Below are 110,945 nucleotides of genomic sequence, written 5' to 3' on the forward strand. Positions count from 1 at the left end.
CATGGCTCCCATGACTGTAAGTCAGTCTAAAGAGCATCTCCTGTAGTCTCCTTTTTCTTAATAAATAAATAATATTGGAAAGAAAATATACTGCAACAGTTTCCAAAACCTCTCTCTTCTCCCAATAATTATTGCATGTCCCAATATTTCACTCCAACTCTCTGGAAATATAGTGTGAATGCTGGCTCTCTCAATATTTTAGTTGTATTGAGATAAGGTTATCAAAGAACTATGAAATGCATCTCTCCCAATATTCTATAGATGTGCTATTAGAAATTTAGAATATTCGAGTACTACTCTATTAGAAGATATTTATTGGAAACGGGTGGAGATCGAGACAGAGGCTCCCCAACCATCTCCAATAATCATACGTTTTCTTGCCGTCACCAACAGAGCTGGATGCTAGTTTGCTGCTGGACCAGCAGCAGTTGTACCCTGCACAGTCTGTGCAGGCCCCAGGCCGCGCCCAGCAACAAAAACCCATCAGATCGTGCGCTCCCCAACCCAACCCCCGCATGCGCGGCGCCCGGAGACACGGCGCCGCCCTTTCAATGCTCGTCGTCGCCGGGGTCGGGGTCGGCGTGCACGCGTCTTCCCCTCCTGGGCCAGCCATCCGGCTCGGTGCTCTGCTCCTGGAGCAGCGGCCCGTTTGAATGCAAAGGGCCAGCGCGGCTGCGGCGTAGCAGAGCGCGATCGTGGTCGTGGTTAAGTCCGTCTCGGTGAAAGTATTATGGATACAGTTATCTATACTGAAATTTTAAGAACTGTGCTAATAAAATGTTATGATAATGATACTTCTCTCACATTTCATGACACTTCTCTCTTCTTTCTCCTCATACTATTGGTATATATTAGTAAATTTAATGTCCATGACATTCTTATGACAGTCCCACTGATATTAGCCTTAGGTGGATCTCAGTGGAAGTGTCGTAAGAATATTATGGGCATTAAATTTGATAACTGTACCAATAGTACGAGGAGAGAAGAGAGGAGTGTCATGAAATATAAGAGGAGTGTCATCACCATAACACTCCACTGACACAATTTTTAAGATTTCAGTCTAAATAATTACTGTCAATGACACTCTCATTGAGACTGGCCTTAGTGGTTACTCTCATCTGTTAGTTGACGCCTGCCGCGTGTCCATTTGCTGCCGGTCAGCGACGGTGGGTTGGGACGGTTCGCTTGTTGGATCGGGCTACTGAATTGGCTGCATGCCTTGCCCACCTGAATCGATTCAGAGCCGGATTGCCCTGCCAATCGATTCGGACCCGATATGTGCAGCGCGTCCTTAAAACGAGCCCGGCAGCCCGCCCTTATTGTTGGAAGTGAAGGAATAATCAAGAGCACACGTACACCCGATTCGGCACGGCAAGGCTCCTGCTCAACTAGTCAACTGGCAAGGCCGGCCAAAGGCCATAGCAGGATGGAGCGGCAGGTGGCGGACTTGGCGCGCCTGCACCCAATTCCTCTTCAGGCTCGGCTGCATGCCGAATCGATTCAGAGTCGAAGTTGTCTTGCCAATCGATTCGGACCCGATAGATGCAGCGGGCGTCCTTAAAACCCGCCCTTGTTGGAAGGAATCAAGATTCAAGAGCACACACCAGATTCGAGAGTCGAGATTGCTTTCCTGCTCAACTGACACGTGAACGAGCCACCAGGAAGGAGGGAGATAGCATAGCCATAGCACTAGCAGGATGGAACGGCAGGTGGACTTGGCGCGTCTGCTCCCCGACGACGTGCTCGCGGACGTCCTCCGCCGCTGCGTCTGCCGGGCGTGGCGCGCGCTCATCGACGACCGCGGCCTGCTGCGCGCGGACCTCCTCCCGCGCTCCCTGGCCGGGCTCTTCCTCAGCTACAACGATCTGCGGTCCGCCGAGTTCTTCGCCCGCCCTTCCGTCGACTACGACTACGACATCCCCAACGACACCGTCCGGGGCCACTCCAACGGCCTCCTCCTGCAATACGGCTGGGTGTGCAACCCTGTCACGGGCGAGTACGTTTCTCTCTGAAAAAAAAATGATTGACCAACATGACAGTAATGGCTTTGCTTAACGCTATTTCTCAATTTAATTTGCAGAATATCATCGTCAAATAGCACGTACCGAGTAATCAAACCCCCAGTAAGTGGTGCTGAAGTAACGGCAGACTTCTTTCTAGGAAGGTCTCAGAAGGGGATTTACTATGCATTACTTGATGATGACTGCCGTGCCCGTCTGAGGGTCTGGATCCTCGAGGAATCGTGTGATCAAACTGAGTGGAAATTGAGACAGGACACTGATCTGGGGCTTGCATTACGAAGTGTAAGCTGCGACCGTGGGTCCTGGGTTTTTGAAAATGATAGCTCTGATGATGAAAGTGAAGGCGAAGATGAAGAGCAGGTGGAAGAAGAATTTGAATGGAACTCCGATGATGACAATATTCCACCCACTAATGATACGGAAGGAAAGCGCCACGAATTGACTCAAATCCTTGGATTTCATCCCTACAAAGAGATTATCTTCTTCGATAGATCATCAAGAGGATTGGCGTATCATTTAAGTAGCTCTAAACTTGAAGCGTTGGGCAACTTGTTGCCAAACAAGTGCCTTTATTATAGTCAAATGCATATGTATGTATATCTGAACACTTCTGTTCCATACACGCCTTGTTGGATTCGAGGATTATTGCCTCAATCTTTTAGGTAATAAATCCAAGATCATCATGTATCAGGTTGAAGTTGTTTTATCTCTATCTCTTATACTACTAAAAAGAAGCTAAGGGTGACGTTTTTTTCGTCCTACCCTGCCGCCTGCGATTCTTTGGTTAAGCCTGTAACGGTGGGAGATCGCTCTCCGTGCGATCTGAGCGCTCCAAGTCCAGACCCTCACCCCCGACCCGCCTCCCACCCCGCACGCCCTCTCCCTCGCTAGCGAACCTGCCGCCTTCCCATTCAATCCGCCTTTCCCTCTCCGCGCCCCGGCCGCCGCTCCATCCCACCGCTCCATGCCCCACGTCTCCTTCATCGGCGTTGCCGCCTCTCCGCTCGGGCCACCGATCCGTCCTCGGCCTTCCCTGCATCGGCTGCCGCTCTGGCACTCGCTCTCCAGGTCCCAACCCTCACGTCGCTCCGTTCCCGGCCTGCCTACATCGGCCGCTGCCCTCCGGGTCCCAATCCTCACGTCGCTCCGTCCCCGGGTCACGGCCGCTCTGCCAGGGCCTCCGCTCCGTCCCCAGCCTGCCCTTCATCGCCCGCCGCTCCGGCACTGGCCCACCAGGTCCCGCCCCTCGCAGTTGTGTTCCCTCCCCTCCGTCTTAGCGCCGCGGTTCTCTCCCACCTACCCTGCCTGCGTCATGCGGCCGCTCCCTCCCTGGCGTCGCCGCTGCCCTACGTCACATGGCCGCTCCGTCCCCGGCTTCGCTGATCCGCTCTGTCCCCTGCATTGGCGTCGCTGCTACTCCCACACCGCTCCGCCGCCTCCCACCACAGCCCCTCCTACACGGATGCGGTCGCGGAGCCCGTGGATCCGCCGAGCCGCCACCATCATGGCCAACGGCGACCGCCTCCTTCGCCCCGGTGTCCACCCCTGCGCCATGCCGCAGCAGCATCCCGCCCTCTACCCATGATGCGACCCCGGCACCCAGTCACCCACCCCGCCATAGCTGCAGTGCAGGGGGCCACCGCCGCGTCCCTTCCCCCTCCCCCACGACCCTGTCCCGACGCCCATGCCATGGCGTCCGGCAACACCTGGCTCCGATCCAGGGTTTACAAACCGGTCCGGTTCCGGTTTGGGCCGGTATCAAACCGGCCCAAATTCAAAATTCAAATTTGAATTCAAAAAAATGAAAAATTCCTTAAAAAAATCCTAAAAATACTTCAATGTGCGACGAATCTAATGGTGTCAAATTTTCTCAAAAAATCATTCGTTTAACATACTTTTCGGGCATTTAAAGTTAAACTAAAAAAGAAAAGGAAAAAAAATGAGACGGCCCATTAAGACCCACTTGGTAAACCGGTCAAACCGACCGGTAAACCGGTCAAACCGACCGGTATACCGTTCCAAACCGATTACACATGCGATTTTAAATTTGGATTTGAATTCAAACCGGTCTAACCGGCCGGTATACCGGTACGAACCGGTTGAACTGAGTTTTTTGAATTCAAATTTGAATTTGACCGGTTTCTACCGGTTTCCGGCCGAACCGATCCGGTATACCGGTACCGGACCCCGCCGGTTTGACCGGACCGGTCGGTTAATTAAACCCTGGCGTCCACTAGCAAAGTCCCTCTCGCCTCGATTTCTCTGGTCACCAGGTCCCGGTAGAACTGGCGTATGCATGATGGATCATCTACATGGAATCCAAGGTACGATAGTGTATCTATCTGCCCAGATTAAGGTTATCTCCTGCCTCTTTTTATTTTTACCTTGCTGCTCCAGATCCACATAGGAGTATTTGATTCGATCTGATGTGTGTTAGGCTGATAGTGGCAGCCTCCAACATCGACGATTGTACGCTCTTCAATCTCCCTCTATTGACTATTGAGTTGATGTTGATATGTGCAATGCGGCTTCTAATATATGATTCTGGGTGATCAAATTTGCATAAACCTGCACAGACCCATGGTTTATCATGGATGGCCTCCTCACCAACTGAAGCTACAGACTTCTGTTCGATGATTGTTCTTGCTGTGACGATGCCTGACATCCAGGTAGCAAAATTGTATCTCCATCTGCCTTATTTTCTAATGGAAAAATAGGGCAGGACGTGTTGCGCCTGTCTTTCTAAAAAAAAATTGTATCTCCATGACAGCTCCTTATCGAATTCAGACACATGTGAATTTGTATTCTTACCAGAACGATGAGAGAAATTATGTGCATGAATGCGGCCTATATGACATCCAATACGATTCAACGTGATTTGCTGATTGTATATATCCTTCCACGTTAGGCATACATTTTAATTTAGCCATCTGTTTACCATAGCTACTAGGCTAACAGTTCATATCCTTTCTCATCAGGCATGCAACTAACTATAGTCTATAGTTGGTGTGCTGGCAAATTACTTATATGTAGTTTTTTCAGAATAGCATCTCTTCGTATGGTTTCAGATAAGAGTATGTTTGGATACCGTTATCAGATAATAGTATGTTTGGATACTTTTTTCACATCGGAGTATACCATTTGATAATTCTTCATATTATAGCATTACTTGATACTTTTTTCAGATTGCAGTATCCTTGATAATTTTTTTGATTGTATATAGTATTACATGCCACATTTTTTAGATCAGAGTATCACTTGATACTTTCAGCTTCAGAATCCAGATCACGGTATCTATTCATACATCATTCAAATTACCATATACCTTGATACTTTTTCAGGACATAGTACATTTTGCAAATTGGCATCCATGAATACATCATGATGATTATGCCAGCCAGACATCTATACTGCCTTTGCACACAATGCATACCCATGCTTGCTTTCTCATTTACGGCCTTATGATGTATGTATGTTTCAATGTTGTCCCAAGATTTAAACAGTGGATAATTGTTTGCTTGGCGGGGTTACAATCTAGAGGATGCAACGGAAATACCTTTGAAAGGAGACCTTGTTGTCTTCGCTGCTAATTTACCCACTTCTCCTCCTGGTTTTGCTCCACAGAGTTATGTCGAGATGTCTGAGTAGTGGAAAGCTTCACCATTACCAACTGAACCTATGGAGCTTTTTATTGGCATCCTTTCAGCTGCGGAAGCCTGGAGATTCCAAATGCAAAATAGCAGATTCTTTGAAATTGACCACGGCGGAAGTTCGAGCGACCATGGGACCTACCTTGCGGAATGTCCGGAACCACACGCGGCAACTGTTGCGAGGTACTATGATTCGTTTATCTTCTTTTCTTATTTAGTCTGACTATTTGCGTAATTGTGTGCCCCTACTATTATTTTTGTTCACCTCAAGGTCAATTTATCTCTAAAAGAATCTTGAATGTGTTAGTCAATAATGCAATGGATGTTTCGTTTTATTCTAGGTAACTAGCTTCCTGATGAATTTGCGTTGAACTGAAACAAGATTCGATTTTGCAAGTTTTAGCTACATATAATTGCACTTATTTAGAGAATAACACAAAATAGTTCATGTATTGCTTGGTTGATGACTCAACAGGAGTGAATGTTTACTTGTAGTCCTCATATACAGTGCATGCTTGGATATACTGTTCAGAAAATGCTTCACCATCAGATTGTTTACGTGCTACACCATTGATTATTTTTTAAAAGAAGCTATTCAATTGCAATCCAAGTCATGACCTATGGAATGTAAGAGACAAATGGAAAGAGCACGGTATGGAGCAATGTCTCTACAACAGAAGAACGATCGACGTGAAGCCTGCCCAAGAAAAAAATGGTGATACTTAGCCAATTTCTGGAGTTATAGTCATAATAAAATGGTGATTGTTCTTATGTCGTGTGGAAATATTTTGTAGAGGCTGGATACGCATATAACAAGGAAAATGAGGAACCAGATGAAAATAGTGATTGGTTCTATAGGAACGATTCATACTAGCCTAATCAGTGGCGGGCCCAATGGGTAGTCCGGGTAGGCCCAGGACTACCCAAAATTTTGGCCCAAAATTTTTTTAGAGCTTCAAAACATTGTCCGAAATTGGCCCAGACGCTCACTCAGCCCAATAACTCGTCACCTCTCCATCAGTCCATCTCCCTCAGCCGGTCAGCCCAAACCCTTCCAGTCCCAGACTCCCGTTTCCCCTCCCCGCGACCCCGACCCTGTGCACCGCCGCCACCCGCGCCCAGCGCCCGCAGGCTGCCGCCGCCCGCCGTCCGCCACTCTGTCCCCGACCCCCGTCCCCCGGTCTCATCCCGCCGGCACCGTCCCCCGGTCTCATCCCGCCGGCGCCGTGCCTGGCCCGCCCCTAGGCCCCTCCCCCGGCCTGTCCTCATTTCATTCCCCTCTCTTTCTCCCAGACAGGCAGTGTCCCGGCCGTCTCCCACCTGTAGATCTCCGGGCCGCCGCCGTATCCCCAATCCATCCCGCGTAGAACGCCCAGAGATGCTCCCAGACCTCGCTCACGCGCCGGATAGCTGCTAGCTTGATCTCCGACTTGATCCGGTTGAGCCCGGCCGGCCGGTTGATCGACGACCGGAGCAGGAGCTTGTGCCGTGCGCGGGCCGGAAAGCAGCCAGCCGCCGCTCGCCTCAGAGGAGACGACGCGCGCCGGTAGCTGTAACGGAGGTAAATCTCACTGGTAAATCTTTTTTTTCAGAAACATGAAGCCATTGTGATTTCATTAATCCATCATTTCATCTCAGATTGAGCGTGAAATTTTCTCTAATATAAGTGAGGATGACATAATCCATATTTTCATGGCCATGAGGAAGCGTAAAGCAGGAGCATTAGACTAGATTAGTATTGCAGTCTTCTATTTATAATTTATGTAAGGTTTTATTGATGTTGCAACAATTTATATTGTAAGTTATTCGAGTTCTCAACTAATTTGTTGAATTCAATGTATTAAGGGACCTTTTTTACTTATGTTATTGTAAATTTGATCGTTATATACCGTATTGTTACCGAAGTGCTATTAGATTATACCGGATTGCATTTTGAAATTTTTTCGCTAGGACTACCCTAGTTTCAATTCCTGGGTCCGCCACTGAGCCTAATAATCTTGAAAATGATATCATGGCCTCCCATTTACTAGGTATTGTTGTGTAATTTTAGGATGGTGAAGTGACTTGCTCTTTTTCTTCGTATTGTTCCATGCAGTTTGTGTTGAGAGGGGTAATGCGTTGAGCAACCCAGTGATGACTTAACTAAACTAAAAGAGCACTAAGGTATTTTTGTGATAGTTTCAGGACATTGCTTCTAATCTGAAAAAATTCTTTTCTTGTACTTCAATTCAAAATATGGCAAATAAACTATTATTTTCTGCTCATCAACAAAATGGATTGGCCATATTCATTTACTCCTTATTCTATCAAACAGGCTTACTCATATCTAGATGAGGCTCGTAGCATTGGTGCTGATGTAGACCTATGGGTTTCAGGTGATCAACGGTATTATTATCCACTAAAAGATTAATCAGGATCTGAGATATATGAGTTATCTTCAGAGTTGGTTGCTGAGTAGAGCTCATTTCAGCCATAATATGAAAAAGGTACACTTTAGATTTTGGCCCCTCTGATTACTGAAATGAAATGTCACAACATACTTTGTTTATATTTGGTAGTGGTGGAATATGATATTGAAAGAAGGTGCATTGTCTATTTTCTTTTTATGGTTTGCTGCATCTCTGTTAGGGTGGAGAAGAGAGAGCTAAAGGGGCTGAGAACCAAACTTCTATGCCATTAAGAAGTTTTAACCAAGTGTTGGTTGCTTGAGGCTGAGAATCAGACTTCTTCATCTTATTAAGCCATTGAAGTCACTTGAGAGAAGGCATTAGTTCACTGGAGTCACTTGCAACGAACATCCTTACTCATCCTTTTGCTCCTTTATACCCTGCATATAAGTGTATCCTAAATTTGATATTTGTTAGTCAGATTTTGGAGGGTTTTTGTTTACTCACTTTGTAAAATCCAGCTTTGGGAAATAAAAGTCAATACTTTGTGTAAAGTGTGTACTGGCTACTAAGTATTGGGAGAGGAGATAAATGATTCTCCGGTAAACGTTTTAGGATTGGGAGAACTTCCAGAGAGTAAGTTCCTTGCCGTGTCATTAACTCTTTTGATTGTTTGATTGCATTATCAAATATCACCGCAGTGTTATCACAGACATTATACTATTATGTAAAAAGTTGATGTTTCTGAATCTTAGTTTGCGTCAAAACATCAAGTTGCTAAGGTGGTCATGTTGCCCAAACTTTGTGTATTGTGCTAATTTTTTTTTGCCACCCGTAGCAACGCACAGGTATAAACCTAGTGAACAAAATGCCGTTGCGCCTTGCGGTCTCCAGCCTCTGCCTCGCAATGCGCCCACTCCGCCTGCTCCCGCACCACGCTACCCTGCCAGCAGAACTGTCCAACGAAGTCACGGCCACGACCCGTCTCGTCCGCCCCGTGACCCAAAACCCTAGCCTCCGCACCCCAGGATGTTACCACGTAGCCCCATCAACCACCACGCGCACCTAGTCCCACCGGCCAATCCTCGGCGTCCGTGCCCGATTATGCCCAGCCGCCAACTATAAAACACAAACCGCCATGCCTAGGAAACCCTATGCCCAGGAAACCTAATTAACTGCCATACAAAATAAAGGATGTAACCTTATATAATTGGCCTTGTTTGGTAACTCCTTAGAAGTCCCTAGAATAGACTTTGACCGCTAATTAGGTGTGTCAAACAAAGTCAATTTACAAAACCAACTCCAGAACTCTACACTAAGAACCTTGAAGAATCTAATGAAGTCTTTGATCTCGTGATTTGAAGATGGTTACTGTAGCATCACTGTAGCCAATCATCGATTAATTACCATCATCCAATTCATCGCGAAAAGTTGTACCGATCTCTGAAGAGATTTTACAAATAGACTTGACATAGTACTTCATGCTGAGCCTAGAAGTGGTTTCTAGAATTGGCACTGTAGAAATCAAACATGGTCAATACCTAGCTGCACAAATGCGCGGGTGGTCCACCTAGTTTTATTAGATATGAGAATAATTTTATCAACTAAAATCAACAAGATTAAAATTGAGCAATAAAAAAAATTTGACAGCATCATGACATAACTTGCATGTATAAAGTCTAGAACACATGCATAGCTAGGTAACATCCATCATAGGTGCAACAAAAGCAATAGTAAAACACCAGATGATATCCACATGCATGTCCACCAAAAGCATTAACTAGTATAGATATATTACATGTCCATTGAGCATAAATTTATGCATCTATTTCTTAACTAGTTGAATGCCGTGTATTGCTATGGGTGGCAAAAAAAATTTAGCGCAATACACAACATAGGTAAAATGATGTTGATCTTAGCAAATATATTTTTTGAGGTTAATTTATGTACATAATAGTGTCAAAGCACAAACAAATCATGTGAAAATATGGACAATCAAGTATGTACGAAAGCACAAACAAGAGCTCCAGCCTCCAGCTAAACAGCACCCCCCCCCCCCCCCCGCCCCTCCCATAAATACCCATAGAAACGACGGCACTCGATGTCTTTAATCAAAATCCCCCCATCATCTTGTCAGCAACCCTATGCAGCTTCCATCCCTGTAGATTCTCCATCTCTATTTCAGTGACAACACACACATATCCAAGTAAACTGTACATATCTGTAGGCTGTTTCACAAACACATGATAAACAAGTTAGCATGCTACAATACCTGAACAAACACTTGACAATTAAGATCAGGTATCACTGAATTAGTGCCTCCTTTTCATACTGTACCAACAGTCCGTGTCATCACTAAATGACTGCAAAGCAAGCCGCTGAATCAAATACCTATCCTAATGGTCATGATGTATTGCATATCACTGATGGTGTGTTGAGGTATAGTACCAGCTGCTGCAAGTTCAATTTCCACCTCACGTACCATCCCAAAACAAAAGGATTGATTAGTCTCAGAACCTGTTTGATTAATTGCACGAGTGTCTCTTTTAGATTTCAGAACCAAACAATGTATTGCACCGTTAGTATGTTGCTTATGTTCCATAACTGAAGTATTCATTCTATTATTTTAATTTTTTAAGTAGCAAAAGGTAGCCCAGTTTAATTCATGTATAGGAAACAAGTCCAATTACCAATTGCAAAATGTTTATATCTATACTTCAAACTAAGGATCTTTGAGTATGATGGTAGAGATTTGGTTCTTCCTTTATAGTAGAAAATTGGTTGAACAACATCATAACCACTGAAAACTAAACATGTAATAGCTAAATGAAATGTAAATTTTCCAGTGGCATACAATTCACAAAAGAATATAATGGTCAATAGTATAGGTGAACTTTTAGGGGATAGGAGATATTTCAGAAGACTATTGTTATCTACCATGCAAATCTGAATTTTTCTGAATGGCATGAATTCAAAGACTGTTTTTTTAAACAAGTAAATGCTGCTGATGAATGTGAAATAGGTAAAGCACACTTACTTGTTATCCCTTATGTGCTAACATGCATTGAAGGTGAGAGGCCATTTGTGCTGGCTACAACAGCCTTTGCCTTTCTCGTCTGCAACTTCAGTTCTCGTAATTCAAGGATCTCCTGTCTCCTTTAGTGGTTATTATGGCACCCTCTTTGTTTTGTTATCATTACTTTGCACCTCTGATCAAACCAAGTATGAGACTATAGTCCCCTGTCTACCCCACTTTTCCCCCATCCCGTTAATGAACCCTACATTCCCATGGTACACACCTCGACCTGTGATTGATAGTGCTTTTATAAGATCATCAATGGACAAAACTAAACAGAATGAATGGTAAAAACTGGTGCTTACATTACATTGGTCACGTATACATAGCCCTTCATTACCACTGGAATCCTGTAGTATCAGTATCCATGTCCCCGAGAATCCCCATAATCAGATCAGTATAACTTCCATAAGTTTGAAGAGTAGCGTTGATTCTCTCTGTTAGCGCGCCCCACCTAGCCAACCCGACCATAAAACTCAGGTGTTATAGTGGGAGGGTGGGGGCCTTTATCCTTGGTCCAACATTCCCCCTACGGCGTGCGAGCCCGGCGTAGCCCGCAGCAGGTTCTAGTGCCCGGCGTAGCTCGCAGCAGGTCTCAGCACACGAGACGCAGGGGAAATCGCGCAGCGGAAATGCGTGGCCGGGAGGGATAGAACCCAGGACCTCGGCTCTGGTACCATGTTAGCGCGCCCCACCTAGCCAACCCGACCATAAAACCCAGGTGTTATAGTGGGAGGGGTGGGGGCCTTTATCCTTGGTCCAACACTCTCTGACAATGTCCATGTTGAACCAGTCAAGCCTTCCATTCGGACCAAATATACATGAAACCCTCATGGATTGACCGTAGAATAAATGTGCAGAGGGGGGATCAAACCACAGAAGACCAAGGTAACAGGCTAACAGCAGGGAACAACATTATGACTTAATTGAAACCATTAAAATATATTCAGTTAACTTATAATGCCAACATTTGACAGAAGTTCAACACAAATTGCTAGATAGAACTCTGAATGAATCAGATGCAAGTGAAGAGTGATGGCAGTGTACAAGCAAAATATTTTTTCACATTAGATGACAGCGCGCAATCAAAATAAATTTTCAAGTCAACTGAAACAAACCAACTTTACATGCAGACGCCAGATGCTGAATACGAATTAAAAAAATAAGCACTTCAAGTCAGGGCCCTTTTTTATTTGCAATAGAACTATAGAAGGGATTAGGATTAGAGCACCATGGAAAGGACCGTCGCAGGCTCCAGTATTGCCAAATATGTAAATATGGCTTATATTGGAACATTAAAATCTGATGAATGTGTCAACATTTAAGCAAAGAGGGCCACAGATTAGTGAAAAAACAAGATATCATCGAGCGGCAAGGAGGCACACCACAAGTGAAGGGCACCCATGATTATTGACTACACTACATGTCTATAGGTGATCATAGTAGACTACACTACATGTCTACAAGTGAAGTGGCTAGTAAACGATGTGACAAATATGTGAAGCAAGTAAATCGGTGATCATAGTAGAGATGGATCAACAATCAATATTCTTTACAGCTAGAAAAATTCATATGACAAGGCAAAATTAAAAATTCCTACCTCCGGTTGTTGTCGTCTTCCTTGCTGCCTTGCCGATTGCTTTTAAGCAGCCCTGCACTGGTGCCTTGTGTGTCACTGCATCTGAGAGGATCAGAGAGCGGACGTCGGGACGGGCAATGTTGTACATGATCAACAGCAGTTGCGAGAAGCTTTAGTTGGACAATCAAAATCATGACCATGGTGATAGAGTATGCAAGTAAGATGGACAACAATCAATATCATGCTAGATACTCTAGATCATGGAGATTAGACCATAAATGCCACTTCCCTGGTACAAAAGCCGATCTTATTTATCAAGAAATTCTAAGGAAGTGTGCGAGTATAGGATAAGGTCTCTATTAACCATTCTAACGAACACATGTGGAGCAGAAAACAATCTGGCTTTTGAGATCACAAATCACCCACAACTAACAACCATTGACTACAACTCAAATAAAGAAGATGAGCCAGAGCGAAGATCAATCTTTGGGAAGGCTCTTGCTCCAACTAATTGGTATTATTACTTATTAGAGAACAAAAGCAAGCAGTATACACAAGCATCTAATTGGGTAAAATTTCCCAATCATTTTGCCATTGAGCGTTAACAATGAGAAGGAAATATTAGATGCAGTGTCCAAGCTTTACTGCATATATACCAATCTGTATTTTCGTAATCATGTTCTCTAGTGCTTGCCCATTGCTCTACAGCTTGGATTTGGAGGTAGAAACAAAGGAGGTCGGGATGCAACGCTAGGCTCTGCTCTGATGCTGGGGGTGAGAAAGCATGGGAAGCGAACAGGATTAGATTTGGAGCCGTGCCTTGGAGTAGAAGCAGAGGAATGTAACGTGTTGCTGTTGGCTGGCTGCTTCGATTTGCATCTGAGGAAGGAAAGGGTGCTTGCAATGATTGATTTGCATCTGAGAGAAAACGGGTGCTTGCAACAATCGTCTGACCTTTCGGGAAAAGAGCGGAACTGGTCGCCGAGAAGCCGGCGGCCCCGAGCCCGAGCATGAGCCCTGCACCTCCAGTGTCTGCCGGCCGTCCCTATCCTCATCACCGTCTCGGTCGTGGATCCGGATTCGGACCTGCTCTGGCGAGTGAGGTGCCTATGAACCCGGAGGGAATCGGCCGTGCTGGAGTTTCCTCCTAGCCAATGATGGACTCCGGTGTGATGGGCGTGGTAGGTGGCGGCTGGCATCGCGGATGGGGGTGCCGAGCTCGCGTAGCGCCCCGGCGACGCGGTGGTGGAGGATTTGGAGTGGTGGGGGGCCTGGGGGCTGCAGCCCGGTGGCGCGGCAGAGGAGTCGAAGAGGATGGTGTGCGCCCCGGCAGCGTGGCGGAGAAGGAGTCGGAGAGGAGGGGCTGCGGCCTGGCGGCGCGGCGGGGGAGGGGGAGGGCGCCGGGCGTCAGTTATGGAAGGCGCTCAAGGGCGACGATGAGGGCCTCAGATCGGAGCGATTCGTCGTGGAAATGCCGGCTTGAGGGTGTTGCCGTGAACTTCAAGGGCGAGGCCGGCGTGAGGTGGTGCACGGAGCGCGGGGGAGCACGGGGATGGCGGTGGGGTCGGCAGAGAGGAACCGCCGGTAGGCGCAGGGTGGGAGGCGCGTGGGTGCGCGTCGGGGACGACAGCGACGATGAGGCTAGGTCCGAAACGAAAATGATGAGGCCGGGTCCGGTACGGTGTCTGAGGGGGGTACGGCATCGGCGACAAAGCCGTGGCTGGGGCGGCATCTGGGGTAGGGAAGAGACGGATCGCGTGGCCAGGGAGGTAGGAGACGGTGGGGTGGATCGGCGGTGGCGAGCGTGAGAGGGAGGCGAGGGGGACGACGGAGCGGCGGCGGCGGCGAGAGGGAGGCGAGGGGGCCGGATCCGTGTCCGGCGAGGGGGACGATGGAGCGAGATGCCGAAGCGGCACACAAGGTGGAAGAGGGAAGGTGGGGTAGGGGGTGGGGAGGGATACGCGCGTTTGAGCGGTGGGCCAGACTCACGGAGTACCGAGCGGAGAAGCATTGGCTGGCGGACACATTGACTGGCGGGCACACAGATAGGCGGACCCAACTTTCACTTCCTTCTTTTAGATAGGCTGTGTTTAGTTTCGCGAAAATTTCTTAAAATTTTTCACTATGTATATCACATCGAATTTTACGATACATACATAAAATATTAAATATAGTTAAAAAATATAACTAATTGCATAATTTGGTTGTAAATGACGAGACGAATCTTTTGAAACTAATTACTCTATGCTTGGACAATAGTTGCCAAATAAAACCGAAACGTGCTACAACAACTTTTTCGCGAACTTTTCGCGAACTAAACACACCCATAGTACGAGATAGCAGGAGATAATGCAGCCAAACAAGCTTTCTGATCTCCCTCTTCTTTTTCCTGATCGAGCATCTCTTGTTACTGTTTCACTTGCACTTGCACTCACTCTTCCCCTTCCTGATCCAGCAAATCTTATTTCTGCTGCACTCTTTTTCATGTTCTTCCACAAATGCCCCATGCACTCTCTATGTTCAACTCCAGGATACAAATAATCTATAGCCCCCTCTATTCCTTTCCCCACATCTGTACTAATGACCAAGCATGTAGGAGTGCCAGTAGCCTTCCTCAAGTTATTGACAAATCAAGTCCATCTTTACTTGGACTCGGTCTCAATCGCTCCACAAGCAACTATAAATAGCCAATCATGTCCATCCACTGCAACAACTGCTACTAACTGACCCCTTGATCCCTCTGTCAAGTGCCTAGCATCTATGGCAATGTAAGGCCTACAACCTTGCAAAAATTCATCAATGCATAGTTTAAGTGCAACAAAAGGACCTGGTGAAACACACAAAGTCATTTTCATCTTCTTCAGTGTTTATTTGAACAATGTTGCCAGATATCATTCTCAAAAGCTCAGCTTATAGGTAAGTAGCAAGTCATAACTATCAGCCCACTTCCCATATATGGTGTCCATTGCTCCCATCTTGCCTCTCATAACTCTATGATATGGAATTTCAGTTGAGTACTCGTTTTTTAGCCTATCTGACAACTCCCTTGGTTCCATTTTAGGGTCATCCCACCACAAGTCAACCACTCTTTCAGCTAGCCAATTATTGAGTACCTAGAGTTTTCTCCAAGATTGGAAAAATCCATAATCTGACCAGATTTCAGACCTTCCACGTGTGCCTCTCCCGTGCTTCAACGTGCCCCCACTACTCCTTAGCTGAGCCCAAACACCCCCGCTCCCAACCAAGCCCGCACGGTTCCAGCACCCCAGGCGGTGCCGCGCGCTCGCAGCCACGCCCTTAGTCGGGCAGCGCACTCGTGCTGACACCTCTTGCCGGGCTGCGCACTCGCGCCAGTGCCCCTAGCTAGGGTTGCACGCCTGGACCCGCTCGCTCGTGCCTAGCTCCGCCGCCTGGAGCCCCCGCTGCCTAGACAAGCCTGCCCGTGCTTGGCCTCGCCGCAATCCCTGCCTGGCGCCGCCGAGAGAGGTTAAATCGGGAGGAAGAGGAAGAAACAAGAGATTGGGAGAGAGAGAGAGAGAGGGGTGGGGAGATAGTTTGATAGATGCAAGATCTGACTCGAAGATCAATCCCAACAATGATGAAAGGTTCAAGAATGGCTCGTGCTTCGTTCAAGTCGGCCTCTGGAGGAGTGTTCCCCAAGATGAAGGATGGAGGAGCATTCCCCAAAATGTTCCCCAAGTCAAAGGATGGTTTTGCAACTTACCTACCACTTCTATTTTCTGTCTGTTTTGCTTTAGCCCAAGGGGCTTGTACTGGAATTTCATAACACAATCCTCTGGATTATGTAATCATTAAACCTATGTTATGATTTAAAGTGATTACCTTGATCCAGAGACTATTGCAATGATATAGGGAGTCGGATCCTCGTTTCGAAAACCCGGTTTGTTTCATGGTATAGTTACCCCCAATACCATGTGTTATCCATGGGGAGAAAATTGGGTGTGCCCTTGGGGCACAGCAGCGCTGGTGCGCCCCCGGCCCTGATGACCACCACCTCGTCACAGCCAGCTCGGCTCCAGCGCAGGTGCAGCGCCCGCTTGGCTCGCGACTTCACACGGCTCGACTCCTGTGGAGGACTACACACAAAAAAATCACCATCCGATTAAGGAGGTGTGTACAATTCACCGGGGTGCACCCGCGCTTTTGTGCGCCCAGGGCGCACCCCATTTTTTTATCCATGGTATCGATTAGTTCTCGTTAGAGTTTTATTATTGTTGTTCTTTGATTGTTGTATTGCTGGTGTCCTATGGAAACATGTGTCAAATATTTTTGAAATGCAAATTGGCTCTAACTTTTAATCTGTAGCCCGCTGGTGGGTGAGCAATAATAAGAATAGTGTCTTAAGCACTGTTGGTGCTGCTTTGATGTAGAGTTTATGGAAACTAAGAAATGAAATCTGCTTTCAGGGTAAGATTTGGAAGGACAAGCGAGTAGTTTTGAACAAGACAGTACAAGCACTGAAGAACTGTAGACCTTTATGCAAGGCGAGAAGCGAGGAGAAGTATGATCGGGCGATCAACAAGATAATGGAGAAAAGCTTGAGACCTTTGATGCTGATAGCAGGAAGCTTGGGGAACGTTGCGAATTCTTCATCAACATCGGCTCCACCATCATCAAAGTTGGAAACGTCGAGAGCAGTCTCCAGCGCCATGGCTGAAATCCTCTTCTGTTCCTAGAACGCTTGTTTAGTAAGCTTTCATGTTTGGACTTGTAGCGGGCGCACTTAGAATACACAAAAAACCTTGAACTTGTACAAGGCTGAACACCTCGAATGCTTTGTTCCTTTGGAATAAAGTGGGGAAATCTTTTCTCTAAAAAAATGGTATCGGTTAGTGATAGAAAAAGAAGCCCCGTCCTTTTACTCGGCCCAAGACAGTGAACGTCCAGTTGTCCGGCCCAAAATGGCAGTAGCATGCGGTGTGGGTGTTGTCTACCTTTATGTATCGCGCGTGTGTGAGCAGAGAGGAGTATGAACAATCTTGTAACAACTCTGAATTCCTATTCATTACTCTGCTCCTCGTCCCGACTCCAATTCTTCTAGCCCGATCCCCATTCTTCACACTATCCCCATTACCCTGTTGTTAACATCCACATTCCTCACTCAATCCCCATTACTCAGCTGCTAACATCCCAAGCCCTCCTGCCTCTTCCACCTCACTGTTGATGCTAAAACGCGCCGTCACACGCGCACATCACGTGCACCTGGCAGAGAGCTCCTTGCAGCGCCTCCGTGAGATCTGGTCAGACCGGTTTGGTGGCCGGTTAGACCAGTTTCACCGGGAAGCCCGACGAAGATCCAACGAACGCTCGTCCGAGAGGGACCCCGTCAGGGCAAGCGCACCTTGGGTTACCCTAGGCTCGGCAGGCCAGCTAGAGCGCCCCCTCACGCCATGGAGACGAGACATGAACATCACATAAGATTGGAAGATAAAAAGATAAAATGCGTTTGATAGATGCGATTGGATGCCTCAATCGGCCGTGACCCTTTATATTTATAGGGTGGGTGGACTTGCCCCGCAAGAAATTCAATTATAAGATCTAAATCTATTAAAATCTCTAGTTGTACTCGGACTCCGCTTGAACCGGTCAGACCCACCGGTCAGACCAGTCGGTCGTACCAGACCGGCTACAGACGCCTCGACCGGTCAGATCGCTTGGGCGTACCGGTTAGACCGGTCTGTTCATGTTGCTGCCAATTTTGGTTGTCAACACTCACTCTCTCAGCTCAGCTCACTGCGCATATATACCCATCCCACCCCATGCACCACCCTTCTCACATTTGCCCATCGCCACACAACTCTGGAGCAAGCTTGAGAGGAGGGAGGGAGTTTCGTCGCAGACAGCTTTGCAGCACTACAATGGCTGGCCGCCGCTGCTTCTTGCCATTGTCAAGGCTGGTCCTCCTGGTGGTTCTTCTTGGTGCTGCCCTTCACGGCGGTGGTGCCGTGGCCAGGCTGTGACAGACCCGCCGAGTTAAAACAATTAATTAAGCGTAACCGCCATCATTTGAACACATCAGGCGCATTAACTTAATTAAGTGTAACTTGACAGACTGTTTCCAACCCACAGGCCGATCGAAACACACCGAAGTCTCGCACGATGGCGAGCGCAGACGGTACCAGTATGATACAAATTTAAAAAAATTGTAAATAATATTAAGACTTTTACAAAACAGCTTTAAATTTAAAAATTACAAAAGAAGAGATAGCAGCGGAAGAGAATCTAACTTACAGAGCATTTTTACTAGAGAATAAATAAAACAAACTAAATAAGTCGAGAACTACCGAGATGTGAAGACAAGGCGCCATCGAGCCCACCGATGTGAAATCTAGTTAGCTCCTATATCTGAAATAGGGTAAACAACAAACCCGGAGCAACTAATACTCAGCCAGACTTACCCGACTATTGGATATACTTAGCCCACATATCTAGACATACAAAGCTTTCTAGCTGGTAGCTTGTTTTGCAGAAAAGCAACTAAAAGTGGATCCTTATTCTCCATATTTTAGCTCAAGGTTCTATATAAATTAATCATAAACTAGTATTTGCATAATATCTAGAGCACACATGGTAGAGTAAATATTTTATAATTCAATGTAACCATCATCATATAGGTATAATCCATGTTTCATATTATATTACTACGATGTGACGCAGTGATCAAGGTGCTCATATCCGAGAGCGACTGACGGCGAATCGATCCGATTTAACCTTGCAAGGTGGATCTAACCAACACTGCGCGCATAAGCCCCGTCGGACCACACGCACCAACCATTCCCCTCCCCGCCTCGAACTACAGAACCGCCCCACCTACTTATAGTCAGCCGAGCTCAACGAGAGACCACCAAAAGTAAATACATGCATCCCGTTTCTCTGCGACTACTCGACTCGCCCTAAGGAGTGGTGATGAAGTTCTGTACTTTCGAAGCAAGACAGTACTAGGCTTACCGGTTTCGACTACTTCCTACTCCCGGCATGTGGTTAGTACAATTCAAACATGATCAGCAGGGCCAACAACGGTACGGTCCTCAATCGACGCGGACGGGATTAAGACACCCAGAAACCTTGTCCTGCTGCCATACCTATATATCCTCATCATTTCCCATCCGGTCTCAATTCTCCATTCATTCCATCTCAAATTCAACAACTCATGTACTGGAATATAAATATATCCTATATCTCGCGAGTAACCAGAAATTACTCGACTTCTAAACATCCTATATCTCGCGAGTGGCAAGAAATCACTCGACTTCTACCGAGAACCATTACGCATAGCATTTCTATCGTCCTATACATACTAGTATAACTCAAGGAAACCTAGGGATCATGCAACTAGAGTTTCAAACAACTCCTGAAACGTAATGCACAAGTAATAAAGATATATAGTGAGTCATAATTTAAATAATAGGTTGTGCACCGGGGCTTGACTGAGGGTAACACTAAGTTAGTGTTAATACTAGCAAGGCCTTGGGCCCTTCTAACCATTGGGCCGGGTCTTCGGTTGCTTCACCGGGTCCTTCCATTTTCTGGAGATGTCCACCGAACACCGTCTTGTGGTTCGGCCCCAACACCACATGTTCCACGTCCAAACGTTGTACATATAGCGTACCTAAATGAGGTGCAATAATGCATATGTATAAACGCATGGACGATGCAACAAAAAGTGCAGCAATACAAGCACAAAGTCACTATTATCTAAACCTAAACAACTACATAAGCGGAAGTTAATTAAACCTTACACGAGTCTAACAAAGCTAACCCAACCGGTTTTACATTTTTAGCACTTTCCTAGCTCCGATTATGCATTTACAAACTATAGAAGCATTTTATCTAGGATAATTAAAACTACATAGTAAAAGTTGTCAAATAACACATTTTACGGTTCTATTATATAGAGAATAAAAATACGAAGCTAACAAAATTGGTTTTGTATTTTTTCCATTTTTCTACAATTTTTTACGTATTTTACAAACACTAAAGGTCTGTGCTGATCGGATGATCCGATCATAGGCCGGATGATCCGGCCCAACAGTACTTTTTGCCACTGGAAGGTGCCGGATGATCCGGCCATAGGCCAGATGATCCGGACCTGGGCGCGGGGGAGGCGTGTGGCAGTGCTCCGGTGAGGAAACTATGGAGAAAAGGGCGGGGAATGGGCGGGGAAGGTGGAGGAACTCACCAAGAACCCATTCTTGGGGTCGATTTGCGCGGAGAAGGACCGGAGAAGCGGATCAACGCGAAGGGATGGAGCTTGAGTGACTCCAATGGTGGTCGGCCGGGGGAGGATCGATTCCCGTTGATTCGGCCGGGGATGATCTCGGCCTGGGTTTAGGGAAGGTTGAGGGATGCATATAGAGACGATTGACCAAAAGAAAACACTTAGAACCTCCTAAAAAAGATAGATCAGGCCGGCACAAGTTGAAGTACCTTGAACGAGCTTTTCTTGCACGAAGAAATCAAAAATCGAAGGCTCCCCAGGGAGGAGCACACGGAGAGGAAGGTCCCCCACACCGATTTGAAGCTCCCTCGGCCTTGAGATCGAGTCGGAGTGGAGGATTTGAAGTGTAGGATTTTGGGGGAGAGGGAGAGCTCGTGAGGGAGAGTGTGACATCCCAAAAATTTACCAAATAAATCACATGCTAAAAACAATTTTTCAAAATTCTTTTCGTCGTTGAGCTCAGACCTTTCCCGCCCGATCTCCCGAAAAACCGGTCCTGACATCCGAATCCATCACTGTCCCATCTCCCTTTTCGCCCTCATCCCGCGCGTGGGCGCCCGGCCATGGTCGCCGCCGCGATTCCCGCCATCTCCCTCTCTATCTCTCTTCCTTTCCTTTTCCCCCCTTTTCTTTTTTTCCTTTTTCTTTTCTCCCTCCTTCTCCCTTCTTCTCCTTCCCTCTCTGCTCCCCGGCCACGCGGACGCGCGCGCCCGCCCAGCCCGGCCGCCTGCCCACGAGCGCACGCCTCCCCTAGCCCGTGCACCCCGCCGTGCCAAGCACCCCCTCCCCTGGGCCGTGCGCACGCGCTCGCGCACCGCCACTGCCTCCCTCTGCTCGCGCCGCGCGAGCCGCTGCTGCGCCCGCCCGCGCTCGCCGCGCGCGGCACGCCGAGCCGCGCACGCCGCGACACCCGCTCGCCCGCGCATGCGCCGCGTGCCCCGGCTTCCCTGCATCATCCATGCACGTCCAGCGTTCCACGCGGCCGTGCCGCTCGCCGTACCGCCCGGTGCACCGCCACCGCCTCCGTGTGCCGCCTCGCCGCTCGCACCGCCCTGCTCGTTGCCGAGCCCCACAGCCGGCCCCTCCACGTGCCTGCGCGCCGCTAGGACCTACCCGAGCCGTCGTGTCGTCCTGAGCCACCGCGAATCGCGCCGCCGCAGTGTCACGACACCAAACGCCATTAAAGGCGCCCCGCACCGCTCGCCGGACCGCCACCAACGCGGCCACCGCTCCACCGCCTTACTCGGCCTATAAAGGGACCCCTGCGCCGCACCCGAACCCCACAACATCGACCACCACCGCACAGCCCCTCTCTGAGCTTCCAGCGCCGCCACCACCACCGTAGCCGCCGAGCTCCGCCCGCCACCGTGGAGAGCTGTCCACAGGCCGCCACTGCCCACGGTGAGCAGGTGAATCGAATCCCCAGAGTCTCCTAGTGCTTTTCCCCTTCCCTTGACCGCCGCTGCACCTCTGGGACGCCGACCCAAGGCCATCACCACCCACCGCCCGCCGGTCGTCGTGGCCAGGCCGCCTCGGACCGCCTCCGCCCGAGCCACGGACGGGGATCGACCCGCGAGCCTTCCTCTCTCTTTCCCCCACTCCGTGGCCGCCATCGTGCCCCGAGCCGCAGGCCTAGGCGCCGCCAGCGTCATGCCGCCCCCTCCTTTGTTTCCCGGTCGGGAGGAAGAAGAGATGGGCACATTTGCCCAGAACCCCCTCCCCTCTCTCCTATTTGTTTAAGAGCCCTTCCACTCTTTAGCCTTTTTGCAAATTAAACCCTTCCCTTTATTATATTCCAAAATAAATCCTTCCCCCATATAAACATATTTCTAAATAAACCCCTGACCTTTTTCAGAATAACCCGGGTATTTTCTAAAATACCAATCAAGCCCCTGTCTTCTCAGAAATAATTACAAACAGGTCCCTGACTCCTTATTTAACCCCTAAACCTCTCTGTAACCTATCATTTAATGCGCCATACAATCTCCGATCGACCTGAAACTTTACCACGACATTTTTAACATAGTTTTGGCCATACCATTAGGAAACCGCCCAAAAATATTACTCCTATCTCCATATCTTAATTGTTTCCGATTTGAGCTCAACGATAAAACCTTTATTTCTTTTTCTTGATTGTGTGTTTGTTTGTATACGTCGTAGATCACGGTGTGAACGAGGGAGAACCCGTCGACGAGCAGTACTGCGAGCAAGTGAACGAGGACCAGTTCCACGATCCAGAACCCGAAGGATAGCACCTCGATCAGGACTTCCCGGAAGGCTTTGAAGACGGCAAGTTCAATCCCGCCCTTTGATGCATGTTTTGTCCTAGTTTTTATAAACACAACCTATTGGCCTGTTTTACAAAACTGCAAATGTTTTGACTGCTAAAAACATAGTTGGATTGCCACCCCTTGATTTGATATAACCATTCCTTAACCACCTAGATTAATGTCTGAATGTGATTTGTTTGGACGTTAATCGCTGCTAGAACGCTTAGGACCTTAAACACGGTACAACTTGTTTTATAAAAAGAAAATGTGTGAGTGTGTGTGGGAAGAGAAAACGTGGAATTTTCGAAAGATGAGTTTAGATGAGATGGATGGCACTTCTGTGTGATTTGCCGAACGGTGTGCTCGTACCTGTGTGGTTGAGCAAGGAAGGGAGATATCCATCTTGTCACAATTAAGGACCGAGTTGGTGTGTCATCTCACCTAACTCCATTATCGTGCAAACCACTCGACCGTTGTATGGGCAACGGCTTAGCATAAACCCCACTAGTTAGTCTGATAGTCATCAGGAGAGCTGAGAGAAACGGGTGACTAAGGAGAAGGGATATGCTCTGTGTGACTTATGCCCCGGTTATACCTCGGTGATAGGTCGATGACCCCTTGGTGGATCCCGTGGTGGCTAGTCAGGTCTAGCTAAGGTGAGTAATGGCTTTGTTGGGATCTGCACCGACACTAAGGTGATCGAGTTGTGGTACCCCGCTTGTGGATAAAGTTGCACACCTCTGTAGAGTATAAAATCTATTCGAATAGCCGTGCCCACGGTACTGAGTGAGTTACGGTGTGGTCACATAACTAGTGTTTCTTCTGGGAATGGATGTGTTGGCGTGAGTTGTTTTGGAAAGGTGTCCGGTAGTTATGCCGTATGCTATGGCGGATGAGGAGTCCGGTAGCAACTTAAAACTTGGATCCTATGTGGATCAACAATACGTGTTACCCGGTACAAGAAAAACTTGCTTTGGAAATCTTTTCTTTCAAACGAACCCCTGCATAAAAATTTGCTTTCCGCAAATCAAACTCTAGCCTTATCCTTGATTTACCCTGTGCATTATATTCTGTTTAAACCCCTCCGTGGGTGTGGTTGGACTTGCTGAATACGTTTGTACTCACCCCATTCTTAATTTTTTACAGAGGAAGATCCAGATTTCGTTTCCGAAGACGTTGAGTAGGGGTTCCGTCCTGCACCCAACCTTGCCTGTGGTTAGGGTCGCCCGCAGGAAGTTCCGTATGGCGCAAGACTCTGATGACCCACTCTTCGTAGTTAATATCGTTGTGTGGGTGTTAGTTGTTATCCTCGCGATAGTGGCGCTTCACTGCCCACTTCCGCGTAGAGTTGTACGGTGATGTACCATCTGATATAATAAAAGTGTTATCAGCCTCTTGAGACTGATATTGTATCACTTTTAAGTCTTCTATTATGAGAGGACGCTTCAGAGAGGGAGGGCACGGTGAGCGAGTGAGGGAGAGGGAGTGCACGTGGGAGGAGAGAGAGTGAGATGTGAGACAGATAAAGAGAGTGTGGTTGCTTTTTATTTTAATAACCGTGGGCCATTCAGAACAACCGGTCTGACCGGCGACTCACACCGGTCGAACCGGCCCGGCCCGAGTTAAACATCAAAGTTTTAACTAGGAGTTTTGTCGACTAAATTTAAAACTAACAACCATGATTAAAATTAATTATAGGTGTGTAACACCCGGCGTGTTACACAGGCCACTGCAGGTCATCACCGAGCCGCCTGGCGCCGTGGCAGAGGGACCGGGGGACGCTGCGCAGGCCGGAGCAGGTTGCGGGCCCGACCGTTCTGAGGCCGGCGGGGAGGTGATCCTCGCCGGGTTCGCGGCCGCGTTGATAATCGTTATCGTCTGCTACATCAGGATCACCCGGGAGAGCAGCAGCACTAGAGTCGGAGAGAAGCAGCAGGGAAGATTAGGAGGGTTCTAATGGGCAGATGAAGTAACTGATCGCCCAAAAAAAATGGATAGATGTAGTAGCAGCAGCAGACTGCAGAGGGACTTGTAATTTGTAAAGGAGAGGGGACGAGAGGGTTTAGCAGCTGTTTCAGGTTTGTCAGTTCACTGATTTCTTGTGTGTGTGTGTGTGTCCTGTACATACCTGCAGTTGAGATATGTGAGATGCAGGGAAGATCAGAGGAAGCGTCAACTCTTTGAAAAATTCTTTGCATCACGTTAATTGCCTGCCATTATTTCTGGGAAAAGTCCTCTACAAAATTTCATTTGCTCTTCTGCCTGTGTGATTCCTGATCGGTAGTACTATATATGCAGAATTTCCCATCACTGTTGCAAATCATGGATTAAGTAGGCTAATTAGATTCGTCTCGCGATTTACAGCCCATCCATGCAAAAAGTTTTGTAAATAGACTTCATTTAGTACTTCAAATTAGCAAGATTCCTTTGCAAAATTTTGCGTTTACGGGGTGGGAACTAAACAGGGCCTAAATCAACCCAACCATTCCCAATAATCATACGTTTTCTTGCCATCACCAACAGATCGAGCAGGATTGCTAGTTTGCTGCAGCATCGTCAGTTGTACTCCTACTGCAACACAACTGTAGCATTGCTCCACGCCTCCGCCGTGTCCGCCAAGTGCCAACCCAGCCGGACAGCTCACTCGACGCCATGCCAACACTGTTGCAGTTGCGTTCTGCTACCAGCAGCCAGCACAAGCACTGCTCTGCGCAGTCTTTTTTTTTTTTTTGAGAAAGAACGGGTTGGATTATTATCTCTACAACTAAAAAGAACAATTAGGAGTCCCAACTTTGGCCATGATTGGTTTACAACTAAAAAGAACAATTGGGAGTCCCAACTTTGGCCAAACAACATGTTTGATTTAGCTGTGAAAATATTTTCTTGAAAACTTTTTGTTACTTCGACCATTAATTAAGGGTATTAAATAAAGTCTAATTATAAAATTACCTTCACAGCTATGGTAATGTAGCAGTTACTCTAACTAATGAGGTATTTGACTGTACGATTAGTGAATAATTGAGCGCGGTCACTGTAGCATCACTGTAGCCAATCATGATGAAAGTTGAGTCATTGGATTCGTCTCGAAAAATTATACTCATCCCTGAAAAAAATTTACAAATAGACTTTATTTATTTAGTACTCTATGCAAACATTCGTCTTTCTTGTAATTCGTCTTTATTTAGTACCCTTAACCATGCCTTTCGTCATTCCCGTCTTCGGTTCACCCCACGATCGGGGCGGTTGCCGACGCCGGACGTGCGCACCCACGCCTCGAGCATTCCGACCATCTCTCACATCCCTAACTGCTCCGCCGCCGCGCCACTCCTACGCCCCCGCCGCACCACTTCTCCACCGCGCGCCCCTGCCTCCTATGCCGCCACGCCACGATCTCCTCCGCCCCGAAATGCTCCGCCCGAACCCGCTGGGCTGCCTCCAACTCCGCCTGCCGCAAACTGCTCCGCCCCGATCTGCTCCACCCCAAACGCGAGCCGAGGCGGAGGTGGCAGGAGAAGCGTTTGCTGTCGCGGCCTCACGTTTTGGGGTTCGTCCCCGCCCTCGCTCCCCAGCTCGAATCCCGTAGAATCCCCGGCGCTAACCCTAGCCCAATGCAGGAGGCGGATCGCCCGGGAGATCGCACGCGAGGTGGTGGTGGAGCGCCGGCGAAGATGACGGCGCCGTGCGGTGGTGGGGACGAGCCGTCGCCGCCGCCGGCTGCGGCAAGGAACGACAATGAAGTGGCTCAACCAGCGCGGCTAGAGGGGCGCGGTGGCGACCTTCTTCATGGAGGTCTTCGACAATGAAGTGGTGCCGTCCACGCTCGGCAGCATCGCCCCCATCCTGCGCGTCGCCGTCGAGATTGAGCCCGAGCGCCCCCGCGTGGCCTACCTCTGTACGTGTTTCAGTAAGACATACACAAGCTAATTCATCAATCCCCAATGATTGCAGCCAACTAAACTGGAGAAAATCAGTTCATCCGTGTTGTGATAAATTATTTGCAGTGAGTTCCTGTTCAAGCTATATCTTAATTCTGCTTCTATGTAAATATCTCTAATATTAAGTTGTCTTTTTCTAGCAGTCCTTTATGAACATGTTTTTATTGCAATTTTCAACATTTACTGGAAAATTTAGAATAATTTTTATTTGCTTAATTCAGGATTGAAGAAGGCTATTTTCAGTTGATAAAAGTTACTTATTAGGAGACTTTGTTTATAACCATACATGATCATTTCAGATTCCAAAAGGTGGGGAACATCCTGGATTCATCCATTAGCGATGTTTGGAATTTTTCTGCAGGTGCAGAGGGTACCTGCACGCCGAGAGCATATTGGAAAGGGGTTGGGAGTACTTGCATTGGCTCCAACAACAACATAGCCTTTTTTCCCAAGCAAGTTGGGGTAGGCTAAAGATGAAACCCAAAAGAAATAAAGATCATGATTCAGTCACATTGATAGCTAGTCTCCAAGCGCTCCTATCCAAAGCTATCTCTTTAGAGATATTTCAATCCTTAAGGTCTCTCTTAACCGACTCATCCCAAGTCAGTTTAGGTCTACATCTACCCCTCTTTACATTATCGACCCGCTCAAGAATCTCACTACGCACCGGCGCCTCAGGAGGCCTCCGTTGGACATGTCCAAACCATCTCAGCCGATGTTGGGTAAGTTTCTCCTCAATTGGTGCCACTCCGACCCTATCTCGAATAGCTTTGTTTCGGACTCTATCCCTCCTTGTGTGCCCGTAAAACCACCGCAACATGAAGCCAAACAGCGATGGACAAATGAAGCCTATCACCAGCAATAATATGATTATGAGCTCGACTGAGGTGAACTTCACAGTTTCCTTCTTCCTCTCTTTGTCTCCCTCCACTCACAACAGCTCCAGCAGTGATGGTCTATGAATTGTGATATATTTGGGTGAGGGATTCAAATGCCCACAACGTCCATAGCCTGGTCGATTTTGATCTTGTGGGATGCAGGTCTTAGGATGGCAATGTTCAATGTAGGTGTGGACATCTTTGAGACTATTACTCTATGCTCTGTTGTTGTATCACGTATTGATAACAATTAAAAGGTCTGAATAGTAGTTTATTTCTAGATGTGCAGCTGGTCTCAAAAGGAGACTCAATACGTCAAAGTGGCTGGAGAGATCTTGATTTGAATGCTTCACCAAGTTTTTTTTTTGAGTAGAATGCTTCACCAAGTTTTGGAAGTTAAAGATTTCATCCAAAAGATAATTTTTACTACTCCAACAAATTTTGGATGTCAAAAAGATCTATAAGGGATTAACTTCAGTATTGCACCGAGTTGTATTTGTCAAAGCTCTATGAGAAATGATTTTAATGCGGCAGCAATTCTGGAGGTCAAGCATTATTAGAAGATATATTGATATGAATCTGGAACTTTAAAAAATGGATATTGCTCTATGAATATGTTGATAGCTTTTAAAAAATCAGTAAAGAGCGTACGCCCGTTGGCGCCGACGAGCAATATGTGCGGACGAGTGGGGTCGCAGTCCCGGCACTCTCGGACACCCACTTCAATTGGTGACAGCCATTTTAAGTTGCTCTGCTTCACATGATTGTGAGGAAATGATTCTGAATAAATGGTTGTTTCTCTCGTCAAGCTCGACTACCCCACCAACCATCGGCAAGCACCTCACTGCTGAGGAGATTTCCGCACAGGTGACTTATAACTCTTCAATTCTCAGTTACTGGATATGCATTTTTATAGTGAGTTTGTTCTTAATGCAATTGGGTAAATGTGGTGTGGTTTACATAGACATTCTGCCAAGAGGGTATGGATAGATGCTATGTTTGTTGTTCACTTGTTCGTCAATTGTATATATATGGAAAAGTTATCATAGCTCTTGGACCTGGCCAATTACTTGTGTTGGTATACACCATACAGGATTTTGTTTGTCATGCGATGAGATAAAAGGTGTGTTTAGTTATGGAAAGATGTTTCAATTTAGAGACATTTTGATTTTGCAATGGATAGTCCATGTTAGAATCCTTAACATGCTCTGGAGTTTAATCTCTTGGAGAGTATTTTGATTGCAGTCTGACAAGTGGCATTGTGATATGATTTATGTCAGCGGCGACGATTGTTTGAAAATTCATTTGCTTCAGTTAAGCAATTGAGTTTTTGTATTCTGTATTTCTGTTTTGGAAGTGTGAACTTTTGAATGTGTATAGAAGATGACATCTTATCATATGCATGTTTACTTTGAGTACCCACCAGATAAATATATCCAGAATACTTATACTTGTAGTCTTAGTTGTTATACATTTGACTTATCCTGGTTAATTACCACGATAGGTTTTTGGGAAATTGGTGGAGGATGCCTCAAAGTTTCTTAATGGTTGAGGATGCCTCAAAGTTTCTTAATGGAAAAATTACAAAAGCAGTGATCACAGTCCCACCATACTTCAATGATTCACAAAGGGCAACAACAAAAGATGCTGGTCGTATTGCAGGACTGGAAGTTCTCCGTACGTATTATAAATGAACCAGTTGCTGCATCATTGGCCTATAGTTTCAATAAGAAAATAAGTTGTTAACCTAGAGGGACTAATTATTATATCTATATATAAACAGCTAAACGGGTTGCAGAGAGAAATAGAGATGATGTTACAGATCTGTTACATGGTTGGTGGGCAGTCTGTCACTGCAGCTGAAATAAAGTTTGTGATCCTGAAGATGAAGATCCAGTGTTCTAGCCACAACTCGTATAACTCTCTTCTTTGTTTGACAGTTTATCTATTTATTATACCAGTCACAATGTATTTTACTATTTGTCTCCTTTTCAGTCATTGATGTTAGCCCTTCACAAATTTAAAATATATTCAATTGATAGTAAGCCTATGCTTATATTCAGCTTAAGAAATTTAAAATTTTCTTTACAGAAGCTCAAGTATATCTTGCATCCGAGCATCAGTTACTTCAAATGGGAAAGCAGAGCTTGTGGTGCCAAAGCTACTGCAGAGCTCTGCAAAGGGTATCATAGAGGACTCTCTGCTTGCTAACTGAATTTGTTGTCATCTAACACTGGACCAAGTTGTTGCAGTCCAAGATATTTCATCGTTGGACAAGCAATTTTAGTCAGTACTGTTACAATGAGGGAAGGAAGGAGACTGAACTGTGTTATTATATTGAGAGAGGCCCAAAGTGCTATATATACAAGAGTTGACCCCAAACCCTAGACTAGTACAATGACTATAATACCCTTAACACCCCCTCTCAAATGCAACGTGAATGCAATGACGTTGCATTTGGAGAGTTGACACTAAGCACTAGATTAAAACATAAACATGAAAATGATACATCCAAAGTCCGAAATCGAAGATGTCATCAAAGCGTGCAACTCTTGAACTTGTCGATGTTGATGATCTCCTCCACAAGAGGGTATTGCCTTCACAACCGTACTTCAACAAATAGCCCGAGTCTTCACAAACCAGTACATCAACTCCTCAAATACGAGCCTTGCTTTGGAGACTCGAACTTGACAATAACTTGAGATGTGTCAAACCAACCAAACGGAGAGGAGAATGAGAGATCACTGCTGCAAGACGGCAAGCAGGAGGATGACATGAAGGTGATGACGACAAATAGACGGCCATTGGTCATGATGTGGAGCAAAACGGCTCCGAAAGGGACCAAGAGGGCAAAGGTCGCATCAACAACGATGAAGATAATTAGCTAAATCGACGTGATTTAACTAACCATAAAAATAAAAAAAGATATTGGCTGACTGGCAATGAAATTGTGGACATGCACGGCTTTAACGAACTGAATGAGTGTATGTGGACTTGGATCGACACTGACTTGGATGAATGCAACAGAAACACTAAGACGCTAGCAAGCAGACAGACAGTAGCAGCAGCAAAATATGGAGATGATCAAGCAGCAGTTAGCAATGACAGGATCACCAAATGCAGCAGAACAGAGCAGAGGCGCACAGCTTGGACACCACAGCACTGCAGCAGCAGAGCAGAGCAGAGACAGAGCAGCAATAGGTGGAGGGGCGGCGGCACGGGATGAACTGCAGCAGGTCCTCTGTAAACAGAGAGAACAGAGGAGGGCGGTGACGCAAGGACGAGCCGGCAGAGACAGGCGCCACGGAAGGGCGGTGAAGAGGACGACGGGCCGGCGGCGACGGGCGTGGACGGGTAGGGACGGCGTGGACAGGCGCCGCGCGATGGGCGCGGACGAGGGCCGCGCGACAGCCGATGGAGGCAGCGACAAGCTATTCCGAGCGCGAGGACGAAGACGGCCGACGGAGGAGGCAGAGGCGGCCAGATCCGCGACGGGCAGGGCTTGTTGCTCCCCTCCCGCGACCGGATCGACGACGGATCCACGACGGGGACGGCGTGGACGGGCGCAGACGGCGCGAACGGGCGCAGACGGCACTGGCGGGCGCTGCGCGACGGCGCGGATGGATCCGCCGCAACGGGCGGCGGACAGGATGGCGGCGACGGATCCATGACGGGCAGGGGCTGCTGCTCCCCTCCTACGAGCGGATCGACGACGGCGGGCGGCAAATGGCACCCAATGAGGGGAAAAAAGGGAAAGCTGCTCTCTGCTGCTGCTGTGACTCAATAACTAAGAAAGAATGGGTTTGGGGCTGGAGGATGCCACCCCCAGGAGCAAGACGAAGCTCCCAGGGGCAGCGCAGCGGCGATGACGAGGGTGGCGGACGGGTCTCAACGCTCTGTTACAATGAGGGAAGGAAGAAGACTGAACTGTGTTATTGTATTGAGAGAGGCCCAAAGGGCTATATATACAAGAGGTGACCCCAAACCCTAGACTAGTACAATGACTATAATACCCTTAACAAGTACATGTCTGATCCAATTTTTTATCACCTAGATCTTGATGTTTGCAGATGTGAGACCTACTGATATCTATAAACATTGACAAGGACGTTAAGTTCTTGTTACACCTGCGTGCAATTTTCAGCATTAGTTCCATTCAGTGCATTCTGGTTCAAGTAGTCGTAATTCATTAAGTATTTAGAGTCATAAGAATATTGATGGTGTTTTCATGGAGTCAGGTGCCACTTTCTTTTCTAATCTCACTTGGTACTGCTTCACGTTTCTTCATATTCAGAGCTTTGATCTACATCTCACCTTTCCTGAAAATGTTTATGGAGACCACTATACACATGAAGATTTGTGTTCTAAATGAATATAGTTAAGCTTTGGTGTCAATTTGTTTCTTTTGAGGAAGATGAGTCTTAACCCAAAATGATTTCCCAATGTTTTGTTTAACAAATATTGTTTTTAACTGATGAATTGAACTTTTTTCATCTCTGTCACCAGGATGTAGTCACTTTGCATCAATCCAAATGCTGTGCTGAGTTTGCTCCTTGTGATATCCCCCTCAACATTGTGCTGACCTCTGGCCCTTCATCAGTAGAGTTTATTTGGAGAACTAGAGTTCCAGCCAAGTGTTTTTTTTTTCTTCTACTGCTTTGTAGACACTGGACAGTGGTGAGGCTGCACATGCATGGTTTCCAAGACAATAGTGATTGTGCTTCATGTGCTCAAGACAGAGACAGTGGAACAATTATTCTGCATTGTCCATTCAGCAAAGAAGTCTGGTTCAGACTTCTCAGGATGGCAGGTTAGCAGATCCTAACTCTTACGACTGAAATCTGAAACCTCATTCACTAAGTGGTCGATAGCATCGGGGAGGCGTTGATAAGAATAACAGTAATGCTTCCAATTGCAGCTTTAATTACTACCAGTGTTAAAAAAGTGTTACTGAAACCATCTCTTGGGACCCCCTCCCAAGTCCCAGCAAGTCTAATCAAATCAGAAAGAAATACAGTATGCCTTATGCCATTTGGTAGCCATGACTTTAAAAATGTGTTTTCTACTCTGTATTTTTTTTTGTATTGGGAGCCATTATTTTAAACTATTCTTTTATATGCAGAAAGATATCTGGTTACAAGTTAAACCTTACTAAATTTCTTTAAACCATTTGGATGTTCATTTATTTTATGTCAATAGTTTGTTGTCATGAAGAAGAATATTTCTCATATATTAGAAGCTGAGCCTCATATATGTATGATTGGAATACTATGGTCAGATTTGAGCATCCTCCTCCTTTTCTGTATATAGAAGCAAGAGCTTTGCTCAAATGTGTTGAAGTGAGAAATATTCATATTGTGTCATCCGTGGAGGCATGAGGGGCCATGGCGGCAGCCTTGGTAGCTCTGATGCTGTTGCAATTGTGACTTGGGAGGGCAAAATAAGATAGTAATATTTTTTAATAAAAGAGAGAGATGGATTTATGTGTGAATAAATATTTTTTTAGTCTCACCTTGCTTTGTCATATTTTCCTTTTCTTTATCGATAGGATATTTGAAGTCAGGATACATGAAGCTTTTTTGTATTTTCAATTGATCTATACTAATATAAGAAGGAGAGAAGCATGCTTGGTCAGGCCTGCTAGCTTGCCCTGTAGGAAGAATCTAGATATATTCTTGTGTTTGAAATATTGACGATCGAGCAAACATGTTTTCTTTATATACTTGCATTGTACGTGTATGGTTCTTTCCAAACAAAAGTATGCTTCTTCGGTTGATCCATCAATAAATCTAATACACGTATTAGTTGCCTTGTTTCTTTTTCTTTATCAGTGACCGAGAAATTATAAATGTCATTTGTATTACCCTTTTCCTCTTATTTTACGTATTTGTACCTGTTTTCCTTGTTTAACTTCATTTTTCTCTAATAATGCTTCCTCTTATGATTTAGTTTAAGGTGTGTTGCACTTATCAATAACGCAACACACAGCATATACAATTTGAAAAGCTTGCTAGATGCTCTCGCAGCTGAATCGTGGACAACAGCAAGAGTATCTTGGAGCAAAGCTTCTCAATTGAAGAAACAAATGTATGGCCAGCACGCTCTAGCAAGTTGTGGGAAAGTTAAGCATACGGATCTATGAAAATTCTAAAATTGTATAATTTGGTGGTGTATATATTTTTGTGTTTTGTTTGATCTTGCCTTGGCGTGTTATCTAAAGCTTAATGCCTGTTACTCTTAATGACTCAAAATATATCAATGTTTGTGGAGTTTCATGGTTGAGATATAAGATAATGTTTGATGTAACTTTTTAGCAGCATTATGTAATAACAAAAAATATTTTAAAAATATTTTACTGCCTGTAGCAACGCACGGGCACTCCACTAGTTATATAAAAAGGAAGTTTACATCCATCCCCTTACAAAGGAGCCCTCCAAGAAAAAGAAAATTACATTGCAATCCTTTTAGAGAAACTCCCTTGGTCCTCGTCGTCGCTGACGGCTCCGCCGCTACTCGAATTCCTTTCCATCGCCGTGGACAGTGGAGAAGAACACCGAGGAGGAAGCTCGAAGCTGATACCCGTGCAGACGAAGCATCATCATTTTTGAAAGGCAATGAGTGGCGCAACCAACAAGTAGCCACACACTTGAGACGATGAACGCACCGGCATACTGCCAACCGCCTTAACCTCGCCACAACATTTGGGATCCGTCACCAGTCGCCTCCAAGGCAGATGCCAATCGACGAACACCAAAGAACCCAAACAGGGGAACGAAGATCCAACCCGAACATCCGAACCGGTAGAAAACAAACCTCACAAGGTCGTCGTCGGAGAACACGCCGTCGCCTTCGCCGGAGACGCCTTGGAGGGACAAAAGCACCGATGGCCACAAAAGCCACTGGGAGAACTATACTACTATCTAACTAGCATATTTAGTAGGAAAATACACAGATCCGCCGCCAATCCGTCCGATTCCCCTCCTTCTCCGACGCCACCAAGGATGCCGGAGCCGAGGGGGCAGTCGAATCGGCGGAGGAAACGTAAATCGTTCTGGATTCACCGAGAGGACTTTAGCAAGGGGAAAGAACGCTCCGCATGCGAATTAAGCCAGTCTCAGTGGGAGTTTTATGGACACAGATATCTAGACGGGAAACTAAGTACCTGTGCCAGATGAGTTTCATGGTGATGAAACTCTCCTGACATCCTATGAAACTCCATTCTTCTCTCTCCTTACCACGTCAGCAAAATTGATAATATTTAATATCATGAAATTCTTCATCTTTCTATCTCCTTACCATGCTAGCAAAATTAATAATATTTAATATCATAAAATTCTCCACGAGACCCGGCTAAAATTGACCTCAGCAGACCGAATCCTGCTCTGCGCAGTCTGCAGGCCCCAGGCCGCGCCCAGCAACAAAAACCCACCAGATCGCGCGCGCCCAGCCCAACCCCCGCATGCGTGCGGCGCGCCCGGGACACGGCACCGCCGGTTCAATGCACCGGTCGGGGTCGGGGTCGGGGTCGGCGCGCACGCGTCTTCCCTTCTGGGCCAGCCAGGGTTCGGTGCTCTGCTCCTGGAGCAGCGGGGCCTGTTTCAATGCAAAGGGCCAGCGCGGCGGCGGATCGTGGTCGTGATCGCGACTCGCCATGGCGTTAGAGTTGGATCTTGGATGGAGGTAGCGTGGTCAATCTAGTGCTAACGTGATGATGTGCCTACACAGACCATGCGATGGCAAGATATCAATGCATCTGCTGAGCCTCGGTTGCATATGATTGGGTTTCGAGCACACTAGCAATAGGTTTGTACTTTCTCAGTCCTAAATTTTTAATCGTTTTGATTTTTTAGACCTTATTTAGTTGCACCTCGTAAAGTTTTTGAAAGAGAATCTTTGCACATTTAAAATATTAAATATAGACTAATCACAAAACTAATTACAGAACTCGTTTGTGATCTACGATATGAATTTATTAAGACTAATTAATTTATCATTAGCACATATTTACTGTATAGCAATTTATTGTCTAATTATGGCTTAATTAGGCTCATTAGATTCGTCTAGTAATTTACAAGCAAACTATACAATTATGTTTCTTATTTCGTCTAGATTTAATACTCTATGCATGTGCCGCAAGATAGTTTTAAAACTTTGATTTTTGTATCTAAAAAGGGGTGTTAAATGCGTAGACTTTACCATGCACCTAAAAAACCTATGAATCTTAAAAAGCCAAAACTACTAATAATTTGAGACGGAGGCACAGTGGGAGAACTCTTATCATTTGTAATTTTTCTTTATTATGTCTAGGAGCCGTTTATAAGCTAAGAATACTGTAAAACTTAGCTATATCTTTTTTTTGAAACGAACTGGCAGGAGAGCTGCCTATTATATTAATTAGAAGGGAAAAGTCTACAACACTGTACAAAACGCAGCCTAAATACCGCGGAAGCAAAGCAAGACAAAACTTTACGCTTAGCACTTAAGCTCTGCTTATAAAACTTAGCTATATCAGTCGAATAACTCCGAGAGTTGGATTCTGATCTTTTTTTAAAACGAGACAGGACTGAGAAAGTTGGAAGTACACATAGGAGTATAGGACCCATCACAAATCATACTAGCACTAGTTCTTCAATATTGCTGCGAACGTGTTGTTCCTTCTTTTTTTTAAAAAAAATAGTTGTTTTATTAATTTTGAAATCCTTACACTGAGATGATTAAAAAAACCATGAAAATTCATTTCTTTATTAAAAAACAAACGAAATAAGAGAACTTGTGCTTGGGCTGTCCAATCAAACCTGAAGAAATAAATTTGGTCTGGTTTGCCAAATTGGGTCGGATGAGCTGAGAGGGGCCTCTGCTTCAGGTCTGCCGGGCCAGTGATGGGCCTCGCCTCTCTGCTTCCGCTGTTTTTAATTTTAATTGACCCGCAATATTTATTTTGGCCGGGCCTAATCTCCTTCTCCTTACGACGAAACTTTGCCGGAAACTCAAGCAGGGATTGGGCCACGTCGCCTAAAATCCTAGGCCGCTAGATCTTCCATCCATGGTGAAAACTAGGAGCGCAGACCAGCAGGGCTTTTGGCCTCTCTCGACGCTCCGCGTACGTCCCCTACATCTCATCGTCTCAGGCCGTCGGGCAGCCGGCAGACGAGCTTGTTCTTCGTCACGGCCCCTCCCTCCAATCTCGGAGATTCTCGCATCCTTCCGATCAGCAGAGCTCTCCGGTATGCCTCCGCCCCTGAGGCCTGAGCCACTTGCCACTTCCCTTGATCCCTTCTCATACGGGCCTGCGCGTTGCCGCCCCCGCAACTGGCCAACTACAACTATACAGGGAGGCGCGGGGAGGAGCTCTCCATGCTCCACTTAAATCATAAATTGACCCATCATTTCCTCGACTTGATACTTGACATAGAAGTGAATTAATTTCTTTGGTACAATATGTGACTACAATGGACTCATAAATCCTGCAAGTATTGACTTGTTTATGGCAATTCTGTGAACCAAATTTGCAGTTGCCTCGGGAGATTCATTTTAGTAATTTGCTGAATTTTCTCCGGTTCACTTAAGTATGTCATGGTTCTGTACTGCATCCTTTCCATTGCAACACTAATGCCGAAATTATAAAAATCAAATTGACAGTAATAACCTTAAGTTACTGGGAAGGCGCTGCAATTTGAATGGAATTTCTTTTTGAAACACCGATTTGAATGGAAATCATTTGTTGGAGATACAGGTATTTAATTATGATACAACTTTAATTGCTTACATCATCATCCTCAGAGCAAAACGGTTGAAAAAAGTACATGGCAAAAGTCATCTGAAGCTTTTTTTCCAAAAATTAAGTGACATGCTGCAAATTTGTTATACACACATATTTATGAAATAATGCCCTGAATTAAATATATTAGTAATTTTATTGTTCTGAGTTACTTCGTCACTATGCTTGCTACTCTGATTCTGAGAAAGTAAGGGGTAGGGTCGCAATAGGGCAAAACGCAACAGGAGACTTGCTATCGATTTGGTCCCCGAGATTCACCTCGCATCGACAGCCTGAATAAGATGATGAGATATCTTGCCAAATGTTCACGAATGATAGGAGAATATGCTATGCATGTATAACCTTTTTGTGTCTTGGCTGAACTGAATTTGGCTAAATCAAAGGGTGACCACCGCCCTGATCATTCTCCCTCTGTCGGCTGTCGCTGCAACATCAGGAGCTAGGGGTGCAAACCATTAGGTGCACCTCCAACCCTCTTTAGTTTAAAATATTGTGGTTGGAGGTGTCCCTAAGGGTCACACATTGGCACCCTTGTCTGGAGCTGCCAGAGCTAGCTAACATGCTTATATTCAGAATTGCTAACAGGTCGTTTCGGTGTCGATGTATGTACATGGGGTTCCATGATCTAAGCTAGCTCAAATTGTAAACCCAGCACGAACATCAACATTGGTTTAATGGTATCAACACTGGTTAGTTCAAAGGGTGGCGCGCCAACGCCGCGCCCTGGTTTTCTAGTCAATGCCGAAACTGACGGCACGCAGAGTACCAAAGCGTGACCGCGAGGCAACATGGGGAGAGCGTGCATGTGGGATTGCAGAGGTTGAAGGAGCCTGTAAAGTGCTCGTTTCCTCACGTATGAACACCCGGCTGTCTGCTCTCCCCCTCTTGAGAGGACGTGTGAACACCCTCTGTATTTATTGCGAAATGCGATGCCGGCTTGGACGACAATGACAGCGCAACGACGAGATTGTATGCCCTTGATTTCGCTGACGAGTGGAAGCTAGCCTTGTTTCGATTTGTTCTAACTTCGACTTGTGGATTGGGATCATACAAATTTGCAGTGTCATCTTGGGAAATAGAGAAGGCAAATTTGCAGGCAGGCAATGGGCTGCACTTGCAGTGAATTAATAAGAAGAAAAAGGAGAGTAGTTTTTTTTTCCCGGTGTACAAGTAGATATACTAGCACGTGTTTCATGGCCGTGTCTTTTCTTTCTTTGTCTTGATTGAGACAGGAGAGATTGGTCAGTGTCCGCATGGTCAGGTATTCTAGGCTTGTGGGTACTTTCTCCTGTCTAAAGTACTACTCCCTCCATCCCAAATTAGAAGTCATTCCAAAAATTTTAGAGAGTCAAACTATCTCAAAGTTTGACAAAATTATAGTGAGAAATATAAAAAATTATGACATCAAATAGGTGCACTATAAAAATATAGCTAATAAAGAATCTAATGATACTTAATTGGTATCATAAATGTTATTATCTTATTATATAAATTTGGTCAAACTTAAAAAACTTTAACTCTCCAAGATTCTTGGAATGACTTATAATTTGAAATAGAGGAAGTATAAAGAAACAGAGATACGCACCCCATGAGGCCATGACCCATGAACTCTAAGCGTGGTAGTTGTCAAATATGCATGTGAAATAAGCAGAATAGATAAAAAAGAATTACACAATATGCATTCGCTATATATTTAATTACAAGATCGTTTCAAGGGAAAAGCTAATTGTATTTTAGAAGTCAACGGGAGATGACAGTTTCCCACCTGAATAATTGCATTGATACCAACAGAGTTGGAAATGGCGGGCACCAAGCACCAAAACTAACTAAATTAGATGTTATATTTAGATATAAACATAATCGTATTTATCAAAGAAAAGTCAGATACATTAAAAATAGGCTTTGTCGTCTACAAATTGATGCCCCACGATGGCCCCGGCGAAATACTGAAGTACTATTGGTAGATGACAAAGATAGACCACTCAATGCGGGAATTCTGAACTAAGCATCTTTCATAATCACACCATTAAAATGAAGTAACCGCCAGTACCTTGTACCACCTACAGTAAGTTTGAGCATTGACATGTTCTGTAAAATTGGAAGTACAACAAAGAAACTTCACTCGTAAGTCAAACTGGAGTGGAAATTGAAGTGGACTATTGTTCGTGCAAAAAAAAAAAACTGAAGTGGAAACATGGAAGAAAAAGAGCTCAGGTGTGATGTAAGAGTATTATATAAATGAATAATGGCTATGCAAATTCTTTCAATGGTAAAACCTTGAACATTGCTTACTGCTCCATTTTCTTAAAAAAAGGTGTATTCATTTTATTAGGGGACCCTGACTGGAAATTCAATACAATAACCATACTGACTAGGACCTTATCCCTGATAAAAAAAATTTAAATTTATACATAAGTTTTGTAGTATTGAAAATAAGTAGAGCTGCACCATAATAATCCCATTAAGAAATTTCCATTCTGCTTGTTTTTATTTGAGAAAAGTTCTCTCCTAGAAAAATCATCTGCCCAACCTACCTAGTGCTGATATTGGTCTTTTCTTTCCTCGAATACGCACGAGAATGCACATCTTTATATTAAAAAGTTGAAATAGTTTTGAGTACAACATGATGCAATCCAGTTGGATGCGCCACGCCCCACATGCCTAGGTTCTATTCATGAGCTCTTTCGTCAGTCATAGGGCAAATACTTTGCATAAGTACCAAGAATTTAATTAGTTATTAAAAATAGAATCTGAATTCACCTTGGCAATATCTCCGGAGCCAGAACAGAAACATCACTATCAAAAACTATTTTTTCACACAAGAAATAAAGCCAGCCCATACCAACATAAAACGTCCAGGAAACTTTTGCAGCCAAAAACAAAACCGAAAGAAAGTACGGCCCCAGTGCCTAACCTCAAAAAGTCCCCTTTTTCCCACCACTTCTCCGTTCTCCGCCCCCCCCCCCCCCCCCCCCCCCCCCCCCCCCCCCGAAAGCAGCAGCCGCCATGGCCGCCTCCTGCGACCTCCTCGACGTCGACCCGCTGGAGCTTCAGTTCCCGTGTAAGCTCCCTGCTCCTAGGGGGTTGCAGCCCTCCCTCACGGCTCTTCTCTCGTCTCAGATTATCTCCGACTTCCCTCCCTCAATTTTTCAGCTGATTCTTTCGTGACTTCTTGTGATTGCAGTCGTGCTCTACAAGCAGATCTCCTGCCCCCTGCGGCTCACCAACAGGACCGACAGTACCGTCGCCTTTAAGGTGGTTCACAGTTGATTTGCGGTGTAAAACCCTAGGGAATTTCTTTCTGGAATCGCGGGTGGCTTCATGAGGGATTCTTTTCTCTTATGCTTTTCTTGGCGCCCTTGTGATTTGTGTGGGTAGTAGGTCAAGACGACGAGCCCCAGGAAGTACTGCGTGCGGCCCAACAATGGCGTCGTACCCCCACGGTCCTCCTGCACAGTTGTAGGTAACGTGTTGCTGTTACTGGACTGGCCACAGTTCAAGAAACGGTTCAATTTGGGAGACTTTATCTTCGGTAAACTTTGCTGGAGAGCTTTCAATTTTTTTAAGATTTTTTATGCATCCTGTGCTCCTGCAGTTACGATGCAAGCACAGAAGGTGGTGCCTCCGGATTTGCAGTGCAAGGACAAATTCTTGGTGCAGAGCGCGATCGTCAGTGATGGCTTGTCAGCCAAGGACATAACCTCGCAGATGGTAGTACTAGGATGTATTCTTTTTAGTTTGATCTATGGCTATAGTTTGGTACTGAATCTGTGGTTTGGTGCCTGCTTCCTAGTTCGTGAAAGAAAGGGGTAATGTGGTTGAGGAGGTGAAGCTGAAGGTTGCTTATCTGATGCCACCTGAACCACAATCAGAGATTGCAGAGGAGCACGATGGTTTAGAGAGAATTTTAGTGCCTATGCAGAGGAATGTGGACGATGGTTCGAGTGACTCTGCATCTTTGAGATCAGCTGAGGTAGGGATAGCGAGCGTGTAGAATGTTCTTTTTCTGTCCAATATCTTTATTGCTGCAAGTTTATAAGAAATCGAACTAATGATTTTCCTAATATTTTTACAGGAGGTGGGATCACCTGTTGGACGAATTGTGAAGAGTGAGGAGTTCCTGAAGGCTGCAGGACCTGCTCTGGTATGTGATATATGCATATTCTTTGTTCTACACTTTATATTTTGTGCCATGATTATTAAAATTTTGGTTGTATCTGTCTCAATACTAGGAAACAAAAGTATATCCGAGACCTGCTGAACAATCCAATCAGGTGAGCTTGTATTCTGTGTTGACTGTGGAATACTGAAGGTTTTCCATACGTCTAGGTAGAATCCACATTTTACAATGGGATATTAAATAGGAGAAACCCGTTATGTCCCTTACTGACTCTTTCATTCTTTGAATTTTATTGCTCAGAAACAATGGGGGATGTAATAGCAGGTCTTGTGAACTATGTTTTACGAATTTTTTACAAATTCTATTTCAGTTCATTTTTATTGGAATTATCTACATGGAAGTTTTGCATTGCACATAGATAGCCACTTACAACGTTTATCTTGTTACTTACTCTAGTTACTTTTCTTGACTATAATTAGGGTTATTTGCTGAGAGCTTAATGTCATTTTATTTTCATTGTGTTTCACTGTTTTGTAGTTCGATACAAATCATGTAATTGATATTGGTAACACGGTGCTCTTTTAGTTTAGTGTGCGCTTGAAGTATTTTACTAGTGATTGTTTCAGGATTCAGTTATTTGTTTGATGTAAATTTGATATATTTGACATTTCTTGTGTAGTTTTTCTAAGCTGAATATACACTTGTTTCTCATCCCAGTTGTCAGCTATAATTGCAAAATTGACTGAAGAAAAGAATTCTGCACTTGAGCAAAATAGAAAGCTTCGAGATGAATTGGTGAGTATTCGGTTGAAATCGTGTGCTTTTTCGTGGGTTGCCATTGGCACCTTAAGTAGCAGGCTAATGTATGTGACAAAAATGCTCTCTTTTTTATTAACGGAAGATGAATACACACACAAATACATGTTCAACCTGTAAATAGCCATTCTCTAGGTCCCTTTCAAAAGGGCTTCAAGTTGCATAGCTGAAGCTGTATATGAACATTAGTTTACTTTAGTGCGTTCAACTATTACTTCTCTTGGTAAGGGATTCTTTGAAGGACGCTCATGTATATCAAAACATAGCTATTACTGGCGAAAGGGGCATATATTTGGACTTGAACACAGTCAAGGAACCATTCTAGACGATTAACCATTGGAATTGGTAATAGCCATTGAACACTTCAATTTGGAGCGAGTTTTATCACAAAAAAAGCTTGAATCAAACTAATTTGTGAATATTCATGTAGTAGTGGACAATCTTAACTAATTCATCTTAACGATGAATTAAAACTATTAACAAAATCTTCAGTGCTAAGGAAGGAACTAAGGAGATTTTCATATCAGATTTCATAACAATAAGAAGCCTTTCACCCTAATTGGTTGTAAATTTGTTTAAGGTTTTATGTGGAAGAAATATTATACTGAATTCTGAGTTTCTGAGAACTGCTATGAACTTTGTTGAACTCACTTGAAGATGGTTACATCTGTTGTTGTGACATGCAGGAACTTGTAAGGCGTGAAGCCAGTAAACAGCAAGGCAGCTTCTCGCTGGTTCTCTTAATAGCTATCGGGCTCCTGTGCATCATTCTGGGTTATCTTGTAAATAAATGAGAATTTCATAGTCTAATTGGGTACTAGATATGGTAAATAAAAGGTGACATATCATGTGATTCTTAGATTCGTCGGCCAGCTGCCAATGCTACGAGCCGTGCAACAGCACGAACGTCAAATTGACAAAAGTGGGTTGTGAGTTTGATCCTTGATGTATTTTAACTAATCACTGTAAAAGTGATTGCTCTTATTGTGTTTGATTTCTGTATCAATCCCCTTCAATTTATCAGCTACAATTTATCACCTCTAGTCTTGACTCTTGACCATTCTGCTGGGTCATGCCTGCATCATGCCAGCGGGGCACAGGTGCACGGCACAGCTTGTATATTACTTACTTTCAGGATACACGTAATAGATGTGTAAAACACTCAACAAGTTGCATATATCTAACACTGATAAGAGTTCAGAATTTCGTAAGTCTGTACGCCAGGAAGATTATGACGTCTGTTACATGAGCTGCTAGTTCGCTACATTCTTCGTTAGAAATAAATTTATGTGGAATCTACATTGTAAGCTCCCAAGGCACCCGAACATCATACAAACTCTTGCAGCCACATGCATCATGTGCTGTCTCAGGCCAACTTCACTATGTGACTTTTTCTAAGGGGGAAGTTCAGTTACAACCAAGCCAATTCAGAATAGATGCATAAACATTGCTAAATGGTTCAGCAGATGATTCAAGTAGCAGCAAACCTTCACCAAAAAAATTCAGTTCTAACGCCATCCACCAACTAATGGTAGAGCATGCTGTTGAGCCACAAGATGCTTAATATTTCTGAACCACAATACATAAAGACCGCTCAAACTATGAATTTTCAATTATGATTAAGAATAAATTGCTTCGTAATCAGCCATCACTATCAATATCCTTGTTTTCAGTAGAACCATGAACCAATGCATTCAATGGATTGCGAAGACTATCATCTTGCTAAAACAAATACTTCAAGAGTATGTCAGTTGATTACAACAGCACCATGAACCAATGCATTCAATGGAATGCAAAGACTATCATCTTGCTCAAACAAATACTTCAAGAGTATGTCAGTTGATTACAACAGCACAAGATTCTGCTGGGTTCGACATGATGAGAGAAAACTAGCACAGAACAACACACATATGAATAAAGAAAACAGAAAGCCTGAAAAGAAGCTTTACAGAAACACCAACCAACATGATTAGGGGCAGTCAGGAGCAGCAGATTAATAAGCAGAGCTGAAGTATCAGAAGTATAATGCTACCTCCACCCTGAAATATAACTAGCTAGAATCCTTTGTATTGCAGGGCAGAGGTAGTAATGTTTGCACTAGGATACAGGACCGAAGAAAAAGCAAATTACACATTTGACAAATCCATATTCATACACTCACTGCTCAATCAGAACATGACTTGGGTGCATAGACTTCTCAGTTTACTACATGTTATCCGTTGTGCTCCAGTCTAAACCTTGATGCCTGCCTGATGCATCATGAAGTGGCAAACTGCTCACAAAACAACACTCCTGGCAGTAGGATGCAACATAACTTGTAGATATGTTTTAGGATGCTCTAGATAGTACTCAACAAGTTGAAGTTATCTGACATTGATGAAACTACAAAAAAAGCAAACAAAGTCTTTACATCAGGAAAATGTAAATAGCTTTACAAGCAAACATCTCTAGTGTTACATGAGCTGCTAGCTTCACTGCATTTACCGTGAGTATTTTACAAAAGAGAATCCCACATAAATTGGTTTGTCAAAAAAAAAAAAAAATCTTGCTGTTACTAATCAAGATACTCTTTAATTGCTCACTGAGTATCCTTTCCTTGGCAAATGAACAGTGTAATTCTTGCTGCCACATGCAATCATCTACATCTACTTGATAACGTAGTCAGGTCATATCCAGTTCCATGAGTTATCCTGTGGAAGATGTTAGCGCGCCCCACTTAGCCAACCCGACCATAAAACCCAGGTGTTATAGTGGGAGGGGTGGGGGCTTTTATCCATAGTCCATCATTCCCCCTACGGCGTGCGAGCCCGGCGTAGCCCGCAGCAGGTTCTAGTGCCCGGCGTAGCCCGCAGCAGGTCTCAGCACACGAGAGGCGCAGGGGAAATCGCGCAGCGGAAATGCGTGGCCGGGTGGGTTCGAACCCGGGACCTCGGCTCTGGTACCATGTTAACGCGCCCCACCTAGCCAACCCGACCATAAAACCCAGGTGTTATAGTGGGAGGGGTGGGGGCTTTTATCCATAGTCCATCAGAAGAGAAAGATCAGTCACAAAAATAAGACAATATTTCTTTTCTTTTTGAAAAAAAAAGTTACGAAAATAGACTGTCGTTGTTACATAGTTCGATTGACCATTTAAGTACAAGTAATATTCTCAAAAACTTCAGTACAAACAAGTGTCAGTAAGAAAGTTGAATAAAGTTCTAACTCCAACTACCAGCAATCAAATTGTTCATTGTTGAAAGCACAGGATACTCGATAATTCTAAACCACAACACACAGCAAGCTATTCCAACCCAAGATGCAAAAGACCAACTACGAATTATAAAATTCGGTTCACGATCTGCTACCAATAACAATGTAGTATTACTTTTCAGCAATATCAACAGTATGTATTCTGGAATATGGAACACCCCCCCCCCCCGGCGTTCCAAATTATAGGTTGTTTTGACTTTTGTAGATCTAGATTCTAGACATGCACTCCCTCCGTTTAAAATTAGAGGTCGTTTTTTAATTTTCTAGATTCATAGTTTTAGCTATGCAACTAGATATAAAATTTCTAGATACATAGTAAAATCTATGTATTTAGAAAAACCAAAATGACTTATAATTTGAAATGGAGGGATTATCTAGGTGCATAGCAAATGTTATGTATCTAGAAAAGCTAAAACAACATATAATTTGGAAAGGATGGAGCATAAAACAAGGAAACAAATAGAAAGGAGTAAAATGCACTGGGGGTCCTTAAACTAGTGAGGGTGTGTCAAGTAGGTCCATGAACTCCGAAAGTGCAAATTGAGCCCCCTAATCTATTTAAGTGTGTCACTAGAGGTCCAATCGCCTTTAACCAGCGTTGATGGCCTACGTGGACTACCACGTTCGGTCCTACGTGGTCTTGGAAGTTGCAGGAGCGGGACATATATGCATATCACCCCCTCCCCTCCCACAAAAATACCCATTCCTCCAGTATGTTCCCTGCCCTTCATCTTCGTTGCCGTCGAGGCGGAAGGGGCGATTAGGGCTCCGGTGCAATCGAGGAGGCATCATGGGCCTTCTGTAGCCGCGACTGGGCTAGCTCTGCTCCCTTTTGATCTCCGATGTGAACTCTGGTGGTCGCCGCTCTCCGACCCTCGCCGATCACCAGAGCCCTAATCGCCCCTTCCGCCTTGACGGCAACGAAGATGAAGGGACAGACTGGAGGAATGGGTATTTTTGTGGGAGGGGGAGGGGGTGATATGCATATATGTCCCGCTCCTGCAACTTCCAAGACCACGTAGGACCGGAGGTGGCAGTCCACGTAGGCGATCAACGCTGGTCAAAGGCGATTGGACCTCTAGGGACACACTTAAATAGATTAGGGGGCTCAATCTGCACTTTCGGAGTTCATGGACCTACTCAACACACCCACTAGTTTAACCCCAGTGCATTTTACTCAATAGAAAGCACTATTTTTCAGGAACATCATCCAACCCAACATGATCAGGGGTTATCAAGAGCAGCAGAAAAAAAAATTAATCAGAAGAATGCTCATGTTTGAACAAAATCACATGATCAAATAAAATAATCAATCCAAAGTACACATGAGGCAAATCCATCTTTATACACTGAATCAGTAGAACCAAGAACATGCCAGTCATGACCAATCGGCCATCTATGTTGTCATTCAAATTTGAACAGCAGTTGGTATTGCACAATAGGTCAAAATTAATCGGGCACTGCAATACTTTTACCTTCAATAAGCATTCTCTGCAATCCTGCACATTATACCATGAAAATCCTCACATCACCGAGCCCATCTGCATAGACGGAACACAAAAAGATTATCATCATACAAGCATAAAAACAAGCCCAAAATGCTAACTAAAATCATCAGAACAAATCTTCCACCATGATGCTACCTCGACTGGCGCCCCCGATCAGCCTGCCTCTCCTTCCTCCCCGCAGCAGCCAGCACAGCACGCTCACGCTCCTTCTCCTTGGCCTCCCTCTTCCTTCTCTCCTCCCTCAGCTCCTCGATGCTCTTCTTCCCTCCACTCCTCTTTCCCCCGCTCCCTTCCCCTGCGTCTCTGGCCCTGCCCTCCTTGGCTGCTGCAGCCGCCGGGCTCGACATGTACCAGGGCACCGCGACGCCCTTGCCGGCGAGGCCGTAGCCCAACCTGTACTTCTCCTCGTCGGGCCCCACCGCCCTGACCTCCTCCTCCTCCTTCCTCTTCTTAGGGTTCTTCTGGTTAGGGTTGGCGTCGGGGTCCCGCTCACGCGCGGCGCCCCTCCCGCCGCTGGCCGAGGCGAGCGCGGCGAAGTCGGCGGCGGGGCCGGACCTCCCCGAAAACAGGTTGATGTGGTCTCCGTCGGAGACCGGGGACGGAAGGGCGTCCGCCGGACCCTCCGCCGCGGCGCCGTCGGGAGCAGGCGGGGCGGTGGTAGAGGGCGGCTCCGCCTGGACGAGGCCCCGGTTGCGGCGGAGCGCGGCGAGGCGGAGGTCCGACTCGCGGCGGCGCTCGGCCTCGCGCTGGAGCTGCTCCTCGCGGGCGGCGGTCGCCTCGTCGTTGCGGACCTTCTCGCGGTTGTCGAAGTTGTAGACGTTCCACCGCTTCTGCGGCAGGATGTTGAGGCCGCCATGCCCGCCCATGGCCGCCTGCGGAAATTCGCGATTGGGAGATTCCGGCTACTCCTCGCCGGTCGCCGCCGCCGCCGCCGGTGGGGAGAGATGGGTGAAACGAGGGATTATCTGCTGCCCCCCACTTGTTTCTCGCTATTTTTCCTGCGCGTGTCGTGTGTGGTTTGTCCGTTTGTGTCGTCTCGGTTTACGGAGGCCAAGCTGTTCGCTGCGGGTTGGGTCCCAGAAGCAGTTTCTTTCTTCTTCTTTTTTTATAATACGTTTCTGTATTCCATAGTCAAGGAAGACCTACAAGAACCCGTAGAAATACAGAACCATACGCGGAGGATACATGGATGGCTGTTTCCGCCAAACTACGGAAAGAACCCTAAAAAACAGAAAATTACAACGGCACCCCTGGATCCTTCTCAAAGCAGCCTGGCTCGTCGCCGCCGGCCGACGCCGCCAGAGAAGAAGCCGAGCGCCCCACGAACCGGAGGAGCCCCATCGCACGTTGGTTTTGTTGGAGTCGCAGTAGCAAAAGCCATCGGCGAACGCACGTCGACCGGGGGCACACCCCAACACCTCCGATTCCTGGATTGAACCACGCCGCTGACGACCGCCGCCGCCGAGGGGAAATCGGGCCAGATCCAGTCGCCAAACATCCGCGGCACCTGCAGCCATCGCTGCACCCTTAAAACAAAAGAAGGCCAGCAGCCACCCCATCAGGCAGAAAAGGGAAACTCACCGGCCTCAAGCTCCGAAACGGATCTCCCCCGACCTCGCCGGTCAAGCTGGAGCAGAGCCGCACCGGGGCGAGGAAGAAGCCGGGAGACTTTATTCCTCTGCGCCGCCGTCGCCATCGCCTCGCCGACGCCGCCAGGAACACCATGTCGCAGAGGACCACCACCCCCCCGGTGAAACCTAGCTGCGCCGCCGACCACCGACGGCAAGCACCACCTAGGACTAGGGTAGAAACTATCTATCCTATATACACCCGCACGTCGATTCCCCGGCCCCGCACCATCTCCGACGCCACTCTGGCCGCCGGAGACTGGGGAGGCCGGCGAAATCGCCGCTGGGAAAGCTTTCCGCCTCCCTTTCGCCTTGAGCAACTGTAGCTGGGGGAAAAGGATGGAAGGACCGAGAGAGGACGCGTAGCGGCTCCAGTTTTGATCCCCAGAAGCAGTTTCTCCCTCGTCTCTCGACGGCAGCCGGTAGCTATAGCTATAAATCGTGCCAATCCTTTTGAATTCCAAAAATAACCAATATAACATCAAAGAGGTGTTGATTAAGTATATGAGTTATTTGGATCGGTACCATTACAACTTTTAAAAATTGGAAATATGCTACTACAATTCACTATATTGGAGATATGGTATTAGGATACATCTTTTCCCCGCTTGGACCCACCTGCAGTGTATCTCTTCCTTGTATTTTACCGTATAGACATTTTTACCCCTGCATCTGGCGCCCTATTTCGCCGCAGCCGTTCGGCTTCGTCTGGAGGCCGCGCCCTCCCTGCCTCGCCGCCCGCACCCCACGTCTTCCATGTCCTCACGGGAGGCCCAGCGGCCTCGGGCAAGGTGGGCGCGTCCTCCAGGGCGGGGCGGCCCGGCGGTGCTGCTGCCGCCTGCCAGGAGTGGTGGTGCCGCGGCTGTCAGGTGTCATGGCCTCCAGGCGGCAGGCGCGGCAGCCAGGTGGGCCCGTGCGCGCGCAGCGTCCTCGCAGGAGGCGCGGGTGGCGGGGCAGGGGGCGCGGCCTCCAGACGAAGCCGAACGGCGGTGGCGAAACAGGGCACCAGATGCAGGGTAAAAATGTCTATACGGTAAAATACAAGAAAGAGATACACTGCAGGTGGGTCCAAGCAGGGGGAAGAGATATCCTAGTAGCATATCTCCAATATGATGAATTGTAGTAGCATATTTTCCACTTCTGAAAGTTGTAATGGTACTAATCCAAATAATTCTATGTATAGAAAGTTGTAACGGTACTAATCCAAATAATTCTATGTATATAGGTATATGAACTCATTCTCTTCTGGCGGATGAAAGGAAGGCTACAAAAGAGTGGCCCTTGTAGTACAGATCAGGATAAAATACCAAGGATACATGCCTACATATATACTTATGTATACAGCATGCATAGCATGAACTGATGATGAAAGCAGAAAGCCAGAAACCACGTCATCTTCGACGATACATTCACAAGGCATTTTCCCTTCACTTGGTCCGGTCGATCCCTTGGTGTATGCTCTTTGTTGATGATGTGGTACTAGTTGACGAGAGTAAGGTAGGGGTTAATAGGAAGTTAGAGCTGTGGAGACGCACGTTAGAGTCGAAAGGGTTCAGACTTAGTAGGACCAAGACCGAGTACATGATGTGCGATTTCAGCGCGACTAGGCATGAGGGGGGAGACGTTAGTTTAGATGTGCAAGTGGTGGTCCAGAAGGATACTTTTCGGTATTTAGGATCGGTGCTACAAAAAGATGGCAACATTGATGAAGATGTTAGGCAAAGAATTTCAGCTGGCTGGTTGAAATGGCGGCAAGCTTCTGGCATCCTTCGTGACAAGAGGGTGCCACAAAAGCTAAAAGTCAAATTCTATAGGACAACAATTCGTCCGGCGATGTTATACGGTGTGGAATGTTGGCCTACAAAAAGGCGACATGTCCAGTAACTGAGTGTAGCAGAGATGCGAATGTTGCGGTGGTTTTGCGGGCACACAAGGAGGGATAGAGTCCGGAACGAAATTATTCGGAATAGGGTCGGGGTGGCACCAATTGAGGAGGAACTAGCCCAACATCGGTTGAGATGGTTTGGACATGTCCAACGAAGTCCTCCTGATGCGCCGGTGCGTAATGGGGTTCTTGAGCGGGTCGATAATGTAAAGAGGGGTAGAGGTAGACCTAAACTGACGTGGGATGAGTCGGTTAAGAGAGACCTTAAGGATTGGAATATCTCTAAAGAGATAGTTTTGGATAGGAGCGCTTGGAGACTAGCTATCAATATGCCTGAACCTTGAACTTATTTCTTTTGGGTTTCATCTTTAGCCTACCACAACTTTTTTTAGGAAAAAAAGCTATGTTGTTGTTGTTGTTTGGTCCGGTCGTCACTTGAACATCGCCGGGTAGGCAGCCCTTGTTGCACTGGCGGAGCTTGATCGAAGAATGAGGGGGGGCACCCTTCTGCTTCAGCAATGAACAGTGTCAAAATCACTGTTCATCTAGTGTAAAATTTGCAAATCCAGAGGGGCTATGGCCCCTTTGGCCCTAATGAAGCTCCGCCTATAATGTTGGAGCCCTACAAACTGAAACTTAGATCACCACGAAAACATCCATCCAAAGCCTGATCACAACAATGCAATGGAGAACAAGGGGTTCTGCGTGATCACAAGAGTCTTCTTTGAAACTGACGCACAACAGAGAAACCTGAAAGTGGCAATACCAGGATCAGAAAGAGTATCTTTGGGATGCATGTATGCAGTAAGTACAGAAGAAGAGAAAGAACACGACATGACGTACCTTTTAATCTCTCTGGAGCTTTGGCAGGGCAACAAAGTGATGCTAGTTCACTAGTCAGCAAATGCGGACACTCTGTGGCCATCAATCCATAATAAGATGCTGCCACGATCTGCAATCCCCTGATTCCTACAAGACCGTGCAAGCAGAGGGCAGTTGTTAATGCTCACGACCTGCACTGAGCTAGGCAAGCCTCTATTTGGCAGGGACTGAACTGAACCACAGTCTGAAATCTCTAGCCTTATTAACGAACAAAGACCAATCATCTCCGGGAGGTAAGTAATCTGCTCACAAGCAACAATCTCCATGTCTTCCAATGCTTGCATGCGTTCTATGCCCAATGGCAGTTCACGAAGTTGGGGGCAATACCTTACAGAGAAGTGAGTCAGATTGCATGGTGGCCAATCCCCAGGTATGTACTGCAGTTGCTCACAGTGACTGATCTCAAGGCGTTGTAAAGATGTATGGAACAGTCCAAGCCCTGAGGGCAGGCATATTGTCGGCAATTTGCAAAGGGTGATAGATATAGGAGAAGAAAGGGAAGGCCATGATCTCAAAATCCACTCACCACTTGCATTTACATTCGAGTACTTCAGAGATGGGAAGCTCCAAAGGCCTTGGAAACCTGGTGACCCTTCCACTGTTAGCTTTGCCAGTGAAGGGAGATTGTGAGTGACTTGTTCCAGCTTGCAGCAATTCTCGATAACAAGCTCGAGAAGACTAGGGAAAGCACATCTCTCTTCCCCATCCCAGATCTCTAACATCTCCATCCTCTCCAAATGTAGCTTCTTCAGAGATTGGAAACTAGCCATACTTCTTCTACCGCAAAATCTGCTGCAATCTATGGAAACCAAGCTTTGCCAACCTTTCAGGTAGAGGTTTTCTAAAAGAGGCAGCATGCCAAGGGAAGGGAGAACACTGCAACTCTGAAAATCATAGAGGCACACAGTGAGGAGATTTGTGTACTCTGCAGAACCAAGCCAGCTAGGGCATGCCATGCCGGTGTAACCTGAAATGGTAAGCTCCTTAATCTTGGTGGGTGGCTTTAGGTTCTCTAGAATTTCGTCAGCTTTTTTGTTATTGTTTCCCCATGACAGCTCCAGCTTTTGAAGGAACTGCTTGGAAGCCAAATTTGCCAGGGCAGCATCTTGCACACCTTCAACATGGTGCAGATTTGAAATGAGAAGTTCCCCATGGAGATTGTTCAAGTTAGCCAACTCTGCAATACCACCTCTGTGAGTGCCGACACTAAGAGTGCTTCTATGGCTTACGACGAATCGTGACAGTGTCCGAAGATCAGTCAACAAACCTATATCCTTAGGCATGCACCTCAACCGGCAGACATTGCAGTAGGAATTACGAGACATTAACAGATCGATATGCCTTAGCATGCGAAGATTCTTTATTTTACGTGGCAACTCTTCAAGGTCATAGCAATTTGTAAGGCCCAGCGTTTGGAGATTGTAGAGATCACAAATTGATTTGGGCAGCCATCTGATCTTGGTGCTTCGCAATTGGAGACATCTAAGATGTTTCAATTCTCCAATCGATTCAGGCAGCTCAACTACGCAAAAGTTGCTCAAATCTAATGCACGTAGCCTTATAAATCTCCTTCCAATATCATTAGGAACCTTTTGCGTGAAATGTTCAGAGTGACCCACAACTATAAGTGTGTGCAAGCGCTCGCCTCCAGAAATCATCTTAAACATATCCCGACTGGTAGGCATGTTGAAGACTACCGTTAAATATCGGACCTTCTCAGGTATGTTGTAAGATCCTTCAACTGCACAACATTTACAGTCTTCACATGAGACATGTAAAGCAAGATCTTGCATCATTTCAGATAAGCTGTAACTGTGTCTTTCCCCAGTGCGATCAACACGTGCCCTCTGGAAAAAGGATCGGCTAACTAAAGATCTGAAGTAAGATCTTCCTGTGTCCTCAATTGTTTCACTGGACCTAGGATTAGGTTGAATGAAGCCCTGAGCCATCCAATGCTGGATAAGCCATTCCTCCTCAAACTGGAAGTTTTGTGGAACAATGGAGCTGTATGCAAAACAAGGCTTGAGATGGGAATCTAGCTCTGCATAGCTCAGTCGAAGGGCTCCAATCAAATGACCGGTAGAATCCCAATTCTCCCCATGCAGAGTAGATGTCCACTTGCTTCTGTCATTCTCTTGGCGCACTCTATGGCCTAAACCGACAGCTACGAAAGGTACACCATTGCACTTCCGTAGAACTTGTTCCTTCAATCTACAAAAACAATCATTACAACAAATGAAGCATAATGTTGCACATGATATAGAAAAACGCTTGGAGTAACAATAATAAGTAAGCGAAAGCATAGACAAGCAACAAGTATGACTAATGAAGAGGTGAAATGACGACCTGATGGCAGATCATCAAACACTTGTTGCATTAATTTGGCCTTTGTAAAAAAAATATTGTACAAATCATATGTCCTACGACACTTTCAAACATATTTACTTCGGCCTTCATTTGACATTTTGTTAAAAAAAATACAAATATTGAAGAAAAAAAGTCACTAATATGAAAGGGAAACTCTATTAGTTTCCCTAGTACCATCCTAATAAAAAATCCCCAATTTATTGACATCATGCTCCTAACCCCAATCAGTGATTCGTACACGCAGTCACCCATGCGATGCTTGCTTGACTAAAGTTCTTGCTCAGTGTCTCCTCAATTCCAGGAGGACACCAGATAGTTGGCAGCTCCACACAGTCCAACATGGAGGTTTCCTTGGCATTTGGCAACACCAAATGTGGACCGATAAACAGATTTTTAAGAGATAGTTTACATTAGGGTTCAAAATATAGGCCTCGTTTAATTTGATCTATGCAATAGAGTTCAGATCTGCAGTGACCAACATATCAGCTAGTTACAACCAGTGCAATTTTCCCTTTAGTATCAATAACCACTTCTATATGATTGGTAAGTTTTTGTTACAGAGTAGTGAAGCAAAACCTTTTTTAAACTATAACAATATAGTATCACTTCAGGAAAAGTAATTAATGCCCAAATTTCAATATGTCTGCTAAAAAATTACGAAATAAACTTGCAGTTAGGATTTAGAAAATACCTTGGAAGATCTTGAAAATTATATGTATGGATGTTTGCGCCTAGGGAAAAGTGGCAGAACAACAACCAGCAATCTTCATCTTGCAGACCCTGCAACTGATATGGAGCTGATGTACCAAGAACTCTAGCAACTTCCGCACTCCGTGTGTGTAACGCCCCGCCTCCCCGAGGCCGGGCCCGCTTACATCTGGCAGCTTTATAGGACATAGACTACCCTCACAGACCAACACATGTCTTTTCTGCGCACTTTGTCCTCACTCGTGCGCACCCGGAAAGAAGTTCCCGGTCGGTCACCCATCCCGAAATTGCTCCAAGCCAAGCACGCTTAACTTTTGAGTTCTTTGGAGACCGGCTTCCGGAAAAGAAGTTGCAATTTGTTGATATGAGTATTCTATCAATCCTATTAAACCCTTGGGCTGGGGTGTCACAGTGTGGTCACTATGATTTTGCTTCCTCCTGCTCCCTTGAGCAATGGCAGTTTGAGCTTGTCCCAGTCATGCCAGCTCTCTCTCCAATAGTCATCTAGGACAAGAAGGTACCTTGTTCCTTGTAACAGCTTTTCTAGACGCGTCTGGAGGGTGTTCAGGTTGCCAGAATGAAATGGACTGCCTTCTATGGATTCTATGATAGATGCAGTGATCCTTTCTATATTGAATTCATGCGACACATGAACCCACAGCTTCAGTTCAAAGTACACTTTTACACGCTCATGATTGAAGACTAGTTGAGTAACTGTCGTCTTCCCCATACAAGCCTCCCCGAGTATTGGCAAGACTCTAACACTGGGCTTCCGATCAGATTGAAGAAGCATCTTTACAATCTTCTCCTGATCATTATGTCTACCATAAACATAAGGGGGCGGAAAATAGCTGCTCTGTTGGAGGCTTCTGGTTTCCTGATGCTGCGCTGTATGGCCAACATCTATTTGGAAGGTCAAACGGTTTTCTTTTATAAGCAATTCTGTTAGCTATATCCTTGATCTTCTCTTCCATATCATGCATAAATATTTGACGCCTGATGCTTAATTGAGACAAAAATGAACTGTTGCGCACAGGGGCAAGATGGATCCCCTGATGGCGTTGAATTTCATAGGTGTATTCATCCAGCACATCCGTTGCCTCATAGCTGACATCTTTCAGCTCAATGAACCACAATTTCTGTAGCTCAGAAAGCTGCATCTTCTCAGCTCCTCTAATAACAGCTTGAATCATTTCAACATCAGAAATTAGACTTGTCTGCTCGTTCTGAAGACCACTGTGGGACTGCAGCTCCTTCCTGATCAAATCTGCTATGACCTGAAAAAGGACTTGCAGAAAGGCAGAGAGTACAACCTCACCCATTGAGAGGATACAGTTCCTGAGGTACAATGCTTACTGGTAAGCGAGAAAGATAGCTTCACCTACACAAGGACCTCATAAATAGGATAGCATTGAAGTTAACGCTATACTGGTCGATAACCAGTAGCCAGTAGGAAACTTGGAATAGGTCAAGGTCAACTGCAGCGAAAAGTGTAACAATCAACATTAACATCTAATACGACTTGAGGTCCAGCTTTTGAATGGAACCAAACATGTATACGGTGAATATCAATATTTATCACATGTACGTTTGAGAAGAAAAAGATATTATTAACTGACAAGTGTTGTCTGGAGGGCTATTTAACTGTGTTGGTCCAATGCATCTCTGTTGTATGCACATGTCAATTGTTTGCTCACATCAACTGCTCACAATCTTTCTTCTTTTAATTCTTTGGTTTCATTCATTTTTACAATAATAATTTATACTTTTTGTAACCCCAAAAGGCTATGTTGTTGTTGTTGTTGTAACCCCAAGTATTGTCCATTTGAAAGTATATACATCAAAATGCTATCTCCTTGACATGACAGCTCAACTTAATTTCTTGGTCCTTTGTGAGACCATAGCTTTCTTCAATACTAAAGTTCGCCCTATCTGTATTTTTCCATACATGATAAAGCTAAGCATGTGCTAACTAATTAAGGTAACAGGCTATTATAACAGTAAAAAGGTAAGTGCAGGAAAGGAAAGCTGTGACAAGAATACAACAGCCACCATAGAAATTTACTTTCAATGAGCAAGATGCTAATAAACTTATAGTTTATATATCAATAAGCATCAGCAAATGGAAGGACCAAAACTAACAGAATCACACAGTTTAACTGTTCAAGGACAAGCATTCACAATAACAGACTTAAATTATTGCAACCGTTGTCTAAAATCACCAGTTGTCTTGAACCAAGGACGAAGCATCTCAACAAGTGGAGCAACTTCTGCAAGGACAAAGCACCTCAACAAGTGGAGCAACTTGACTGCACCAAGGACAAAGCATCACTTTCAGTTTCAGCAGCAGACTTAGCTATGATTCTGTCACTGCTTGAATAATTACAAACTTCTAAAGCCCATCCTAGTCCTAGACCAAGTGTCTGAGTATTCCTATTAGCTGTGTTATTACGTGTTTTGTCTTCCTTCTGCACAATACCTTGCCAACTCCCAGCACCAAACATTGACCAAAAGCAAGAACTTCAAAAGACATGACAAGCACAGGAAAGGAAACAAAAGACAAGCAAAGGACAGGGACATGACAATTACTGGAAAGCCAACGAAAATTACATGAGGGATAAAAGACAAATCAAAAGATAGGGACATGATAGTTGGTTAGTTAGTTACTGGAAAGAAAACGGAAAGCAGAATTGGCTGAAACTTCTAAACTGCAATGTTGTTATCTATAAGACTATAACTTGTCAGCATCAACTAGATACTTTAGGGTCAGAATTAAGCACTACTACTATCTCCATATCTAAGCTGCACATCTAATATTACTGTCTTTCTTGTATGCTGCTAAAACTTAAATTAAACCAATTATCTGCTGGAAGCCTACAGCACTGGGTACGCCCTTTTTTATCTACTGGGATCCAACATGATGTGGTCTAGAATTTGGCAGAGTGAACTAGAAATTTTCTTCGTCAAAGATATTCAATGAACAAGTATCTTCATTTAAGATTCAAGACACAAACTCATTAGAAGAAATTATATGTGCAGATTTGAACAAAAGGACAGTTATTTTTTATTTACCTTGAAAAATAATATTGAACTACATGATTTAGTAGAATGGAGTTGGTGAGTGATTATAATATGTGATTTGACTTGTCAAGTTGATACACATCTTATTCAAAATTTATGTTAAGAAATCAAATTACAAGATAGCTAATCCACCCCACTGCACTATATAGCACTCTCCCCTTAGTCCAAAATCATAGGCAATCGCCAATCATTCCTTCATTAAGAAAAAACATAGGCAATAAACAAGGCGCCCATATTTTCAGCAAGTTGCTTACCGGCTCCAAAAAGAAGATTTTAGAAAACAGCCATAATGCTTGCAAACGGAAACATTTACAGATGGAACAGCTCAACAGCACAGGAGACTGGAGTGGCAGGGTTCATGTCGTGCAGGTGCAGCCCTTGACTATTCAGCGCAAGCACATATTGCAGCCAACCTACTTGTGCATCCTGGTGTGCCATCACACATTCACACTACACTAAACAAAATTTTGGAGTCAAACAAGACAAAATCCGAATCACAGGAACATGAACAAATAACAACTCAAAACTGTACAAATCGAATTGAATTCAACACAATACTAGACAAACCGTCAAATCAAATTCCGGTTACTTTTTTGCAGGAATAACTTGACAAATTACGCTTTCCCTCTACACTTTGTTTTTTAAGTCGGCTTAGCCTAAATAATTTGTTAGAAAGTTAAAAATCAGCAAGTAGTTTCATTATTTGGGTGGTCCTCGACAATTTTATATACCAATTGCACTAGTACAGTAAGGTGACAACAACATGAACTGTTAGCTGTTTAATTGTGTTCAACTACAGCAAGTTGATCACATGATCGTAACTTAACTGCGATAAAAAACAAATCTGAGCATTTAAATATGTTTGCATTGCTCAAATCCCTAACAATTCATTTTAGGTGAAATGAAATTATATTAGGCATGGAGGTTCTTAACAACCCTTTCTGTATATATATATAATTTGACTAGGCCAGGCGCAACCTTCTGCCCTGAGCACAAATGCACCCTTGTTTTACCACGCTAGCACTTGTGGCCCAGCAACACTATGCCATGTATCATCTCTTTAATATAAACCGAGTATTCTTTCCCACAACGTGTTTTTTTTGGTAAACCTAAGCTTTTTATTTAGAAACTCAAACTCAACACTGATTTAGTGATTTGGGACACTTCGTTTTTTTTTTGGCTACCCACCGTTTGCCTTCCATGGCGTTGTTCAACGCAGTATAAAAAACCCTCCGCCACTACTAGCAAACTAACGCGAAACCCATATACATATGACCAGATTACCAAACAAACTCGAAGGAACGTCACGATAATTCGAAAAGGCCGGTGGGAAGCCTACCCTTGTGAAGCGAACTAGTGTTGCGGCCTTCCCTCTCCGGCGATCCGGCCGCTTCGCGCACCGCGTCGTCGTCCATGGAGGCGGTCGTGGCCGGGAGGGCGGAAAGCACTGCCGGTCGACCGTGGCCGATTGTAGTAGTAGGGTAGGCAGTTTTCGGTGATTGGGGCCATGGATAGGGCTGACTTCCGTGACGAGATCGCCGCCGGCCTGATAGGATCAATTTTCTCAACTCGGAAGTCGAAAATGCTGCACCAATACGAGATGCTGGGCCAGTTCAGTCCAGCCCAACCCAAACTTTTGACTGGACCGTCAGGGTTCCAAAAATTGGGCCGAAATCGGCCCAGCACTCACGTCCTTTGGGTTTAAGGCTGACGTCACCCACCCACCCACCCTCCTCCCTCCCTTCCGCCACGGGTTCTCCATGGAGCGGCTCAAATCGGCGGTACCGGCAGAGCTCCGGCGGGCCGCCGGCGAGGGCACGGCCGCCGGCCTCCCAACCACCACCTCTCGCCTGCTTGCCTTCTTCGATAGCCTCCCTCTCTTCCACCAGGTAATAAGCACCCAGCCGCACCCTTGGTTTCTCGATGCCCCTCTATCCCAGGAGGCATGAGCGTGGCTGCTAGGCCGCTGGTCTGATTTGGTTGTTTTCCGCTGCGCAAGGTTATGCGAGAGCTGGCCGATCCGGAGCTTGCTTTGTGCCGCAAGGACAAGGGGAGGGCAGTCGAGTTAAAGGGCAAGGGCAATGCGTGCTTCTCAAGGAGAGACTTTAGTGAAGCTCTCGGGTTCTATTCACAGGTTTCCGTCTCTTCTTTTGAAACATGAGGATTGACTTTTCACTTTTGTTGGTGGAAATTGCGTAACTGCTGTAGAAATTGAGTGATATATAGTAATTTCTTACCGTGCCAAGAAAGCATATCAACTTGACAGCTAAAAGAATTATAGAGAAACAGTAGATGTGTGATAGGTTAGACCTTGAGCTAATCTAAGTGCAGCATTTCAGTGTTTGGTACCAATTATACAATCTTATGAATGTACTCCCTCCATTCTTAATTAGATGACGTTTAGGACAAGTTAATTAAACTAATTAACTTGTCCTAAACGTCATCTATTTAAGAATGGAGGGAGTATCATTTAATTCAAAATGTAGATGCCTCTGTAGTTATGATGAGCAGTTTCACCTATCGTAAATCCGTAACACCAAAATTAAGCAGTTACTTTTCCAGCATCCTATAATTTGCAGTTCTTAAGACTATAAGAGAAAATAACTTGTCAGTTGTGGCTAATTCGTTATAAATACACTTGTTCATTATGAATTTATGATTAGGTTCCAGTAGCTGACTTTTTGCAAACCAAGTTCAGAAGTTATTGTATTTTCATCGTCGAAGTTCTTGAGCAGTTAGGTTGTCAAAATAGTGGAATATTTAGTTATTTACACAAAACTGGTCCCCTCCCATCCATTTCTAACGATGAATTGATGATTTTTATGTGGCTGATTACGGATATTCTATCATGATAATAACATATTATTTACATCATACAGGCGTTGCGTCATGTCCCGCTTAATTTGGATGGCACGGATGCGGACTTGGTATCAGCAATATATGCGAATCGTGCTTCGACCATGCACGTTAGTCTTTTTATTGCCTGTTTCCTAAATATGGACAGTGGACGATGTGTTTCAAGTATTGGGTTTGGTAAATATTTGAGTCTATTGGGTTGAAATAAGATTTATACTTGTGGGAGGTGCAGCACAATTCTATATTCCACAAAACTTTAGAGAGAGGTGACCAAGATCTGTGAAAAATATTGGATAGCTTGGAATGGACCTACTAAATGTGTTTTCTGCTATTATTTTGATCTCTATTACTGAAACTAATACAGTTCTGTTGGTTTAAGAGTTTATGTATTCTAACCATTCTTTTCAAATATATGCAGAAATTAGGTCTATTTAAAGAGTCTCTAAGGGACTGTGACAGGGCCATTGCCGTTTCATCTAATTATTCTAAGGCATGGCATTTCTGTTTTGCATAATTATACTATGGTCCTTTGTTTTGGAGATTTCAAGCAAAAACATGGAGGCTACTCTTTTGATTTCACATGTTTCTACATTTCAGGCATGGTACAGGAAGGGAATGGTAAAGGCATCGCTTAAGAATTATTCATCTGCCATACATGATTTGGAGGTTGCATTGAGCATGGAAATGACTTCTGTAGGGAAGAGTAACATAGAACAAGAGCTAAAGTTATTGTTACAAAAACAAGAAAATGTCAATGAAGTTGGGACATCAGACTGTGATAGCAACGATGCAGATTTGCCATTTGCAGGTTATAATTATTTATTTGCATACTCCTTTCTTTTGTGGAATGCATACTAAGTGGGATATATTGTTTGGCTAACTGACAGAGCAACCTCAGAAGGTTATTATAGAGAGCATCTCAACGCCCAACAAAGGTAGAGGAATGGCTTCCACCAGTGATATCCCACCAGCTTCATTGATTCATGTTGAGGATCCTCTGGCTGCGGTATAATTAAGACTCATCCTTTTCTATATCAAATGATATTTCTCCATCTTCCTATAGGTTATATATATATATATATATATATATATATATATATATATATATATATATATATATATATATATATATATATATATATATATATATATATATATATATATATATATCCAATGGCCCTATATATGTGGTCAATGTGCATGCTAGATTGCTTTCTGAGGCCTTATCACATGTCTATGAACCCGTTCTTTCTGGTGCAAATGAATGAATAATTATTGCTTCTGATTTCAGTTTCCTCATTAGTATGAACTGAAGGTTTGTATGCTTCTTACTTGCAACAGTTGAATGCAGATTATCATGAAATCTTCCCGTGAAACACACTGCCACTTTTGCTTTAATGAAGCTCCAGCAGATGTTGTATTCTGTCCTTTGTGTACAATACCAATTTACTGTTCAAAAAGGTGCCAGAAGCAAGCTGTAGGAGATATTTCTTGTAATCAAGATACTTATATTGAGTATGATGGTCATGCAATGAGTCTTGCAAAACTGAGCGTAACTTCTAGTTGCAAGTCTCCAAGCTCTAAACTGTTTGCTGAACATAGGCATGAATGTGGAGGTGCCCACTGGGCAGCTGTTTTACCAGCTGATATAGTTTTAGCTGGACGAATGATGGCACAAGACATAGAAAAAAAGATGCTGTATGGAAAGAATGTTGCTATTTCTGGCCCAAATTTGGTAAATTCCTAATTTCTACATGAGCTTGCCATTCTCTTGCGCTGTTACCATTCAAATATTATAGCATAGGTAATGTCATATCACGAAATAATGAGCTAAGTTGACTAATGCAGGATCTGGTTCACCATTATGATCACCATTCGTCTGCTAACAAGTTGGAGTCTCAGATATATGCAATTGTCCTATTATTATGCCTCCAAAACCATTATAGGTCAGATCTTTCATGGACAGAAGATTCTTTATCACAGGTATATATGAAATTTATCTTTGAGATTCATATACTAATATATCTGGTTAAGGAGTATGGTCTGAATCTGAATTTGATGGCAGTTTCAGTTCCATAATTTTTTAATTATTGTATAATTAGTTAAATACTAAATTGGGTCAAACATCAAGATATGCATTCCACAAAAGAAAGATTAGCTCTCTCTATCATCATCATACTAAATACTAACTTATATCAAGATATCTGTTGGAGTATATTGAGCCCATGTATAGAGGCTCATCTAGAGGCCCATGTATAGGAACTATATATCCCACCCTTCTAGGGTTTGGAGTAATACATGGAGCGGGCTGGGATTGTAGAAGAATAGGATTGGTGTATAATGGATGGATTGTATTAGCTTGAGGCCTCGGCCGGTATATATAAGAGTACAAGACTTGGGGTGCAAGGCAACCCCACCGGATATGTATGGCAGTCCGGATACAATATCTAAACTACCAAATATACTCTAACATCCCCCCGCAGTCACAGCGGGAGCACTGCAGACGGAGAGACTGGAGGAGAAGCCGAAGGTAGGAACCGACGGACTGACATCCCTCCGCAGTTGTAGCGTCGGCGCAATGCGGATGCTGCGACTGGAGAGAACCGGCGAGAAACTCATGCGGATGGTAGCCCTTTGTGCCGATGTCGAGGTAGCCGAGCTGGAGGGCGAGGAGCCATGGTCGAAGATGCCGTGCTTAGAGTAGCCGAGGTCGATGTAGAGCTGTTGAGATTGCCGAAGACGAGGAAGCCGCACATGAAGCCGCGGGCGCACGAGGAGGCGCCATGGTGGTGGCGTAATGGAGAAAACGCCGGAGACGAAGATGGCGACGCGTCGAGGCAGTCGTAGAGGGAGCGATGCCAAAGTCGATGCAGTCAGGCCATCGGGCGACACATGCCCGAGTTTGCCAGGCTCGGGAACGCATCGGGGACGATGGACACGCACCGGTGTTGCCAATACCGAACGTGCAAGGGAGGATACACAACCAGACGCCGTCGCCGAGGGGGACCAGCAGAGAAGGCCTCCATGGCGGTCGCAGACGCAGAAGAAGGCGAGGTAGAAGGTGCCAACGCCTGCTGTTGCTGGAGTAGACGAAGTAGTCGGGGACGAGGTGGCGATGCTGGCGACGTGGTTGTGCTAGATGAAGTGAGGAAGGGAACCCAGATTTTCCAGCACAAGGCCGAATGATCCGGATTGCGCGGCGGCGGTGCTCGAAGGAGATGGCGAAGAACCCGTACAGCTTGACGAAGACCATGCGCGGGACGCGCAGCGATAAGTCGACGATGAGGTCGTGGACGTAGTCGGCGACAGTGAGGATGCAACGGCGAAGGAGGCCACGTGTGGCGCCGCGGCTGCCCGAAGAGGCGAAGCAGCGGCAGCCCTCCATACTCGGGGAAGAGGCGCGTAGTACGAGGACGGACATCACGGGAGCCGGGTGGATCACGCACATCGGCTGATCAGACCGAGTAGCGTGAGGCGAGACGACGGTGGGCGAAGTCGGTGAAGGCGTCCCGATCGGTGAAGACGACGACGAGCCGGCGAAGGTCGACGTGCGAACGAAGCGGCGAGGAGGGCAGTGCAGATGGGCGTCCCCTAGGGCACCGTCCATGTCACCATGTCGCATGTCGAAGACGAAGAAGAGGCCGGTGAAGTCGATGCCGACGTCGAAGTAGAGGCGCGAGGTCGACGGGCAGTGGGCGACTCAATCTCGATCAGTGATCGAGTAAAAATCAGAGAAACTAACCAAAAATAAATTAGCAGCAATGTCTCGTGTAGAACTCTTGGGTGCACGTAGCGCCTCACCCATCTCATCTTTTCTCCTCTCGGCACAACACGCCAGCACAGTCATCTTGCGCGCGAGAGAGAGAACAGAGGAGGCGGGGGGCACTAGGAGGAGTCGACGCCGGTGCGGTGGAATCCCCGCCAAGGAAGGGGCGTAGCCTGCCGCGGCCATGGGCCAGGGCTCGACGGGCGGCGGATCCCCGCCAGGAAGGAGCCGTGGGCGGAGGGAGGGAGACTGGCAGGACGGGGCGGAGAAGTGGGGCGCAGCCGGCCGCGGCCACCGACGGGGCAGTTCCCGGCGGGCGGAGCCAGTGCGCCGGTGGTGGAGGACCCCGGCGTGGATCCAGATCCATCGGGGCGGATCCCGCTGGCGGCGGAGATGGTCGGGGTAGGAGGCTGGGGCGGAGAGGGTCCGCCAGGAGAGAAGCAGAGGAGCCAGCCCGCCGCCGGCGGATTTCGCCAGGAGAGGTACAGGAGGGAGGCCAAGGCCAGCTCGTGGACAACACCGGGTGAGTTCTTCACGATCTGTTGCTGCTGGACGACCTTCTACGACGGCGGTGGATCGATTCGTTCGACCGCACAGATGGGGAGGGCGCTGCCCCCGGCGGAGGTCATGGGCGACCTCCCCGGGGGCGCGCTAGGAGGCCGTCGAGGTGGCGCGCAGGAGGCGCGCCGTGGAGGACGACCGGCAACGCGAGGAAGGCAGGGGCGTGGGTGGCGGCAGCGGAAGGTTTAGCCTAGGATCCCAAACCCTAATCTCGTGATACCATGTAGAAGAATAGGATTGGTGTATAATGGATGGATTGTATTAGCTTGAGGCCTCGGCCGGTATATATAAGAGTACAAGACTTGGGGTGCAAGGCAACCCCACCGGATATGTATGGCAGTCCGGATACAATATCTAAACTACCAAATATACTCTAACAGGGATGACTGATCGCAAGCCATGCTCCACTCCTGTCGATACTCAGGCGAAGCTGTCTGCTGATTTGGGTGATCCCGTGGCTGATCCCACTGCCTACCGGAGCCTTGCCGGTGCCTTGCAGTACCTGTCCTTCACCCGGCCGGATCTCACCTATGCCGTTCAGCAGGTCTGTCTTCACATGCATGATCCCAGGGAGTCTCACCTTACTGCGCTGAAGCGTCTCCTCCGGTACGTCCGTGGCACTATTGGCTTCGGCTTGGTTCTTCACCGCTCTCCCACCTCTGAGCTGGTGGTCTACACCGACGCTGACTGGGCTGGCTGCCCGGACACTCACCGCTCCACTTCCGGCTACGCCGTCTTCCTGGGCGGCAACCTGGTCTCCTGGTCGTCCAAGCGGTAGCCGGTTGTCTCCCGCTCCAGTGCTGAGGCGGAGTACCGGGCTGTCGCTAACGGCGTGGCGGAGGCGTCCTGGCTTCGACAGCTCTTGGCGGAGCTCCACAGTCCGCTCGCCAAGAGCACGCTCGTCTACTGCGACAACATCAGTGCCGTGTATCTCTCCACCAACCCCGTCCAGCACCAGCGGATGAAGCACGTGGAGATCGACTTGCACTTCGTGCGCGACAGAGTCGCCATCGGCGATGTTCGGGTACTCCATGTCCCGACCACCTCCCAGTTTGCTGACATCTTCACCAAAGGTCTGTCCTCCTCGACCTTCTCGCTCCAGCCTCAACGTAGCAGGTGGCTAGTTGTGGCTGCGGGGGGGGGGGGGTTGTATTTGCCCTTTGTACTTTCTTCTTGTCCAGTCTTGAACACCGCTGCGTCGGTAGTTCAGACTGCGGGGGGGTGTTAGTTTTCCTGTTGTCCAGTCTTGAACACCGCTGCGCCGGTAGTTCAGACTGCGGGGGTGTTGGAGTATATTGAGCCCATGTATAGAGGCCCATCTATAGGAATTATATATCTCACCCTTCTAGGGTTTGGAGTAATACAAGGCATTATTCTCTCCTATCCTCTCTCTTACAATATCCATACTGTCTCGGTGAACATTTGTTAAGTATATCAAGGCCCATGGTCCATGAGGATATCTCTCTCTCTCTATCATCATCATCGGTCCTAATGAACTTATATCCTCACAAATCATTCTAAGGTAAGATGGAATGAAAGCAAGGTTTAGGATAGGGTTAGGACTAATCAAACCCACCCACTATTCAAAATTTACGTTCTGTTTTTCTCTGTCTATCGCTGATCTGCCGTTCACCCTGAACCGTGCCGCCCGTCGTGGCTTTGCTGCTTGTCAGCTGCACCAATCTCCTTGGGGGATTGCCAGTTTCAGATTCTTCTGTAACCTTATGCACATCTCACCAATAACAGTATTAGTTGAACTTCTTTCTGCGCAGGACTCTTTAGCACATTTTTAATTTTTCTGATACATGGAAAACCAATTTTTTTTCATAACATGCAAGAATCTGTGACATTCTATTTAGAAGAACAAAAGTAGGTACAGAATGATAGGTCTTTTCACTTGCAGCTTATGTGTAACACATCAACCCAAACAAAATAAAGAAAGCAGACCAACGAGGATAGTACCGAACTTTTTCCCTGAATTATACAGAAATTATGGAGTAGTGCATTCACATTTTGTTGGAAAAGAAGAAACTGATTTGTTGATTATCATTTCAGCTGGTTCTTTTGATATTTCAAATTAAAGTCAATTCAATTGCTATTGTTCGTATGAAATCGATGGATGGAGGCCCAGAGCTCACAGTAAATAGAGGTGTTTCTGCAGCTGAAGGTGCAAACATGTGTAGTGTGGAGCAGGTCTGTCTTTCCAAAAGACTTTCTTTATGTGATTTTTTTGTGAGATTGGTCATCCTGTTATTAAAGTCTGCACTAGTTAGCATATGTTTCTCTCACGCTGATGGAAGTATAGATGGCAATTTTCAACCGAGCAGCTGAAAATTGGAAAAAATAACAAAATAAAAATGGAGAAACTGGTAGAATTCGAGGTTATTTCAAAATTATTATATCAACTATCAAGTAACTGCAAAGCATAAAAGGCACCTCACTCTAAATTGTTGTCTTTTGATTTTGATGTGATCTTGTGCCTGCTTATTTTAACCTTTGTCTTTTGTTTTGTTTGCATGCTGTTAGGTCAGGGTTGCTCAAGCTATTTATGCAACTGGTAGCCTGTTCAATCACTCATGTCGGCCCAATGTACATGCATATTTTCTTTCACGCACTCTCATTCTAAGATCTACAGAATTTATAAAATCCGGGAGCCCAGTTGAACTGTCATACGGTCCACAGGTTTCACTGAACTCTGCAGTTCACTCCATCTCTCTCTGGATCAGAGATGTAATGTCTTACGCTTCGAAATTTTTCTGCTTCTCATTTATAGGCTGGTGAGATGCATCTTCCAGACAGGCAGAAGTCACTTCAGGAGAATTACTACTTTAGTTGTCAATGTTCAGGTTGCTCAGAGCTAAATCTATCAGACCTTGTTATGAATTCATTTTGTTGTCCACAAAGAAACTGCCTTGGTGCCATATCAGAATCAACTTACTACAGATCCAAAGAGAATTTAGTCCATGTTTCCCTCGAAGGATCTTATATCTGCAAACTATCATTGCCTGTACGGTTATTTTCATACAGATATGGTTTTTAAAAATCTTCCCAATTATTTAATTGTTATGGATGAAATCATGCTGGGTCTTTTTTTTTAGGATGTATCAAAGGTTGGTAAGGACATGGAGAAAGTCGCTAGAGCTCTTTTCGGAAATAGTGGTGTCAGTCTGAACATAGATCCTGGATGCTGCATGAATTGTAGATCCCATATTGATGTGTCATCTGCTGCTGCTAAATCACACAGGGAAGTGTCAAAGATCAATAGGTATGTTCTTCATAATTTCTTGTGAAACTAGCAAATTTGATTGCATCTGTAAATGTTGGGCCTTCATCCGTACCAGAATGTAATAGCAATTGCACTTCACAGGTTGAAGGAGATTACATTGCTAGAAAAAACTCTCATCCCAGAGGCACTACAATCTCTAAAACAAGTCAAGAAGCTGAGACATCCATATAGCAAGGCTCTTGCCCAGGTTAGGTTGCTTAGTTACTCCCCTTTGTTCAAATTTCATATCCAAGTTCACCTTGTGCTTGCTTTACACATAAGTTGTGTGTTTATCAACATATGGAAATGTATAGGCTGAAGACACAATTGCAGAGGCCTTTGTAAAGGTAGGAGACCAAGAACAAGCACAAAAGCACTGTGAAGCATCAATTCAGGTAGCCCTTTTTCCTTATCCCAACTGTTACTCAAGATATTTAGGTGTCTAGGGCCGACTGATCAGCATCTTTATGCAAAGGAGAGGTGTATGTGCAAGTGCATTATTCTGAATAAGTGTCGTTATTCTGCAGGTCCTCGAGAAGCTGTACCACCCGAAACACATCACCATTGCACACGAGCTAATCAAGCTTGTTTCGATTCTTCTGTCCCTGGGAGATGGGGCAAGTGCAGCAGCCACATTCACACGAGCGGAGGCAATATTCTCTCTGTATTATGGGTCTCATATGGAGAAGATTTTAGCATACCTGGGTACCCTGAAGAGAGCTGTCCACTGCGAGTCCACCGGAGCATGCTGCCAATCTACAGTCGGAAATGATCCCCACGGTTCTGCGGAATAACATACTCCTATGTAACACTTACCAAGCGATGGTACTCTAGGAAAGAAAATACTACCATATACCGAGTACTGTATAATACTATTGCGTGATGCAGTTCTGTTTGATTCTGGACAGACGAAACTAAAACACAGATTAGCTCAAGCCAGTTCCTGGCTTCTGGATTTTCAGAAATGAGTTTCCGAGATTTTAGGAGTGCTCATCTTAATCAAGAGTTTCTGAATTTTATTGCATTCTGGTGCGAACTACTTGAGGCCGGCCTCCTGTAGTGTGGTTAGTGGATAGGCGCTTTTAGCAGTTAACGAGGGTGTATCACAAGCGAGCAGGACTGACGAGGATGTATCACAAGCGAGGACTGCTGGAGTGCATAAGAATAGAGTAGAAGGTAGAGTAGAGCACGTAACTAGCAAGTCAAATATTTATTTGCTACTACTATTGGCTTTGCACGTGCGCTGCTTGCTAGCTTGAGCGCTCGTTCGCTGCTTTATTGCCGCGGCGCACGATCGCCAATTAGCGCTCCCCGGACTGACGAGGATGTATCACAAGCGAGGACTGCTGGAGTGCATACCATTTGCTGTAACGAAGACATTGAGGAGCCCAGAAGTACATGTACATAGCTCGGATGATAAACAGTGATAGGCGCAGACATCAGATGACAAAATAACGACAAGCACCATAACAAATGTTATTTACAGGGCCCTAAGGAAAACTATTTACAGATTGGAGGTACTTTTATCTCGCAAACTTCATGAGCGTAGACTTGTGAGATCTTATCACCCATCCAAATGGATGCAAATCTATGTCAGTTATTCCTCTAGTTCCTTCAGAAGAGAAGGCTGATGTGTCAAGCGTCTAAAACTTCGTCAGTTGTTGGCGTCTAGCTTACTCTCAGCCTCGTCCACGATCTCAAGTTCGCCCAACAAAGCAGCCAGTTTCCTTGTATCCTCGTCTTGCTTGCTCTGCGGGGCCTTCTCGCGGTATCCCGAAGCATTCATGTTCTGTGACAGGGCATCGTGTTGCCTGCAATTTTAATGGAAAAGCGCGCGACGTTACCACTGAATACCACCGTGGAAGCTACTTCTTCGATACAGTGATGATTGAACAGCAGCGATATTCCGACTGCTCTTACCTTTGTATCCCCTCCTTCTCCTTAGCTTCTCACGCTCAGCTTTAGTGTCCAGGGCTCCCCGGAGCTGGAGGTACACGGATAGATCCTTGTTGACGATATGTGTGGCGCAATCAAGAGGAGTTGGGTCATCTTCGAACAGGATCTGGTAGAACACCATTAGGATGAGCGCTTTGTCTTACTTACCGGTGCCTTTGACTTCGACAGATTAGTAATATAAATACAGGGAGCAACAAATGGATGATGTATCGAACCTTAAGAGATGATACAGAAGCAAGTGTTGTAATATAAGAATGGTAGGAGCGTATGGTGGCAGTAGTCTCCAAGCCTCGGCAAAGCACAAAAGCAGGACGTCTGTTCAGGTGCAAACAGAAAACACGGAATTAGATTCAAATGAATCAGAAGAATCAAATGAAATGGCACGTCATCTGTCACGCAATGCTAACACAGATAGCACATGTCATGGACTGTACAAACCTTTCATACGCATCTGTTGATGGCCGAAGTGATCGTAGCTTGTTCACAGTATCTAACACAATCTCCACTTCATTTTCGATTTGATCATTTGTCCATTCCTGCCAACCAAAAGAAAAGGTTTCCCTTGAGATCTATTGCAGGATGCAGAGTTGCTCAATCTCCCAAATTGATGCAGATGCCATATCCTATTCTTCATTTGTATTTCATTAAACAGGTTCTAACTATTATCTCACAAATAAATTAACAAATCAAATTAGAATCCCAAAAAAGAAAAAAACGAGACGGGAAGAGGCAGACCGCCTCCCCGCATTTTACTCAAATTAGAGTTCAGAACATCGAATTCCTGGAACATCAAGCTTGTCCTTAAAAGTAGTAACTTACCTGTACAACTGTGGGGTATTCTGATATCATAATGGAATCTTTCGTACAGGCTTGTTTAGGTTGAGGAAGACGCTGCCAAAGCTCCTCAGTTATGTAAGGCATGAATGGATGGAGCAGGCGCAAACCCATGTCCAAGCATACCCATAGTGTGTCTCTAGAGGCACCTCTTGCAGATTCAAACTCTTGAGATTCATTGAAATAAGGTTTTATTGCTTCAATATATACATCGCAAAGCTGGTACTGCCACCATGAGTATATAGAGGACGTAGCCTCAGAGAATTTATACGCTTCTAGTGATGACTCAGTCTTGCCAACAGCCTTGTTAGGTACTGAGAGTATCCATTTGCAGACAGGTGGCAAAGAACACACTGCAATAGTTGCTGGTGGGACATACTGATTTCCAAGCTTGTTCATGGCAAAACGAATGGCATTCCACAGCTTATTGCACCACTGTCGATACCCATGCACTCTTTTGATATCCAGGTTTATCTTGTCAGACTGCAATACAAGAGAACTTTTACTACAAGAAGTTGACAAGGACTGTCGGTACCTCTGGACTAGGGTACTCCCTCTTGCTGTGTCAAGACTCGCATAGTTATCCGTAACTACGCCCTAAGGGGCTAAGCAGCCGGACCCATGGGGTCCGGCTCCATCTCACCGACGGTCCCGGACCCGCTTCCCGCTCGGGAACAGGTCCGGTGTCACCACGTGTCCTAGAGGTGTTGCTGTGTCTAGGCGAGAGCCTCGTAGTTATCCTTGACTACGCGCTGACGGCCTGAGCAGCCAGGCCCTCGCGGTCCGAGGCCTTTCTCACCTGGTTAGCGGCCCCGGACCCGTCCCTTGCTAGGGAAGGGTCCGGAGACGCCACGTGTCCCGGAGAAGGGAGCACTCAGCCAAAACAGCCGGGGGCCCCGGACCGCCCACGGGGTCCCGGATCCCTCAGCGGGGAGGGAACAGACACCCCGCCTAGGGGGTCCGGAGCCGCCACGTATCCGCAGGCGCAGCCACGCGTGCGGCTGCAAGGCTTCCTCGGGAAGACTCGCCCACCTACCGCATTTAATGCGGGAGGCGTTAAGTGCGCTTTGCCACAGCAGAGCCCGATGTGACTTTTGCCAGGCTGTACTGTTGATCGCGCGTTACCAAGACGCACAGTGCAGCCGCTGGCACCACCCACGCCACGCGCGTCAGTCTGCAACGCTAGTTAGACACGACAGCTCGGCGACGGAGTATCATGACGCCTACGCGGTAGACCCAACAGTCTACGCCGCAACCTACACCGCCTCAACGGGCACCTCGCCGATGGGACAGGTGAAGACCCCCCCTCGGTCAGAGAGTCTACAAGGCGATGAAGCGTATCCGGCAAGAGATTCACAAAGCACTGTTAAATGTCTTTTTCGTGGTATACTATACATCCTCGTTGGGCCCACCTGACGGGGTCCAACACCTGTGTACGCGCCTCCCTTGCGCTATAAAAGGGAGACGCCCGTTAGAGAAGAACTCAAGTCTCAAAAGGGGACTTGGAGGCAGAGGGTAGACTCATCCACGAACACAAGAGCAATAAAACTCTCAGTAGACGTAGGGTATTACGCTCCGGCGGCCCGAACCACTCTAAATCCCCGTGTGTTCTTGTGTGCTTACTTCATGAGTAGATCTGTAGAATCGCTTGCACTTCCTCGAGTAACCACCCTCTGGGATTAGGCGGGTGCACTACTCCACCCGGCTGTGGGCCTCCTCCTTGAGCCACGACATCTGGCGCCGTCCGTGGGGAGCGCGCAAGCGTTGGCCAGATCTTCGCTCACCTCCTGGCTTCTGAGGTTGAGCTCATCCTCTGCAACGACGACGAGAAGATGAATGGTGGCATGGAGTCACCTACGCCGCATGCCCTGACACCGAGGCAGCAGTGTCCTCGGTGCAGTGGCGCACGGCAGCGGCCCCTGCTGTGCGTCGCCACTACGACACCTCAGAGCCGGCACGGTGGCACGCAGGGGCGACGCCTGCTGCGCGTCACCCTGCGACACCTTAGCATCGGCTCAAGGTTTTCTCTCAAGCAACCCCCGGGGGTCCCCTGCGGCGGCACGGCATCGGCTCAAGGTTTCCTCTCAAAATGGAGCCTGGAGCCGACGGCTGTGGCTCGGAAAGGATGTCTATCGCCTTCTTCCACGCCTGGCTCAAGCCTCCCTTGGAGCTACTGCAGACAGGCGTCGACCCCCACCGCAAGGCCCGGGGGCCCTGTGCCAGCACCAAGGTGGAGCCGGCGAACGACCGCCCTTCTCCACGCTCCGTGCTCGTCCAAACGAGCACCCGTCCTTCCGCTGCGCCAGGGTGACAAGCTGGCTTCAGCTCAATATGAGCGGCCATCGGGCTGGCTTCCGACGGCAGCTGGCAACGGCAAGGCCACTCCCATTCAAAGCTAAAGAAGTTGTTCTCATGCTATCTGAGCATGAAACAGCTCTTGTGCTGAGGAGGGCCCTGCAAGCTCCCGAGGTGATGCTGGATGATGCTGTATAGGCACGTCCAGGGCGCCTTCGCCCCCAACGACTGAGAGGAACCTCCAAGGTGGCAGTTCCACTCCGGCCAGGAACGTGCATGCCTTACGGGGCGACGGCTGTAGGTTACCACTAGATAGGATTGAGTGTGTTTCTCCTTTGTAATGATATGGTGCCTACGTGTGGTCCAGAGCGGTAAAGATCCGCCCTTGTAAACCCGACCTCTGGCTTCATCGCACAAACAGGCGACACCAGCGAGTGGTCCAGAGCGGTAGAGGTCCGCCCTCGTAATCCCGACCTCTGATGTACACCACGAATCACGTAATAAAGGAGATTTGCTTTCTCAGTCTTATCTTTACATTAACCTAATTGCACTCATCCGTTCAGCTTGCATGTTTTTCCCTCTCCCGTGCGGAGTCTTTTTTCTTTTCGCTAACGATCCAAATTGAGTTGTTGGCTTGTGGTCAGGTCGGGACACCCCTTCTAGCTGGAAGGCGGTTCAAACTTCTAGGGACCTGCTCCGGGGAAGTGGTGCTTGTATCCTGGGGCGGAGAAGATCTGCGTAGTCGCTTAGCCTGGTAATGTACCCTAAGCCTACGCACTTCACCGCCCTGTTACAAGTACCCTAGTATCCGAGGCTGCCGTACCTAGAGGTCCGGACTCCTTTCTAGTATAAGGCGTGGTTTCCTATGCCCTACCGCGAAGTCCGGTGACGTATCTCGTTGGATCGATGGCGACAACTCAAGTCCACTCCGGTGGCCCGCTCCGGCGGAGACCGCTCGCCACGGTCGATCAAGTCCACTCCGGTGCCCCGCTCCGGCGGAGACCGCTCGCCACGGTCGCTCAAGTCCACTCCGGTGGCCCGCTCCGGCGGAGACCGCTCGCCACGGTCGCTCAAGTCCACTCCGGTGGCCCGCTCCGGCGGAGACCGCTCGCCACGGTCGCTCAAAGTCCACTCCGGTGGCCCGCTCCGGCGGAGACCGCTCCCACGGTCGCTCAAGTCCACTCCGGTGGCCCACTCCGGCGGAGACCGCTCGCCACGGTCGCTCAAGTCCACTCCGGTGGCCCGCTCCACGGTCGCCTGGAGCCGGGTCCGGGGAAGTGGTGCTTGCTCCCTGGGTGGTTCGAGGTCCGTGCAGCCGCTTAGCTTGGTTCCGTACCCTAAGCCTGCACCTTCGCCGCCCTGCAGAGAGCGCTCTAGTACCTGAACCTGGCAACAAGTGCTACGGACTTTAGGGGGGTCCGGAGCACCCGCTCGCAACATGAGCACACCAACACAGCCAAGTTGCGCTAGAACACATCACGATAATGGCCCCACCTGCGGGTTCGTACCTCCCCCGAGGTGGGCCCGGGGGCCACTGTCGGTACCTCTGGACTAGGGTACCCCCTCTTGCTGTGTCAAGACTCGCGTAGTTATCCGTAACTACGCCCTAAGGGACTAAGCAGCCAGACCCCTAGGGTCCGACTCCATCTCACTGACGGTCCCGGACCCGCTTCCCGCTCGGGGACAGGTCCGGTGTCACCACGTGTCCTAGAGGTGTTGCTGTGTCTAGGTGAGAGCCTCGTAGTTATCCTTGACTACGCGCTGACGGCCTGAGCAGCCAGGCCCTCGCGGTCCGAGGCCTTTCTCACCCGGTCAGCGGCCCCGGACCCGTCCCTTGCTAGGGAAGGGTCCGGAGACGCCACGTGTCCCGGAGAAGGGAGCACTCAGCCAAAACAGCCGGGGGCTCTGGACCCCCCACGGGGTCCCGGACCCCCATATACTATCCGGACCCCTCAGCGGGGAGGGAACAGACACCCCGCCTGGGGGGGGTCCGGAGCCGCCACGTATCCGCAGGCGCAGGCACGCGCGCGGCTGCGAGGCTTCCTCGGGAAGACTCGCCCACCTACCGCATTTAATGCGGGTGGCGTTAAGCGCGCTCTGCCGCAGCAGAGCCCGAGGTGACTTTTGCCAGGCTGTACTGTTGATCGCGCGTTACCAAGGCACACAGTGCAGCCGCTGGCGCCACCCACGCCACGCGTGTCAGTCTGCAACGCCAGTTAGACACGACAGCTCGACGATGGAGTATCATGACGCCTACGCGGTAGACCCAACAGTCTACACCGCAACCTACACCGCCTCAACGGGCACCTCGCCGATGGGACAAGTGAAGACCCCCCCTCGGTTAGAGAGTCTACAGGGCGATGAAGCGTATCCGGAAAGATATTCACAAAGCACTGTTAAATGTCTTTTTCGTGGTATACTATACATCCTCATTGGGCCCACCTGACGGGGTCCAACACATGTGTACGCGTCTCCCTTGCGCTATAAAAGGGAGACGCCCGTTAGAGAAGAACTCAAGTCTCAAAAGGGGACTTGGAGGCAGAGGGTAGACTCATCCACGAACACAAGAGCAATAAAACTCTCAGTGGACGTAGGGTATTATGCTCCGGCGGCCCGAACCACTCTAAATCCCAGTGTGTTCTTGTGTGCTTGCTTCATGAGTAGATCTGTAGAATCGCTTGCACTTCCTCGAGTAACCACCCTCTGGGATTAGACGGGTGCACTACGCCACCCGGCTGTGGCCCTCCTTCTTGAGCCACGACAAGGACAATAGGAAGAAAAAAAATTTAGCATTAGTAACCTGAGTGTAGGAAATCAGGGCAAAGCGAAGGGCATTGGTACCCCACTCTGGAATGCCATTAGGGAAATCCTTCCTCTGCCCTTCTTTTGCTTTCTCTATCTCTTTTGGATCCAGGTTGCCATCTTCTAACTTTTTCTGAAGATTTTCCAGTGATATGCCATTTATTACATCAATGGGATCGATGACATTTCCCAGTGACTTGGCCATTTTACGGCCATGTGCATCACGAATAATTGGATGCAAATAAACCTGATAAACAGATAAGATATTAAACACTCATCAGGGTTTCATCTTTTAATTTTGAAGGCGTCATTCCTACTATGTGTGCCAACTGGAGTTTCTAACTTGGACCCAGAAGTCAGGTTAATGTCTATAGGTGATCATAGTGGACTACACTACATGTCTATATTAATATGCAGGTAAAAGATGTGACAAATATGTGAAGCAAGTAAATCAGTAATGCAGAGAAATAAATGGTTGAGAGTAGTTTAAGACGACCAAGAGTACCATGTGATAGTACCATGTGAGATTTAAAAGCCGGCTGATTTCGGCTGATTTAATAGTACCATATGAGAAGAAATAAGCCAAAACAAGCCGAAATAAGCCGGGAAAAGAGAAGCGAACAGGGCCTCAGGTGTTCTATAACAGGTCAAACCGATGGAAGCTAAATAGTTCAAGCACCATGCATGGGTTTGGCCTCAAGAAAGTGTTGGTGTATATTGAGCTCATATGTATAGAGGCTCATCTAGAGGCCCATGTATAAGAATTATATATACCCACCCTTCTAGGGTTTGAGTAATACATCTATTATTCCCTCCTACATGGTATCATTAGCCTAGGGTTAGCCTCTCTCTCCTCTCTCCTCCCTCTCCTGCCAGCTGCCGCCGCCGCCGGCAGCCATGGCCGGCCGCCGGCGCCTCCCCCCTCCTCTTTCCCTCCCCTCCCCTCCCCTCCTCCACTGCTGCTGCTGCCGCCGCCGGCCCTGCGCCGGGCGCGTGGCTCGTGCCGGCCGCCGGCCCAGCCGCCTGTGAAGCATCCCCTCATAAGAGAAGACTTGAAAGTGATACAATATCAGTCTCAGGAGGCTGGTAACACTTTTATTACATCAGATGGTACATCACCGTACAACTCTACGCGGAAGTGGGCAGTGAAGTGCCACTATCGCGAGGATAACAACTAACACCCACACAACGATATTAACTACGAAGAGGGGGTCATAAGAGCCTTGCGCCATACGGAACTTCCTGCGGGCGACCCTAACCACAGGCAAGGTTGGGTGCAGGACGGAACCCCTACTCAACGTCTTCGAGAATGAAGTCTGGATCTTCCTCTGTAAAAATTAAGAATGGGGTGAGTACAAACATACTCAGCAAGTCCAAACACACCCACGGAGGGGTTTAAATAGAATATAATGCACAGGGTAAATCAAGGATAAGGATAGGGTTTAATTTGCGAAAAGCAAATTTTTATGCAGGGGTTCGTTTGAAAGAAAAGATTTCCAAAGCAAGTTTTTCTTGTACCGGGTAACACGTAGTGTTGATCCACACAGGATCCAAGTTTTAAGTTGCTACCGGACTCCTCATCCGCCGTAGCATACGGCACAACTGCCGGACACCTTTCCAAAACAACTCACGCCAACCCATCCATTCCCAGAAGAAACACTAGTTATGTGACCACACCGTAACTCACCCAGTACCGTGGGTATAGCTATTCGAATAGATTTTATACTCTGCAGAGGTGTGCAACTTTACCCACAAGCGGGGTACCACAACTCGACCTGTGGACATCTCCTGTACTCAGCATGTCTGGCTACAAATATTATCTGGTTATTGTTGATGATTTTTCTCATTACTCTTGGACTTTCCCTTTGCGCGCCAAGTCTGAGACCTTCCCCACCCTCCTCCACTTCTTTGCCTGGGTGTCCACTCAGTTCGGCCTCACCGTTAAGGCCGTCCAGTGCGACAACGGGCGAGAGTTCGATAACTCCACCTCCCATTCCTTCTTCCTGTCTCGGGGTGTTCAACTGCGTATGTCTTGTCCGTATACCTCTCCTCAGAACGGCAAGGCTGAGCGGATGATTCGCACGACGAACGACATCGTGCGCACCCTTCTGATCCAAGCCTCTCTGCCCCCGCGCTTCTGGGCTGAGAGCCTCCACACCGCCACCTACCTGCTCAACCACCTTCCGTCCACTGCTTCCCCTGCTCCCACTCCACACCACGCTCTCTTCGGTACCCCTCCTCGCTACGACCACCTTCGGGTCTTCGGGTGTGCGTGTTACCCTAACACCTCCGCCACCGCTTCTCACAAGCTGGCGCCCCGCTCGACTCGTTGTGTGTTCCTCGGGTACTCCCCTGACCACAAGGGGTACCGATGCTTCGACCTCACATCTCGCCGCGTCCTGATCTCCCGACACGTCGTCTTTGAAGAGTCGGATTTCCCCTACTCCACCTCCTCCACACCTTCTCCTGACCCCGAGCTGGAGTATCTGTTTCCGACTGACCCGGTGGTTCAGCCACCATTAACTGTATGTTCTTTCCCTGCAGGTTTTCCCGGCGCACCGGCACCGCTTCCGCTAATCCCTGCTACGCCGAGCGCGGCCCCGGTGCCTGCGGTCGCGCCACGCGTGGCACCCGGACCTCCGGTCGTGCCGCGCGCAGACCCGGTGTCTCCCGCTGCGCCACACGCGGCCCCGGTGCCTTCTCCTGCACCTGTGCGGTACGCTCAGCCAGTGCAGGTGTACCGGCGTCGGTCGGCGTCGACACCGGCGCCGCCTCTCGCTCCGGAGGCTCCTGCGATGCCTACACCGGAGCCGTCGCCGACGCCGCCTCCTCCGGCTCCCTCTTGAGCCGAGCCGGAGGTGTACCACCCACCAGTCATCCATCGGGATCCTTGGCATATTCATCCCATGGTGACTCGGCAGATGGCGTCTCAGGCCGCGACTCTCACCGCCACCGAGGGAGAGCCGCGAGTCTCTCCGGTACCCTCATCTGTTCGCGACGCCTTGGCGGATCCTCACTGGTGTCGAGCGATGGAAGAGGAGTACGCGGCTCTCCTCACCAACCAGGCGTGGGACCTCGTGCCGCGTCCGTCTGGTTGCAATGTGGTGACTAGCAAGTGGATATGGACGTATAAGCGTCGGGCTGACGGCACACTGGAGCGCTACAAGGCTCGCTGGGTTCTCCGAGGGTTCACCCAGCGGCATGGTGTGGACTATGATGAGACCTTCAGTCCAGTGGTGAAGCCGCTACAGTGCGCACGGTCCTCTCGCTTGCGCTCTCGCGCTCTTGGCCTGTGCACTAGCTGGACGTGAAGAATGCGTTTCTTCACAGCACTCTGTCAGAGACTGTCTACTGCTCTCAGCCAGCGGGATTTGTGGACTCGAGTCGTTCGGATATGGTCTGCCGGCTCAACAAGTCTCTCTATGGTCTGAAGCAGGCTCCTCGGGTTTGGTACTCTCGGTTCGCCACGTTCTTGCAAACATTGGGGTTCACCGAGGCCAAGTCTGACACGTCTCTCTTCGTCTACCGCCGTGGGGTTGAGGCTGCATATCTGCTGCTCTATGTCGATGACATTGTGCTCACCGCCTCCAGTAAGCAGTTGCTTCAGAGTGTCATCTTCTCTTTGCAGCAGGAGTTCTCTATGAAGGATCTTGGTCAGCTCCACCACTTCTTGGGCTTCACTGTTGAGCCTCGCCCGTCTGGTCTTCTTCTTCACCAGCGGCAGTACGCACTTGATATCTTGGAGCGGGCTAAGATGACTGATTGCAAGCCCTGCTCCACTCCTATCAACACTCAGGCGAAGCTGTCTGCTGATCTGGGTGATCCGGTGGCTGATCATACTGCCTACCGGAGTCTGGCCGGCGCTTTGCAGTACCTCACCTTCACTAGGCCGGACCTCACCTACGTTGTCCAGCAGGTCTGTCTCCATATGCATGATCCCCGGGAGTCACACCTTGCTGCGCTGAAGCGTCTCCTCCGCTACGTCCGTGGCACAGTGGACCTCGGCCTGTTGCTTCACCGCTCGTCCTCTGCTGAGCTGGTGGTCTACACTGACGCTGACTGGGCTGGCTTCCTGGACACTCGTCGCTCCACTTCCGGCTACGCCGTCTTCCTGGGCGGCAACCTGGTCTCCTGGTCGTCCAAGCGGCAGCCGGTTGTCTCCCGCTCCAGTGCTGAGGCAGAGTACCAGGCTATCGCTAACGGCGTGGCGGAGGCGTCCTGGCTACGACAGTTCTTGGCGGAGCTCCACAGCCCGCTCGCCAAGAGCACGCTCGTCTACTGCGACAACGTCAGTGCCGTGTATCTCTCCACCAACCCCGTCCAGCATCAGCGGACGAAGCATGTGGATATTGACCTGCACTTCGTGCGCGACAGAGTCGCCATCTGCGATATTCGGGTACTCCATGTCCCGACTACCTCCCAGTTTGCTGACATCTTCACCAAGGGGCTGCCCTCCTCGACCTTCTCAGAGTTTCGCTCCAGCCTCAACGTAGCCGGTGGCTAGTTGTGGCTGCGGGGGGGGGGTATTAGTCCTTTGTACTCTCTTCTTGTCCAGTCTTAAACACCGCTGCGCCGGTTGTTCAGACTGCGGGGGGGGGGGGGGGGTGTTGGCTTTCTTGTTGTCCAATCTTGAACACCGCTGTGCCGGTAGTTCAGACTGCGGGGGGGGTGTTGGTGTATATTGAGCTCATGTGTATAGATGTCCATGTATAGGAATTATATATACCCACCCTTCTAGGGTTGGAGGAATACATCCATTATTCACTCCTACATAAAGAACCTATAAATTTCTATTTAATTTACAATTAAACATTAGGAAACTGTTACAGTGTTAATGTGGCAGAAACGTTAACAGGACAGCTATTGACAAGATAAGAACTTGGCACAGTTGCAATTTTCTATTACCTTTTGAAATGGCACATCACCACCAAGTTGCATTCCCATCATCACCATCCGTGCTACCCAAAAGAAGAGGATATCTGATCCAGTTTCAAGGACAGAACTAGGGTAGAATGTACTAAGATCAGGTTTATCATCTGGCCAACCGAGTACGCTTAATGGAAAGAGGCCAGATGAAAACCATGTATCTAGTACATCAGGATCTTGATATAACTGATATTTCTTCCCTGGATACCTCTGGTTTGCCTCCAGGATTGCATCATTTTCACCCCTTGCGATAATCCAGTGGTCACTGTAAGAACCCATGTCTTTCTCTTCATCATCTTCTAATGTCACATACCAAGCAGGTATGCGGTGTCCCCCACCAAAGTTGTCTTGAAATACACCAATCATGTATGTTTTCAAGCCATCTGCAACACAGACAAAACTCATGCGGCATTTATCATTTGTCTACTAATTCAAGGAGAATGAACACGACATATACTTAAAAGGTATGCACTCCAGAAGTAAGAAAATATATATTACCTATACCAGTCTTGCTCATATTGTGGAGGAATGATCTCAATTTTTTTGGACTTTACAGCATCAAGAGCTCCCTTTGCCATAGAGTTACAACTAACAAACCATTGTGGCTTCATCATTGGCTCCACGACATCTTTAGACCTTGAACACAGACTCAAGCTCATCACATTACTTTTTGTGCCGCGGTAGAGTCCCTTGATTGATAAGTGCAAACTGATTATAATTTTGCAATCACAATTACAATAATAACAAAATACAGGAAAACATGGATGGTAGCAGCAAGATGTATAGGCAACAAGTTTCAACTACAAATAAGAAAAGGAAAAAGTCTAATTTTGGCCCCTCAACTCTTTACAAAGTCTAGTTTTGACCCTCAACTACAAACCGTCCAGTACCAGTACCCCAACTACCAAAACCGTTCACTTTTAGCACCTGACTCTGATTTTGGTGGTTTTCATCTGACATGGCACATGTTGACCGGTATTGACCCGATGACGTGGACAAACAGGGCACATGTTCTCTAGCTCGTCACCGACGTCCGGTCCCCGCACAACCACATCCGCGTCGCCGACGTGTCCCCGCGCGCCGCGGGCCACCCGCTGGCCGGCGCCCGCCTCCTCCTCCTCGACGACCCCGGCAACATCCACTCCCTCTCGTTCCCCCGCTGCGCCCGCCGCTGCCCGCTCACCGCCACCTACCTCGACGCCTTCGCCACGCTCCCGCCGCTCCTCCCGCGCTGTCCTCGGCTTCGGCGCCGGCTCCGCGGCCCGCGCGCTCCTCCACTTCCACCCAGACCTCTCCGTGGCTCCACCCAGATGTCCTGGCCGTCGCCCGTGACTTCTTCGGCCTCGCTGAGCTCAAGAAGGACCACGCGGCGCGCTTGTCCGTGCACGTCGGCGAGCCGAGCTCGAGAAGGACCACGTGGCGCCGGAATTGAAGGGGAAAGGGACCAGGGAGGCCGAGGGGCTCACCACGAACTCATTTTGGGGGTTGATTTGGGCGGAGGAGGGCCGGAGAAGTAGATCGACGTGAGGGGGCAGAGCTCGTGGTGCTCCAATGGCGGCCGGCGGCAGGGCCACTAATTCCGACCGATTCAACTGTAGTTCGTCGACACCACAGTGCCCAGGAAGGAGCACGCCGCCGATGCGTTCCAGAGCATGTACGCACAGATGGCCTGCAGGCTTTGCCAGCGCCACGCTGTGCTCCGCGTGGGCGCTGTCTTCGCGTCGGGCCTCCTCCGCGCCATCCACTTCCTGCAGCTCCACTGGGAGCATGTACGCTATGCTCCGATGCCTCGCCGGTTCAACCGGTGCTGAAGACTTGGCTCCTGCGCGCTTGACATCGTCTCTGGAACATGGTACGTTGAATGCACCGATGCCTATCTTGAAGCCGTCGGTTCAACCGGTGCTTCACTTGATCTTCACATGATCTCCAGAGGCGCACAGACTTGTGCCAATAGCCAGACCGTCGGATCACCCGACAACCATCGGATGCACCGATGCTAGGGGCATCGGTTCTTCCAGTACTACTGATTTCAGTAGAACTCGTCCAATTCAGCGTTTCTTTGAGTTCTTTCTTCGTGTTTTGCTTTGCATGGCCTTTCTACTTCATCCCTGGGATCTAGAAATGTTCACTTAACAAAAGCATTAATCCCATTGATTGCGTTGTCATTCGATCACCAAAAACACTTGAAATGGCATAAATGGTGCCATGTTCATTACAATCTCTCCCTTTTTGGTGATTGATGACAACACAATCAAAGCAAGCATAATATTTGCAAAAATTGACAAATTTAATCGCTTGATATCAATTGAAACCAATTGAAACCACTTACACTTGCTTGGATGCTTACCACCATCCAATGATGGCTTGGCCTCCCCCTAAAGCCATGATTTCCCCCTTTGTTCCTCCCCCTATCTTGATACTTCTCCCTCATGACTTGATTCACTTAGGTATTTCTCCCCCTTTGGGATATGCTTCTTCTCCTTGAGAAAATACCTTGCTTTGATCCACATTTCTCCCCCTTTGGAATCAAATCACCTAAAAGGTCTTGCTCCTAAAAAAAGTCTTGCAAAACAATATAGCTCCAGAGAAGATTAGTAGTCTAGAGAGTTAGTTCCATGACTCATGATTCAATTGTATGATATCAATGAAGATACCAATTGAAAAATTTCACTATGGTGGATCACAAAATCACGAAACTAGCATGATATGAGCTAAGCTCTCCATCAGTATGTGCACAAAAAGATAATGTGAAAATCAAGTGCACAACTAGATGTTATAACTAGAGAGCTTAGATCATATCATGCACGGAGGTAGCTCTAAAAATTATAAGGAAATGACAATGATATCAATTGAATGAATTTAGAACCTTGCATACCCCCGGGGATAATTTGTTTACCTTGCATGTATCAATTTGAAAGTGACATGCAAATGATACCAAATGAAGTTGAATACCAATTGAAAGTCTTTGAGGTCAAGGAAATTTGATACACCAAGGTTAAGCAAATGTATGAGCACATAGCCTATGAACTTAGATATGAGCATTTAAGTTCAATAGAGCATGGCTCAATATGCATGAAAGCACAATTTATCTAATCACTCTTATAGAGTTGTTTGTTCACATTGATCGTGAGAAACATTCTCTTAGAGTGTTAACTCCATCGTGAGACTACAAAAGATAAACTTGGAAACATGTTAGTCTCAGAATTACAAACCATAGGATGAACTCCCCCTAAATGTGTGCATTTAGTGTTTGAATCACCAAGTAAAAGTATGCACATTGATTTTGACACAATTAGGAAGTTTACCCTATAGCTTGTGTTCATGATACATATATGAAATACCCCATGCAGAGGCATCGGTTCATCCGATGGTACGCAGATTTTTACTGACCGTTGGAACAACGGCTCCACGACTTGGAGGCCTATATATATGGCATCCCCCGGCCATTTGAAGCTTGCTGGAGTTGTTAGAAGTCACACACACACACACCCAATATCATCTCCAATCCATACAAGAGCTCATTGATCATATCCTTAGCCTTTAGCACTAGCCTTGTAAAGTGTGAGTGCTAGATTAGCTCTTAGTGAGTGAGATTGCAAGGCCTTGAGCCTTTGTGCTGTGGTTCTTTAGTGAACCAAAATAAGAGCTTGGTGCGCCGGCCCCTTGGAGCTGTGAAGCTCGCCGGCAACGTCATCGACCCTCCGACTTGGTGTGGAGCGGCGACGACACTTTGTGCGGGGACGTGGAGACCCCCATCCTTCGTAGAGAAGCTCCTTAGTGGAACCCGGGGCCAAGGTGACCGTGATTGTGTTCACAGAAGAGACTTGGTGGCCGAGTAGTAATACTCTTAGTGAGTGCTACAACAACGTGGATGTATGTGTGCCTTTGTGGCCAACCGAACCACGGGATAAACACCCGCGTCAAGAGTTTGCTATCTCCTATCCCGCTCATTAAGCTTCCGCATTTCATACTAGCAATTTGTATGCCTTTACTTTCATAGAGTAGCTTTTTGATAGGAAAGGCTATAAGTTGCTAAACTCTTTTGGGATAGGGGTTTCACACTAGAACAACCATAGTTGCACATCTAGATAGCTTATTTTAGTTTAAGTTTTGTGCAAACTAGTTGGAGCCATAGGTCTAAGTTTTTTTAAGTGCCTAATTCACCCCCTCCCCGTCTTAGGCTAGAGCACCCGATCCTTTCACCACGTCACCTCAAAACCACCAAAACCAGCCTCGAGGGTGAAAATTGAACGGTTTTAACAGTTGAGGTACCAAACTTACCCGGTTTTAGAGTTGGGGGTTAAAGTTGGACTTAGACAAGAGTTGAGGTGCCAAAAATGGACTTTTTCCATAAGAAAATGATTAGTAATCTACACACAAATGCCTCATATAGTATTGTCAGTCCATTGGTTCCTATCTTCGGCATCTTCTCCAGTCTCACCGTCTGCAGTGCTCCCGCTGTGACTGCGGGGGGATATTAGAGTATATTTGGGATATCTCTATAATATAGATAGGTTAGGATTGTATCCGGACTCTACCATACCATAGGAGAGGCTTGCCCTCCAAGTCATGTACCCCAATATATACCGGCTAGTCCCTGCGACATCATCAACCGTGTTTGCCGAGACATCGACGCCTAGATGTGCAGATACAAGAAGTACACACTGTCTGTTAGGGAATGGCGGGCATGGCTCGGCCTTCTTACCTCTCCTTAACTCATTCTGAATCCCTCTCCTGTACCTCTCTCCTGGAATGCCGGGAGTAATATTTTGTAATACTAACTATAAAAGTTAATGGTAGGTGGAGATCCCCCCCCCGATGTTGCTCGAAAAAAAAAAACCGGTTAGGCCTCAATGCAATATATCACCCACGCATTATACAGAATCCTATTTTGTATAATGCCAAGATCCACGTTGCTCTGGGGCAGGAAAACTACCCAGATTATGACAATGCAGCACAAGAACAAAGCTGAGGCAGGAAAAGACTATGATGGAATTACACTAGTAGATATAACGTCACTCCGAGGAAAGGAAAATTTTGATGTCATTCTTTTCCCATTTCAGCTATAAGGAAAGCGAATTGAACAAATGAAGACAGGAATGCTAACATGTAACAACAAAGTACACACACAATTACTTTTTGTAATAACTGCTAAGCTTCAGGTTCCAGGAAATCAAATTATGTGCAGAATTACTCTATGTATCTATGTAATGTATAAGTCAACAGTATTGCACTATAGAAATTTTTTCAAGTTGATTCAATTCAATTGTGAATTCTGAGTAACAATAAGATGGTTAAAATATCTAAATAAAAATGAATGCAAGGCAGCTACAAGATTGAGGTAGGATTAACTGGAATGAAATAGCAGCAAAAATAAATAATATAGCAACACCTTATTTTTCAAAGCATCAATAACAGCAGTTCGAGCAGAAAAACGTGGCATCCCTTCAAATTGCGAGCCTCCCATTTCATTTATTTTCCCATCATCTGTGAAAATATTAATGAACTCAAGGTTATGCCGTTCCCCAACCTTGAAGTCATTGGGATCATGAGCTGGTGTAATCTGCAAGATAGCAATAAAGTCCAAATCCAAAGTAGATATAAGAGAACAGTTTCAAAAAAAGTAGATATAAGAGTGGATACTTATAGCAATATGTAAATAGCCCCAATAGGAAAAATCGAAACCAACATATTCAAAACAGCATTTTGGGTGAGCAAACTAACCTTGACAGCACCAGTACCAAAATTAGGATCCACTAACTCAGCGTCACAAATTATTTTTAGCTTCCGGCCATTGAAAGGGTGTAGGGCATATTTTCCATGTAAGTGCTTATATCTTCCATGCTGCGGATGAACAGCTATGGCAGTATCACCAAGCATTGTTTCTATCCGTGTTGTTGCGACAATAATTTCACCTAAACCTTCCTCTAGAGGATAGGCGAAAGATACCAAAACACCAAATTGCACTGGAGACTTATAACCAGGAACCTCTAATGGAGTTTCCCCTGCAAGATCCTCATGGTCAACCTGAAAAGCAGTGATGGAAACATAACAATATCATACTGAAACATAATATTGGATGCTAACCAATTATGCCAGGAGCCAAACTGTCCACTGTATTGTTAATGTGGAATCCTTGTCTACCTCAATATCAGAAACTGCTGTTCGAAGTGTGCAATCCCAGTTCACAAGACGATGAGCTCTGCAAAAGAGTAACCCGTCAAGAAGATATATCGAGCAAAGATGGGACAACTCAAAATTTGTCACATAAATACACGCACAATGTTGATGTAGAATCAAAATACCACAAAGCAACATAACTTTCAACGAGAAAACTAACCTATAAATCAAACCATCCTTATACAGCCTAACAAAATCCTCAGTCACAGATTTTTATCTCAGCTCATCCATTGTAAAACACTGTACATAGATTGAAAAACTCGAAGTTTTAAAAAAAAAATAGTAACATAGATGTAGATATTCCAAGCTAAACCAACGAGAAAAACAAAAAGGAATACCTCGCGTGACCAATCAAGTGAGGCCCCAAGTATGCGAAGTTGTTTCAGAATGGCGCCACCATGCTGCTCTTTCCATTTGAGGACCTATGAAACAAATTATTATTCAACAAAGGGAACAAAGAAATGTGATAGTGAACCAGAAAACAAATTATTCAACAAAGGGAACAAAGAAATATGAGAATGAACCAGCAATTTATAATATGGAATGACAACCTGTTTCGTTTTTGCAAATACATGTGTGAATTGACATATAACATGTGAGTCCAGAGCCATTTTGTTAGGCTTATGGTTTTTTTTAAAAAAAAAATATTGCAGTATGGATATCAGTGTTCACTGACATGATTTATAGAACAAATATTTGGGCACTAAATCCTACATAGGTATTGAAACAATGCTTGTCAATGTGGCAATATAATACTTGACATATTACTACTGAAGATGAATTGGTCAGTGTAAGAAATAAAGCACCTACCTCACATAAAAACTTCTCACGTCCTACATCATGCCTTGATAGATTCTTCTCACGCATCAGTTTTTTCTCAACTACCACCTGATGGTGCAAAAACAAATAATTTAGCTGATATACTTGCTATCATATAAAATATTGATGAAGAGATAATCATGACACTCCCATACTTGTATACTACAACGAACAGCAAAATCTACCATAAGCGATATTTGATAACACAGAAAGCCTCATGCAGAGGAACATCTTGGGATCCCACATTTGTTTATGCACTGAACTTATCAGCCTAGTAAACAGAAAAATACCTGGGTTGCTATGCCAGCATGGTCCATTCCAGGAACCCATAAAGCATTGTAGCCTGACATCCTCCGCCAGCGAATTATAGCATCCTGAATCAAAATACAGGGAATCAATGATAGAAAATGATAACACACAATGAAGAAAAGGGCATATAATAAATAGTCAATACCTCAATAGCTGCCGTGATCGCATGGCCTATGTGAAGCACCCCAGTCACATTAGGGGGTGGCTGGACCTGAAAGCAAGTTGGTAAATTAAGAATAGATACATCAAACGATTCTTATTTGCATATTCTCTTACCCCCAAAAATGTTGTGTGAGATCAGATAACCGAGCAGCAACACACAGAGAGTGTGAGCTAGCAAATGTTTTAACTCTTTAGAAAATGAAGGCACTTACTATTACAAACGGTAGCTTTGAGCTTGCTGCATCTGCTTCAAAATATCGAGATGATTCCCACCAAGCATACCAGCTGCATGAAAAAAAGGGAGGGAAGGTAAATAGAAAAAATTATCCACATATTTCTTATATTGAGTTATAAAAAAGTTCTGATGATAAAAGTAGATGGAGATTGGAGAAACAAAAGCAGCATACGATTTCTCAACAGTTGCAGGGCTATATTGTTTTGCCATTTGAGGCGCCAGCAGTTTTTTCTGTCCAGCAGGAGTCTCCGGATCAATGAAATCCTCAGGGCTCTCATCCGTAGCACCTTTCTTTCTCAGCTTCTTATCACTCTTCTTAGCTCCGCCTCCATCAGGTACTGCTTGTGCCTACAGATAACCCACATCAACACTGCGGCGAAGATACAAAACAAAATCCATCACTTGAAGTTGAGCATTAAGCCGTTGCAGCCACCTGGAGCCTGGCTGCTTCCTTCTGTTTTGCTTTGATCTTCTTCTCCTCCTTCTCTCTCGCCTGTCAGAGAACAAGTCTGACAGCATTGATTAAAACTGGGCATCCACGGTCCACACAACTCGACCAAATTTCCAGTTACATCGTGTAAGCACAGGATATTCCAATTGGACTGTTAATACCTTCTGATCCTTCTTCAATTTCCGCTCCAACTCCTTCGCATCCAGCGGCTGCAGACACATGCCAAAACCACCAAAATGGATCAGATCGATAAAAGTCTAAACAAACGATACATTCACTGTACATGTCAGCATGGTGCAAAAACCAACCAGTGCAGTATGCTCTCTCAAAAGCAAGCCGAATCCTAAAAGGAAAAAAAAAACAAGACTAGAACATCGCGCCTCCCTAATGACCAAAACGGCACTAGCCACTAGGCTGCCGTCGCCCAAAACCGATGCAAATGCCCCTCTGAAAACGCGGCCCAAGCAGCCGCATCGAATTCGCGCACCGAATCGTATCAAACACTTCAATCGGCGGTAGTCCCTCAACTCCCATAGTACCATTTGAACGCCTTTTAAACCAGGATTGAAACCAAATAGCTTGACAACATTTGCATCATCTTTTTTTTAACACTAGGCATAAGGTGAACACGAACTTTGCTTTACATCCCCGATTCGCGAAATTGAGGGAGAGTGAGGAAAAGCAACACAATTATATTAATTTTACCTCTGATCCAGCAGAACTTGGGAACCAAGTTGATTGATAGCAAACTTGACAGCCAAGTTTGCTTGAAAAGGAGACCTTTTCCGTTCCGTCTCTATGTAACCAGCATCGGTGCAGCGAAGTGCATTTTAACATCGGTGCAGCAGTCTCAACTTTGTTTGTGTCATGCAACGTTTCGACGACAAAATACTCTTGCAACTTGCAAAGCCTCAACTTCTCGAGGTCGCATACTTGGATGCTGATCTGTCTGATAATGATAAGCCAGCCCATATGCCAACATTTCTTTTTGCTGCTGCCACTGGGCCAGCCTAAAAGTGCATCGGTCTCGACGCGGGGCTCACAGACACGCTCGGCCCGGCCCAATTGAGAACCTACGACTAATTTCCTTTTGCTTTCTTTTTTCCGAGGACCAACTCAGGAAATTTAGAGAGTTTGTACTAGAAAATTGGCGAAATTTCCAAGCCACAAAGTGAGTGCGTTGTTTGGAACCAAAGATTCCCAAAAAAGGAATTTCACATAATTTGCCACTTACGAATGGAGTACATCCTTTCATGTGCCAAGCATCTCTCAACCGCATATGGCCCATTGGCATGCACTGCAAAGGGAAGGGAACTCATATGATATGAACAGCTCCTCTTGGATGATGTTGCTAAACAGTCTTCCAGTTTTCTTTCCCTACTTCCACCGCACCATCGGACGCCCGAGTCACATCACGCGCTCGGGATGGAGCCGGATAAAGAAGAATCGTATCAGGCGTAGTGCCACCGTCCACACCGTCACGACCCTGTCACGCCGACGCCGACGCCATCGACCGTGACGGCCCGGCGTCCTTTCGCGCGTCCGGTGGCGTGGTCGGTTGGCGTCGCGTTGTCACGGGCACACAGATTCGGACCTCAGAACGAGAGGACCTTCCACAGCAGGTGCCCAGGAAGAATGTATTCGCTTCCTTCATAAAAAAGAAAGAGCGGTAAAAATTATCAAACATCCCGATGTTAAAATGAATTAGGATTGGCACTTTGACAGTTCCGTACCTCTCCTTGGATGCAGAAGTCGGCGATGGCGAGGTGGAATTATTAGTCACTTGTCAACACAAAAGTGATGCAAGTCTGAATCATCACGCATCAACCAGCCGCACGTATGCGAAAGTATAATATAGTTCCCTTAAAAAAGAAGAAGAAAAGCTGAATATATAGAAGTATAGTTGGCGAAATAAACAACCACACCCAGTGTCAACCAAAACAGTCCCCCTGGCCTATTAGGCCACTCAGCACCAAGAACAGACAGGCAAGCTCACTCGCACCTTTATATAAAGCAACCCACCAGAAGCATCAGCTTTGGTTTCATCTCCTTGTACATAGCCCATTGCAAGGCATTCTCAAGCATAGCCTGTGCCTTTCCCTTCCTCTCCTCCGCTCTGTCTTCCAGAGCTTTGAGATGGCTCAGGTATGCAGACCACTCACTTCTGATTTTGTTCTTCAGTTCTTTTGATTGCTCATACCTCTGTGTTGCTTGATCGGTTTGCAGCAGAAGGTGGTGCTGAGGGTTCCAACCATGACTGATGACAAGATCAAGCAGAAGGCCATTGAAGCTGTTGCGGACATTTACGGTCATATTTTGTACCCTCTGATCAATGTTTTCTGGATAATGGATTGTTTTGCCGTTGAGACTAGATATGGTATTTGCACAAACTAGCATATTGTTTACCCATCGTTGAATCTTTAAGACACGTCCTTTGAATGATTAGCATCAGTTTTAGTTGGATTGAGAGGATAAATCACGTTAGGTGGCGTTCGTTTATCACACGCTAACACAAAGGTGAGGACCAGTGGACCACTCAATATACAATGTGGTCGAAAGGGCTCTTCTTTATGCCTGAAAGCTGTTATATGTGCCCCTTGCAGGTGAACAGTCATACATGAGGTTGGTATATGTTTACAAAAGAAATGGATTTTAAAACTCCAGTACATAAACATTTGAAAAAGCATGATTGAAGAAAATTTGGCATACTGTCTATTCGATTCTAATTGCTATGGGATATTCTTCCTGTTAGCTATATGCCAATTATATCTTCAAAAGAAATGTTTTCTGAATCAGGTTTTCTTCACGACATAACACAAGTACAGCACATAAATTGGAAAATAAAATACTTGTAGGAAGGGGTGATCAAGAAATAAACAAAAGAACAACAATTATTGTCTCAACAACAAAAATTGATCATACATACCTCATTTTGTGCACAGGTATTGACTCCATAGCAGCAGATCTGAAGGAGAACAAGATGACCATCATAGGCGAAATGGATGCTGTTGCAATTGCCAAGAAATTAAAGAAGATTGGGAAGATTGACATTGTGTCCATTGGACCTGCAAAGGAAGAAAAGAAGGAAGAAAAGAAAGAGGAGAAAAAAGAAGAAAAGAAAGAAGAGAAGAAAGAGGAGAAGAAAGAGGAAAAGAAAGAAGAGAAGAAATGATAAAAATATAAAGCATATACTATCTATCATTGTGTGACCTCTCTCTTATCTGCAGTTGCAATAGTTTTGAGCCTTTGACTTTGTACTGATGTTTCTATGTGAAGTTACTATGTAAAATTTATACTACAGAGTACAAATTAGTTAAAAATAAAAGCATGATTTGTGCATCTTTTAGCATACATGCTCCCTACCTCAACAACTTGTGTTCATAAATGACTAGATGCTCAACCAAATAATATTTATCAGGGAACTCAAAAACACAGAAAGGATGGCAATTATGGAGAATCCTGGCAGACCTGTATCTAAAAAATGAATCATATGAATACTCTCTTGACATCAGAAGTAATGGAGGGCTGGTCAAACTGAATCTTGAAAACTACTTGAATAATATTTAATACTTAAACTGCCATGTTGCACGGATCCCTATCCATTAAAGAAAAGGGAAACTTTTCAACTGATATGAATATTGATAAAGCCAGAAAAGGTAAACTTTTTAACATCAATAGTGAATAGATATTGCCACTGTCTTAAAGAGCACCAGAAAGTGGCAATAGTGCATAAACATCCACCCCTTAGTGCTCAAAGATAATTCACATTGCATTCTCAGATCTTATCTGATTTCTGACATGTAATCTACTAATCCTAGGCTAGGGTTGGCAGAAATGACTTTCAGTGCGGAGCCAGACTGGGGAAAGACACAAGTTACTGCGGTGATGTTACTTGTCAATTGGCTAAAAGATGATGCAACTAGATATGTATGCTTTCTTGAGCACATCAGGTTGACGGAGCAATATAAGTCTTTTCATGCTATCAAATCAGTGGAGCAGTAAAAGTTTAAAGGTGGATGAATTAATACCCTAATGTTCATTGTGTTCTCCATTTAGTAGAAAAAACAATTGCCTGATAATTTACTTTGTGCGTTATTGACACTGAAACAGTGTAATGACAACAAGCAATCGGATGTCATCTGGCTTGGGAGGCTAGGACCTAGGATTAGCAATAAAACTACTCTTGTGTATACACCAGTGCAACAAAAAGAAGATTGGGTGTCCTATCTAGGGCTGGTGAATCAGGATTTATTCATTACTCATGACTAGTGTCCACTATCCTATCTCATTTGGATGTTACAAAAAATAATAATAGCATACAACACTACACTTCTGTACTTCATCAACAGATAAATAATCCCATGGGCTACATCAAGTATATAAATTATAGTGTAACTAGTTTCAAGAGTCCTTCCCTCTTAATCCATCTTTCCAAAATGGAAACAGATGAAAGGAATGAACTACTCTGCATCTAATTATGGAGCATCTCATCTCAGCATCTTTTGTATCCCCCAAACCTTGACAGCAGATGAAGATAATGACCCCTATCTGTCATGTACTTAATGACATTATTAGCTTGAGATTCCTTCCCAGCATTACGCAGTCTACTCACTAGACTACTATACACTGAGAAATTTGGTGTGCATCCATGCAACTCCATGTCTTTCAGCATAGAGAATGCTTTATCAAACTCCCCTACTGTGCAAAGCCCCCCTATCATGGAAGTGTATGTGTACACATTCGGAAGCTGCCCTCTCACCAGCATATCATCAAAAAACCTCTGGGCTTCCTCAAATTCCCCAGCTGCCACATAGCTTGTGATCATAACGGTATAGCAGACAACATCTGGTTCACAACCTTTCTTGACCATCTCATCAAAGAAATATCTGCAAGCTTCTAGGTTGCCAGCACGGCCAAGACCATCAATCAAATTCGTGAAATGAAGCACATTTGGTACACACCCAACATCACTCATGTAGTTCAGCAAATTGAGAGCTGCGAGGGGTTTGTCTCCCTTACCAAGCACATGAAGCAACAGACTGTATGTATGGAGGTCTGGCGTAAACCCATTTTTCCCCATCTCATCAAGTAAACGATGGAATTGATCCAACTTACCAAGCATATACTTTGCACGCATCACTATGTTGTATGTCAAGATGTCAGGCGAGTGCCCCTCAAGGATCATTTTCTCGTGAACCCACTCAATCAGAGAGTACTGATCTATCGTCAGAAGCGTGTGCAGTATCGCATTGAATGCATTCCTAAATGGGCGGTACCTGAAAGTACTCAACTTGATGAACCTCTCCACCAGCCTCCGCCTCAACCCAACCTTCCCAGATGCGCATATCAGGAGGTGGAACGTCCGGGCAGAGACAGGCAGCCCCTTTTCCGCCATCTCCTCCAACAGCCGCCACATCGCCTTCACCTCCCCACACTCAGCAAAAACCTTCATGACCAGGTTGTACATGCTCGTGTTGTGTCGATACCCTTCCTGCTGCCCTGCCCACAGGAGGAACTTGTACGCAAGCTTCGGGTACCTTTCACGGTTCACACTGTCCACGGACACAACAATCCTGAACATCACCTCCCTTATCAGCGCGTTGGACACCTTCGGGCGCATTTCATCGAGCGCCTGGCGGGCGCTGAACCCTGGGCCGTCCTGCAGCAGGATCCTGAAGATCCTGTCAGCTTCCAGCCTCACATCCTCGGAGAACCGTCTCCTCGGACCGTGCCGAGGAGAAAAATTTTCGCCGTCATCGTCGTCGCTCTCCGGCGGGCCTCCTGGAGGCGGCAGCCGGAGGAGCATTTCCCGCGGGAAGCGGCCCGCATCCAGACCTGTCATCTCCTCTCCTCCCTCACGGAAACCGTCACCATTGATCTGTACAGTGCCCGAGGGACTCTCGCCGCCGTTTCTGGAACCGCCGCTGCAGAGATGCCGCGACGGGCAGAGCCGGGCGGAGAGTGCCCGGGCTGCTCGGAACGGAGGTAGGTGAGCGCCCGGGATCATAGGGAGAGCGCGCCGGAGCGCATGGCGAGTGAGCTGCTCCGCGGGAAGATAGTGCCGAGCTTTTGTTCGAAGTGTGGCGATGGCCGATGGCGACGCCAATGGCTGGGTGGTGCGGCGGCTCTCAAACGGGGAAAGGACTGAAGGAGAGGACAGAGGTGTGAGAGGAGAGAGGTGCTTGCTGCCGTCATGCGCTCGATTCCGCCCACGAAATGAGAACTCGTGCCTGGGCCGAATTTTCTTTGCTTGCTTATTAGGCCTTTTCTGGACACATTCTGGTCTCCTCGCCTTTGAAGCACCCCATACAATGCTTTCTGGTCCCCGCGCCAAAAGTCTCCTAGTTTTTCCTTTTTTGATTTTTTAAAAAACTTTTTTCCTAACCTTTTATTTTTATAGTTAATAACCTATGCATACGAATCTCTAACCTATGCATAGGAATCTCTATGTATCCTCATATAATAACTTTTCAGAATAATTTTCAAAAGAACTTAATGCACAACTTTTTCTTGGGATAACTTTTAAGTACAACTTCTACAAGAAATTGTAGAATTTTGAGAGATGTTTCCATTTTTGAAAAAAATTCTAGATAGCTTATACACATAGATATTTATTATTTTCAGAAAAATATTTTATGAGAGTATTGTCAAGCAGAATTGTCACATAACTTTTATTCATATCCTCTCCAGAAATCTTCTTCGAAAATATGATTTATAACACAAATTATTTAACTAAATTTGTACAAAATTTGTTTACAATAACTCGATCAACTAATTTATCTACCATAGTAAGCATGATAAATACAAGTGGTGTGGGAAAAAAGAAAAGATTTTTTTTATAGAAGATAAAAAATCTCTGAAAGAAAAAATAATTAGTCCCACAGGCCTGTCACATGCAAGCACGATGGCTATGCATGAATCTGGATTTGAATTGCAAGCAAAAGATGTTTTTTACAAAAAGGTTCATGTATCTGAGTCCATGCATTTTGCATTTTTCTTCACCATTCACCTACTTCTCAACTCATGGAGACATACTTTTAGTACATCGTGTAAATGTCTACTAACCTCCAATCTTATATACCAAAACACGTTTCCCATCGTGTTGCATGCTTGTCAAGTGTCAACCCACTGTTCTTTTTTTTCCCACAAATGTGGTGTGTATATGATGAGCCTACCACCTCGACTCCAATTCTTATAGACCAATAACTGGAGTTTTCTTTTATCCTGCATATATTTCTCCATTCATCATCTATGGCTTACCTACGTGCGTATACTGGATAACCCCCTTCAATTGTAAAACCTTTACTGTTGCTTGTTAACCTCTCTTGTATGTTCTTGGCAACAAATTTTGTCCAACAGTAACGTATGCTCTAGGTGAACTCATAGCAAAAATATTTGGTTTATTTCAAGAAAAGAATGTAACTTCTGGAAAAAAAAATTGTGCAACAACATTACTGACATGTGAAATATGTATATAGCACTTTTTATTAAATGAATTATACGTAGTTCTTACCTACTTCATGGAAGAGAACATAAAATTCCTTCACTATTTAAGGTTTAAATAAATATATGCATATGGGCTAGATTAAAAGTTTGTATTATTGCATAGAATCTATTATGAAATATATTCATTCACAATGATATTATTTGTTTAAAGTGATGTAGATTATACAATAATTACATCATTACATTTATCCATAGCATAGCAGTAAAATCATATTTGAAGTTCAGGCCTAGTAGACCACTGCTCATAGCCAGGGCACAAATGAAAAGAACAATCTTATATATTATTTTTGTAGCACACACACTAGATCATCTTGCATAGAATGGTTCTACGTAATCTTCTCTAACAACACAATTAGTACTTAACCAAACAATAAGAATTAACATTCACAAAAAAAATAACACTACATAGAATGGTTAATTGAATTTGAATCTTGAGGCTAAAATCTGAAATTAAGGACCTACACTTAGATGCTTTTTGGCAAAACAAATTCCTCATGCCAAAAAGCCTTGCATGTCTAGATAGTGGGCTAAATATACCTATAGTTGGGTAAACCTTACTGAGTATTAGTATACTCAGTCTTGCTTGTGGCTTTGTTTACAGGTGAGACTTTTGAGGACATGGTTGCTAGCCTGACTTGACCGTGTACATACTCTTCCTTCTGGTTGGTCGGTTGAATAGGAGGTGCCCCTGGCCAATAATGATAATGTTGAATGATGTTATGTATGGGCTTCATCATAATATCTTGTATCGTCGTTTAGAATTATCGCTTATTTTTTACTGCACTTGAACTCTGAAGTACCTTTATGAATTTCAAACTTAGTTTGTAATAATTTAGTTTAAGACTTTATGATGTAAGAATTTGTGAAATGTTGTAATCTCTGGACTCGCCTTCGTACAGGTTTTATGTTGCTTTGTTCAATCCAAGTTCCAGTGGTTTCATCGGGATATTACCTGACAGACTGTCCAATTACTTTGTTTGAAATGTGTTTTAGCCCTGATTGCCTTTATGGTGATGGTTATCAAACTTGAACTGGATTAATTCGGACAGTTCTGCCACAATGTTGCCCCAAATATGGATTGTGAGTTTAGGAATATGTTCCTGTATACTTGCTAAGAAAGGTATAAACTTCATGTTGAAGATAGAAATGGTTGAACTTGATAGAACATCAACCAGTGTGAGACTGCTAGTTAAACATGCTGCTAGTGGATGTAAGGTAGCATTAGAAGATAATCTTCTTGTTGTATCCTGTGATGAGCCAGACATGGGGCGGGCTCAGAATTTGGGATTTGGGTATTCAAAATTTTCAAAGGGTAGAATTTTTTTCAGTCTAAAGTATATATTGATAGCACATAATTAAGTATCAAAATTATAGCATTTATCATAGCATATAATTTGAAATTGTTCTAGATATACAAAATGATTAACATATCCAAGTTGCAACATACAAAATCATGGTAATCATCGCTCATCAGTGCTTCATTCCATGTCCCCGCTCACCTTTTTTTTAAACGTCCTGCACTCCAGCTTTTGCCCTGCCCAAAGCCCGCAACCCGCCTCGCGCTAGCTGTCGCTGCCCACTATCTAGGCGCTGAGGCGCAGCTGCCCCGCAGCTGGCGCCGTGCCAAGCGCTGCCGCTGGGCACTGACCCCTACCGCTGCCGGCCTGCCCCCTACCTACCCGGCAGTCGCGCCGGCGCGCCGCGCGCACTAGGCCAACTGTACCACTGTCGGCCTGCCCCCTTCCTACCTGGTTGCGCTGTCGCATAGCGCCTGACGCCTTGGCCCTTGCCGGTGTCGCGCCACCGCTCGCTAGGGTTAGCAGCATTCGTGCACTGCCTACACTGGTCGGATGGATGGGGAAGGGGAATAGAGTATGGGGAATTGAGGCTGGGCTAAGGGGGAGCACTGAGTGGGAGGGGGGAGTTGGGCCGGCCTGCAAGCCGTTGGATAATAGGTCAATTGAGTCTAAGATGTCCAGTGCAGCTAAGGCCTGTTTTGTGGTGGTATTTTTGTATTCTACGATACATATATATGTTATATACTTTATGTATAAATTTTTTTGTTAGAAATTTTGAATACCCATGAATACATATGGGGTCCGCCCCTGCAAACATTGATTGTCTTGGACCGGACGATGTGAGCATCAAGAAAGACCTGACCGGGAATATTGCAGTTAATGATCGTGACAACTTTTCCGGGCGTATATGCCATTGGCAACTATGTTAATGGCCCCCTAATCCCTCATAAAGTCGATGAGGATGGGATTTGTTGTGCCAATATACTTGCTGGGAGGCTAGCATCTGTTGACTACAGTTGTATGCCATCGGTTATCTATGCAGTGCCTGAGCTAGCATATGTTGGGCCACTGAGAAAAAGCTTAAGGCCACTGGTGTACAGTATACAGTGTCGAAGTTTTAGCTGCAACCAAATGTCATATTTGAATAGGCTCATCCAAAGACATTGAAGTACATTGTGAAAAAAAATCTAACCAAGCTATTGTGACCAAGCCGAGCCCCAGCAGGACGACGTGGTTGTGCAGCCGTTGTAGTGGCAACCAGCCGACAAACAGTTGAGCAACACCAACAAAAACATGTGTTCTCCAAATTTAAGAAAACATACGTGCAAGTCTCGCTCACATATGTTTGGAAAATATAGGATGTAATCTAGTGGAAAGTAGGCCTGCAATTTTTTTCAACACCAAGATATATATCTTATATTGAAAGAGTTGGTGTTGATAGATTAAGTGGAGTAGCTATAAGTACATTTTTGAGTTTTTGCTCTTTGTTGTAAGTTGTTTCATTCATTTCTACCATAGATACTTGCTCTCTCTGTTGTAGCCTACCACATGAAACCAAAAAAATACATGTAAATAGTTGTGGTTGAAAAATTCATACGTAGCTATGCTTTTTGTATAGACCTTTACTGCTTGATGCAGGGTGAGCAGAGTAGTTTTTTTTAGCTGCACAGTAGAGTTGGTGTTCAGTGGGGGATCCACTTGACGAAAATATGACTAGTACCTCTATATAAATACTGCAGTTCTATAAATACTTTTTCGCGATGGTGCGGTGTGCAGCCAGTGGATATTTTTTCGGATGAAAATATTTTTTCACCGCGAGGTCATGAATGAGGAAATTCGCTGCCTTCTATTTTGGAACCAACAATAGATAGGGGTAGTAATGAGTCATGGCCAGTAGTAATGAGTCATGGCCATCGTGGCCTATTTAGAGCCCATCAAAATCCTTAAATTTTTTAACTTAAAATTGTATAAGATTAAAGTTCAGCCTTTTTAGAACCCAGTCTCTAAATTTTTAAATTTTCTAGTTCAAAATTTTGGACACCTCTAGATGCAAATTTTTTATAACCCTAGATGCAGATTTTTTATAACAACGTGGCCAGCCTGCCCTCGGGCCTCTCTATATAGAAAAAATGGCTCCTTCCCATCCTCGCACTCGATCAGGTGTTCATCAGTCGCTGATTTCTACATGAAGTACGAAATAGAGTAGCATGAGAATTGTACCTAGCAAGTTAAGAAGACATTGCTTAGGGGACACATAGTACCTAGAAGTAGAACACAGGTAGCAGAGCAAAGGAACTGAACAACTTTGAACAGACATTCGGACAGATTACAGGCACGCGTATGCATACTTACACGAGACCATTATCACATAAACAGAGTCAAGACCAAGCCCAAAATTACACTCAGAAGTAAAGAGCCCACACCGGTGCACGGCGCACCAAACCAGTGCGCTTATTCCAGACGTCAGACGAGACTCCACGGAACATAATCACCATCACACACGTATCGACACATTCACAAAATCACACAGAGCATCCGTCCTCTCGCGACGACGCACTTCACATTGTGTTCGTGTTCAGCCTCGCGCCGCCGACCTCCTCGCCGTGGATCACCGGCGCTTCCGCCGCGTAGCCTTCCTTCACCTCCTCCCCTGCATCGCAGAGCTCGTCTCTTGTCAGCTCGGGATCCAATGCAACGGTCCAGTGTTTCCTCTCTTCTTTTTGGTTTCTTCCTATAAGATTATGGAGCAGAATAGGATTCAGTAGGTGGTACCTGTGGCTGTGCTTGGCTGCACGGTCTCGGAGACGCGGTTCCCGCCGGTGAGCGACGTGACGGCCTCGCGCGCCTTGGCCACCACCTGCCCGGGCGCCGGCACGCGCTGCGCCAACGTGCCGCCGACGTCCTCCTTGCGCCGCTGCACGGCGCCGGAGATCGCCTCGCTGAGCGCGCGGTCCTCGTCGCCCGGCCGCAGCTTCTCGGCGATGTACCCCGTCATGGTCACCCCCTTGTCCTGCCCGCCGGCGCCGCCGGGCGCCGCCGCCGCGGCGCTAGTGTCCTGCTGCCGCGCCCCGACCCCGGGCGTGGCCTGCTGGACCTTGCCCACTACGGCGGTGCCGACGCCCGCGACCTTCTCGTACACTGTGCTCGCCAGCTGCTTGCCGTACTCCGTGGTGCCGGCGGCCGCGGACTTGATCTTGTCCGCGTAGCCCGGGCCCGACGCGCTGTTACCGGTCGCGTCCGTGGCCGCGGGGGCGGGCGCCTCTGTCCACTCCTCAGCCTCGGCGCCGGTGTCCGACACCGGCATTGCCTCGCTGCGTGCGTCCTCCGGCTTCCCCGCGCCCACCTGCGGACGGAGGTTGGGCGCGACGGCGGTGCCGACGCCGGCGACCTTCTCGTACACGGTGGACGCCAGCTGCTTGCCGTACTCGGTGGTGCCCGAGGCCGCCGACTTGATCTTGTCCGTGTAGCCCGCGCCGCCGGTCGAGCCGTTCGTCGCCTCCGTGGCTGCGGGGGCGTCTCCCCGCTCCTCCGTGCCGGCGTTCGGCGCCGGCGCCAGCGCCGCCTCTGTGCGTTCGCCGTCGCGCTTCCCCGCGCCAACGGCCGTGCCGGCGCCGGCAACCTTCTCGTACACCGTGCTCGCCAGCTTCTTGCCGTACTCCGTGGTGCCCGCGGCCGCGCTCTTGAGCTTGTCCGTGTAGCTCGCGCCACCCATCTTGTCCGCGGCCGTGTCCTTCCACTCCGCTTTGGCGTCCTTCTTCCCCGCGCCCACGTGCGCCGGGTCGCCGGACAGGTTCATGGTCTCGAACTGCTGCACGACGGGCGTCGTGCCGATGTCCTCGCCCTCTGCAAATCAGCACATTGACGAGAAAGACAAGTGTAACGAGTGGGTGAATGAACATGAGCAGAGTGACAAGGACGACATGATCGCGTCGTGTCCGGTTTGCCGTACCTCTAGCCGCGGGCGTCGTGGAGCGCGGCGCTGCCGGATCCTCGACGAGGGGGGCGCCGAGGTCGCCGAGCCGCACCGCGGGTGCGCCTTGGCCCTCCAACTCCTGCCCGGCGGGTTTCCGCGCCGGGTCGTACTTCGCGACGAGGTCCTGCACGGCCGGTGCCCGCGCCGACTCGTACACTGCAACCGTGTCGGGGGCGCACCATGTGATGTGAGTACCAAGCCTCAGGCATACGTAACCAGATCAACCTCTCCGTGACCGTGAACAGGTAGCATAGCACTTACTCGGCGCGCCGTGGACCTCGGGGTCGGACTCCGCGACGACGGGCTTGTCCTCGACGTCCTCCATGTACCCGCCCTTCTCCAGCGCGGCCTCCCTCTCCGCCGCGTCCTCCTCCGCTTCCTCGCTGCTGGTACTGCCGGCGGCGGCGTCCCCCGGGCCGCGCTCGTCGCCGCCGTGCTCCCCGCCGTGCCCGTGGCCGGCGAGCGTGTGCTTGATCTTCTTCACCTTCTCCTTGACCTTCTTCAGCACCGGCTTGTGCTGCTTCTCCTCGCGGTGCAGCTGCCCCTGGCCCCCGGCCGCCGCCTCGCCCTCCCCTGCACGCGCGTCATCACCGAGAGCAAGGTAAGAGACACTACCGTGGCAGTCGCGATACAGAACGTGTAGTGGTGGTAGGCAGAGCAGCGGCGGTCGGCTCGGTCGCCGGCGGGGTACTCACCGGCGTTGCGGAGGCCGACGTCCTCGGGGACGTGCTTGCGCGTGACCATGGCGGGCGCGTCCATACCGCTCGCCGTCGACGCCGCGCCCTCGCTGCTACCGGCTGATCGGGCTGCGATCGCGATCGAGAAGATGACAGAGCTGGATCGTGATCCTGAATCTCTGGCTGCTTAGCTTTGCTGAGTGGCAGAGTTGTTGTGGCGGCGAGAGGCTCGACGGGGATATAATAGGAGCGAGCCGGGGGGAGGCGAGCGCCACCTCGACGCACACGTGGTTACGGCGGGGAGGCCGGTGGACGCGTGGCGGGCTGAGGCGCTGCCGTGCCGCGCTTCGGTTGGGGAGGGAGAAGCAACTGGAAGGTGGTCCACCTATGGGAGAAGAAGCCCCCGGCCGACGAGGAATGATCAGGCCTGATCAGGTGGCGGGGTTTGGACGCGGGCGGGTGCGCTTGGCAACCCCGTCGAATCGCGTCGCGCGCTGCCCGTTTGGTCGGCGGACCGTGTAACTGTAACCGTCTTCCGGGGGTTCTATTTGGGTGTCGTATGGCCTAAGGCCCATAGGCCCGTAGGCTTCCTGAGATGGATGTGATGTGTAGTGAGAGGCCCGGGAATGATGTGCGGTCAATAGGCCCACGGGCCATTTCAGCAGGCAATCTCTTAGTCCGTATTTTCTTTTGAAGGAAAGTAGTCCGTATCTTACAGTACCACTGGTTCTAATTATACCATCCGCTCCATATCTATAAAACCTATAAAGTTAGTCCCCACTAAGAGTTATTAATTTTATTTCTCTCAACATGCAAGTTATCTATGTCATCATCAACTAGAATCTTCTATTTATGCCTTCTACAGATTTTCTGTGCACAACCGCAGGTCACTATTGTAAGCCATCAATTCTAGCACAAATGATTCCTCCACCACAACAAACACACCTGAAAGGAGCTGAAGAAAACCAAAGGTCGACACTGCAATACAAAGAAACCCAAATATCATCCCTACAATCGAGTTTAAATAACTCCACTCCACCTCTGGCATGCCCTTTCCTGCTCGGCACGGCTGTAGCTAAGGGCACCATCGACTTTATCATCGGCAACGTCGCCGCCTGCTGCAGGATTGCAACCTCCATGCCCGTCGTTCGCTCCCCAACCAGAGCAGCATCTAGAAAAAAGAGAGGAAAAGTCTTTGGTGGTGTTTACGCTCATCTTCAAGGTGTTTGGTATTCAATCTCTTTTTTTATGGTTTTCTGATGGGGAGGAAAAGAAGTGGACAAAGAATAATGCATTAATAAGAATACAAGGATAAAGATTAAAGGAAAAAAAAGGAAAAGATGAAAAAGAAAGGAGAAAAGGAAAAGGTAGAGAAAATAAACAGAAACAAATAAAATGAGAGAGAAAAAGAAAAAAGTATAAAGAAATAAAAAGAAAATTTTATCTCATACTTTACGAGTGCTATTTTATCATTAATCTTTTATTTAGCTAAAATAATCTTCATTTTATGTATCAAGTCCCGCAGCAACGCGCGGGGAATCACCTAGTTACTGTCCGTGCATTTTTTTATTACATATGTACAATTTAAACACTAACAACACACACAGTCCACTCCTATAAACGCACGTACACAAATTTTATCCCTACGAATATCTTCGAGATTGAACTGACAAATCCTCGAGATTGACCAAGTGTGCGTTGCTACGAGTATATAGTAGACTTACATAAAATCACCAACTTTGTACTCTTTCATTTCGTGTACCGGCCGTGCCGTGATTGTGCGAGGTATTAATTGTCCAGGTTCCGATTGATTTGTCTGGGTTCTGATTGACGGACCGAGGAGTCATAGTTGCTTTAGAAATATTATAGAGAAGAGATAGAGATTATAAGTTGAATCTCTTTTACTCTTATCAAGTTTATAGAAAAATATTTTAATTTCCACAATATCAAATAAATATATTACCAATACATGTTATGAGTTGTTTGATGAAACTGCTTTTAATGTCATAGATTTGGAACAAATCTAAAGTGACAGGTAATTGAAACGGTGGAGTAGCATATTGATTGTTCTCATAACATTGTACAACTATTTCAGGGTATATTTGGATAGTTCAAGCATTGCAATATTATTGATCCTAAAATAAAATAAAATTGCTTCTAAGTGGTCTTCAAAATGATCCATATTATATTTCGAGTTCTTCTTTTGAAATTTGAATGCTTTTGGTTAAGAGTATTAAATAACTAATCCTGGCCAAAGATTAATTGTCATATTCATATAATCATTTTGTCATAGATCAATTAAATTAAACTGCTGGATTAAATACTCCAAATGCTGAGTGTACTTACGTGAACGCGAGATCTGTGCCTGTACTGTGTTTTTTTAAAAAAAAATACTCCAAATACTTCATCTGTGCCTGTACTGCGTTTTGAAAAAAAAACTCCAAATACTTCTTTTCAAAACAAAATGCTTGCTAACCCAACTATTACACATGAATCAAGGTGTCATCGTACACATGACCCATCCATGAAGTGCCAATTTTGGTGATGGGTCTAATGTTCTGAATGAGTATCACTACTACAATAATCTTTACCGAGGTGGGCAAATTAGATTTTCTGAGGCGGGCAACAAAAATGCCTCAGAGCAAAGGTCAAGTAAATAATGGAGTATTTTTTGAAGCAGTTTGGTGCCCTCCTTGGTTAATCAAATAAAAAATCAAAAAAGGAAAACTCGTGGATGAGTGCGCCGAGCCCAAATCCACAGGCCGTCGTTGCCGCCACTCGCCAGAGGAGGAAGATGAGGCGACTGCCACGCCGGAGGAGGAAGAGGAGGCGGCCGCGTTGTAACACCCATGTGTTAATCCTTGGTAATTAAGTTAATTAAAGTCATTAGTTTTAAACTCACACGGCAAAGTACAAAACCAAAACATCTCCTGTCAGCCTGGGCCGAACCGGTCTGACCGGTCTCGGCAACCGGTCTGACCGATGTCAACCGTTTTGGGCCCCACAACATTTAAATCTCTCTCTCTCACTCCCAACGACCCACTCACCCTTCCCAGCTCTCTCAGCTCGCCCTCCCGAGCTCTCCCCCTCTCATTTCTCACCCCAAACCCTAGGACCCAAATCCATCCATCCTCCATTGATCCAAGGCTTGAATTGGGCGGGGAATCATCTTGAATTGGGTGGGGAATCATCTTCTCCGCGTGCTCCCTCCCTGGTTGGCTTGGATTCAAGCTCTTGGTGCAAGGACCCCAAGGTAAATAATATAGGGGTTGGGATTGATCTCTTGTTCTAGGGGGATTTGGGTGGTTCCCTTCGGTCATGAACCTCCACTTGCATTCTAAGCTAGAGCCTAGATAGAACTTATGCTGTGGAATCAAGTCCTTGTGGGGGGAAGGACTCATTCAAGGTAATTTAGGGGTTTGGATCGATCTCTTGTTCTAGATGGTTTTAGGTGATTTCCTCTGGTCAAAAGCATCCACATGAACCCCTTAACTAGATCCTAGAAGGTATTTGGAGTGGGTGGGCGATTTTCGCCGCGCCAAGGTTTTTAGGTTCTGGTCTGACTAGGACCGGTCTGACCGGTCGGAGGGACCGGTCTGACCGGTGTCACGGTAGGTTGAGTAGGACCGGTCTGACCGGTCGGGTGGACCGGTCTGACCGGTGGTAGCAGAGCTGACATAGTTCAATTAGGGTTAGTTGGTGCAAATAGTTAGAATTTAATTTGGCTATTGGTTACTTGTAACTTGAATGAAATCATGCATACATTTCTCATGTCACATGCATATGCATATGTATAGCAGCCGCGGCAGAGGAGGTCGTATACGAGGTTGTTGCGGAGCCACAGGAGCCCAGGGGCAAGCCCCGCAGCAGGAGGATCGTGGGGAGTCTGCCCAAGGCCCCACTCACCCCAGTGTGGTGCAGCAGACGCAAGGCAAGCCCCGGTGCACATCCTTTTATTTCAAACTATGACACCTATATTTATGTTGCTATTACTTGTGCATTAGGTTTAGGAATTGTTTGGAACCCTAGTTGCATGATCCCTAGGTTTCCTCGAGTTATACTAGTATGTAGAGGACGATAGAAATGCTATGCTTAATAGAACTCGGTAGAAGACGAGTGATTTCGGGTCACTCGCGAGATATAGGGTATTTAATTATTTTGAATATATGGAATATTGAATTAGGTAAGAAAGGAAAAGAATTTGGAGACCGGGCGGGGAAAAGTTAGCCCCGTCTGTGTCGGTTAAGGACCGTTCGCTGTCTGGCCCTGTGATTGAGTTTGAACAGTACTAACCGCATACCGGGAGTAGGAGGTAGTCGAAACTGGTAAGCCGAGTACTGCTTTGCTTCGAAAGTACATGAACCCGCACCCAACTCCTGGGGCGAGTCGAGTAGTCGCGGAGAATTGGGATGCATATGTTTATTTTTGGTGGTCTCACGTTGAGCTCGGCTGACCATATGTCGTTGGGCTGGTTCCTATAGTTCGAGGCGAGGAGGGGAAAGGTTGGTGCGTGGGGTCTGACGGGGCTTTTGCGTGCCGTGTTGGTTAGGTCCACCTTGCAAGGTTAAATCGGATCGATTCACCGTCAGTCGCTCTCGGATATGAGCACCTTGATCGCAGCACCGCATCGTAGTAATGCTATATGGAATTTTAAGTGATGTTTGGAAATGACTATCATGAATTATTATCTCATGTTTGACATGATTTGCTTAGCAGGTGCAAATACTAGTTAATGATTTTTGTATATTAAATTTGGAGCTAAAAGTGGGAAAATAAGGACTTATTTTAGAAGCTTTTTATGCAAATTAACCACCAGCCAGAAAGCTTTGCATGTCTAGTTATGTGGGCTAAGTTATACCCACTGGTCGGGTAAGCCTTGCTGAGTATTAGAATACTCAGGGTTTATTGCCACATTTATTATTACAGGACACCCGGACGTCGACTTCTGCCCCTGTTGTGTCAAGTTCATCCGCCGGATGTAGAGGGGTGGCAGGTCGAGGAGCGGGATCCTTAGGTTAGGGCGCTGTCGAGTTGTACACTTGTGGGCTAAGTGTGCAGCCTTTCTGTTTTGCGTAGACCGGTCTGACCGGTGGAGTTGGCAGCGGGGTGCCGACCGGTTCGACCGGTTGGGTGAACCGGTCCGACCGGTAGGGGTGGATCAGAACTGATGTAAGCTAGAGTAGTTGTAGGATCTTTGTATTCGACTTCAGCCATGTCTATGTAAGTGTTAATCTTGTAAATTATTTATGTATTTGAACTCGGTTTGTAAAACTAAATGTTTCGTGTCGTGATCACTCTTGTATTTTCAAGTATTGAGTCGTGCTTGTACCATCTGCGCCCTCCATCGCGTGGGTTGAGAAAGGATCGCCAAATTAAGCTGTTAAGCTAATGCGCCCGATGTATTCAAATGACGGCCATTACGCTTAATTAGAGTTTTAATTTGGCGGTTCCGTCACACGCGTCGCCCCCGAATGGATCCGGGCTTCCCACCGCCGAATCTGCGTCGCCACCGCCGCAGGGGAGATGGCCGGGCTGAGGGATCACCGGCGCCCGGCCCGGCCGCCGTAGCAGCTCCTCGCGCCCAGACTCCGCCCCCGCCACGCTCCGCCCTCCCATGCATTGCTCTGCCCGTGGCCGCGTTCCGCCCGCGCCACGCTCGTGCTCAGCCCCCCGCCACGCCACCGCAGCAGCTATTGCCGCGGATCTGGCCACCCCGGAGGCCCGCTGTCGCGCCGCCGTGCAGCCCTGAGGGAGAGGGAGAGGCCAGGGTGGTGCCATTCGGTGGAGAGGGAGATGGAGAGGCGCGCTGTGTAGTGGAGAGAAGGAGAAGGAGAAGGGAGAGGGGCGCCGTCTGTTGGCAGGTAGAGTGGAGAAGGGAGAGGGGCGTCGTCGGCTGGCTGGTAGAGAGGAGAAGGGAGAGAGATGTGAGACTCCAAACTCTAAGAGGTATATATACACTAAGTGGGATATCGGGCCAAGATGGGCTCTTTGGGCTCCAAGTTGGACCTGTATTTTTTGAGGCGGGCCTTATAGTGTTCCCGCCTCCATAAATCGATTAACCGAGGCGTTTGCTTTAGAACAACCGCTTCGGTTAATCAATATTAATCGAGGCGATCATTTTAAGAGTACCCGCCTCAGTTAATCAATTTTGTGAGGTAGTTTCTATAACCACCTCGGTTAATAAAAAGTGATCGTCTCGGTTAATGCTGGCTATTAATCGAGACGGTTATTTTTTCTTCTCGCCTTCAAGAGCTTTTTTAAAGGTCACGGTTAATGTTTTTTAGTAGTGTATATGCATACAGAATCATTGGTATCTTTTTTTTCCAACTAACCAGTGGCAGATGCAGAGTTTGAACTTAAGGAGGGACTTGGTTCTTCCTTCTCTATATCTCCACTTATTTCTTCTCTTTTTCTTCACCTTTTTTCTCTTTTCTTCTCATCTTTCTCCTTTGATTTCAAAAGAGGTTTTGGGGAGTAGGGGGGCTAGAGCCCCCCCTGTAAATCCGCCCGTATGGTCTAATTAACTTTCGGCCGTTCGTATGACCAAGTTACCTTAGCTTAAATTCAAATAAGAAGCATTGTCTTCGGCTCTTTGCTTGCAACGGCCTACAAATTTGAATACCACGTTGAACGGTGGCAGATCTGTCGTCGTCGTCTTCTTCCTACTCTTTTTCCTCCTCCTCCTCTTGCCCCCATGCTGGATTATTCCTCCTCCTCCTCCTCCTCCCCCGCCCCCATGCTGGATCCGTCCCTACGCATGAACAAGGTTCCCATATGTGCACGGTGCACCACCTGGCCCACACGCTGTTCGGCTGCCCTATGCAGTGCCGCTACAGTATCCTGTGATAGGAGAAAAACCGGCTGCAATGCAACACTGCGGCCTCCTCTCATGGAGCACTATAGTCGCAACGGCAACAAGCATAGCTGAACTTTGACTAGGACAAGAAGAATAAGAGATGGCGATGGTGGTGACGATGTTACTCCTATAATAGTCGTGACACCTCTCCTACAAGCAACAACCAGTTGGTTGCTTTTTTAATTACACAATACAATCCATACACTCACAATGCACGCACACTCATCCCTGTGAACACACGAGAGTAAACCTTACCCCTTATCTTTGAAGATTGAACCGACAAACCATTGAGATTGACAAAGTCACCATAGGTGCTTTACTATCGACATAAACATCGCATACTACTGACACTTAAGAATATTTGCTAGAGTTGAACTCAGGACCAGGTGCTAGCAAGACTTCTGTATCCACTTGCCACGCCGCAGCAGTTGTTTGATGTGTGGATGCGGTTGGTGCGCTAGGCCTGGGCCACCAGGTGCCAGCGGCCCAGCGCGAAGGGCCCGTTTCCTCGGCCTTTCTGGCTCGGCTTCGCGGCCCATATTGATAGCACATATATAGCAGCCCACTGCGCCGGTCCCCTGGTACAATCAACCTTGGAAATTCGTCTACAAAAATTGCTCCATCGCTGCCTTAAGTTTCAGCATCAACACAGTGTATACACTACAGTCTCAGCCAAGACGAAGCCCTCAAACGCAGAGTGATCCTTGTTCCTTCAGGAACTGCAGGCATGTGGACAGACAGGGCCTTTCAGACAATCAGAGATCAAACTGCCCCACCATGCACCACCTCCTTCCAGTTTCCTTCCTACTCTTCGTAACACAAGCACTCTAGAGAGGGTACGAGTATGACAGCTCCAGCCAATGTTGGAAATATTGGAACATCTAGGAGTAGATCCAGTGGGGAAGAACTTTACAGAGGGAAAAACCTTGCCGATTTCCATGACTTCGTGGAAGTCGAAGTCCGTCGGGGTAGTGGAAGCAGTGGCGGCGACAAGCTGCGACGGTCGGTGTGGTGGTCGCCACGAGTTGCCGGCGTCGTACAGGATGATGGCGGCAGAGTCGTGAATGAGTCGGAGAGGTTCAAGGTCGAGGGCGTTGGCGACGTGGCGCAGGGGCGGCGACGTCGCGGTGGTGACGGCTCTCCGGCGATGGCGTGGTG

At 46.6% G+C, this 110,945-nt stretch overlaps 8 protein-coding genes, 3 long non-coding RNA genes and 1 pseudogene across 38 annotated transcripts; 6 read left to right on the forward strand and 6 right to left on the reverse strand.

Moving 5' to 3' along the window:
• Positions 1 to 4,244: 4,244 nt before the first annotated feature.
• LOC120650566 lies at positions 4,245 to 8,776 on the forward strand. Of its 7 annotated transcripts, none has more exons than XR_005665661.1 (7): positions 4,245 to 4,345; positions 4,419 to 4,490; positions 4,598 to 4,690; positions 5,646 to 5,854; positions 7,767 to 7,834; positions 7,986 to 8,157; positions 8,300 to 8,776. It is a non-coding gene; the product is annotated as an uncharacterized LOC120650566 (long non-coding RNA). The 7 variants fall into 7 exon arrangements; XR_005665665.1 differs by having other exon boundaries at positions 4,459 to 4,490; XR_005665664.1 differs by having other exon boundaries at positions 4,248 to 4,345; positions 4,459 to 4,690.
• A 1,043-nt stretch (positions 8,777 to 9,819) lies between these two features.
• On the reverse strand, positions 9,820 to 14,642 carry LOC120650567. 5 transcript variants are annotated; one of them, XR_005665670.1, is made up of 3 exons: positions 12,735 to 14,642; positions 11,440 to 12,030; positions 9,820 to 11,363 (listed from the first exon to the last, which is right to left on the reverse strand). It is a non-coding gene; the product is annotated as an uncharacterized LOC120650567 (long non-coding RNA). The 5 variants fall into 5 exon arrangements; XR_005665668.1 differs by having other exon boundaries at positions 11,440 to 13,592; positions 13,668 to 14,636; XR_005665671.1 differs by having other exon boundaries at positions 9,820 to 10,421; positions 10,507 to 11,363; positions 11,440 to 14,630.
• A 3,950-nt stretch (positions 14,643 to 18,592) lies between these two features.
• Positions 18,593 to 25,179, forward strand: LOC120647792. Its single transcript, XM_039924633.1, has 2 exons — positions 18,593 to 18,690; positions 24,921 to 25,179. The coding sequence occupies exons 1-2, from the start codon at positions 18,593 to 18,595 to the stop codon at positions 25,177 to 25,179; spliced, it is 357 nt and encodes a 118-aa protein (XP_039780567.1).
• A 1,247-nt stretch (positions 25,180 to 26,426) lies between these two features.
• On the forward strand, positions 26,427 to 34,308 carry LOC120650568. 8 transcript variants are annotated; one of them, XR_005665673.1, is made up of 6 exons: positions 26,427 to 26,766; positions 26,837 to 28,902; positions 29,540 to 29,712; positions 29,819 to 29,949; positions 32,542 to 32,845; positions 33,985 to 34,308. It is a non-coding gene; the product is annotated as an uncharacterized LOC120650568 (long non-coding RNA). The 8 variants fall into 8 exon arrangements; XR_005665674.1 differs by having other exon boundaries at positions 34,062 to 34,308; XR_005665678.1 differs by having other exon boundaries at positions 26,837 to 28,220; positions 28,317 to 28,902; positions 32,542 to 34,308.
• A 6,418-nt stretch (positions 34,309 to 40,726) lies between these two features.
• Positions 40,727 to 43,790, forward strand: LOC120650569 (vesicle-associated protein 1-2-like). The gene is made up of 9 exons (XM_039927741.1): positions 40,727 to 40,874; positions 40,998 to 41,068; positions 41,195 to 41,276; positions 41,409 to 41,524; positions 41,607 to 41,786; positions 41,889 to 41,957; positions 42,046 to 42,087; positions 42,651 to 42,728; positions 43,436 to 43,790. The coding sequence occupies exons 1-9, from the start codon at positions 40,820 to 40,822 to the stop codon at positions 43,541 to 43,543; spliced, it is 801 nt and encodes a 266-aa protein (XP_039783675.1). The 5' UTR covers positions 40,727 to 40,819; the 3' UTR covers positions 43,544 to 43,790.
• An 849-nt stretch (positions 43,791 to 44,639) lies between these two features.
• On the reverse strand, positions 44,640 to 48,536 carry LOC120650570 (leukocyte receptor cluster member 1-like). Of its 4 annotated transcripts, none has more exons than XR_005665681.1 (3): positions 47,645 to 48,535; positions 47,477 to 47,542; positions 44,640 to 45,131 (listed from the first exon to the last, which is right to left on the reverse strand). XR_005665681.1 is itself a non-coding variant. In XM_039927742.1 (2 exons), the coding sequence occupies exons 1-2, from the start codon at positions 48,373 to 48,375 to the stop codon at positions 47,530 to 47,532; spliced, it is 744 nt and encodes a 247-aa protein (XP_039783676.1). In that variant the 5' UTR covers positions 48,376 to 48,534; the 3' UTR covers positions 47,258 to 47,529. The 4 variants fall into 4 exon arrangements, 1 of the variants encoding a protein (XP_039783676.1); XR_005665680.1 differs by having other exon boundaries at positions 44,665 to 45,439; XR_005665682.1 differs by lacking the exon at positions 44,640 to 45,131 and adding an exon at positions 45,718 to 45,759 and having other exon boundaries at positions 47,645 to 48,536.
• A 2,964-nt stretch (positions 48,537 to 51,500) lies between these two features.
• Positions 51,501 to 59,652, reverse strand: LOC120650572. Of its 7 annotated transcripts, XR_005665687.1 has the most exons (7): positions 59,400 to 59,616; positions 58,315 to 58,510; positions 57,202 to 57,288; positions 55,396 to 56,457; positions 54,963 to 55,109; positions 51,866 to 54,115; positions 51,501 to 51,772 (listed from the first exon to the last, which is right to left on the reverse strand). XR_005665687.1 is itself a non-coding variant. In XM_039927744.1 (3 exons), the coding sequence occupies exons 1-3, from the start codon at positions 59,473 to 59,475 to the stop codon at positions 56,357 to 56,359; spliced, it is 264 nt and encodes an 87-aa protein (XP_039783678.1). In that variant the 5' UTR covers positions 59,476 to 59,652; the 3' UTR covers positions 55,563 to 56,356. The 7 variants fall into 7 exon arrangements, 1 of the variants encoding a protein (XP_039783678.1); XR_005665688.1 differs by lacking the exon at positions 58,315 to 58,510; XR_005665684.1 differs by having other exon boundaries at positions 55,396 to 57,288.
• Positions 59,653 to 59,784: 132 nt separating this feature from the next.
• Positions 59,785 to 69,507, forward strand: LOC120650573. The gene is made up of 15 exons (XM_039927745.1): positions 59,785 to 59,949; positions 60,060 to 60,194; positions 60,940 to 61,026; positions 61,335 to 61,406; positions 61,514 to 61,724; positions 61,804 to 61,922; positions 62,268 to 62,651; positions 62,765 to 62,899; positions 67,299 to 67,436; positions 67,770 to 67,925; positions 68,017 to 68,250; positions 68,342 to 68,508; positions 68,611 to 68,716; positions 68,823 to 68,903; positions 69,036 to 69,507. Exons 1-15 carry the CDS (start codon positions 59,821 to 59,823, stop codon positions 69,300 to 69,302), a joined length of 2,421 nt encoding a protein of 806 aa, XP_039783679.1. The 5' UTR covers positions 59,785 to 59,820; the 3' UTR covers positions 69,303 to 69,507.
• Positions 69,508 to 70,011: 504 nt separating this feature from the next.
• Positions 70,012 to 89,698, reverse strand: LOC120647794 (annotated as a pseudogene).
• Positions 89,699 to 91,371: 1,673 nt separating this feature from the next.
• Positions 91,372 to 92,828, forward strand: LOC120650575 (heavy metal-associated isoprenylated plant protein 39-like). 2 transcript variants are annotated; one of them, XM_039927748.1, is made up of 3 exons: positions 91,372 to 91,622; positions 91,704 to 91,785; positions 92,420 to 92,828. In XM_039927748.1, exons 1-3 carry the CDS (start codon positions 91,614 to 91,616, stop codon positions 92,647 to 92,649), a joined length of 321 nt encoding a protein of 106 aa, XP_039783682.1. In that variant the 5' UTR covers positions 91,372 to 91,613; the 3' UTR covers positions 92,650 to 92,828. The 2 variants fall into 2 exon arrangements, with proteins under 2 accessions (XP_039783682.1, XP_039783683.1); XM_039927749.1 differs by having other exon boundaries at positions 91,461 to 91,622; positions 91,707 to 91,785.
• Positions 92,829 to 93,691: 863 nt separating this feature from the next.
• LOC120650574 (pentatricopeptide repeat-containing protein At3g60050-like) lies at positions 93,692 to 95,698 on the reverse strand. Its single transcript, XM_039927746.1, has one exon. It carries the CDS (start codon positions 95,482 to 95,484, stop codon positions 93,970 to 93,972), a length of 1,515 nt encoding a protein of 504 aa, XP_039783680.1. The 5' UTR covers positions 95,485 to 95,698; the 3' UTR covers positions 93,692 to 93,969.
• Positions 95,699 to 100,564: 4,866 nt separating this feature from the next.
• On the reverse strand, positions 100,565 to 103,124 carry LOC120650576 (low-temperature-induced 65 kDa protein-like). The gene is made up of 5 exons (XM_039927750.1): positions 102,950 to 103,124; positions 102,516 to 102,827; positions 102,231 to 102,410; positions 101,054 to 102,124; positions 100,565 to 100,931 (listed from the first exon to the last, which is right to left on the reverse strand). The coding sequence occupies exons 1-5, from the start codon at positions 103,011 to 103,013 to the stop codon at positions 100,840 to 100,842; spliced, it is 1,719 nt and encodes a 572-aa protein (XP_039783684.1). The 5' UTR covers positions 103,014 to 103,124; the 3' UTR covers positions 100,565 to 100,839.
• Between the last annotated feature and the right edge of the window lie 7,821 nt (positions 103,125 to 110,945).

Source organism: Panicum virgatum, chromosome 9K (genome assembly GCF_016808335.1).
Source record: "Panicum virgatum strain AP13 chromosome 9K, P.virgatum_v5, whole genome shotgun sequence".
NCBI classification, from domain to species: domain Eukaryota; kingdom Viridiplantae; phylum Streptophyta; class Magnoliopsida; order Poales; family Poaceae; genus Panicum; species Panicum virgatum.

Coding starts and splice junctions, on each gene's coding strand:
- LOC120647792 (XM_039924633.1), top strand. CDS start 18,593: ATGGCTGGCCGCCGCTGCTTCTTGCCATTGTCAAGGCTGGTCCTCCTG. Junction 18,691..24,920: donor GGTGGTGCCGTGGCCAGGCT/GTGACAGACCCG, acceptor AATTAATTATAG/GTGTGTAACACCCGGCGTGT.
- LOC120650569 (XM_039927741.1), top strand. CDS start 40,820: ATGGCCGCCTCCTGCGACCTCCTCGACGTCGACCCGCTGGAGCTTCAG. Junction 41,787..41,888: donor CATCTTTGAGATCAGCTGAG/GTAGGGATAGCG, acceptor ATATTTTTACAG/GAGGTGGGATCACCTGTTGG. Junction 41,958..42,045: donor AGGCTGCAGGACCTGCTCTG/GTATGTGATATA, acceptor TCTCAATACTAG/GAAACAAAAGTATATCCGAG.
- LOC120650570 (XM_039927742.1), bottom strand. CDS start 48,375: ATGGGCGGGCATGGCGGCCTCAACATCCTGCCGCAGAAGCGGTGGAAC.
- LOC120650572 (XM_039927744.1), bottom strand. CDS start 59,475: ATGGACGACGACGCGGTGCGCGAAGCGGCCGGATCGCCGGAGAGGGAA. Junction 57,289..59,399: donor CACTAGTTCGCTTCACAAGG/GTAGGCTTCCCA, acceptor TCCTTGGTGCAG/TCAAGTTGCTCCACTTGTTG. Junction 56,458..57,201: donor TCCTTGGTTCAAGACAACTG/GTGATTTTAGAC, acceptor TTTTCGCTGCAG/TTGACCTTGACCTATTCCAA.
- LOC120650573 (XM_039927745.1), top strand. CDS start 59,821: ATGGAGCGGCTCAAATCGGCGGTACCGGCAGAGCTCCGGCGGGCCGCC. Junction 61,407..61,513: donor TTTCATCTAATTATTCTAAG/GCATGGCATTTC, acceptor TCTACATTTCAG/GCATGGTACAGGAAGGGAAT. Junction 68,251..68,341: donor TCTGCAAACTATCATTGCCT/GTACGGTTATTT, acceptor CTTTTTTTTTAG/GATGTATCAAAGGTTGGTAA.
- LOC120650575 (XM_039927748.1), top strand. Junction 91,786..92,419: donor AGCTGTTGCGGACATTTACG/GTCATATTTTGT, acceptor TTTTGTGCACAG/GTATTGACTCCATAGCAGCA.
- LOC120650574 (XM_039927746.1), bottom strand. CDS start 95,484: ATGATCCCGGGCGCTCACCTACCTCCGTTCCGAGCAGCCCGGGCACTC.
- LOC120650576 (XM_039927750.1), bottom strand. CDS start 103,013: ATGGACGCGCCCGCCATGGTCACGCGCAAGCACGTCCCCGAGGACGTC. Junction 102,828..102,949: donor CGTCGGCCTCCGCAACGCCG/GTGAGTACCCCG, acceptor ACGCGCGTGCAG/GGGAGGGCGAGGCGGCGGCC. Junction 102,411..102,515: donor CGAGGTCCACGGCGCGCCGA/GTAAGTGCTATG, acceptor ACACGGTTGCAG/TGTACGAGTCGGCGCGGGCA.